Source organism: Coregonus clupeaformis, chromosome 24 (genome assembly GCF_020615455.1).
Source record: "Coregonus clupeaformis isolate EN_2021a chromosome 24, ASM2061545v1, whole genome shotgun sequence".
Lineage (NCBI taxonomy): Eukaryota > Metazoa > Chordata > Actinopteri > Salmoniformes > Salmonidae > Coregonus > Coregonus clupeaformis.
Window position 1 is genome coordinate 33,052,634 of NC_059215.1, and position 125,317 is coordinate 33,177,950.

The 125,317-nt window shown below is 42.8% G+C and overlaps 3 protein-coding genes and 1 long non-coding RNA gene across 4 annotated transcripts; 1 reads left to right on the top strand and 3 right to left on the bottom strand.

Annotated features, from left to right (window-relative positions):
* Positions 1-2,147: 2,147 nt before the first annotated feature.
* Positions 2,148-56,832, bottom strand: LOC121538278 (N-terminal EF-hand calcium-binding protein 1). The gene is made up of 13 exons (XM_041846147.1): positions 56,548-56,832; positions 50,886-50,910; positions 30,018-30,126; positions 27,183-27,208; positions 26,922-27,019; positions 12,715-12,851; positions 11,713-11,834; positions 11,249-11,331; positions 5,936-5,989; positions 5,376-5,488; positions 4,903-4,980; positions 4,270-4,361; positions 2,148-4,038 (listed from the first exon to the last, which is right to left on the bottom strand). The coding sequence occupies exons 1-13, from the start codon at positions 56,665-56,667 to the stop codon at positions 4,010-4,012; spliced, it is 1,086 nt and encodes a 361-aa protein (XP_041702081.1). The 5' UTR covers positions 56,668-56,832; the 3' UTR covers positions 2,148-4,009.
* A 653-nt stretch (positions 56,833-57,485) lies between these two features.
* alas2 (aminolevulinate, delta-, synthase 2) lies at positions 57,486-72,352 on the top strand. Its single transcript, XM_041846146.2, has 10 exons — positions 57,486-57,592; positions 58,789-59,153; positions 60,300-60,392; positions 60,983-61,205; positions 65,875-66,059; positions 66,430-66,609; positions 66,937-67,101; positions 68,293-68,561; positions 71,096-71,258; positions 71,650-72,352. The coding sequence occupies exons 2-10, from the start codon at positions 58,811-58,813 to the stop codon at positions 71,811-71,813; spliced, it is 1,785 nt and encodes a 594-aa protein (XP_041702080.1). The 5' UTR covers positions 57,486-57,592; positions 58,789-58,810; the 3' UTR covers positions 71,814-72,352.
* A 29,567-nt stretch (positions 72,353-101,919) lies between these two features.
* On the bottom strand, positions 101,920-116,929 carry si:ch211-112c15.8 (tumor necrosis factor receptor superfamily member 25). Its single transcript, XM_041844933.1, has 2 exons — positions 116,848-116,929; positions 101,920-103,251 (listed from the first exon to the last, which is right to left on the bottom strand). Exons 1-2 carry the CDS (start codon positions 116,927-116,929, stop codon positions 102,887-102,889), a joined length of 447 nt encoding a protein of 148 aa, XP_041700867.1. The 3' UTR covers positions 101,920-102,886.
* A 445-nt stretch (positions 116,930-117,374) lies between these two features.
* Positions 117,375-118,427, bottom strand: LOC121538282. The gene is made up of 3 exons (XR_005995187.1): positions 118,321-118,427; positions 117,714-117,875; positions 117,375-117,447 (listed from the first exon to the last, which is right to left on the bottom strand). It is a non-coding gene; the product is annotated as an uncharacterized LOC121538282 (long non-coding RNA).
* Positions 118,428-125,317: the final 6,890 nt, after the last annotated feature.

Here is a 125,317-nt window from a genome sequence, read left to right on the forward strand (position 1 = left end):
CTGTCTGAACCGTGACACCTCCAGGTGTCGCCCATTTTCCCCATTATCCCCTGTGCATATATACCTGTGTTTTCTGTTTGTCTGTTGCCAGTTCGTCTGGTCAAGCCTACCAGCGGTTTTCCCGTACTCCTGTTTTCTCTCTAGTCCCTGTTTTCCCGGTTTTGACCATTCTGCCTGCCCTGACCCTAAGCCTGCCTGCCGTTCTGTACCTTGTGACACTGCCCTGGATTACTGACCTCTGCCTGATCCTTACACCAAATTACTTGGCGTTACCTTAGATTGTGAACTATCATGGTCAAAACATATAGATTCAATGGTTGTAAAGATGGGGAGAGGTCTGTCCGTAATAAAGAGATGTTCTGCTGTTTTGACACCACACTCCAAAAAGCAAGTTCAGCAGGCTCTAGTTTTGTCTAATCTTGATTATTGTCCAGTCGTGTGGTCCAGTGCTGCAAGGAAAGACCTAGTTAAGCTGCAGCTGGCCCATAACAGAGTGGCATGTCTTGCTCTTCATTGTAATCAGAGGGCTGATATAAATACTATGCATGCCAGTCTCTCTCGGCTAAGAGTTGAGGAGAGACTGACTGCATCAATTCTTATTTTTATAAGAAACATTCATGTGTTGAAAATCCCAAATTGTTTGCATAGTCAACTTACACACAGCTCTGACACACACACTTACCCCACCAGACATGCCACCAGGGGTCTTTTCACAGTCCTCAAATCCAGAACAAATTCAAGAAAGTGTACAGTATTACATAGAGCCATTATTGCATGGAACTCTGTTCCATCTCATATTGCTCAAATAAACAGCAAACCTGGTTTCAAAAAACAGATAAAGCAACACCTCACGGCACAACGCCTCTCCCCTATTTGACCTAGATAGTTTGTGTGTATGTATTGATATGTAGGCTACGTGTGCCTTTAAAACATTTTTATGTAGTTCTGTCCTTGAGCTGTTCTTGTCTATTAATGTTCTGTATTATGTCATGTTTCATGTTTTGTGTGGACCCCAGGAAGAGTAGCTGCTTCTTTTGCAACAGCTAATAGGGATCCTAATAAAATCCCAAATACCAATACCCTGACCCTGCCTGCCGTTCTGTACCTTTCGGACTCTGCTCTGGATTACTGACCTCTGCCTGCCCTTGACCTGTTGCTTGCCTGCTGCCCTTGTTGTTGTAATAAACTTTTGTTACTTCGAACTGTCTGCATCTGGGTCTTATCCTGAGGACTGATAAATTCCGATATTTTGCCACTAATTGGTCTTTTGACCAATCAGATCTGATCTTTTGCCAACAATTGGTCAAATGATCAGAATTGGGCTCCCTAACAGGCTAAAACATCAGTAGAAATCCAGAAGCATGGAACCAAGTCCACTAATTGCTCCATATTCACCTCAGAGCTCTTGAAATCACATTGCTGTTTTTCTTTTACAGTCTTTTCAAAGTCTGCAGCTGCTTATACTATAAACCTATTATTAATATATATTGCGGCACATTTCAAAGGCCCAACCAATTTAACTGGCGAGAAAGTCATATTTCACAGGTCCCTTTCAATGTTTTCTTTTTCTTTTCAAAAAGCTATTATGAATAGGATTCCGAGACAGCTGGAGGTAAAGCACCATTTTTTAAACGTCTTGGATTAGTTACTGAGGAATTGATCTGTTGTTGTGGAATAATGGTATGATTAAGGTGTAATGCATCTCTTGTTGACATACTCCAGTCCTCCAGACAGGGATATGGGGCTCAATTCAATCCGTATTGCGGAAGTTCAGTGTTACAGCACAATTTAAATGTAAAGATAATTTCGTAATGAGCCGACATATGCAGCGTTTACTGCATATGAATGCAGTCTCCGCGAACACGGGAACATTACCTTTAAATTTCAATCGCACTATAGCGCTAACCATCCACAATATGGATTGAATCGAGCCCATAATGTAAACCATCACTGTATGCTAAACAACTCAATGAGGTCAAATACTGTTTTTCACCTCATATGACATATTTGATATTATGTCATATAATAAGACACATTATTATAAATTCTAGTTACAGTTGTCTGTGAATTGCACCATATACCTATAGCCTACATTACTGTACATACACTTTGCTGTATTAGTGTGAATCAATAATGATGTGAAATTGTCAAGTCATTAGCTTTATTTCATGCCAAAAATAAACATAGCATCCACATAATTATTGTAACATTGATTTCAAATGTTGGATGACTGAAGAACAACTACAGTACAGAAGAGATAGGATATATTCATTCATCCCCAATTGGACATTACTAATTCATCCCCATTTGACATGATCAACACTCTGCTATCATATCACAACATATCTACTAATAATCATTAACAATATGTGAATTACCTTCAGTTTCATTAAGATTCTCAGACTTGTATTCTATCCATAAGAGATAACTCTCATACTAACAGGGATAAACTATTCAAAAATGCAAAGCGGGTTTTGTTTTGTTCTGCATACATAGTGTTGGTTGCATATTTTTTTCACCACAGAAAGAATACTCCCATAAACAAACACTGACTGTAAATGCTGGATAATAATGTTGATGGCATTAGATTAGTTTGTTTAAGCTGAGGGATAGCAGTGCAGGTTCAACCCTTCATTGGAATTGATATTTCAATAATATTACAGATTTAATATAGCATATTAAAGACGCACTCCAGCTATTTTTTTTTAACCTTTCCTGTTGAAAAACAATATCCCACCTATAAACACAGTAATGTACACACACGTAAGGGTAAAAAAAATATGTTTTGAGCAAAATAGTATTTTTTAGATACATGTGCAAACTTCATGAAGTAGGCCATTCAAGGAGTTGGTCTTATGGAGCCCTTTGATGTCATAGGCCTCCCCCCTGCTTGTGGGAATAATAGAGGAAGCAATAGAGAACAAAAGAGGAAAGGCCCATTCCCTCACTTGTACCATGTCATGAGGACACCTGGACCACCTATTGAGATGTGCCTTTTGTAAAGTAAATCAGGTGATAAATGAGGTGAAAAGGAGACTGGAGTGCGACATTAAATATTATTACATTCTAATATTACAGATTTGGTGAAGTGACTGAAAATTTACCATGTTATCCCTCCACATACTTATCCATCCACATCCATAGCATTGGAAAAATATAGATCCATTCTTTCATTTAAACTAAAGTGCACTGTTCACAACTAAAGTGCATGAGTGACATACAGTAAGTATAAATACGATTTGGTTTATCCAATTCAGGGTTGGGTGTAAACCAACCGATCTGTGACAACATTATATCTAAGAACCACATTGGAAATCATTTCAGTGGTAATTTGTTATTTTACCTTTTCTATGAGCTAGGGTTCAACATTGCACAATACAACAGGTAGAACAATTGGACACTGGTAAACTCTACCTCTGTTAGTTATCTGCTGTTATTTTAGTTGGAGTACTGAATGACCAAAGACCTCGATCAATATGTATACCCATTAGAGGTAACTAACATAGTACATCATGGAATGTTAAAGCAATGTGGTATCTATTAGCTTACTAGTAAACAAGGTTTATTTCGAAGGTAGTAACAAAGTAGCATTGGGAAATCATTCATATTCATGCAAATATTTTTGTTCTTGTACATCTATTTCTACATCTAAACTCATACAAGACATGTCAATGTATTCAAAGATGCACAGCAAAAAATACTTATTATAATGATATGGATTTCAATAACACTATAGTTATTGCAATATTTCAAAACGCTTTCTCACTCTAACGCATTATGTTTTTGGACTGATTTAACTAAACAGGCATAGTTAAGTCGTGCATAAATTCATCTCAAATTATGACAATACAGTAAACACAGGATATTGTCTAGGAAATAGTCATAAGTATGCTGGGGTAAACAAAGGAAGCAAAGCATACCAGTAGAAACAGTCAAATGTAAGAATAAAACACTTTCTCCTCTTCTTATTGTTTTGAATATCATTGTTTCAATGGGAACTTTACTTCTGTCAGTTGTTATTCATAATCCACCAAGATGCTGAAAAAATTAATTAACAAATTAAATAGACTGATCATTTACGTAAGAGCATCACATTGATCATCTATTGACAACAATATACTGCATGAACATCAAAAACGGCATGCATTACCACATCCTCTCCAGTGGGTTTGAGGCTCTGTCCCTCTGAGGTCCCAGAGCCATTCCTTATAGCTTCTCTCGCCCATCCCTCATCCACTCCACAAAATCCATCCCCTGTATGACACTAACCTGGGAGGAGCATGGTGGAAACCATTTCAGGGTCCTCCAGTACGTCAATGATGCAGCGCTGGAATGTCTTGCTGATGGGGGACTGCAGGTAACTGTAGGAGGAAGGGATGGAGAGAGGGGACAGAGGAGTCAATGGGTGGCCCTGGACTGTCAGTGCTTTGTCATACCGTCAATAAAGCTTTGTAGAAGGTCTTTAAATCTTGGCCAAGTCCAACAGCATTGCAACATCCCATCTTAATGAAGGCTTTTTGTAGAAAAACTGTATTTGGAAGAATTCTGAATGGCTATACTAAATCATAATCTCTTACAAGGTTTGGGTGCAATTCCATTTTCATTCAGTCAATTAATTTGAAACTCTGTTGGGACTACACTCTTAGAAAAAAGGGTTTCTTCGGCTGTCCCCATAGGAGACCCTTTTTGGTTCGAGGTAGAACCCTTTTTGGTTCCAGGTAGAACCCATTTGGGTTCCATGTAAAACCCTCTGTGGAAAGGATTCTACATTGAACCCAAAGGGTTTCTACCTGGAATCAAAAAGGGTTCTTCGAAGGGTTCTTCTATGGGGACATCCGAAGAACCCTTTTAGGTTTTAGATAGCACCTTTTTTTCTAAGAGTGTGCAGAATACTTGATGTACCTCATCCAGGAGAGACGGTCTTGCCAGAACTCGTACATGATGAAGCAGGATCTCTCTGGAAGAGTCTGGACGGACACACTGTGGGATAAGGAAGTCACAAGTATATTGCTAATGAAATTGGCATTTTGATGACAAACATTTGTAGTACCCTGTAGTAGTGTCTGTAGTACCCTGTAGTAGTGTCTGTAGTACCCTGTAGTAGTGTCTGTAGATCCTTGTAGTAGGGTCTGTACTCTTTATCATAAAAGTCTGAACTATTGTCACCTATTTGACAGTATTCCAAAACAATTGTTATGAAGGAAAGAAAGCCCCATTCTAGTTTTGAAATACAGCCAAAGTGTGTCGACAAAACAGAGTAGCTACTGTATATGCAGGATTAGGGTGATTAGCCAGGAAAAGCGGCTACATTCACAATAGGTAAAATCTTCAATGAAAACAATGGCCAATGTTTTGAATGTAGAAGAGAGACCCACTGCAGATTGTTGGTCTGGCAGGCTGTGGCGTCTGTGTAGATCTTCAGAGCCTGCTGGAACTCCTCTGCGTCTTTGTCCTTTACAGACATCTGTCTCTGCACCAGCAGGATGTTCTGTTGAGAAGGAAAGAGAGGAAAATGGTTCAGGCCAGTGGCATCTGGGTCATGTTCATTGGGCACCAGACAGAAGAAAACCTGGTCTGGTCCAATAAGACACAATCGTTTTAGTTTTCCGTTGCCAAATGTTTTAAAACGTTTTCTGTTGCATGCTCTAATAAACACGACCCTCTACTACTGTAAGCATTAGAGGGACAAGGAAAAGGGAAAAGCAGCCGACACTGGGGCTCTGGAGGACCACAGTAGTGCATTGGTTTTGTCATTTTAGTATTTTTTAAGACAAATTAACAATGCTGTAGCAGAGAAATATTGAGTTTGAGAGATACATGTATCACACTATGTTAAGTCATTGAAGTCTAGGATACACCTTTTGATAGACATTGAAACCTTACTTTTCCAAATCTAAAAGGAAGTGGCCATAGTGGCCATCCGAGTTGGACTCACCGAGTTATATGTTCCGGCTAACGTGTCCTCTTTGAGTGGTTCCAGATGTGGACTCTGCAAATGGAGGCATAAATATTTCAGTCAGTCATGAAAAGAAAAAGCTGCAACAACAGAACGAGCCTGACCAAATCTACCTTTGATATGAAATGGATTGATATATGTATATTATATTTCCCTAAAGCGATAAACAGATCCTATGCAAACGGACAATTTGGAGCGTAGCACAGTGTTGCAATGTCGTTTTTCGTCACAAAATGGGCGGCTAATTGTAGTACATAGGGCCTGCATACGGCGCTTGCAGATTTCCTCTGCTCAAATTATTTAAACGTAACGTATCATTCCTTACGCTACCGTGGGTGCAGTGTTGTGTCGGCAATGAAGCTGAGCCAAACTTCCTTGGTTCCTTGATCTGATCTATAGGCTATGCATCAAATAAGCAGTCTATTTTGCATTGATAACCAAATATAATCTTAGACTGTTCAAACAATAAACCAAACAACATTGTAGCCTTATTAGAATCATCCCAAAATATATTTTGTTTCAAAGTAATAACTATGTGATTCTACGCTATTTTGAAACTGTAAAAACAGCTGCTAGCCATGTGCTTTTTTGTCTGTGAGCAAAAATTAAGACATTCTATTTTTAGCTGATATGGGAGCGAATACATTGAAGCAGCATGTCAAACTGGGATAATATTGTAGGTTACACCGGCAAGTATAAGAATATTTGCCAGGGTATATTATTTAATTATGAATCTGATTATTTCACATGGGGAAGATGTGGGAAGCTAAAAGGCTAGCTTGCTTGATGATTTTAGCCAGCTAGCTAGCAAGCTGCTAGTCGAGTAGCCTACAGCCAACTGGCAGGCATGAAACAAGGTAATGTCAAACAAACCTAAAATGTCATTACATGTAGCTATTACTAAAATATGCAATTGGTTATTTGAAATTAGCTAACAGTGGTGATGATGTTTTCAACATGATTCTTCTTTGCTTTTACCACAAATGAGAAGACAACAAGAAAACGCTGCTATATCGCCCCCTTGTGATTGTTGCTATTCAGCGGTCTAGAAATGCATGGACCGGCGAGGGTATCATGTTACCAAAAAGGCATGTTGCTCAAGAAAATCGTACTCCACCCAAGCACACACGCACGTACATGTACGGAGTGAAGCTTGTATCGGCCTTAAGCAGGTTGAATTGAGCCTTGAGAGCTTGGGTAACATAAGACGAGAATTTGGCAGTTAGCACTTTAGCTGGTTGTCATTGTCTATCAAATATTAGTACTTCCCAGCAGGAGGGGCAATGTTGTGACAAGCTAATTGTCGATTAAGCATAAATGAGTCAGTGGGCACTGATCAGAGACAGTAGTGTTTGAATAGAGACTCACAACACATCAGTAAGACCAAATGGAATGATCTATGTATAACAACTTAACCTCATACTCATACTCCAGCTAACAATCACTGAACCTTGCTAAAAATGTTTTCAGAATACTCTAAAATCTCAGGATATAAAATTAACATGTAATAATGGCAAGAGGAAAAATAAAAATAATAACTCATGATCTTCAGCAATCCTTTAAGTGGACCACAAAAATATCAAGTACCAAAGATGCTTAATAAGTTACAACAAACATCAAATATATAAAGATAACTTTATCCCATTACTGAACAATATGAAGATCTAATTAAATGGAACAATCTTCCCATAAATCTTACAGGTAGAATAAACCTCTTCAGAATGGCATGGCTTTCAAAGTTTTTATAGTTATTCTCGGTAAAACCAATTACCTCACCAAAGACATTCTTTAAAAAAGTATACTCGGTCATAACAGACTTTATATGGGCAAATAAAACTCATAGAATAAAAAGGTTTTACATCTTCCTAAATCTGAGGGTGGTTTTAACCTTCCAGACTTGGAATTGTATCAACTCGCCACCCAGGGCTTTTACTTGCATCAAATAGTTAAAAAATCCTTAAGAGTCTATTGACGCATCCGTGTGTCAATCTAAGTAACATAATAAAAAAATCCCCCATCAAAATCCAGCAGTTTAAGCTAGAGATATATTTTTTCAATCCACCTCAGCCGCTTGTCGGCCTTTCGCATCTGTGGTGGAAGGTGGCCGAGCTACAGTGGTGTTTGTCAGGCCATGAGACTAATATGACCACTCTATGGAAATATAAGACTCTCACAAACATGAAGGTGTTCTCCTTTTTTCTCTACGTCCCCCACAAGTGTCAAGGGACTCGTCTGAAAGTAACCCATACAAATGAATGGAAGTATGGAGGTAGTTTTGTGCCAACTAAAATAAGGGGTTAAAAAACAAAAATATTTCATGAGTTTTCTTATATGTCCTAGACATAGGACAGACACTTCAAAAACGTATTCCTTGTAATTAATTTTTTTATTGTAGTTTTTGCCATTTATGAATGAATGTGTTATTCAGTGTGTTAATATGGGCTATAGTAGTAAAGGCCAAGTTCAATATTTTAACAAATAATAGTAATATATATATATATATATATATATATATATATATATATATATATATATATATATATATATATATACAGTGGGGAGAACAAGTATTTGATACACTGCCGATTTTGCAGGTTTTCCTACTTACAAAAATCCAGAAAATCACCTTGTATGATTTTTAAGTAATTAATTTGCATTTTATTGTGTTTGCACACACTGCAGCAGGGATTTTGGCCCACTCCTCCATACAGACCTTCTCCAGATCCTTCAGGTTTCGGGGCTGTCGCTGGGCAATATGGACTTTCAGCTCCCTCCAAAGATTTTCTATTGGGTTCAGGTCTGGAGACTGGCTAGGCCACTCCAGGACCTTCAGATGCTTCTTACGGAGCCACTCCTTAGTTGCCCTGGCTGTATGTTTCGGGTCGTTGTCATGCTGGAAGACCCAGCCACGACCCATCTTCAATGCTCTTACTGAGGGAAGGAGGTTGTTGGCCAAGATCTCGCGATACATGGCCCCATCCATCCTCCCCTCAATACGGTGCAGTCGTCCTGTCCCCTTTGCAGAAAAGCATCCCCAAAGAATGATGTTTCCACCTCCATGCTTCACGGTTGGGATGGTGTTCTTGGGGTTGTACTCATCCTTCTTCTTCCTCCAAACACGGCGAGTGTAGTTTAGACCAAAAAGCTCTATTTTTGTCTCATCAGACCACATGACCTTCTCCCATTCCTCCTCTGGATCATCCAGATGGTCATTGGCAAACTTCAGACGGGCATGGACATGCGCTGGCTTGAGCAGGGGGACCTTGCGTGCGCTGCAGGATTTTAATCCATGACGGCGTAGTGAGTTACTAATGGTTTTCTTTGAGACTGTGGTCCCAGCTCTCTTCAGGTCATTGACCAGGTCCTGCCGTCTAGTTCTGGGCTGATCCCTCACCTTCCTCATGATCATTGATGCCCCACGAGGTGAGATCTTGCATGGAGCCCCAGACCGAGGGTGATTGACCGTCATCTTGAACTTCTTCCATTTTCTAATAATTGCGCCAACAGTTGTTGCCTTCTCACCAAGCTGCTTGCCTATTGTCCTGTAGCCCATCCCAGCCTTGTGCAGGTCTACAATGTTATCCCTGATGTCCTTACACAGCTCTCTGGTCTTGGCCATTGTGGAGAGGTTGGAGTCTGTTTGATTGAGTGTGTGGACAGGTGTCTTTTATACAGGTAACGAGTTCAAACAGGTGCAGTTACTTAAAAATCATACAATGTGATTTTCTGGATTTTTGTTTAAGATTCCGTCTCTCACAGTTGAAGTGTACCTATGATAAAAATTACAGACCTCTACATGCTTTGTAAGTAGGAAAACCTGCAAAATCGGCAGTGTATCAAATACAGCCGTCCTAAAATGCTAAATTAAATACCTAAATAATGAATGGTATGACCTTCTTAAAACAATTCCATATGTTAGCTTAGTAGCTTGATTTCAAATCTTTTGGACATCAGAGCAATCTTGAGGGAATCCTATTTGAGTCCGAAAAGGATATTCATATGATAGATAAGATATACAAAACCTTATAGAGAGCCTATCCAACTGACAATCTCATAGAAAAAAATATAAACTTAAAAATAACTGATTTTGGCACAAGATGGAGGGAATGTTGGAACATAACTAACAAAGTTACAGTTAATGAAAATGCACAGTTAATCCTGTATAAACTAATGTATAGAATTTATTACACAAGAGACAAAATTCAGAGATTCTACAGCACAATGGCAGAGTCAAGTCTTAAGTGTAAAACTAACAATAACTCAATAATCCATGCCTTCTGGGAATGCTATAAAGTCCAAACCATATGTGTGGAGTTAGAAAGTTGGATGTCAGAAGTATTACAATGTAAATGTACTTTTAATCCGTCTGTCTGCATATTTCAAGTCATGCCATATGAGGGTGCAGTGAGATACCCGATGTGTTGTACGATACTTTTCTCGTCAATCATCTTGAAAAAATGTATACTTAAAACTGGAAAATCAACCAATCCTCCATCGGTCAAATGCTTTATTATCTAAATGTTGAAAGTGTGGGCGACGGAGAGAAAGAAAATGGTGCAGTTTGAGGCCATGTGGTGGAGAGTGATGCAGGAGCTGGAGATGGGGGTGTGAGCAGGTGGGTCTGGGCAGGAGTGATGTTGTGGATGTTTGTGTGCATCTGTATGTTGTCGTTTGTATGTGTATGTTTTGTATTGTAAAAAACATACATAATAATAATAATAATAATCATAAATAATAATTTAAAAAATACCATACCTCAACAACCACTGAACCTCATACTTCAGCTAACAACTACTGAATATCGTTCCTCATACTCCAGCTAACAAATAGCGGATCTCGTTCCCCATACTCCAGCAAACAAATAGTGGATCTCGTTCCCCATACTCCAGCAAAAAAATAGTGGATATCGTTCCCCATACTCCAGCTAACAAATAGTGAACTTCGTACCCCATACTCCAGCTAACAAATAGTGAACTTCCTTCCCCATACTCCAGCTAACAAATAGTGAACTTCGTTCCCCATACTCCAGCTAACAAATAGTGAACTTCGTACCCCATACTCCAGCTAACAAATAGTGAACTTCGTTCCCCATACTCCAGCTAACAAATAGTGAACTTCCTTCCCCATACTCCAGCTAACAAATAGTGAACTTCGTACCCCATACTCCAGCTAACAAATAGTGAACTTCCTTCCCCATACTCCAGCTAACAAATAGTGAACTTCGTTCCCCATACTCCAGCTAACAAATAGTGAACTTCGTTCCCCATACTCCAGCTAACCATTGAACCTCACCTCATACTCCAGCTTGTCTATAAGCTGCTGCAGGCGGTTGACCTGGGAGCTCCAGTGGTGGTTGTCTGGCTCCACACTGACACCTTAACCAAGTAAACAGAATATCAGATCATCACTACACACAGGACTTAAAAATAACTGATCCGGGGTGAATTTCCCCAAAACATGAAGATCATCTTAACCAATAAGATCATTTTTGTCCATTGCCTACCAATGCATTTAAGATTACCTAAGTGCTAAAGGTGATCGTTATGTTTTCAGGGAACTCACCCCTGGTCAATGTGGCAAATAATTCAATTGTACAATTTCATATTTCAAAACTGCACTAAATTGATTTTCCTAAATTGCCATAGGCCTATAGGCCATATGCGTAATTGCAATCAAATACATGTTGCTACCTTTAAATTGAAACAGACCCTTCAATGAGGAATAGAATGAGGCAAAACACAGGTGTCAATGTGTACCTGTAGTGAGCATGCCAGAGTAGGGGTCTGTGGGGGAGAGACACAGGTTCTTTTGAATGCGACGGCCTGGGCGTTTGGCGATTCTCTGGAGGGAAAGATCCTCTGGCTTCTTTATCATCTTCCTGCAGTGGACACAATCATCATCATCATCATCATCATAATCAACAACAACATTGTTATCATCATCAACAGCAGCAGCATCCTTATCATTGTTACTAGCTAGGTTTCCATCCAATTGGCAACAGATTTTCATGCGAATATTAACAAATCTGCATAAAAACAATATGCAAATGTTCCCACCAGATATGTTTTTCCATCAAATTGACTTGTTGCGGATAAAAGGCTGTGTGTGATGATGTAGTGCACATAATAATAACTTTTGCAGTTAAATTCCCATGTACCAAATAAAAAATACAAGTTAAATGGGTTTTCAATGCATATTCAATTCTAATGATGGTTTTGTCACAACAAACGTTGCATTATATTGCGAATGTGCCCACTCTGGTCTTGGCACGTGCGCTCTAGCCAACAGCTCACCGATACAGTGCGGGTAAAGCCTACATGATGAGAATATTATGGACAAAAGAGCAAGATTATTTGTATTTGTCAAATGGCAGCCAAACATTGATCATCATGTCACCAGAATAAGACCCTCAATATCTTATTGGAAAGCAGCATCAAGGTCATCACTGTGCAGTTTCAGCACCCTTTGAAGTTCATAACTTATTTATTCTGTAGTCTAAACTGAATGCTTTGTTTGGGAGGACCACACAACATATCAAGATTACTTCGAAATGATGGTTCTTATATCAATATTTGCACATAAATGCGTTTCCATTGCCATTTCTCGTATAATACATTTTACAATATAAAGCCTGCCGTTGCAACCTCCAAAGCTTGCGCCATGCTTTACCAACTGAGCTACAGTTAACCAACTACTTGGTGTAGCAGTGCACAGTGAGAGAGTGATTAAGATAGATAGTCATTGCGGTGCTACTCTACCTGCCAGTGCAGCTCTGCTCATCCACGGCCTCCATAGCGCAGTCTAATGACGACTGCAGGGACTGCAGCTGGGTGTTGGTCTCTCGCAGAAGGAAACGTGTCACAAACTGGCCCAACACCGACGAGCCCTGGTACTCCTGTACAGGGAGGGGGTGAGGGGTGGAGGAAGAGTGGGAAGAAAGCTTCAATAAAACAAATACTATTCAATGGTCATTTCAATTATTAATAATAATAATAATAATAATAATCATAATAATAATAATAATATATACACTACTGTTCAAAAGTTTGGGGTCACTTAGAAATGTCCTTGTTTTCGAAAGAAAAGCAATTTTTTTGTCCATTAAAATAACATCAATTTGATCAGATATACAGTGTAGACATTGTTAATGTTGTAAATGGCTATTGTAGCTGGAAACGGCTGATTTTTTATGGAATATCTACATAGGCGTACAGAGGCCCATTATCAGCAACCATCAGTCCTGTGTTCCAATGGCACGTTGTGTTTGCTAATCCAAGTTTATCATTTTAAAAGGCTAATTGATCATTAGAAAACCCTTTTGCAATTATGTTAGCACAGCTGAAAACTGTTGTGCTGATTAAAGAAGCAATAAAACTGGCCTTCTTGAGACTAGTTGAGTATCTGGAGCATCAGCAATTGTGGGTTCGATTACAGGATCAAAATGGCCAGAAACAAATAACTTTCTTCTGAAACTCGTCAGTCTATTCTTGTTCTGAGAAATGAAGGCTATTCCATGCGAGAAATTGCCAAGAAACTGAAGATCTTGTTATGCGGAGTGGAACAGGGGAACCCAAGAGCAGACTCAGACGAGGAGACTGGGATGAAGTAACCAAGGTATTTATTGAGACACAGGGGGGAGATGGAGTGCAGGTCAGGGGAAACTGCTGGAAACCAGGTGCAGAGGCTGTGGCTGGAGCGAGGGGGGTTGAGACAGGGTGAGCAGGTCTGGAGGGGAATCCAAGGGAGTAGTAGAGTGGGGAATCCAGGACAGAGTAGCAGGATGACGAGACGTGGGACTGGAGACAGGGACGAGAGTCAGAGCGGGCAGAATGAGCAGAGATTACGATCTGGCAGTGTGGAGGTGGCGGCAGGTCAAGGAGACACAGGATGAGCAGTAGAGGGCGTTGCAGGAGCAGATGTGACAGTACACCCCCCTCTACGGGTGCCACCTGGCGCCCGACCAGGCTTATCTGGGTGTGAGGTATAGAAATCCCGTAAGAGGGAGGGGTCCAGAATGTGACGGCGGGGCACCCAGCAGCGCTCCTCAGGCCCGTATCCCTCCCAGTCCACCAGGTACTGCCAGCCACGACCCCGACGGCGCACGTCCAGAAACCGCCGGACGGTATAGGCAGGATGGTCATCTATGAGCCGAGGGAGCTGCTGCAGGAGGAGACAGGGGACTGGAGCAGACAGGTTTAATCAGGGATACGTGGAAGGTAGGATGGATCCTGAGAGAGGCTGGGAGTTTCAGGTGCACCGTAGAGGGGTTAATGACACGGTCAATTTCAAAGGGACCAATGAAACGGGGGGAAGTTTTCTTCGATGCCACCTTCAATGGCAGGTCCTTCGATGAGAGCCATACCTTTTGACCCGGGGTGTAGACTGGAGCTGAGGCCCGGTGACGGTTGGCTTGGGACTGGGTCCTGTCGGAGGCACGAAAAAGGGCAGCCCGGGCCTTCCTCCAGGTACGGTGACAACGGCGCAGATGGTCCTGGACAGAAGGAACCTTCAACCTCAACCTCTTGGGCGGGGAACAAGGGGGGTTGGTAACCCAGAGCACACTCGAAGGGTGACATACCTGACGAGGCGTTGGTGAGGGTGTTGTGGGCATATTCAATCCAGGGTAGCTAAGCGCTCCAGGAGGAAAGGTTAGCAGAAGTCACGCAGCGTAGGGGAGTCTCCATCTCTTGGTTGGCCCGTTCGGTCTGGCCGTTGGTCTGGGGGTGATATCCAGAAGAAAGACTGACATTGATACCAAGAGCTGAACAGAAGGCTCTCCATACCTGGGAGGTAAACTGGGGTCCTCTGTCGGAAACGATGTCAGTGGGGATGCCATGCAGATGAAACACATGGGATACTAACAGGTCCGCAGTCTCCCTGGAGGACGGGAGCTTTGAGAGGGGAATGAAGTGAGCCATTTTGGAAAATGGTGAGGATGACGGAGTTACCGTTAGATTGGGGAAGGCCAGTGATGAAGTCCAGAGCTGTGTGTGACCAGGGGCGACTGGGTATGGGAAGGGGGCAGAGCAGACCGGAAGTGGGTTTAGTGGAGGTTTTGTTCCGGGCACAAACCGAACAGGCTGAGACAAACTCCCGGACATCGCTCTCCATGGTGCTCCATGGTGGGCCACCAAAAGCGCTGACGCAGGAAGGCGAGGGTCCGGATCATACCAGGGTAACAGGTGAGGTGGGTAGAATGGCCCCACTGAAGAACATCAGAGCGAACACAATCTGGGACAAACCGAGCATTACTAGGACCGTTACCCGGGTCAGGCTGGTTCTGCTGAGCCTGGCAGATATGGGACTCGAACTCCCAGGTGACGGCGGCAACGATGCAGGTGGATGGCACAATGGCTTCTGGCTCGGTACCCGTGTTGTCGGTGGTGAACTGGCGAGAGAGGGCATCAGGCTTGGTATTCTTCGAACCGGGGCGATAAGTGAGTGTGAAATTGAATCTACCGTAGAAAAAGCCATATCTCAGACTGGGCAATAAAAAGAAAAGATGGGCTGTCTGAGATATGGCTTTTTCTTTGCAACTCTGCCTAGAAGGTCAGCATTCCGAAGTCGCCTCTTCACTGTTGACGTTGAGACTGGTGTTTTGCGGGTACTATTTAATGAAGCTGCCAGTTGAGGACCTGTGAGGCGCCTGTTTCTCAAACTAGACACTCTAGTGTATTTGTCCTCTTGCTCAGTTGTGCACCGGGGCCTCCCACTCCTCTTTCTATTCTGGTTAGAGACAGTTTGCGCTGTTCTGTGAAGGGAGTAGTACACAGCATTGTACAAGATCTTCGGTTTCTTGGGAATTTCTCGCATGGAATAGCCTTCATTTCTCAGAACAAGAATAGACTGACGAGTTTCAGAATAAAGTTATTTGTTTCTGGCCATTTTGAGCCTGTAATCGAACCCACAATTGCTGATGCTCCAGATACTCAACAAGTCTCAAGAAGGCCAGTTGTATTGCTTCTTTAATCAGCACAACAGTTTTCAGCTGTGCTAACATTATTGCAAAAGGGTTTTCTAATGATCAATTAGCCTTTTAAAATGATAAACTTGGATTAGCAAACACAAAGTGCCATTGGAACACAGGACTGATGGTTGCTGATAATGGGCCTCTGTACGCCTATGTAGATTTAAAAAATCAGCCGTTTCCAGCTGCAGTAGCCATTTACAACATTAACAATGTCTACCCTGTATTTCTGATCAATTTTATGTTATTTTAATGGACAAATTCTAAGTGACCCCAAACTTTTGAACAGTAGTGTACATTCTTCCTTGCAGATTTTCTCAAGCTCTGTCAGGTTGGATGGGGAGCGTCACTGCACAGCTTTTTTCAGGTCTCTCCAGAGATCGTGTTCAAGTCTGGGCTCTGTCTGGACCACTCAAGGATATTCAGAGACTTGTCCCGAAGCCACTCCTGCGTTGTCTTGGCTTAGTGCTTAGGGTCGTTGTCCTGTTGGAAGGTGAACCTTCGCCCCAGTCTGAGGTCCTGAGCACTCTGGAGCAGGTTTTCATCAAGGTTCTCTTTGTACTTTGCTCCGTTCATCTTTCCCTCGATCCTGACTAGTCTCCCAGTCCCTGCCGTTGAAAAACATCCCCAGAGTATGATGCTGCCACCACCATGCTTTTCCGTGGGGATGGTGCAAGGTTTCCTCCAGACGTGATGCTTGGCCTTCAGGCCAAAGAGTTCAATCTTAGTTTCATCAGACCAGAGAATCTTGTTTCTCATGGTCTGAGAGTCCTTTAGGTGCTGTCGTGACGTGACTTATTTTAATGTAGGACTGTTATTTATCGAATCACCTAACTATGTTTAATTGTCACTCGATTACATTAATCATGTAACAATTAACTCATTATGAATTTGGGGCACCACGGAAGAAGTTGTTTAACGAGTTACCATTTCCCGAATTAAACTGTTAGACGAAATATATGTTATATATCGATAAAAGTCACTTATTAAATAATTACCTCTTATCAGTCTCATTCTGAACATCGCATAATCCTTGAACCTGCAAGAACCCTAACCTTATTGATGAATCAGCAATACACAAATACTATCTAACTAAATAATATACAATACACACACACACATAGGTTGTTGATTATTATCATAATACAATGAAAACAGGTCCCTAGTGGACTGGACTAACAATGGCATGAATGCTTGGGTAGAAGAAGGGTCAGAGTGGAAGGGAGAGATAGATTCAAACTATTGTGGTTACTTTGGATACTATGCTCACCGATATACAAATGCTTAAAACCCCACTAAACGCTCAGTCGGATTAGAAATGCAACATGTATTTACGTGTTGCTGTCGTTGATAGTTGAGCTGATGATGTAGGACTCTGGTATGCCCACCAGAGATCCCAATGTCCTTGGTAGAGTTTCTGGTCGTAGTGGGGGTTAGAATGGATACTTCAGATGTACCAGTGGTTCTCTTTACATTTTTGTCATTTAGCAGACGCTCTTATCCAGAGCAACTTACAGTTAGTGAGTGCATACATTATCTTTTCCCCCCGTGGGAATCGAACCCACAACCCTGGCGTTGCAAACGCCATGCTCTACCAACTGAGCTACATCCCTGCCGGCCATTGTCTTAGAGGGATTGTCCTCTCCTCTCGTGTCTTTAGTGAAAGTTCTCTAGACGACTATACATGCCAGCTGCAAACTGAAATGATAAGGTCTAGTGCATTGTCTTCTTCTTCACCTCGTGTAGAGGTTGAGAGTTTCAGAGTTTCTCCATTTCAAACGTGTGGACTAACGTCTCACGTTTTCTGGTCTTTCTGGTCTAACCATTTTGTAACGTGTAGCTTCAGCTTCACGCTTCTTGGTCTTGTAGAAATTCAACCATTTGCAACATCCGGCTTATACCGTAGTATGCTTGGTCTTCCTTTGGTAATGGAGTTGTAGTTTTAAACCATTTTGTAACGTTTAGCTCAAGCCTCACGTCTGCTGGTCTTGTAGAGTGTCAACCATTTTAAGCCATGGGCTTCCTGGTCTGAGGTGAATTTCGTCATGAGGCTTTTTATGCACTCGGGGTAAAAGGGGCGTTCCATCATGTTTGTGCTCATCTGGGCGTGGACACTGACTGAGAACAAATCAATATGGAAAACAATAATCTCATCTAGAATGATAAAATCACATTGTTATCTTCACAAAAGTGTTATTATACTTAATCATTTGTTTTATACAACAATTAGATGCAAACCTCATAACTGGGAAGTGTACACCCCCAGAGACACAGTTATGTTGTTCCACCGTCTTTAATGACATCACAACATAGTAACGAATTCGACATGATTGTTCTTTAAGTCCCCACCAACCATTTCCCACATTATTTTACAGTGGGGAAAAAAAGTATTTAGTCAGCCACCAATTGTGCAAGTTCTCCCACTTAAAAAGATGAGAGGCCTGTAATTTTCATCATAGGTACACGTCAACTATGACAGACAAATTGAGATTTTTTTTCTCCAGAAAATCACATTGTAGGATTTTTAATTAATTAATTTGCAAATTATGGTGGAAAATAAGTGTTTGGTCACCTACAAACAAGCAAGATTTCTGGCTCTCACAGACCTGTAACTTCTTCTTTAAGAGGCTCCTCTGTCCTCCACTCGTTACCTGTATTAATGGCACCTGTTTGAACTTGTTATCAGTATAAAAGACACCTGTCCACAACCTCAAACAGTCACACTCCAAACTCCACTATGGCCAAGACCAAAGAGCTGTCAAAGGACACCAGAAACAAAATCGTAGACCTGCACCAGGCTGGGAAGACTGAATCTGCAATAGGTAAGCAGCTTGGTTTGAAGAAATCAACTGTGGGAGCAATTATTAGGAAATGGAAGACATACAAGACCACTGATAATCTCCCTCGATATGGGGCTCCACGCAAGATCTCACCTCGTGGGGTCAAAATGATCACAAGAACGGTGAGCAAAAATCCCAGAACCACACGGGGGGACCTAGTGAATGACCTGCAGAGAGCTGGGACCAAAGTAACAAAGTCTACCATCAGTAACACACTACGCCGCCAGGGACTCAAATCCTGCAGTGCCAGACGTGTCCCCCTGCTTAAGCCAGTACATGTCCAGGCCCGTCTGAAGTTTGCTAGAGTGTATTTGGATGATCCAGAAGAGGATTGGGAGAATGTCAGATGAAACCAAAATAGAACTTTTTAGTAAAAACTCAACTCGTCGTGTTTGGAGGACAAAGAATGCTGAGTTGCATCCAAAGAACACCATACCTACTGTGAAGCATGGGGGTGGAAACATCATGCTTTGGGGCTGTTTTTCTGCAAAGGGACCAGGACGACTGATCCGTGTAAAGGAAAGAATGAATGAGGCCATGTATCGTGAGATTTTGAGTGAAAACCTCCTTCCATCAGCAAGGGCATTGAAGATGAAACGTGGCTGGGTCTTTCAGCATGACAATGTCCCAAACACACCGCCCGGGCAACGAAGGAGTGGCTTCGTAAGAAGCATTTCAAGGTCCTGGAGTGGCCTAGCCAGTCTCCAGATCTCAACCCCATAGAAAATCTTTGGAGGGAGTTGAAAGTCCGTGTTGCCCAGCGACAGCCCCAAAACATCACTGCTCTAGAGGAGATCTGCGAAGAGGAATGGGCCAAAATACCAGCAACAGTGTGTGAAAACCTTGTGAAGACTTACAGAAAATGTTTGACCTGTGTCATTGCCAACAAAGGGTATATAACAAAGTATTGAGAAACTTTTGTTATTGACCAAATACTTATTTTCCACCATAATTTGCAAATAAATTCATAAAAGATCCTACAATGTGATTTTCTGGATTTTTTTTCCTCATTTTGTCTGTCATAGTTGACGTGTACCTATGATGAAAATTACAGGAAAAAAAGTATTTAGTCAGCCACCAATTGTGCAAGTTCTCCCACTTAAAAAGATGAGAGAGGCCTGTAATTTTCATCATAGGTACACGTCAACTACTAAGTAAATAAGGCATATAAAACAATTTCTAGAGTGTTGAAAGTTTCCAAGAGCACAGCGATCTCCACCATTGGGAAATGGATAAAATATGGAATGACCCAGACTCTGCCTAGAGCTGGCCGTTCGACCACTCTGAAAGATCTACAGAGTTCTTTGGCTGAGATGGGAGAACCTGCCGGAAGGACAACAGTCTCTAGAGCTCTTCACCAATCTGGGCTTTATGGGAGAGTGGCCATACAGAAGCCACTCCTGAGGAAAAGGCACATTATAGCACACCTGGGGTTTGCAAAAATGCATGTGAAAGACTCTGAGCATAAGGCAAAAGATTCTGTGGTCAAATGTAACTGTTTGGCCTGTATGCAAAGCCCTGTGTCTGGAGAAAACCAGGCACAGCTCATCACCCATCTAACACCATCCCTACCGTGAAGCAGGGTGGTGGCAGCTTCATGCTATGGGGATGCTTTTCAGCAGCAGGGACTGGGAGACTGGTAAGGATAGAGGGAACAATGAATGGAGCCAAATACAGGCAAAACCTTAATGAGAACCTGCTTCAGAGTGCAAATTACCTTAGACTGGGGCGAAGATTTACATTCCAACAGGACAATGACCCCAAGCATACAGCCAACGCAATGCTGAAATGGCTTCAGAACAATAATATGAAAGTCCTTGAGTGGCCCAGTCAAAGCCCAGACTTGAATCCCATTGAAAATCTGTGGAAAGATTTGAAGATTGCTGTTCACCGCTGCTCCCCATCTAACCAGATGTGCAAAGCTGATACAGACATACCCAAGACGACTCAAAGATGTAATCGCCGCGAAAGGTGCTTCTACAAAGTATTGACCCAGGGTGTGAATACTTATGTAAATGAGATATTTCTGTTTTTCATTTTCAATACATTTGCAAACATTTCTCAAAACATGTTTTCACTTTGTCATTATGGGGTATTGTGTGTAGATGGGTGAGGAAAACAATCTATTTAATCAATTTTGAATTCAGGCTGTAACACAACAAAATGTGGAATAAGTCAAGGGGTATGCATACTTTCGAAAGGCACTGTGTATACATATATATACTGTATACAGTGAGGGAAAAAAGTATTTGATCGCCTGCTGATTTTGTACGTTTGCCCACTGACTAAGAAATTATCAGTCTATAATTTTAATGGTAGGTTTATTTGAACAGTGAGAGACAGAATAACAACAAAATAATCCAGGAAAACGCATGTCAAAAATGTTATACATTGATTTGCATTTTTATAAGGGAAATTAGTATTTGACCCCCTCTCAATCAGAAAGATTTTTCTGGCTCCCAGGTGTCTTTTATACAGGTAACGAGCTGAGATTAGGAGCACAATCTTAAAGGGAGTGCTCCTAATCTCAGTTTGTTACCTGTATAAAAGACACCTGTCCACAGAAGCAATCAATCAATCAGATTCCAAACTCTCCACCATGGCCAAGACCAAAGAGCTCTCCAAGGATGTCAGGGACAAGATTGTAGACCTACACAAGGCTGGAATGGGCTACAAGACCATCGCCAAGCAGCTTGGTGAGAAGGCCTGGGGCTCCATGCAAGATCTCACCTCGTAGAGTTGCAATGATCATGAGAATGGTGAGGAATCAGCCCAGAACTACACAGGAGGATCTTGTCAATGATCTCAAGGCAGCTGGGACCATAGTCACCAAGAAAACAATTGGTAACACACTACGCCGTGAAGGACTGAAATCCTGCAGCGCCCGAAAGGTCCCCCTGCTCAAGAAAGCACATATACAGGGCCGTCTGAAGTTTGCCAATGAACATCTGAATGATTCAGAGGAGAACTGGGTGAAAGTGTTGTGGTCAGATGAGACCAAAATGGAGCTCTTTGGCATCAACTCAACTCGCCGTGTTTGGAGGAGGAGGAATGCTGCATATGTCCCCAAGAACACCATCCCCACGTCAAACATGGAGGTGGAAACATTATGCGTTGGGGGTGTTTTTCTGCTAAGGGGACAGGACAAATTCACCGCATCAAAGGGACGATGGACGGGGCCATGTACCGTCAAATCTTGGGTGAGAACCTCCTTCCCTCAGCCAGGGCATTGAAAATGGGTCGTGGATGGGTATTCCAGCATGACAATGACCCAAAACACACGGCCAAGGCAACAAAGGAGTGGCTCAAGAAGAAGCACATTAAGGTCCTGGAGTAGCCAAGCCAGTCTCCAGACCTTAATCCCATAGAAAATCTGTGGAGGGAGCTGAAGGTTCGAGTTGCCAAACGTCAGCCTCAAAACCTTAATGACTTGGAGAAGATCTGCAAAGAGGAGTGGGACAAAAATCCCTCCTGAGATGTGTGCAAACCTGGTGGCCAACTACAAGAAACGTCTGACCTCTGTGATTGCCAACAAGGGTTTTGCCACCAAGTACTAAGTCATGTTTTGCAGAGGGGTCAAATACTTATTTCCCTCATTAAAATGCAAATCAATTTATAACATTTTTGACATGCATTTTTCTGGATTTTTTGTTTTGTTATTCTGTCTCTCACTGTTCAAATAAACCTACCATTAAAATTATAGACTGATAATTTCTTTGTCAGTGGGCAAACGTACAAAATCAGCAGGGGATCAAATACTTTTTTCCCTCACTGTATATATATACAGATGTAGGATCTTATTTGAGACAGTTTGCTACATGTGTCATTTGTAATGGTGTGTGACAAGTAACATTGTAAAAATATTGTTCATTATACATTTATGTTTTGTATCACTTCACTAGCTGAGAAAGCCTGCTGTGTTCTCACTGATCTCTGTATGATTCTATCTGTTTTATTTTTGTAGGTACTGAAAATGCCCCATGGCGCTATGAAATGGAGTTATCGAAATTGAGTGTGCAGTGCCTTGAAGGTGTGCTGTGTTTAAAAAAAATGCAACCTATGGAAGCAGTTTATTGTATCTCTTCCTTCCATATTCTCCTATTTTTTTATTTCTCCCTCCCAGCATACTGTACAATTCAGGAGTAAGGAAGAATATTCATTTTAATACTTCCTCTCCCTTTCTCTTCTTGACAGAAAATCTGCAACACCGGAGTTGCAGATTTTCTGTTGGAAATAGGTGATTTATTATTTTTATATTTTTATCTCAGCACTCCACTGAAATAAATAAAATAATTCTACAGTAATCAATTGTAACTCCTCATGGATAAAATACATGCTGCTCTTTCTATAAGATCTGTAAAATACATTTTGAGTCTTCGAATAGGATTGCTGATATAGGACCAGTTTTGCCTTTTAGATCATACTGAATACGATTGTATGGACAGGCGGGACCTGATTCTAAATCAGCATTCCTACTCTGAGATGCTTTTTGAATATGGGACCAGCGCTGTGGAAAGCTAATTTGAATTTGATTGAATGTTATCAACAACATGGCTGTGGAAACACATAGATTTTCACCCCCACTTTAGTGTTCCAAGAAGAGACAGATTAACACAACTAGTACTGAGATATAAAGAGGAGTGTTGATAGGGGTTGTCCTCAAGCCAGTCAAGCTAGGACTGGGGGAAGGCAAAGTTGATCCCAGTACAGCCCTTAAGGCAATAACTTCTCCTTGCGGTGAATCAAAACCGACGTTGGGCAGATTAATGACGGAATGGAAAAGGAGAAGGGGGACTGTGTGAGAGAGAGAGGGGGAAGATAGGGAGGGTGGGAGAAAGAAATGGCTACATAGAGAGATAGATGGGGAAAGGTAGAGGTAGGGAGGGTGAAAGAGATAGGGAGAGAGATTGCCAAACTGAGCAATCGGTGGAGAAGGGCCTTGGTCAGGGAGTTGACCAAGAACCCAATGGTCACTCTGACAGAGCTCCAGAGTTCCTCTGTGGAGATGGGAGAACCTTCCACTCCGGTGGAGGGAGAAAGAGGTAGATAGATAGAGAGGGAGAGAAAGACAGAGATGATAAACAGCTTTGTAGCTCTGGTGCAGTTCTACTATCTAGAGTCTGTTTGACGTCAGACAGTAGGAGTGCTGGGGGGTTCATGTCAGCACTGGTTATTGTCACATCATCCCTCCGTTCACAGATGAGATCACAATCTTTATCTGGTGTGTGTGTGTGTGTGTGTATATGTGTGTGTGTGTGTGTGTGTGTGTGTGTGTGTGTGTGCGTGTGTTGTTATCATGTTACGTTACAGCCTTATTCTAAAATGGATTAAATAAAACATAAATCTATACACAATACCCCATAATGACAAAGCAAAAACAGGTTTTCTGAAATGTTTGCAAATGTATTAAAAATTAAAACAGAAATAGCTTATTTACATAAGTATTCAGACCCTTTGCTAAGAGACTCGAAATTGAGCTCAGTTTCTACAACTTGATTGAAGTCCACCTGTGGTAAATTCAATTGAATGGAAATTATTTGGAAAGGCACACACCTGTCTAAAGTGTATTCGGAAAGTATTCAGACTCCTTGACAATGCATATCAAAGCAAAAACCAAGCCATGAGGTCGAAGGAATTGTCCGTAGAGCTCCGAGACAGGATTGTGTCGAGGCAAGATCTGGGAGAAGGGTAACAAAAAATGTCTGCAGCATTGAAGGTCCCCAAGAACACAGTGGCCTCCATCCTACTTAAATGGAAGAAGTTTGGAACCACCAAACTCTTCTTAGAGCTGGACGCCTGGCCAAACTGAGCAATCGGTGGAGAAGGGCCTTGGTCAGGGAGATGACCAAGAACCCGATGGTCACTCTGACAGAGCTCCAGAGTTCCTCTGTGGAGATGGGAGAACCTTCCAGAAGCACAACCATCTCTGCAGCACTCCACCAATCAGGCCTTTATGGTAGAGTGGCCTGACGGAAGCCACTCCTCAGTAAAATACACATGACAGCCAACTTGGAGTTTGCCAAAAGCCACCTAAAGGACTCTCAGACCTTGAGAAACAAGATTCTCTGGTCTGATGAAACCAAGATTGAACTCTTTGGCTTGAATGCCAAGCGTCACGTCTGGAGGAAACCTGGCACCATCCCTATTGTGAATCATGGTGGTGGCAGGAACTGGGAGACTCGTCAGGATCGAGGGAAAGATGAACGGAGCAAAGTACAGAGAGATCCTTGATTAAAACCTGCTCCAGAGCACTTAGGACCTCAGACTGGGGCGGAAGTTGACCTTCCAACAGGACAACGACCCTAAGCACACAGCCAAGACAACGCAGGAGTGGCTTCGAAACAAATCTCTGAATGTCATTGAGTGGCCAGCCAGAGCCCAGACTTGAATCCGATCGAACATCTCTGGGTGCGCGTTTTGGTTTTTGCCATAGAACTACACAGCTGATTCAAATAAGCAACTCATCATCAAGCTTTGATTATTTGAATCAGCTGTGTAGTGCTAGGGCAAAAACCAAAACCAAAACCCAGGGGGGGCCCCAGGACTGAGTTTGGGAAACCCTGCCCTAACTCACCCATACACACTGCTGTGTCACTATAGCAGCAATACCGACACAAATAGCACAGTGGGGATGGGGAGACACAGCATAGCATGGACCAATCAATAATGTTACATCTGCATCTGTCCACACGAGTTGCCTAAATCTTTTCACAGCACAGTCCGCTTATAATTTAATGTGTTTTTGAAATTGAAGAAAAATAAAGATTAGGTTGATCCCAACATCAAGGATCAAGTGTACGCAGTGGTACTGATTAAGTCTTATGATCTGAACACTGTGCTTATTAAAGCAATAATTTCACTAAGCTCATCCAGGGCTCCAGTCTGCCTCCGTATGAGCTATGAGCAGAAATCCTGTATAGATTGCACCAAATTAACACTGTTCTGCTTCATGTCTTAAAAATAGTATTACCAATTCTCTTTTTAGTTTGTTTCTTCACAAACAAGCATGATTATTTGAAGTGATGTCTAGTTTTGGGAAGCAATGCCCAGGAAGCACAGGAGGCTGGTGAGGGGAAGACGGCTCATAATAATGGCTGGAATGGAGTAAATGGAGTGGTATCAAACACATGGAAACCATGGAAACAATGTGTTTGATGTGTTTGATACCATTCCATTTATTCCGTTCCAGTCATTACTATGAGCTCAACCTCCCCTATTAAGTTGCCACCAGCCACCTTTGCCGGGCAGAGAAGGCAGCCATGGTTTTATATGTATTTACTTTATGCTTGGATCCTGATAGTAGTTTAAACTATTGAAATGATAACTAAAGAGTGTGACCCAAGATAGGCCAGAAATTACCAACCAGAAGTTCTTTGCTGGGTTTGGAGCGGATTCTGTTTAAGAACTTCCGTATTTACAGCACCTGTCCAACTAGAGATATGTCGGTCCTCAGACAGACACCACAGTTCACAATGAAAATACCTGTCCTTGAGTCATGGTTGAAGTTCAAGTGTTATGGAAGGGTTCCTGCAGGTTTCAGCCCATCGTTTTAAAATGCAGCGTGTTCAAACAGAAAGAGGAAGAGGACTCAGTTGTGCAGATCCATTTTCCATACTGTCATATCACTGTCACAGCTGAGAGATCTCAGACGCTTCAAAGGCCATTTCAAACTGACAGCAGTGGCCCTAACAAAAGCCTATCCAAAATCCTACTGGGGAAAAGGGGTGGTTTGATTTTTTCTAAATGTCATAAGCGGATAAAGGCGGACCAACTGGCTATTGTGTTGCTGCGCACTTTAAATTCTCAGTAGACATCAACAAATCTGTCGCGTGAAATGTGTGCAACAGCGAACGGTAACAACAGAGAAATGTAATGGAAAGAGATGGCCAAGTGAGTTCCTCTTACCAAATGAGTTCTGCAGTTCTGCAAATGAGAGCTGCAGTTAAGAATCCCAGACAGTTGATTGTAATGTTATAGGTTAAAGAGATAGTTCAGCAATATTAGCATTTGTTGTCTGTGGCTAATTTAACAAAAGCAAAGTGTGGATCTCAGTCACACTTTGTCCATAGACTATTTTCGAGGTAAGGAAACACATATCTAAATATCTAATTTCACTGAACTATCCCTTTAAACATGCTGTACTGTATTGGCCACAAACCTCTTTAGTTTTGTCCATGGCCTTCAAGATGGCGACGTTCAGCTTCTCCAGAGCAGAAAGCACATTCAGATATTCCCCCAGGTGTGGAGAGAAGTATTCTGTGGGTGGATATACAAAGAGCTGTCAGATACAATATTAAATACACGTAGGCCTTTGTAATTTAAAATCCTGTAAAAGACAGGATTAGAATATGGTAAAGGCCTTGAGAGGGCATTTTGACAGCACACAGTCAATAAAAACAGAGAATTCTGAGAGAAATACCTGAGAGTTTGTCTGTGTCTAGGTTGCTGAAAGGGAGGGAAATTGTCAGAGGAAGAAGAGGACAAAAACATTAATGGAATCAGGGAGGATTAAAGTGTCCAAAAATCTCATCAAACCGCTTTAACCTTTTACTGCAGTGGGCTAAATCAGGATCACACAGAGTGTTTCTTGGTAGTCTTAAAGAAATCTACTTTGAAACAAAAGTATACACCTCACACACATGGTTATGGTCTTAAAAGAAAAAAGACACCTGTACCAAATATATTAATAACCTTCCACCCATGAGGCCACTAGGTCATTTGACTGCAGGAAAGGGCTACTGAAAGCCGCTATTGTTATCTTGTGAAACGTTCCCTGGAGATACAAGGAGGTGTTGATTGGGAATCAGGACACTGTGGAGTAACACAAAGGGCCTTGGGCCATATGGGGACATTATGTGTGTGCAGAGGAGCAAAAGAAAGGAAACAAAGGATTACATAGTATGTGTTTTTTCCTTTATAATGCACATGTTGTGTTCAAAGAAAGCCTTATACCTCTACTTTTCCTGACCAACGGTATCAAATACCGACGCGGCCCGCTACCAAGGACTGTGGGCTCTCCTTCTCTGTGGCTGACGTGAGTAAGACATTTAAGTGTGTTAACCATCGCAAGTCTGCCGGCCCAGATGGCATACATAGCCGCGTCCTCAGAGCATGCGCAGACCAGCTGGCTGGTGTGTTTACAGACATATTCAATCTCTCCCTATCCCAGTCTGCTGTCCCCACATGCTTCAAGATGGCCACCATTGTCCCTGTACCCAAGAAAGCAAAGGTAACTGAACTAAATGACTATCGCCCCGTAGCACTCATTTCTGTCATCATGATGTGCTTTGAGAGACTAGTCAAGGTTCATATCACCTCTACCTTACCTGCCACCCTAGACCCAATTCAATTTGCTTACCGCCCCAATAGATCCACAGACGATGCAATCGCCATCACACTGCACACTGCCCTATCCCATATGGACAAGAGGAATACCTATGTAAGAATGTTGTTCATTGACTATAGCTCAGCATTCAACACCATAGTACCCACCAACTCATCATTAAGCTCGAGGCCCTGGGTCTGAACCTTGCCCTGTGCAACTGGGTCCTGGACTTCCTGACGGGCCGCCCCCAGGTGGTGAAGGTAGGAAACAACACCTCCACTTCGCTGATCCTCAACACTGGGGCCCCACAAGGGTGTGTGCTCAGCCCCCTCCTGTACTCCCTGTTCACCCATGTCTGCGTGGCCAAGCACGCCTCCAATTCAATCATCAAGTTTGCAAACGACACAACAGTAGTAGGCTTGATTACCAACAATGATGAGACCGCCTACAGGGAGGAGGTGAGGGCTCTGGGAGTGTGATGCCAGGAAAATAACCTCTCACTCAACGTCAACAAAACAAAACAAAGGAGATGATCGTGGACTTCAGGAAACAGCAGAGGGAGCACCCCCCTATCCACATCAACGAGACCGCAGTGGAGAAGGTTGAAAGCCTCAAGTTCCTCGGCATACACATCACTGACAAACTAAAATGGTCCACCCACACAGACAGTGTGGTGAAGAAGGCACAACAGTGCTTCTTCAACCTCAGGAGGCTGAAGAAATTTGGCTTGGCACCTAAAACCCTCGCAAACTTTTACAGATGCACAATTGAGAGCATCCTGTCGGGCTGTATCACTGCCTGGTACGGCAACTGCACCGTCCGCAACTGCAGGGCTCTCCAGAGGGTGGTGCGGTCTGCCCAATGCATCACCGGGGGCAAACTACCAGCCCTCCAGGACACCTACAGCACCCGATGTCACAGGAAGGCCCAAAAGATCATCAAGGACAACAACCACCCCAGCCACTGCCTGTTCACCCCTCTATCATCCAGAAGGCGAGGTCAGTACAGGTGCATCAAAGCTGGGACCGAGAGACTGAAAAACAGCTTCTATCTCAAGGCCATCAGACTGTTAAATAGCCTGCACTAGCACATTAGAGGCTGCTGCCTATGTACATAGATTAGAAATCACTGGCCACTTTAATAATGTTTACATATCTGCATTACTCATCTCATATGTATATACTGTATTCTATAATATTCTACTGTATCTTAGTCTATGCTGCTCTGACATTGCTCGTCCATATATTTATATATTCTTAATTCCATTGCTTTGCTTAGATTTGTGTTTATTGGGTATATGTTGTGAAATTGTTACATATTACTTGTTAGATATTACTGCACTGTCGGAGCTAGAAACACAAGCATTTCGCTACACCCGCAATAACATCTGCTAAACACGTGTATGTGCAATTTGATTTGATTTGATTTGATGAGGACATTGTTTGACCACATTGTCTTTCTTTCTTTCCTCTGTCTTTATATTCTATTGTGTATAAATATGCTAGGGTACGGTGTACATTTTAGGACACCCTCAGCCTTAAGCTTCACAACTCACCTGGAGCCCTCATTAGACTACTAAAACTACCCACTGGGCAAAAACTGGTTGAATCAACATTGTTTCCACGTCATTTCAACAAAATAATAAAATGTGGTGACATTGAATCAACATGGAAAACTTTTAACCTAAATCCAATGACAGGTTGACATTTTTTGTTGATTTCACGTTGAATTCACATTAGTTGACAACTCAACCAAAACGTAAATCAAAACTAGACGTTGAACTGACGTCTGTGCCCAGTGGGTACAGATTCTATGCCCCCTTGCTGAAATATTGACACATCCTCTTTGAAGTGTAGACGTCCTGCCTGTGTGGCAGAGTTACAGATGGCGACTGAAGAGGATTCCCAGAGGAAAATAAGATGCACTCACTTAGTCTGCTGCCTGTCAATGGAGTAAAACAGCTCCTGCATCTGCTCCGGGGTGAGGATACCGTCGGCAAAGTACGACTGGAACTCCTCCAGGGATAGCTTGCCGTCGTCTGAGAGAGGGAAAACAGGGACACATTAACTACCTACTGAAACAGAGAAGACGATAAAGGAGTATTCACGACTCAGTTTGTTCAAGACTCAAAAAATATATTACTCCAGTGCTAGACTCTCTACACTGGCTTCCTGTTAAGGCTAGGGCTGATTTCAAGGTTTTACTGCTAACCTACAAAGCATTACATGGGCTTGCTCCTACCTATCTCTCCGATTTGGTCCTGCCGTACATACCTACACGTACGCTACGGTCACAAGACGCAGGCCTCCTTATTGTCCCTCGAATTTCTAAGCAAACAGCTGGAGACAGGGCTTTCTCCTATAGAGCTCAATTTTTATGGAATGGTCTGCCTATCCATGTGAGAGATGCAGACTCGGTCTCGACCTTTAAATCTTTACTGAAGACTCATCTCTTCAGTAGGTCCTATGATTGAGTGTAGTCTGGCCCAGGGTTGCGAAGGTGAACGAAAAGGCACTGAAGCGACAAACTGCCCTTGCTGTCTCTGCCTGGCCGGTTCCTGTCTCTCCATTGGGATTCTCTGCCTCTGACCCTATTACGGGGGCTGAGTCACTGGCTTACTGGTGCTTTCCAAAGTAGCTGCATTTGCATTTGTTTAAGCTGTTTTCTTGTGATTTCTTTAGGATACATCCATAACAATGAGCAAATTTCGCCTGGCATAGAACATTTGCTCTCTCGCCAGGCAACTGTTCAGAACAGATAGCCAACTACACAGCAAACACAATCACTTCAAACTGTCACGGTTTCGGCCGAGGCTGCCTCTCTTCCTTGCTCGGGCAGGCTTCGGCGTTCGTCGTCTCCGGAATACTAGCTGCCACCGTTGCATGTTTCTATGTTCGTTTGCTTTTGTCTGATTGTTGTTACACCTGTTATCGTTTAGTGTAATTAGTGTCCTATAAGTTCTCGTTGTGTTTGTCTAGTGTTGTGTGTGATTGTTTTCACTGTCGTGCGCTTAGCTTTTGTATGTACAGTTTGCTCGGTTGAGCTGCTCTCCATTCTGTGTTTTTGGAGTATTTTGTCGCACGTATTTTGTGCGCCCGCTTTATTTAGCCTGTGTGCGGAGTTTCCGCCTCAGGGCATTTGTTTCGTGCTGTGTTTTGTTGCCAAACAACTAAAGTCTTTTGGACTTACTTTGTGCGTCCTGCGCCTGATTCCACCACCACACCCACCTACAGCTACACTGACAGAATCACACACCATACTCGATGGAGTCAGCAGGAGCCGCAGCAGCACAGGCGACGTTGGAGGACAGGATCCGCGAACAAAATGACCAGATCCTGCGGATGGGGTCCGCACTGCAGGAGGTGATCACCACCATCCGAGGCTGGGAGACCCGAGGGACTCCTCCACCGCCATCCTCCCTGCCCGCACCATCGGCAGGTCAGCCCATTCCCGCTCCGGAACCCAGAGGAGTTCGGCTCTCGCTCCCGAGGGCCTACGATGGGACCGCGGCCGGGTGTCAGGGATTCCTTCTCCAGGTGGAGCTTTACCTGGCCACCGTGCACCCGGCGCCCTCGGGACACGAGAGCGTGTCCGCCCTGATCTCCTGCCTTTCCGGGAAGGCGTTGGAATGGGCCAACGCAGAGTGGAGGAGAATCGACGCGAACACCATCACCTACGACGAGTTCTCCCGCCACTTCAGGCGGTGTTTGACCATCCCCCGGAGGGGAAAGCGGCGGGGGGAGCGTCTGGTCTGCCTCCGGCAGGGAAAGAGGAGTGCCCAGGAGTTCGCCTTGGAATTCCGTACTCTAGCGGCGGATGCAGGGTGGAATGAGCGGGCTCTCATCGATCACTACCGATGTAGTCTACGCGAGGACGTCCGTAGGGAGCTGGCCTGTAGGGACACCAGCCTCTCGTTCGACCAGTTGGTCGACATGTCCATCAGGCTGGATACCCTGCTAGCTACCCGCGGACGTCCCGAGGGGGGTCCGTCCATTTCACCCTCCAGCGCCTCCGAGCCGTGCCCCATGGAGCTCGGGGCGCTGGGCGCTAGAGAGAGGAGGGGTCGGCTTACGAGGGGTCCATCTCCTGCACCAACTGTGGTCGGGGAGGACACACCGCGGCTAGGTGCTGGGGATGGCCTCCTAGGGGAGAGGACGACAGGTCCCGCACTGGGGAGTCCTTCCAGGTGAGTAGGCGCCCCACTCACCCAGAGCTCTCTGTTGCACATTTCTGTATACCTGTGCGTTTTCCACAGGTAGCACCTCATTCCCAGCATAAGGCGCTGGTAGATTCAGGCGCGGCTGGGAATTTTGTTGATAAGAAGTTTTGCTTAGCCTTAGGGATTCCCCTTCTCCCAGTTGACGTTCCCTTCCCCGTTCATGCCCTAGATAGCCGTCCGTTGGGTGCGGGCTTGATCAGGGAGGTCACTGCGCCACTTAGGATGTGTGCGCAGGGGGGTCATCAGGAGATGATCCAGCTATTTCTGATCGACTCGCCTGCGTATCCGGTGGTGCTGGGCATGCCCTGGTTGAGTACCCATAACCCATCTATTTCGTGGCAGGAGAGGGCTCTGATGGAGTGGTCTGCCCAGTGTGTGGGTCGATGTTTAGGCGTTTCCGTAGGGGCTACCTCGGTGGAGAGTCCAAACCAGGTGCCCGCATTGCACGTTCCCCCTGAGTATGGGGATTTGGCTATTGTGTTCAGTAAGTCGAGGGCGACGCAGTTGCCTCCCCATAGGCAGGGAGATTGTGCGATAGACCTCCAGGCAGGAGCTGCGCTCCCACGGAGCCATGTGTATCCTCTGTCTCAGGAGGAGAAGAGAGCTATGGAGACGTACATAGACGAATCTCTGAGACAAGGATACATACGGCCCTCCACTTCCCCTGCGTCCTCGAGTTTCTTTTTTGTGAAGAAAAAGGATGGAGGATTACGCCCGTGCATTGATTACCGTGGTCTCAATCAGATCACGGTGAAGTACAGTTATCCACTCCCGCTGATTGCGACCATGACGGAGTTATTGCACAGGGCGCGTTTCTTCACTAAATTAGATCTCAGGAGCGCGTACAACTTGGTGCGCATTAGGGGGGGCGATGAATGGAAGACAGCCTTTAGTACCACCTCGGGCCATTACGAGTATCTTGTCATGCCATACGGGTTGATGAACGCTCCTTCAGTTTTCCAATCCTTTGTGGATGAGATCTTCAGGGACATGCAGGGGCAGGGGGTGGTCGTGTACATCGATGACATTCTCGTGTACTCGCCTACCCGAGTCGAGCATGTGGCCCTGGTGCGCCGAGTGTTGCGGAGACTGTTGGAGCACGACCTGTATGTCAAGGCAGAGAAGTGTCTGTTCTTCCAGGAGTCGGTCTCCTTTTTGGGTTATCAGTTGTCTGCGTCAGGGGTGAAGATGGAGGTAGACCGGGTGTCAGCCGTGCGTAATTAGCAAACGCCAACCACTGTGAAGGAGGTGCAGCAGTTTTTGGGGTTTGCGAATTATTACCGGAGGTTTATCCGGGGTTTTGGACAGGTGGCAGCTCCCATAACGTCTCTTTTGAAGGGGGGTCCGGTGCGTCTGCAGTGGTCAGCCGAGGCGGACAGGGCGTTTGGGAGGCTGAAGGACCTGTTTACCTCGGCCCCGGTGCTGGCGCATCCGGATCCCTCTTTGCCATTTCAGGTAGAGGTGGACGCGTCAGAGGCCGGTATAGGAGCCGTGCTGTCGCAACGGTCCGGGCGCGCCACCTAAACTCCGCCCCTGTGCTTTTTATTCCAAGAAGCTCAGTCCGGCGGAGCGAAACTATGACGTGGGGGACAGGGAGCTGTTAGCCGTGGTACAGGCCCTAAAGGTGTGGAGGCGCTGGCTTGAGGGGGCTCAACACCCTTTCCTCATTTTGACGGACCACCGTAACCTGGAGTACATCCGGGCAGCGAGGAGGCTGAACCCTCGCCAGGCGAGGTGGAATATGTTTTTGACCCGGTTCACATTTAAGATCACGTACATCCCTGGGTCACAGAACGGTAAGGCAGACGCACTGTCTCGGCGGTATGACACGGAGGAGAGGTCCGTGGAGCCCACTCCCATACTGCCGGAGTCGTGTCTGGTGGCACCGGTAGTGTGGGAGGTCGATGCTGAACTCGAGCGGGCGTTACGCACCGACCCTAGTCCACCTCAATGCCCGGAGGGTCGGAAGTACGTTCCGCTCGAGGTTCGGGATCGATTGATCTATTGGGCTCACACGTCACCCTCCTCTGGACACCCTGGTATCGGCCGGACAGTGCACTGTCTTAGTGCCAAGTACTGGTGGCCCACGTTGGCGAGGGATGTGAGGGTTTATGTTTCCTCCTGCTCGGTGTGCGCCCAGTGTAAGGCGCCTAGACATCTGCCTAGGGGTAAGTTACTACCCCTGCCCGTTCCACAACGACCATGGTCTCACCTCTCGGTGGATTTCCTCACTGACCTTCCTCCTTCACAGGGGAATACCACTATACTGGTCGTTGTGGACCGGTTTTCTAAGGCCTGTCGTTTGCTCCCTATGCCGGGCCTTCCTACTGCCCTGCAAACCGCCGAAGCACTATTCACCCATGTGTTCCGGCACTACGGGGTACCCGAGGATATTGTGTCTGATCGAGGTCCCCAATTTACCTCCAGAGTCTGGAGAGCTTTTATGGAGCGGTTGGGGGTCTCGGTGAGCCTCACCTCGGGTTACCACCCGGAGAGTAATGGGCAGGTGGAACGCGTGAACCAGGATGTGGGTAGGTTTCTTAGAACATACTGCCAGGACCGGCCGGAGGAGTGGGCAAGGTACGTTTCCTGGGCCGAAATGGCCCAGAATTCCCTACGCCATTCCTCCACTAACCTAACCCCTTTCCAATGTGTGTTAGGTTACCAGCCGGTTCTGGCACCTTGGCAGCAGAGCCAGATCGAGGCTCCTGCGGTGGATGAGTGGGCGCGGCGCTCTGAGCAGACATGGAACGCTGCACACGTCCACCTGCAGCGGGCCCTCCGTCGTCATAAGGCGAGCGCCGATCTCCACCGCAGTGAGGGACTGGTGTACGCACCTGGTGATCGAGTCTGGCTCTCTACCAGAAACCTGCCCCTCCGCCTGCCCTGTCGGAAACTGGGTCGGCGGTTTGTAGGGCCATTTAAAGTCCTGAGAAGGTTGAACGAGGTGTGTTACAAATTACAACTACCTGTTGAGTATAAAAGTATTAACCCCTCGTTCCATGTGTCTCTTCTCAGGCCGGTGGTAGCTGGCCCACTCCAAGAAAGTGAGATCAGGGAGACTCCTCCGCCCCATTGGACATCGAGGGGGCACCGCGTACTCCGTGCGGTCCATCTTGGATTCGAGACGTCGGATGGGGGGTCTCCAATATCTAGTGGAGTGGGAGGGGTACGGCCCGGAGGAACGGTGCTGGGTGCCGAGGAGAGACATTTTGGACCCGTCTCTCCTGACGGAATTCCATCGTGGGCACCCGACGCACCCTGCTCCCGCGTCCTCCTGGTCGCCCTCGAGGCCGGAGTCGGCGCACGTCTGGAGCCGCGCGTCAAGGGGGGTACTGTCACGGTTTCAGCCGAGGCTGCCTCTCTTCCTTGCTCGGGCAGGCTTCGGCGTTCGTCGTCTCCGGAATACTAGCTGCCACCGTTGAATGTTTCTATGTTCGTTTGCTTTTGTCTGATTGTTGTTACACCTGTTATCGTTTAGTGTAATTAGTGTCCTATAAGTTCTCGTTGTGTTTGTCTAGTGTTGTGTGTGATTGTTTTCACTGTCGTGCGCTTAGCTTTTGTATGTACAGTTTGCTCGGTTGAGCTGCTCTCCATTCTGTGTTTTTGGAGTATTTTGTCGCACGTATTTTGTGCGCCCGCTTTATTTAGCCTGTGTGCGGAGTTTCTCGCCTCAGGGCATTTGTTTTCGTGCTGTGTTTTGTTGCCAAACAACTAAAGTCTTTTGGACTTACTTTGTGCGTCCTGCGCCTGATTCCACCACCACACCCACCTACAGCTACACTGACACAAACTGAAGCTGGAATGACAGCAAACTAGCTGCATTTCGTGTTTTTCTATTGACATTTCTTTGTATACAGTTGAAGTCGGAAGTTTACATACACCTTAGCCAAATACATTTAAACTCAGTTTTTCACAATTCCTGACATTTAATCCTAGTAAAAATTCCCTGTTTTAGGTCAGTTAGGGTCACCACTTTATTTCAAGAATGTGAAATGTCAGAATAATAGTAGAGAGAATTATTTATTTCAGCTTTTATTTCTTTAATCACATTCCCAGTGGGTCAGAAGTTTACATACACTCAATTAGTATTTGGTAGCATTGCCTTTAAATTGTTTAACCTGGGTCAAACATGTCAGGTAGCCTTCCACAAGCTTCCCACAATAAGTTGGGTGAATTTTGGCCCATTCCTCCTGACAGAGCTGGTGTAACTGAGTCAGGTTTGTAGACCTCCTTGCTCGCACACGCTTTTTCAGTTCTGCCCACAAATGTTTTATAGGATTGAGGTCAGGGCTTTGTGATGGCCACTCCAATTTTTATTTTTTATTTTATTTTATTTCACCTTTATTTAACCAGGTAAACCAGTTGAGAACAAGTTCTCATTTACAACTGCGACCTGGCCAAGATAAAGCATAGCAGTGCGATAAAAACAACAACACAGAGTTACATATGGGGTAAAACAAAACAAAAATCAAAAAATACAACAGAAATACAATTAATATACAGTGTGCAAATTTAGCAAGTTATGGAGGTAAGGCAATAAAATAGGCTATAGTGCAAAATAATTACAATTTAGTATTAACACTGGAATGATGTGCAAGAGATGATGTGCAAATAGAGATACTGGGGTACAGATGAGCAAAATAAATAACAATATAGGGATGAGGTAGTTGGGCGGGCTAATTTCAGATGGGCTGTGTACAGGTGCAGTGATCGGTAAGGTGCTCTGACAACTGATGCCTAAAGTTAGTGAGGGAGATAAGCGTCTCCAGCTTCAGAGATTTTTGCAGTTTGTTCCAGTCATTGGCAGCAGAGAACTGGAAGGAATTGCGGCCAAAGGAGGTGTTGGCTTTGGGGATGACCAGTGAGATATGCCCGCTGGAGCGCAGACTACGGGTGGGTGTTGCTATGGTGACCAATGAGCTAAGATAAGGCGGGGATTTGCCTAGCAGTGATTTATAGATGGCCTGGAGCCAGTGGGTTTGGCGACGAATATGTAGTGAGGACCAGCCAACAAGAGCGTACAGGTCACAGTGGTGGGTATTATATGGGGCTTTGGAGACAAAACGGATGGCACTGTGATAGACAACATCCAATTTGCTGAGTAGAGTGTTGGAGGCTATTTTGTAAATGACATCGCGCGAAGTCAAGGATCGGTAGGATAGTCAGTTTTACAAGGGCATGTTTGGCAGCATGAGTGAAGGAGGCTTTGTTGCGAAATAGGAAACCGATTCTAGATTTAACTTTGGATTGGAGATTCTTAATGTGAGTCTGGAAGGAGAGTTTACAGTCTAACCAGACACCTAGATATTTGTAGTTGTCCACGTACTCTAGGTCAGACCCGTCTAGAGTAGTGATTCTAGTCGGGTGGGCGGGTGCAAGCAGCGTTCGGTTGAAGAGCATGCATTTTGTTTTACTAGTGTTTAAGAGCAGTTGGAGGCTACTGAAGGAGTGTTGTATGGAATTGAAGCTCGTTTGGAGGTTTGTTAACACAGTGTCCAATGAAGGGCCAGATGTATACAAAATGGTGTCGTCTGCGTAGAGGTGGATCTGAGAGTCACCAGCAGCAAGAGCGACGTCATTGATATACACAGAGAAAAGAGTTGGCCCAAGAATTGAACCCTGTGGCACCCTTGACTATGTTGTCCTTAAGCCATTTTGCCACAAATTTGGAAGTATGCTTGGGGTCATTGTCCATTTGTGTGATGAGTGTAATAGAAGGAGTCAGGCGCAGGAGGGTAATCACCGAATGCAGTGTTTATTCCGTCGTACACAAATAGAGCTGGATAGTGACAAGCGAAACAGGCACAGGGGAAAATCTACCCTGGCAATACAAGGTAACGGTAGCTCCAACAATAACAGGCACAGGGGAAATATCTACCCCGGCAATAACAAGGTACGAGTAGCTCCACCGAGCTACGCTACTCTCACAAATAAACAAGGACAAGGGGGCCAGAGGGAACACTTATACACGGACTAATGAGGAGATAAGTGGAATGATGAATAATGGAGCGGTAATGGCTAGTAAGCCGGTGACGACGAACGCCGAAGCCTGCCTGAACAAGGAGGGGAGGCAGCCTCGGCGGATGTCGTGACAATTTGAAAGATCCATTTGCGACCAAGCTTTAACTGCCTGACTGATGTCTTGAGATGTTGCTTCAGTATATCCACATAATTTTCCTTCCTCATGATGCCATCTATTTTGTGAAGTGCACAAGTCCCTCCTGCAGCAAAGCACCCCCCACAGCATGATGCTACCACCCCCGTGCTTCACGGTTGGGATGAGGTTCTTCGGCTTGCAAGCGTTCCCCTTTTTCCTCCAAACATAACGATGGTCATTATGGCCAAACAGTTCTATTTTTGTTTCATCAGACCAGAGGACATTTCTCCAAAAAGTATGATCTTTGTCCCAATGTGCAGTTGCAAACTGTAGTCTGGCTTTTTTATGGCGGTTTTGGAGCAGTGGCTTCTTCCTTGCTGAGCGGCCTTTCAGGTTATGTCGATATAAGACTCATTTTACTGTGGATATAGATACTTTTGTACCTTTTTCCTCCAGCATCTTCACAAGGTCCTTTGCTGTTGTTCTGGGATTGATTTGCACTTTTCGCACCAAAGTATGTTAATCTCTAGGAGACAGAACGCGTCTCCTTCCTGAGCGGTATGACGGCTGCGTGGTCCCATGGTGTTTATACTTGCATACTATTGTTTGTATAGATGAACGTGGTACCTTCAGGCGTTTGGAAATTGCTCCCAAGGATGAACCAGACTTGTGGAGGTCTACAATTATTTTTCTGAGGTCTTGGCTGATTTCTTTTGATTTTCCCATGATGTCAAGCAAAGAGGCACTGAGTTTGAATGTAGGCCTTGAAATACATCCACAGGTACACCTCCAATTGACTAAAATGATGTCAATTATCCTATCAGAAGCTTCTAAAGCCATGACATAATTTTCTGGAATTTTCCAAGCTGTTTAAAGGCACAGTCAACTTAGTGTATGTAAACTTCGGACCCACTGGAATTGTGATACAGTGAATTATAAGTGAAATAATCTGTCTGTAAACAATTGTTGGAAAAATTACTTGTGTCATGCACAAAGTAGATGTTCTAACCGACTTGCCAAAACTATAGTTTGTTAACAATAAATTTGTGGAGTGGTTGAAAAATGAGTTTTAATGTCTCCAACCTAAGTGTATGTAAACTTCCGACTTCAACTGTATATCAATACAAATCATGCTGATTCATGAGTTTTTTACCATAGGACAGCTGGAGTTCGAATTTCAATATTGAAACAATGTTGCAAATGTCGGAGAGACAGACAGCAAGGTTATTACAAATCTCCGCTGTTGAAAACCAAATGCTAGTCTAAAAGATCCATGGGGTGGCGCACAATTGGCCCAGCGTCGTCCAGGGTAGGGGAGGGAATGGCTGGCAGGGATGTAGCTCAGTTGGTAGAGCATGGTGTTTACAACGCCAGGGTTGTGGGTTCAATTCCCACGGGGGGGGGGCAGTATGAAAAATAAAAAAATAATGTATGCACTCACTAACTGTAAGTTGCTCTGGATAAGAGCGTCTGCTAACATGTAAAAGAAATGGGAGATAATGTCTAGATGCTTTTTACAGTGTAGATCTATATAGTATATAAATTGCCTGGCTGAGCTGATGAGACAGTGGATTGCGCAGTCAGATGGAACAGAGTAAATAGGCATTTCAACGTCATAGATTTAGCCGGGGGTAACTTGTGGAATAGACACCATCTGGAATGCGGTTTTAACCAATCAGCATCCTGGATTAGACCCACCCGTTGTTTAACTTCCAATTATTTCACATAACCCCATGTTCTGAGACAAAATATTCAGAAGACAAAACCACTGTTGTCAATGGCAACCCTTTCTCAAGGCAATATTTACTTCTAAGAGTTTTTCCTCTTGAAACTGAAGTATGCAGAAATCAGATTCTTTCTTTTTCTTCCTCTTTCTTCCTTTACAGTACATCACAGTGTCTTTCATCTTCTCCAATGATATGGAAGTAATAACTTTGATCAACAATTGAATTATGATTTACATTTGACAATCATTTGATTCTCTTCATCTTCTAATATTTCAACATTCTCTTATAGTCTTAAAGAGGTTGTTCACTTTTATTGCCTGTCAAAATAAAATAAATGTAAAAAAGTGAGCTATCCCTTTAAGGTAATGAATATGCAGCCATGTGACCATGTCACAAACATTTGTCTGTAAAACAAAGTTAAGTACAGTGTATTCCTATGGTAAGTCGTGCTGGTGGCTCTGCAGAGAGCCTGTGGAGGACCTGGGGGATAGGCAGGCAGAGTGTGGGGTGGTTAGAGCAGTCTAGGCTCACTGACAGGCTGACTGTGGATTAATGAGATCTATCCCAGCTCTGCTCCACAAACCCTGACTACCATTAGAGACTGAGCTCTGAGAGAGATAGAGATCCACCAGTCAACAGACATCAGACAGGTAGGCCTACAGTAAATAATAACATCTGTTAGGAAATGTGCCATCATTCTGGCCTAATGCCATGTCATGAATTTAATTAATGAGGGCAAGGCACTGTAAGTAACCATAATGTCACTCAAGTGGGCTTCATTTATGAAATCATATTGTTAATCTTAATTTCTTATACACAACTACATCTGGAAATGCTGCTTTTAGAGCATCTGAGGAAGAGAGATCTTTTAGCCCTGGAAGAGGAAAAAGGTTTGACCTAACTCGTACTAGAATTTTAAGTCTGGTCAGATTGACCTCAAATTGAAAGAATAACGTAACTGACATATAAAGGACCAAACCAATTTCTTCAAACTTCCTTAGTATTCCAAATGCAAAGCCTGCTCTATTTCATTCATAGTACAGTAACTGCGTAGAGAGAATGCTAAATGTTCTGTTTTCAGGTCATTCTTAGGTTTACTGTCCCATCACCAAGGGTAGTGAAGAAGAAAGACAACTATTCAGTGCTTGGAAGTGGAAGTAAAAGGTGTCTGTACTCATTTTAAATATATTGTACATTACCAGTGTTCATATTTTAAAATGAATATTCTAAAAGAGGCACCAGTACTGTTATAGAAGCAGAAGAACATTAGAGGTACCCGTACTCTGTACCGGCATGGACCGGCCCAATTCAGGCACTGCCCTTATTTCAATCTGCCAGGTTTCTGCTAACTGATGAAACAAGCTGTCTGAGGAAAACTGCCATCACTCATCTGTCAAAAAGTGAATTGTGATTATTAATCATCATAATAATAATAATAATAATAATAATAATAGATTTCATTTTTATAGCGCTTTTCATTATACTGATAATCTCAAAGAATAAAAAAAAAAAAACTAAACAAAAACAAAAGTACATGTAGTTCTTGGGCTGGAAAATTATCTTCAACAGAGGTTGGCGTGTCCAGGTCACATCCAACTCTGGTAGGCTGCACAAAGGTCTAGCCTGGCAACAGTCTCCTGAAAGTCAATCAAGAAGAACCTTCACTTTCCATCCTCAGCACTCTCCTCCGCCACGCCATTCTCAGCTCCTCTGATGCCCTGAAGCAGGCTTGAGTAGGGGGGAATCAGTGGTCACATCCAGCAGTAAGATCATCAGGCCACCCCTTGTCGTCCCCAGCTTCTCTGCCGACTTCATGGGTAGATACTCCTCAAACAACATATAGCACCCAACAGGGTGCAGCCGGTGTCCATTAGATTTTGCTAGGGCGCCAGAGGCTTAATACACATCAATTATTGGGATAGTCCACCTTGGAGGGAGAGATCCACTCAAAATTACAACAATCCTCTGTGTTGTCCAAGCCTGTGCCATCTCCAGTTTAAAAAATAAATAAAGAAGCTAGCTAGAATTGTCAATATTGTATTGTATTCAATATACAGTTGAATCAATATATAAATAATCAATCATTACTAAGCTAACCAAATAAGAAGTTGATGAAATATTTTTTTATAAAAAAACACAGAAAAACAGTAAAATATTTACACATTTACAGGAGCTCTCTGCCTAAGTGACCTCACGGCGCCATGGCAACCTATAATATTAAGGAATTAATCAAATGTCCTTCCATCAAAACATGTTGTGGCTGACAAGTCTATATTAAACCACTGCTGGTAAGAGTTCCTGGAGAGCTACCCTCCTGAAGGTTTTCGCTCCAAACCCAGTTGTAACTAACCTGATTCAGCTTATCAACCAGCTAACTACTAGAATCAGGTGCACTAGATTAGAGTTGTAGTGAAAACCTACAGGAGGGTAGCTCTCCAGGAACAAGGTTGGAGAGCCCTGGCATAAATCAAAGCAATCCCCACTACAACACTGTGTCTCTATCCAATCCTACCAGGAACACAGTTCTTTGAGGGTCTCCTAAAGTAAGGCAGACAAAAATGGATTCTAAGAGTCTGGACCAAAGTAGCACATTCAATAATTCATAAGCCCCATCACCAGCCTAGTTTCAAGGGGACACTGGATATGTGAGTATCATAGCCAGAAAGCCTAAAGCGTCTCATGTTCCAGTATACTCAGACTGTCAACTGGAATTGGTGGCATTGGCAGCTAAATTGTCCATCCTTCACCAATTGATCAGCGACCTTCACGAAAAAACTGCACCAATCATATTTACATGAGGAGGTCCTATAGGCTAGTCCTTTTCCATAGTTTCATTGTACAGTATAAATGTTGGTTCCATAAAATACTCACAACCATTTAAAATTATGCATGTATTGTTATCTAAGAAGACAGCCAAGCATGTGTAGTTCAGCTTCAACCTTTATTGGAAAATAGAAATCTGAGGGGAAATCTACAGAGTAATAACTATTTACATGCCATTATAGTTTTTTTTTTAACACAGTGAATACATTTCTGATAAACAATACCCCCACGCATCACTGATGATTTGCCTAAAGTTTTAACTTCCTCAACTTTGGTCACAAGCTATCTAGTCGCCAATGGTTAAATTGCTGAATGTCTCATTGAGTCTCCTCCTATAGAAAATTATTAATTTGAGGTAGCTTGGCCGCTGTGAGTTGTGTGAGCAACCCATACTAGATTGTCACCTCTTCCTCAGAGACCACTGATACAGGGCAGTTTCCCAACCCTGTGGAGGTAGAGGAGGGGCTGCACAATCCCAAAGATCATAGTGATGGAGTCAGAAATATAGAATGACAGAAGTCGCACAGCCTCATCGAGGACATCGTACAAAGTCATAATTACCATCTCAGGGAGGTAATTCACCATCATAGCCACCATGATAATCAAAATGATCTTAAACGCCCTCATCTTCATGCTGTTTGTCCTCTCCCTCTCTCTGTCCCCATCCCCCAGCCCAGGCTGTATCAGAGCCCTGAGAACTGAAAGGCAGCAGAATGACATCACAAACATCAGGATGAGGTCCTGAACCAAGATAGCATAGTTGAATAGGCTATAGAGTAAAGACCTTTCAAACGGAAGCATACAGAACAAAGAGGACCCAAACACAATCAGCCAGATAACAACACAACACCCCACCCTGTATCTGAGGGGTTTGTACTTCAGGAAGAAAACAGGGTGGACCACAGCCAGGTAGCGCTCCACACAGATGCAGCTTTGAAACAGTGGTCGGCCAGTGTGCAATAAACCAACTGAAAATGCCTCAATATATGGAACTGCAGTTGTTTGGATGAGCTTGCAGAGAAAGCTGAAGAGAGAAAACAGGCAGTAGAGGATCTCAGACACGGTCAGGTTGAGAGTAATGAACTGTGAGGCCATCGTTCCTCCCGCTCCGGTCAATATTAGCCACAGGACGCAGACATTGGTGGGGAGACCCAGGATGATGTTGATTGCACAGGAGGCAGTGTACATGGGTTTGACGCGTTCTAAAAGATCAGCTGCTGAAGAGCTGTTTGTCTCTGAGATGTTCATGTCTTCCCCTTCTGTACTGGTGTGTGAGCTTCGATATTCTTCAACGATAAAGAGTTGTCACTAGGATTATTTCCTGTTGCAACAGCACAGTAAATCAGACAATCAAATTAACCAGGGTTCAATTCCATTTTAACTCAGTCAATTCAGGACATGCATCAATATCAGCACAAAATGATATGTGTTATTGTCACTCAATGACTACATTTACATGCACACAATACTACGATTATTGTGAATACTCAAATTAATGTAACGTTTGATTAAAATGTTTACATGCTTTGCAAGAAGAACGATCTCCTTAATAATCCTGTTTACATGGACACATCTGATAATCAGGCTACCTGATGGGACTTTAAAAAATACAGAAAATCATCAAAATAAACATTCTATCACAGTGACCAATTCCAATTTGTTGTTGCTAATGTTAGCTAGTGGCTAGGTGACTAACGCTAATGTTAGCTAGGTGGCTAACGCTAACATTAGCTAGGTTGCTAATGTTAGCTAGGCTAGGGGTTAGGGGTTAAGGTTAGGCGTTAGGTTAAAGGGTTAAGGTTAGGGTTAGCTAACATGCTAAGTAGTTGTAAAGTAGCTAAAAAGTTGTAATTAGTTGCAAAGTTTCTAATTAGCTCAAATTGTCCATGATGAGATTCAAACACACAACCTTTGGGTTGCTAGACATTCCTACACCCACCCATCCATCCTGACCAGCCACCCGCCTTTTGTTTTTGCCTTAAATAACCTTCTGTCTAAGTATCTAAGTAATTTGAGTGTCCCGGATTTACATTTACTATGTTACGTCTAGTCTATGAGACCAGGTTGAATGCACAGCAGGAACTCTGATTAAGGTGTTTACATGTCCTATTATTCGAACGATTGCTAAACAAATCTAGGTGTTGTAATCGCTGTATGCTTACTTCGATTATGACCTTACGCCAATTAAGATAATCAGAATAAGGCGTTTACATGACTAATGCCATACTCAGCCTATTCTTGCCATAATCAGTTTAATATCAAATTATTAGTGTGCATGTAAACCCACTTAATGTATTCAACACATCTATTGAAATTAATCAATTCAACAAATATTATTTATCATTGTTTCTTACATAAAAAACAAAGTCAGAGCCAAAATGAACAAACCTGAATGGATGAAGTTCTCTTCTTGTCTGGAAAGTGTAGAGGCTGACAAGCTGAAGACTTAAGTACAAACAACACACCCTCACACACACACTCACTTATACCCACAACCACGCTCTCACCCACACATCTGTCACATCTGTAAATTGATGCTGCCCATCAACTCACTTGATGGACAACATACACCTGGTATGCAAATACATCCACTGGCTATGACAACACTTACTGACATTAAGTATCATTGAAGAGAATATGCCGTGCCGTGTGGAATGTGTTATGAATACTGGGCCCTGACCAGAGTTTCTGCCTGTCCAGGTCATATGAAATTAATCCCTTAATACTTTTTATATAGCACCTTATAATGTTAAATATATCTTCCACTCAAAATACAACCTTACATGATTTGTCCACTTACCATGGCTGTAGTCGAATACCCAATACTTTTTTGGAATACATTTTTATTTAAAAAATGAATAGTATTTGATAGTCATATTGTGTGTTGTCAGTCTCACCATAGAGTCCCATTCATCCTGAAAACACCTTTTAAAAAACACTGCAATACAACTCATTTCAAATATATATACATTTCTGAAAAATGTATACGTTAAAAAAACAAAGGAAAAGTGACTATCATGTTATCACTTTCAGATTTTGAGTTATTTTTCTATGTACTGAGATAGAAAGTCATGAGTGAGAGGGGTAGACATAGATATGAAGCCGCAGGCGGGGTTTGAACCCATGCCATAAGGGGCAATGTGTGGTCTGGAGGCAGCAGCACTACACTAGACCACTAGACCAGACTCCGGCAGAGAATGTGATGTTTCGATGCATCATAAAACAATTCAAAAGTGGATTAAACAGCAATAAAGTAAAATACCTAAGTAAGCAAAAACACATATCCATAAACTGTCTTAGGGATTTGCTCACAGCAAAGTACAATAAGTGAACAAATGTATGTAAGGTTGTATTTAATCTACTTTTATGTACATGTGGATTTTTCATGCAAATATGCACAAGTATTTCAAGTTAGGATTTGTCCATAGCTAAGTCTCTCTCTATGTCTTCGGACTCAATAATATGCATCTCAAATGGCAAGTCCTTACATAGTGCACTACTTTTGACCAGGACCCATATGGCTCTGGTCAAAAGAACCGCACTATATAGGGAATAGGGTGCCATTTGGGACAGAACCTAGGAAACATGCCAGAGTTATGGCCTCCATTGGCCCTCAGTTGGCCCTCAGAAAGTCATGTCTAAGGCACTTAAGGCATTTCGTTAAAACTCTTAATTTGATGAGCAGATCACCTTAACTGTTCACTTTATCATGGCCCAATTTATCTATCCTGAAAAAGTGGACCTCATCGTGTTAAACACATTATGATATTTTATTGGACCAAACCGAGAAAATGGCAGATCGTTGAGCTCCTTAAGAAAGTACATTATTCATTACAGTAGCATAGGGAGAAGGACTTGCTATGGCAAGTAGCCAGCTCTCATAATGTGGTAAATCTGCAGTGCTCACGGCGTATCATGGCGGCCCACTTAGTGTTGCTCAGAAGGAGACATTTTCCTCCAGGGTGCAGGACTCAGCGAGTTAGATGAAAACCATGGAGGGCGTTTTTGCTGCAAATTGAAGATAACTAGTGCAGCACACATACTCGAGTTCAGTTTTTACAGCAAAGTGGAAAAAGCAACTAATTAATGTTTTTAAGGTGAATAAAAGTTCAGGTTGTTAAGGAGCTAGGAGAAAAAATTGACAGCATCCAATATGTTAATGTTAAATTCTAGGCTCATTATTGCAATGTATTCCATACCAATGTAAGGCCCCTTATGTAAGTCACAGGTTTAGTTCACTACCCACTGTAGTGACTCGCTCCAAGATGCTGCTCTTCTGTTTTCCTACAGAGCCAAAGAGTCACTCTCTGGCAGAGATGGGTCAAATGTATAATAAGCAAAGAGTCCATATTTTCTCCTGGAAGTCAGTGTTGTATATTCTCTGCCTCTCCTATATACAACAGCCCATCACCCCGACCGGCAAAAGGGCATCTTTTAGGGCTGCATGTCTTGGATGACATGATCGACCAATGGGTTTGTTTCTGTGATTCCTCACATCCTATTTGCCTCCTTCTGTCCATATTTGAGGAGAAGATCCAAGGTCCCTCCGCTCAGGCCTTCTGCTGTAATGCATTTTGAGAAGGAGACGAGGCGAGAGGTTGCGAGGAATTGAGGAATGAGAAAGAGCCCATGTGAGATTTGCAAGTGTCCTTGGATAACCTCTGCTCAAGGGAGCATGTATTGCATCATTAACACTCTGTTATATAACAACGCTCTCCAAATAAAGCTGTCCAGTGTTCATACATGCATTAATCACCATCCTTATTACATTTCACATCCCATTACGCTCTAATGCAAGGCATGAATAAAACATGAGGAGGAAACACAAACGCCTATTTGTCACTGTAATTTCCCACAGCCAAACGTTTCAATGTGTTTTTCCCCGTGGAGTTTAGTGACGGCACTCACTTTGTGTTTGAGTCACAAATAAATCAAGTTAATGAAAAACCAATCTAAAACCAGAGAAACCATTTTGTTTAAAGGGGACGGAACATGGATGCTATAGTTTAGTCTACTATTGTTTTGTGCTGTATTTAATTTCACTCAATAGCTGTTTCAGGTCTATTTCTAGTGTTTTTCCGACCATGTTGCTTTCTTCCATGTTTGCACAAGATATGACAAAGCAAGAGCAAATTATCTGTCTGGGGTCTGGAGCAGTAGCTAATTTTCAGATAACGGGTAAAATCTCAAACAATATAGTCCAAAAAACACATAAGTAGTGTTCTGGTTGTTTTCCACTGACAATTTATACAACAGACTGGATGGCTGACTTGAGCATTGCATGGTGGATAGGCTCAGTCAAGAGGATCCACTCAATCCCTGAATCTCTAAAAGGCCTGCCCTGTCAATCCTCATGTTCCAGATATAAGACGGACCGCCCCTTTGCCATCGCTGCAAGATTTTGCTCCCAAGTTTGAGAAAGATCTCAGCAAAATAGATAGATAATGCTCTGCTGCTTTTGTATCCGATGAACAAGAATTAACATTACCCGATGAACATTACCCTAGGCTTTAGATTTTAATTTGAAGTCATCACAGTCCCTCATTTTCTGTGCCAACTATAAACTAGAATTACTCCTTTAAGATTGAGAGCCGCAAACAATTAAGGATGTTTTTAATGATTGGTTATATCAAGAAGAGAGTTAGGCTACAGCTTTTTGTTCTAATTCAAGATTTTTCAGAAATCACTTATTAACCATTGCATTTTAAACCCTTGCTAATTGTATTTTATATTTTGCTGATAATAAGACAATATTACCACCAACCAACACATGAAGTACTGTAAGAGTAAACATATTGAGTCACCAGACGGGTCTCATTGACTAGATGTAACATAGTAAACGTAAATCTGGAACACTCAAATTAGTTTGATATGTTACGTTTGGTAGGGATACATAAGCAGGAGGTTACTTAAGGCAAAAACAAAAGGAGGGCGCTACTTTGCAACTACTTAGCATGTTAGCTAACCCTTCCCCTAACCTTAACCCTTTAACCTAACTCCTAACCCTAACCTTAACCCTGGCCTTAACCCTAACCCTAACCCCTAAACCTTAGCCTAGCTAATGTTAGCCACAATAAATAGTCATTTGTGACATATCATAAGAATTTAATTTTGTAACATATCATACGAATTGTCATTCGTAACATATCATACGAAATGGATGACGGACATCCACAAATTAATACATACACTATCGGTCAAAAGTTTTAGAACACCTACTCATTCAAGGGTTTTCTCTTTATTTGTACTATTTTCTACATTGTAGAATAATAGTGAAGACATCAAAACTATGAAATAACACATATGGAATCATGTAGTAACCAAAAAAGTGTTAAACAAATCAAAATATATGTTATATTTGAGATTCTTCAAATAGCCACTCTTTGCCTTGATGACAGCTTTGCACACTCTTGGCATTCTCTCAACCAGCTTCATGAGGTAGTCACCTGGAATTAATTTCAATTAACAGGTGTCCCTTCTTATTAGTTAATTTGTGGAATTGCTTTCCTTCTTAATGCGTTTGAGCCAATCAGTTGTGTTGTGACAAGGTAGGGGGGGGGTATACAGAAGATAGCCATATTTGGTAAAAGACCAAGTCCATATTATGGCAAGAACAGCTCAAATAAGCAAAGAGAAACGACAGCATCAATACTTTAACACATGAAGGTCAGTCAATCCGGAAAATTTCAAGAACTTTTAAAGTTTCTTCAAGTGCAGTCACAAAAACCATCAAGCGCTATGATGAAACTGGCTCTCATGAGGACCGCCACAGGAATGGAAGACCCAGAGTTAACTCTGTTGCAGAGGATAAGTTAATTAGAGCTACCAGCCTCAGAAATTGCAGCCCAAATAAATGCTTCAGAATTCAAGTAACAGACACATCTCAACATCAACTGTTCAGAGGAGACTGTGTGAATCAGGCCTTCACGGTCGAATTGCTGCAAAGAAACCACTACTAAAGGACACCAATAAGAAGAAGAGACTTGCTTGGGCCAAGAAACACGAGCAATGGACATTAGACCAGTGCAAATGTGTCCTTTGGTCTGGAGTCCAAATTGGATATTTTTGGTTCCAACCGCCGTGTCTTTGTGAGACGCAGTGTGGGTGAACGGATGATCTCCCCATGTGTATTTCCCACCGTAAAGCATGGAGGAGGAGGTGTTATCGTGTGGGGGTGCTTTGCTGGTGACACTGTCTGTGATTTAACCAGCATGACTACCACAGCATTCTGCAACGATACGCCATCCCATCTGGTTTGGGCTTAGTGGGACTATCATTTGTTTTTCAACAGGACAATGACCCAACACACCTCCAGGCTGTGTAATGGCTATTTTACCAAGAAGGAGTGTGTTGGAGTGCTGCAACAGATGACCTGACCTCCACAATCCCCCGACCTCAACCAAATTGAGATGGTTTGGGATGAGTTGGACCGCAGAGTGAAGGAAAAGCAGCCAACAAGTGCTCAGTATATGTGGGAACTCCTTCAAGACAGTTGGAAAAGCATTCCAGGTGAAGCTGGTTGAGAAAATGCCAAGAGTGTGCAAAGCTGTCATCAAGGCAAAGGGTGGGTATTTGAAGAATCTCAAATATAAAAAATATTTTGATTTTTTAACACTTTTTTGGTTACTACATTATTCCATATGTGTTATTTCATAGTTTTGATGTCTTCACTATTATTCTATAATGTAGAAAATAGTAAAAATAAAGAAAAACCATTGAATGAGTAGGTGTTCAAAAACTTTTGACCGGTAGTGTACATATGAAACGTAACATATCATACTAAATGGAGAGTCTTGGATTTACAGAATAATACGAAATGCTCTGAGACCACGTTGCAGACACACAGTTCATGCAAGGAGGCCATTTAAAAAACCTTGAAAGCAAATCATTAGTGTGACCATCTTTTTAATATCATAAATTGTACTCACCATTTTTGTCTGCACGGCGAAATATCTGGAAATGAAAAAACAACAAACATTAAATCAAACAATCTACATAATTCATGTTTAAAGCTTCAAATAACAACATTGTGAAACATGCTGTAAAAAGTGTCACAAAAAATCTGGAAAACTTCCTTATGTGGAAAATGTTACACAAAATAAAAGGGTGAGATTCTACCTTGACAAATTAACCAGGATGTAAAAGAACTTTGAGGCACGTTAGGAAAATTAATGTATTTATGAATCAGAGTCCATGTATAATATCATAATAAATGTTTTAGCATACTGCGTTGGTGCACAAGAAAACATTAAAGATGAACTATAATATCCACAAGTATTATTTGTATCTGAGAGAGCTGTCATCTCAGGAAATTATAAACAGTGACATAAATGTTTACCAGGATGTAGCTCTGGAGGAAAGTTTGTCATTTGCTAGGCAAATGATTATTGGTCATTTGAGGAACATTGGTCTTTTGCCAGGCAAAACTATAATAGAGCTGTTCCGGAAAGGTTGCATAAGCACTCAACCTGGTCTCAGAGCAAAACGTATTATATTTTACTCAAATCTGGACCTTTCCATTTAGTATGATATGCTACTTTAAGTTAGGCTACATTACATTGCCCTACCAATGTAATAGTGGTCGTAATTTACAATATAATATGAATTGTAGGACGTATAGTATCCTACATCTTGATCGCACCAGTTTGCTTTGACCCATTTAGTATGATATTTTACGTTCGACAACTCTAGTATCACATATTACGTTCGACTGCTTTAGTATGATATGATTCGTTAGGTTAGGGGTTAAGCTTAGGGTTAGGAGTTAGGTTAATGGGTTAGCTAACATGCTAAGTATTTGTAAAGTAGTAAGTATTTGCAAAGTTGCTAAAGTTGTCCGTGATGAGATTCGAACCTGCAACCTTTAGGTTTTGCTAGACATTTGCGTTATATGCTTACCCATCCACCCAGACCTGTTACAGGAGGGGGTCGCAGTTTCGGAGCGACCCACTAGGTGTCATCCTCCGACAACCTTAGGCACCTCCTCACTCACTGTCGGGACTAATCATCATCCTATTGGTGTCACCTGTGTCTATCGGTTCACCTGTGTATTTATGCCCTCACTTCCCTGTGTTCACTTGCTCAGTTTTCTCTGCTAGTTTCTCTATGTCCAGCAGTACTACTCAGTGTCTGATCGGAGATCTATGTACAGGTACTTGAGAAGTGTTCTCTCTGTTTCGTTATTTGTTTCAGTCTTAGGTAGTATTTCGTATTTTGGCTGTAAGACGGTTTTTGCTCCGCCTTTCTTTTATCGTGATAAGTCCGTTATTTTGTATTTTGGCTTCGGGACCACCAGTAAAGATACTTGTTTCACCATCTCTGCCTACTGCCTACTGTATATCCTGCACTGCACCTGGGTCACACCTCACCCCAACCCTTACACAGACCAACCACCCTTCTTTCATTTTCGCCTTAAGTAACCTACTGTCATACCAAATGTAACATATCACACTAATTTGAGTGTCCAGGATTTACGTAGGCCAATGTAATGTAACCTAATGTAAAGTAAGATATCATACTAAATGGAGTGGCACAGATTTTTGTCAACTATAATACTTTTCGCTCTAAGACCAGGCTGAAGCACCGCAGGGAAAATATTTGCCCAAATGAGGGCTGAATGTTGTGTTAGCACACATGTCCAATCAGGTCCTTCATCAAGTGTTACATTAGTGACACTTTGTCCAATTAATTTAGCTCTATATCCATTGAAACTCCTTTGTGCATTTAAGTCAGTACAAAATCCACTCAAAGACCTAGAGTCCAATGGTTGGCTGAGTGCAGTATTGAGAGCTTTGCACACCGGTTCATAATGGCTACCTATCAAACACACTCGGCTGTGAAGCCAAGACATGCACTGCTGGGTGTCCATTTAAAACATCATCATACCTTCATTCAAGTGAGATCTACTGAGCACCCCATAGTGAATAACTGTCTCAGAAAACACCTAAGACCAGCTCCTTAACTCCCAACATTGTTCAACTGTAGCTCAATGGTTGGTACCAACTAGGCACACACTGGTTGAATCAACGGTGTTTCCACATCATTTCAATGAAATGACGTTGAACCAATGTGGAATAGACATTGAATTTACGTCTGTGCCCAGTGGGTAAGTTCTAATGGTTGGTATGTCCTGCTAGCTATTTTGGGGTGCCTATAAGGCACGTGTCAAACTCATTCCACGGGGGGCCGAGTGTTTTCGCTCCACCCTTGTACTTGATTGATGAATTAAGGTCACTAATTAGAAAGGAACTCACCTGGTTGTCTAGGTCTTCATTGAAACTAAAAACCAAAAACTCACAGACACTCGGCCCTCCGTGGAATGAGTTTGACACCCCTGCTATAAGGGTTGAGTTTAATTTCAGTTCAGTCCGTTCAGGAAGTAAACTGAAATTACAAATCCAATTTCCACTGCTTTTCAATGAGGAATATTGGAATTGGAATTAGAATTTCGGTTTGCTTCATGAATTGAAGTGGAATTGACCCCAACCCTGGCGCATATCTATGTAAATGACATCTGAACTGTCCTATAAAAGGTTCTCCTGCTGACATTTTAGTCCATGTCATGAGGGGCTGATATGGTATCTACCAACTCACCTTCAGACATTCCACATGGTGCCAAACTGTGAGCCTGTCATGCTGATTCTTATCCAGGTCAACAGAACTCAAAGAGGTACACAGATTATACCCCAATTTAGGGTTTTAACCGCTCACACAACGTGTCCTTGTCCCCAACAGCTTCAGAGGGAAATATTAAGCTCGAAAATAACATTGTGTTGTGCAACATGTCTTGAAGCTTGTTTATCATAAACTCTTACTAGCCTACTCAGCAAAATGTAGTGAACCAACCCTCAAACCTTCAGTGCAATGCGCATCACCGCCAATAATACCACAGAGAGGCAGAGGAAATTATTCAATCCGTATCGCGAAAGTTCAGCGTTACAGCGTGATTGAAATTGAAATGCAATGTTCCCGCGTTAGCGGAGGCTGCTTTACGGTAAATGCTGCATATGTCGGCTCATTCAGAATTACCTTTACATTTCTATCACGCAATCTGTAACGCTTCAGCTATACAGATTGAATAGAGCCCTTACTCAACTCTAATGAGGCCTTTGAGAAGAAGGCAGAATAAATAAGTAGGAACATTTCCCTGCAACACTGTACTGAGAGTGCAGCGCCGTTCCCTCGTTAAATCGGAAGGAAAATTAAACGAGGGGGAAAACAACTGCTGTAAGCATCAGGCATAAAAATACAATCCCATCCCCATGTGTAGTGAAAATAATTTAAAACATGGAAAAATGAAGTCAACTCTTTGCTACATCTTTTATATGCAGACCTAGCCTACAGTACTATTTATCTTTAACATATTTATACTTACTGGTTGTACACACCTACTAAACCTTGGTTCGCTTTTTATTAGTCAATATCCTCATTCGCGGAACCCTATTGGAAGTCCAAATGTATTGGATAGTTAGGCTATTGGATAGTCCCCTATAGATTGTCTCTCGTCTACATGCTCAAACTGTCAACAAACTATCAAATGCAACTCTGTTGATCTGCAATAAATAGCTGGCTAGTGTTAAAGTTGAAGCAGCAAAATGTGATAACTGTGAAAGGGATGTGAAGACACTTTAAACTTACTGTCCACAAACCCTAACCTTACCTTACCCCTTAATCCCAACCTCAACACTATACCTACGTAAACCTAACCCCAGCTCCAGCATAGATATAATTAACGCCCCGCCATTGTAGGCTATATGTTGGCCTTGGTTTTATTATTTTACCCCTACTGTTGCTGTCATGAAAACATATTGTTAGGCTATTGTTCCATTGTTTTCTGTTCTGGATATAAAATGAGACAAGACTCTGGGTCCCTCAGAACTTGCTTCTCCTTTGTGCACATCGTATTAAATCTCTGGTTGTCGATCTCTTCTTTGGTCCAACACACACTGTAGACTACACAAATTTCCTAGATCAATCCATTTCTAACAGACTTTGGTTTACCGGCAGCCAGATTGTAAACATCTCCTGAGGTGGTGACAGAATTGTCCAGACCACATAAACTGAGGTGAGACAGTTTTGCCTTTTGCACTACTGTGAGGGTTTTTTGGCTTCAACTGCTTAATCTAGCTGGAGAACAATACATGTGTTGATAAAGCAATGACAGCATGTGTCATTCAAGTGAATTGTTTGTTCTGCCAACTGTGCTTTAAAGGGTTTGGGCTTCGTCTAACTGGAGAACATTAAATTGGCAACCCTGTGGGTTAGACGTCAAGCACAGATGGTTCTATGCATGTAAACTGCTCAATGTGCATTCATTAGGATACAGTAGGATAGATGAACATCCACTACCCAACCATAGAAAAAGCCTTTTTTGGAGATGCCATCTCATATATTACAGTGGACTCAGTGAATGGGAGTTGATTGCATTTCATCCTTTAATGTGCACTTATACTGCACTTACTGCTCCTGTTATATGCCAATTACCTGAATCAGTTAAATGTGGAAAACGCTCTTCTTTAAATCCGATTGGAGGGATATCTGGCTGGCTGAGGCAACAAGACAGTGACGCTATTGAGGATCATTGGTTACTTGCAGTGTCATCTTCTCTTCATCATTTTATTATTATTATGTAATAGCCTACCTGTAGGCAAACAAAACGGGACTTGAAGGCAATGGTGTACTGTAGGCTGGCTTTTATGTAAATTATTAATGACCAATACTTCTTGCTACAGGCCTATCAGAACAGGCTACTCCTTTTTCGGACATGGAGTTTAGATAATTAGTAACATTAATAATGAGCATTGTTATGCTGCTGGAGCAAGCATGACCAATCCAACCCAAAATCTGGCCAAGATGCCTCAACAGACCATTGTCAATCTAGGTCAAGTTAATAGCAGTAAAATCCAAACACTTTAAGCATGCAAGGTTTCCTTATTCCTCCTCTTTCCTGTGGTGTACAATAGAAACATATCACATAAAAGAATAGAACAAAAACAAAGAAAAAAGCATTACGTCAACGATGATCTTGAATTAGTGAATTGGTTAATATTTTATTCATTTATTCATTCATTTATTCCTTTGTTCATCCATTCATTCATTTATTCTACCGCCAATGTCATGACCCTTATGACCATGTGAGATCCAATGGTAGGCGAAATGGTATGCTATATATATAACAGAGCCTAAAGCCGTTTTTTTGTTATGGGTCTTAAAATAAAACATCGAGCAGATGTGTTAATTTTATGTGAGATTTCGTGGTATTGTTAACATCAGATGATTTTCACACTAACAATAACATGCAAGAGTGCAATTAAACAAATAAAAAATCATTATAGCATTATTTGATAGAATTTCTAATGGCTTTTTTTTGTTGGTTCAACAGATTAAAGGTAGGACTACATTAAATTAGACTACTTTTAATGTCGACCTGCAGCATCTTTGAACGCTTTGACAGCTGCCTGGCATATAATTTCAAAGTGCATAATGCCATTGACAACATGATAAAAAATTATGTCAAATGATGCGACATACTCAGTAAAATGCTTCCATTTATTTAAAATATTGACGATGGATGCAGACTGGGCTACTTACATCTTGGAAGATAGAGATTCCTTGGTTTTGGTTCTTCTGCTGGAGCTGCTGCTGTTTCCTGTGGTGGTCATGCTTAGCAGACTGAAGACACATTGTGATCATTTCTGTGCATGCCAGCATCTTGAAAATCTATTTGGATGCAATTAATTAACTCTGAATGAATGACAGTCCTTGGTCCTGTTTATGATGACCGTGGTCTATCCTCTGATTCTGCTCATATGAAGATAGGCTACCGTCTCGCTTTCCGTTCGAGGAGGCTGCTGGCCAGTTTGCACAGCAATTTGATTTGACAACATAAGAAACTCCGGCTCCGCCTTTCCACTGTAACGAGCGAATTGCTATTGATGAAAAGATATGTGGAACGCACCATCTGCTGGCGAGCACTTGTGTAGCCCACATTTTTTAAGGCCATGACACCCAACCTGTCTAATTAACGAGAGCCTTTGAATAAACTGCAATTGAAAAGGAGGAAAATTATGATCATAGAGATACATTATATTTCTACATCTTTATAATTATATAAAAGTGTTATATTTAATTATATGATAAAGATGTGTGTGAGTGATAGAGAGAGAGCCGATAATAATAATAATAATGAGCACTTTGTGTCTTTGGTATGACACAATGTTAAACACAAATTTAACATTCAGATACCACTATAGGCTGGACTGAAGATGTATTTTATTCATACAGTATATTAAGGTTAAGATTAAATATAAATTGCACAGACGTGTTTGTTTTTGTAGGCCTATATTTGACAGTAATTACACTTTTATTAATTGCCTATAGGCCCTACATCACAAACCGCAGCAATTAGACAAAAAGCATTAGGGTTAGGCTATCCTTAAAATCCATCATGTCCTTTTACAACTTGGTTACTCCTAGTCCCCAGCCTGGCCCCCTACGTGAAAACGTATGGGTGTGAACAATAATCATTTTCGCAGAATATTGCATAATGCTGACAACGTCACTGCCCTAACTTTTGACGACAGATGCATCTCTGTCTATTGCTGTTTTGAAGTTCGTCCTCAGTGCAGGTCAACAGGTAAGATGTTCTGAATTATTCTATTTGATTGGCCCTAAGCAATTTCGTTAGCATAATATTATTGCGTATGATACTTCAAATTAGGCAATTCTACACTTACAGGCTAAAGGAACCTATTAAGTAGGCTTGCTGTGTGTCTATATGGTCGTTGACATCTAGCCTACATGTCCAGTTCATATAAATAATAGATAACAGCCAAATACATTTCATGTAGTGCTTCTCATTTTATCATCTCTAAGTGCTAAACAACAACAACAACAAAGACATAAAGAAAGCTATAGAAAATACATAAAGAAGCTAACCCTAAAACCATAGATGAACTACAGGAATGCACATAGTGTGTCACTTGAATGTGAATACATATAAGCTGTGTTTGGTCGTTACTCCTCAAGCATTAGGATCAATGGTTTACTTCCCTGGGACGTTTGACCGAATAATGGCCTCATAGAGCTCAGCTGCTGTGGATCTAGATAGACTAACTTGGAGATCAAACCTTAAACCACCAGAATAAACCACAGATGCTGAGAATTGGCTTCTTATCTCCTAACCGCATTCCAGCTGAGTAGCCTATATTCTTTACATGAAATGCTCGTTAAAGCTAAGGATTAGTTAGTTCCAAACAAAACAACCACTAAACCAATGCGTGCGGAAACCTTTATTATTCTTATAATAATCCGAAATGGCTGGTTTGGATTTTTTATTAATTAGGCTAAGACTTTATAAACTAGTTTGGTCACGGTGACAGAAATAGTATAGGCCAAATATTTCTGTGTTTTGTCATCAAAAACTAAAAGACATCCACGTCGTCTCCTAAGATTCGATTTTTAAATACACTGATGCTCACTAATAATCGTCCACAGTCCCTGAGCAATGACGTCTTTTTGTCGGAATCTTGCTTCTGCACCTCGCAGAGCATGAAAAGCGCGCGCCTGAACAGACAAGATAAGCCGCGCCCGCAGGCGCACCTATTCCATCCACTCTGTATTTTCTTCAAACGTAAATAATGGGCCACACTGTTCCCACATTTCAGAAACAATTTCAAATCCCTAAAACCTTATATTGCTGACAGTTCGATTCAAAGTAGCCCTAAACTGGTGTAAATTAGATGTTGCATAGATACTACATCTATACCATACAAAGTGTCCGAATTTGATGTTTGAAAGGTCTTATGTCCTATGTCTTATGTGTTGATCCAGAGTCAAAACTGCTTCAAGAGTCATGGCCGCTTTCCTTCACCACTGCCCCTTCCTGAAGTCGGCCCCCAAGCCTGTTTTGCTGAGAACTGGGGCCACCCTCCTCTCCATGGCCGACCGATGCCCCATGATTGCCCGCCAGATCACTGTTTGTGCCTCAATCCCCAAGGAGAGGAAGACAACCATCCATTCTACCCAGTCAGCAGGCCTCCTGCCCCTGAGGGTGGACTCAAAGCGTCATTTTGCCCAATCAGCAACCCAGGTGGCTGTCTCCATGTCCAAGGGATGTCCCTTTGTCTCCAACCAGATTGGCATGGTAAGAGCGAGCCCTGAGGTTCAGGAGGACGTCCCGACAGAGTCTAACCCAGGTAAAGACAACACAATAGTAGTTTATTTGTTTATTTGGATCCCCATTGGCTTTTGCAGAAGCAGCAGCTACTCTTCGTGGGGTCCACAAAAAACACAAAACATGACAAGTAACAAAACACTGATACACTGATAGACAAGGGCAGACACACAAATTTAAATACAATGATATACAAACAATACAACTAAAAAAGAATACAAAGAATACAACAACAAAATAATGTGTGTGTTAGAGTGTGTCTGTGTGTGCGTGTGTTTGTGTGTGTGTCCCCTCACAGTCCCCGCCGTTCCAAGAGATGTTGTTTAATACGTTTTTTAAAGGTAATTTTGCTGTTTGCTTGAGTAATTGGAGATGGAGTTCCATGCGATCATGGCTCTGTATAATACTGTACATTGCCGTGAATTCGTTTTGGACTTGGGAACTGTGAAGAGACCTCTGGTGGTCTTGGGTTGGGTTAAATGCGGAAGACACATTTCAGTTGAATGCATTCAGTTTTATAACTGACTAGGTATCCCCCTTTCCCGTTTCCTTTTTGTGGGGTATGTATGGGTGTCTGACCTGAATGTTATTTGATTATGCAGACAATCCGAAATTTTAATCACAGCAATATTTCTCATAAAAACTAGAAGAGAAGCAGTTAATCCCTCAACCAGGAAAGACTGGCATGCATGTTGTTGATGTTAGTTCTGTATGTGCAGTTAAGGGCAAGGTGTGCTGCTCTGTAGCTTTACTAGATCTTTCTTTGCTGCACTTGACCCTATTACCGGACAGTAATCAAGATGGGACAAGACCAGAGCCTGAACAACTAGTACAGTTGATTATTGTGTAAAAAAATGCACATCTTTTTATAACATCTTTTTATACCCTTCCCCATCTTCACAATAATTTTGTCAATATGACTTGACCATGATAATTGACCATGTAATGTTATACCTAGGTGTTTAGCTTCCAAAACTTGCTCAATGGACACAAACACCAGTGCAAACACAGCAGACACACTTTGGTAGACACAAACAACAGGTCCAAGTTCTAAACACAGTGAAACAATGTACACTTGCCCCACTTAAGACAAAGAAACAAACTGGGGTAAAAATAAATGAGAAATACAGTATAGTACAGACTGTTATACCCCTGCTCTCTGTCACAGGTATGCAGAGTTCTCTTTTGAAGGAACTCGAGGACTCCATCATGCCGATGGTCCAAACCCCCAGTGTGTCCCACCTCCTGAAGGACAACATAGGTGAATCAGTTCATAATACCAGTGTGACTCTTTTGCATTGACTCAATCAGAGCAGAAGTTACACTGTAGTTCTACAATAAATTATACTGATATAATACAGTACATCACCCAGAACTGTTTTCAGTCACACTTTATATTAAGTGGTAATTTGATACCAATTTAATGATTATTTCATTGGCAGGTACTGTGTAAATACATTTACATACGTTGTATTACATACAACTTATCTGTTTGCACAGCTTTAAAAGGGAACAGATTACCAAGTATAGGCCTGTTTACAATCAAGTAATCTTATGCAATAATTATGCACAGCGAAATGAGGTTTAAACGCAAGCAATTTGAGTTGATTTGTAAATGGTATGTCAATGCATAGTTGCATAAACCACAATCAGGTATCACAGATGTATCAAGTTACTACCGGTATGTAGAGTGGGACCCAATTTTATTTTCATTCAATGGATACATGATGATTCATTCTTCATCAAATTAACCAAGTTATTGGATTTAAAATCACATAATTTGAGAAACTATATGTATGTCTGTTTCACAACAGAATATCGCTGACACTATTATACTTTTAACCCCTCCAGTTGGCCCCAGTTTCGACTACGATGGCTTCTTCTACAGGAAGATCTTTGAGAAGAAGAATGACCACACCTACCGCATCTTTAAGACAGTGAATCGGCGCGCTGACGTCTTTCCCTTTGCCGAAGACTACTCCATTGCCGGGCGGGAAGGCTCCCAGGTGTCTGTCTGGTGCAGTAACGACTACCTAGGCATGGGTAGCCACCCCCGGGTCCTCAACGGGATTCAGTAAGCCAGACATCAGAATTCTTTCTCAATTCATCTTTTCTTGATCCCTCACATCCTCTCTCCTTGCCTCCTCAAAACACATTGGAGAAGGGGAGGGAGTTTGGACCTTCTCTTCCAATATGGTTGAGAAGGCGGCGAGGAGATAGGATGTGAGGAATCATAGAAACACAAATTGAGATTGAGCCCATGACCCAGTGCAAAAAGACCAAAGTCGAAATTCAACCGACTCAATTCCTTAGATATTCTATTAGATATTCTACATGTATGGCTCATCATACTACATTATATTCTTACGCTACCCCCAGAACTGTATTAGAAAGCTCAAGAAAGTTCAAGTACTGTATTAGAAAGTTCAAAGCAGTTGACCATAGCCAGGGCTAAACTAAATCATGAACAAACTTGCTGTATTAATGATAAAATGTTCCGCATTAGACAAAAACATTACCAGTATGATAATAAACCAAGTAAGCTCCTTGCCTATCAATTGAAAAAAAAAGAAACAATCCGAACGCACGATTAACGCCATTAGCTTACAGAATAACTCAGTCACCTATGACCCAATTTTGATAAATAAAGCCTTTTATGGCTTTTATGATACTTTGTATACATCACAATCCAACTATTCACCTCATGACCTACAATCATATTTAGACAGCATTTCTCTCCCGAAACTATCCAAACCAGAGCAGCCGTTTCTCAATTCTCCTTTTACTCCTGAGGAAGTATTTGCAGCAATTAAATCTATGCCTAATAATAAATCCCCAGGCCCAGACGGCTTCCCAGGTGAATTTTACAAGCAGTTCTGGCCAGAACTATGTCCTATATTTATGGCTATGATAGATTACTTTTATATTAAGGGAATTTTGCCTGATTCTATGAATACAGCTTGTATCAGTGTCTTGCTTAAAAGTGGGAAGGACCAATTAGAATGCTCTTCTTTCAGACGGATACGTTTGTTGAATTTTGATTACAAAGTGGTAACTAAATTGATAGCCAGAGGACTAGAGGTTCTATTACCCTCGCTTATTAAACCCGATCAAACGGGATTTATAAAAAACAGGTACTCATCGGATGTTAGACGTCTGTTTGATGTTATCAACCATTTAAATGAGCATAAGACTCCTTCTATATTGTTGTCATTAGATGCTGAGAAGGCGTTCGACAGAGTTGAATGGAATTTCCTTTTCTCTGTTTTGCAAAAATGTCATATGGATGCTAATTTCATCAAATGGGTCAAAGCGATTTATACCAGTCCCAGAGTTATGGTCTCCACCAATGGTTTAAGGTCACAAGAATTTCCCCTGAGTAGAGGGACCCGGCAAGGCTGTCCTCTGTCTCCCCTTCTCTTCTCGATGGCCGTAGAACCGCTGGCAGAGTCCATACTTTCTAATGAGAGTATCAGAGGTCCCATTATTGCAGATCAGGAACATAGGCTATCTTTATATGTAGATAATATTATATTGTATGTTGTCAATCCAGTGAACTCCATTCCACATATCGTTGATACTAATGCCTAATTTGGTACATTCTCTAGATACAAAGCTAATTTTATCAAATCTAATGCCTGTTTGCTAAAAGCCAGCTAACAGATTAGTTGAGTTTGGTCTGTCCCTTCTCTTGGAAACCAAATGGATTCAAATATTTGAGAATAAATGTTACCCCAGTTCTAAAGAATTATCTAAATTAAAGAAGACCTGATTCGTTGGTCCACTCTCCCAGTAACTATGATTGGAAGGATAAACATAATCAAGATGTTGACCTGTTATTTACCTTATTCTTTATTTTCTTTAAAAAAATAATTGTATTAAGGTTTATATGGTGTAACAAAAATAATCAAGTTCTCTACTCTGCTCAAACCTGAATCTATGGGGGGTCTGGGTCTGCCCAATTTCCAATTGTATTATTGGTCAGCCCAAACTCGCAATTTGTTGTCTTGAACTTTGGACAGACACTATATTCAGATTGAAGCTCAATTTAGCCACCTTTTACCTCTAAAGAATCTTATGTTTGTTAATCGGTTCTAACATATTTGTGATAACAATAAGACCTTTACTATGTACAACACATTAATGGCATGGGCAGACTGTAGAAAGTACTTAGGTATTTCAAACACGTATTCTTTACTTGTGTCTATCTCTTGTAATCCTGACCTGCCCAATGCGTTCTCAAAGGTCGACCTCTATAGGTGGTGCTTGCTGGGTCTTGTGAGGTTTGCTGACCTGGTCCGTAGTGGATAGAATACAATTAAGTAATTTATCGAAATCCGTACTGAATACAACATTCCTGGTACAGATTTTTTTTAGATATCTTCAAATCTGAAATGTTTTCCTTATGATTATCAAAGAAGGAAAGCTGAGATCTCAGTTGTAAGAAGTTGAAGAATTAATAATTATTCTATATCTATCAAAGGAATAAATGCTAAGATGTACCTCACATTATCAAGACAATAGGAATCCACCTTTATTCCTCTTCAAAGGATGTGGGAAAACGATTTAGGTATGGAATTTGATGAGGAGGTCTGGCTTGAGATCTGTAATAAGATACACTACCCACTTACTAGTTTGAATATTAAGGAAAGTAACTACAAATTCATTTTCAAGTTGGAATGTTAAATGAAATCGTATGTTCCCAGACACCTCACCAAATTGCCCGAAATGTTGGACCAGAAAAGGAACCTTTTTGCACCTACAGTATTTTGCCAATGCAATAAGATAATGGATTTCTGGTGATCTATTCATACAACCACTCCTTAATCACATGCCAAATATAAATAATAATTGTACTAGTTGATCCGAAAAGCTCTGAAAATATAACTGTATTATGAAATTGTATCTGCTGCTATTTGTCACCAAGTTATAATGCTAACTACTGTACATTAATTGCATTTGCTGCTGATAATTGTACCTGCTGCTATTTGGTATTTGTTATCTTTATATACAGCTGCAGAAAACATTAAGAGACCACTGCAAAATTATCAGTTTCTCTGGTTTTACTATTTATAGGTATGTTTCTCCCAAATTCCAAATAAAGATATTGTCATTTAGAGCATTTATTTGCAGAAAATGACAACTGGTCAAAATAACAAAAAATATGCAGTGTTGTCAGACCTCGAATAATGCAAAGAAAATAAGTTCATGTTCATTTTTAAACAACACAATATTAATGTTTTAACTTAGGAAGAGTTCAGAAATCAATATTTGGTGGAATAACCCTGATTTTCAATTACAGCTTTCATGCATCTTGGCATGCTCTCCACCAGTCTTTCACATTGATGTTGGGTGACTTTATGCCACTCCTGGCGCAGAAATTCAAGCAGCTCGGCTTTGTTTGATGGCTTGTGACCATCCATCTTCCTCTTGATCACATTCCAGAAGTTTTCAATGGGGTTCAGGTCTGGAGATTGGGCTGGCCATGACAGGGTCTTGATCTAGTGGTCCTCCATCCACACCTTGATTGACCTGGCTGTGTGGCATGGCGCATTGTCCTGCTGGAAAAACCAATCCTCAGAATTGGGGAACAATGTCAGAGCAAAAGGAAGCAAGTTTTCTTCCAGGACAACCTTGTACGTGGCTTGATTCATGCATCCTTCACAAAGACAAATCTGCCCGATTCCAGCCTTGCTGAAGCACCCCCAGATCATCACCGATCCTCCACCAAATTTCACAGTGGGTGCGAGACACTGTGGCTTGTAGGCCTCTCCAGGTCTCCGTCTAAACATTAGACGACCAGGTGTTGGGCAAAGCTGAAAATTGGACTCATCAGAGAAGATGACCTTACTCCAGTCCTCTATGGTCCAATCCTTATGGTCTTTTGAAACCTCAGTCTGGCTCTTCTTTGCTTCTCATTGATGAAGGGCTTTTTTCTAGCTTTGCACGACTTCAGCTCTGCCCCTAGGAGCCTGTTTCAAACCGTCCTCGCCGTGCACTTCACCCCAGCTGCAGTTTGCCATTCTTTTTGTAGGTCACTTGATGTCATCCTATGGTTGTTGAGTGACATTCGAATGAGTTGGTGGTCATCCCGGTCAGTAGAGAGTCGTTTTCGCCCTCTGCCAGTCTGTAACTTTGTTGTCCCCAATGTCTGCTGCTTGACCTTGTTCTTATGAACCGCCGTCTTTGAAATTTTAAGGATGGAAGCAACCTGACGCTCACTGTATCCCTCTGCTAGTAAAGCCAGAATTGAACCCTTCTTTTCCTCACTCAAAACTTTCCTTTTCAGCTCTTTTGGCATGGTCAATAGTTATTTTTTTATTAATATTACTTTTGAGGTACTATTAGCACTGTTTTTGCCATCCAGCTGGTCCTATTGCAAGAGGATAGTGATGACCACAGCAGTCGTTTTTATACTTTTCCTCGTTAAATAAGATTTGGGATGTGATCACCTAATCAGTACCTAATTCAGTAGAATGAGGTGTGCCTGTGTTGGAATTCAACAGACATTGGTATGGAATGGCTGTCATACATGTAGAGATGCTGATTTAAGAAACATTTGCAATGGTCTCTTAATTTTTTCCAGAGCTGTATATATATACATATATTATTTTATTTTAATGTCTTTATAATTGTTATGAAAAAATAAAAATAATAACCATAACATATCTTCTTTGACGTGTTGGAGATGAGGTTAGTGTAAGATGTGATGTTTGACTGTGATTCTTCTTGGATTCTCTCAGGGATGCCCTGAGTAGGCATGGCGCGGGTGCCGGAGGCACCAGGAACATCTCTGGCACCAGTAACTTCCATGTGCTGCTGGAAAAAGAACTGGCCCAGCTCCACCAGAAAGATGGAGCGTTGGTCTTCTCATCCTGCTTCGTGGCCAACGACTCCACCCTCTTCACCCTAGCCAAAATGCTGCCAGGTTAACCTAAACACAGGGCCCTCCCTGGTCTCCATGCTAAAAGTCAAACATTGACAGAGGATAAGAGGTAGCATGGTCCAGGGTCTGTTTGTGCTATCTTGCTAACTTGTGACAATGACCATAGGAGTTGACAAGATAGCACTAACAGATCTGGGACCAGGCTAGATGAGAGGTAGCAATGAGAGGAATAGTCAATACTTATAACGTTTCATTCTAATCAGAACTTCAGCATTGCTTTCAAGGGCAATGTGGTCACATTAGTGCCACCAATCTATTTTCCAAAATATGTTCTTTGTACTATAATGCACACACTCTATAATTGCTGGTAGATGTTAATTCTGCCTTGTGGGCTCTCTGCTTTGAAATACAGGCTGTGAGATCTACTCTGACATGGGGAACCACGCTTCAATGATCCAGGGCATAAGGAACAGTGGCGCCAAGCGCTTCATCTTCCGCCATAACGACAGCCAACACCTGGAGGAACTGCTGAGTGGCTCCGACCCCAAGACGCCCAAAATCGTGGCCTTTGAGACCGTGCACTCAATGGACGGTAAGTGTCACGAAATGGGCTACACGCTCATGTTGCGTGTTGGTTTATCTTTGGTTTTCTTTCATAATATATATTTTGCTAGGGGTTTGTGGTGGTTTAACATGAGATAAGCAAGCAGTATTATTTATTTGTTGCTAATATTGTATGTTACATCCTCTCATATTAATATATTACGTTCAAAAAATATAATATCCCAGTCAGTGTTAATTTTGAGTGCTACACATTTCGTAATTCTGTATTGCTTAGTGCCTCAGTAATGATATCCACGGTCTCTCAGTTATTTACAGTAAAAGGTGGTATATCCTATTTCATCTCACTCGCTCTCAGGTGCTATATGTCCCCTGGAGGAGCTATGTGATGTGGCCCATCGCTATGGGGCCTTGACGTTTGTTGATGAGGTCCATGCTGTGGGCCTGTATGGAGCCCAAGGGGCCGGTGTGGGAGAGAGAGACAACATCATGCACAAGATTGACATTGTCTCTGGAACCTTGGGTAAGCAATAAACAGGTTTGATAAGAGTATCTATGTTTTATGGATTTGTTGTTGTTTTTATAAGTATATTTTGTACCATGCTGTACTGCATTTTATTCTGTACTATTGGTGCTTCCTCTTGCCCATGGCTCACCTAAAAAAGAGATGAATATGTCAACGGGACTCACCTTGTTAAATAAAAGATCAAATAAACAGATGTGTCTGCTTAAACAAGGACAGTTCTTCCCTAGCCCAACGAGGGACATCAGTTGATTCCCACTTATTTCATTTGTTTTATTTCAAGAATCTAAAAAAGTCTAGATTTTTTGTGACTACTACCACAAAGTGAACTAGTAATATGTTTTTATTAATTCATTTAATTATTGTTATTATACACACTTACAGGGAAGCAGGTTCCATAATAGCTATAACCATTTAGTCTCTGTCTGTCTTAGCTTGTTTCAGAGCTAGGGAAATGCCCCTCACAGCAGAGATAGATTTGAGTCTCTCCTTGGAATAGGTCCCATTTAACCAATTAATGCTGGTCATCATGCACTAACTGACACATTTATATTGCTGACATCGCAGTAACAACTTTCATCATGCGCTGGTGTTGGTTAACCGAGGGCACGACAGAGAAAGCAGGCCAGGGGATATACGTATCAGCTGTGGAAGTGCTCCCACACACCCAGTCTGGTCATGCTGATAAGTCTCTCTAGGAGCAGTTTCTGTGGATAGCTCAAGGAATAAGTTGCCTTTTATGCACAGATCTAAGGTCAGCTTACCTTCTCTCAATCCTAACCTTCACCATTTGAAGGTAGAACTCAATATTACTTTAGATCAGCGCTTATAAAGGCTACCTTAGATGACAAGGGGGTATTTAGCAAATCTAGTCTTTGGCCTACTTATTTCAGAGTATGTGGTTGTCAACCTAGCAAGGTCACATTGGGTCACATTCAAACTTGATAAACACTATTTGAACTAGGAATACTCCATCGCTTCCAAAATCCAGTAATAGTGTACACTAACTCCCATAACCATAATGGTTCATTGTGATTTGAGGTGTGTTTGTTATACTATATCTGTAAGTTATAGATACTGTATATGGCTTTATTGTATATATACAAAGCATTCCATTGAATCATTATTTATTCTTCTTCTTCTGTTTCCTCTTCTATTTCTTCTTCTTCTTCTTCTTCACCATTGCTGCAGGTAAAGCCTTTGGCTGCGTGGGGGGCTACATTGCCAGTAGCGCTGCGCTGGTGGACACGGTGCGCTCCTTCGCTGCAGGCTTCATCTTCACTACCTCGCTGCCCCCCATGGTGCTGGCTGGGGCCCTGGAGTCTGTGAGGGTCCTGAGGAGCTCCGAGGGCCAGGCGCTGCGCAGGGCCCACCAGAGGAACGTCAAACACATGAGACAGCTGCTCCTGGAGAAAGGACTGCCTGTGGTCAATTGCCCCAGCCACATCATCCCAATAAAGGTACTGTAAGAGATACTACATTTACACTGCTACTTCATCATTTGTGTTGATAAGGAGACAGGAGGGAGACCATTGTATATGTTGTGCAGAGCATTATGGGTACTGTAGTACATGTTCTATTACTACTACAGCGTTAAGAGCAGTGGATACCCTAGCTATTTCACTCCAGTTATGAGAGTTACTGTGTCATGGCCCTGCCATTTTCTCAACTTCTTGTTTCTCTGGTAGTTCTGTCCTCCTGCACCAAGACATTGATAGTTCCTTCTCAAGCCACCTGTTAAACATTTTAAAAAATCATCACATCCTGATAGTTGAATCATCTCAAATAATAATCTAGTTGACACAAATTAAGCTTCTAAGCATGTGGATTGTCTGTGCACCTCTCATTTAACTGGGTCATTTCTATGACTAAAGGGGTATAGCATTTCTAGAGATTAATTGGTTTGCTTAATATAAGGAATTTGAAATGATTTATACTTTTACTTTTGATACTTAAGTATATTTTAGCAATTACATTTACTTTTGATACACTGCTCAAAAAAATAAAGGGAACACTTAAACAACACATCCTAGATCTGAATGAATGAAATAATCTTATTAAATACTTTTTTCTTTACATAGTTGAATGTGCTGACAACAAAATCACACAAAAATTATCAATGGAAATCAAATGTATCAACCCATGGAGGTCTGGATTTGGAGTCACCCTCACAATTAAAGTGGAAAACCACACTACAGGCTGATCCAACTTTGATGTAATGTCCTTAAAACAAGTCAAAATGAGGCTCAGTAGTGTGTGTGGCCTCCACGTGCCTGTATGACCTCCCTACAACGCCTGGGCATGCTCCTGATGAGGTGGCGGATGGTCTCCTGAGGGATCTCCTCCCAGACCTGGACTAAAGCATCCGCCAACTCCTGGACAGTCTGTGGTGCAACGTGGCGTTGGTGGATGGAGCGAGACATGATGTCCCAGATGTGCTCAATTGGATTCAGGTCTGGGGAACGGGCGGGCCAGTCCATAGCATCAATGCCTTCCTCTTGCAGGAACTGCTGACACACTCCAGCCACATGAGGTCTAGCATTGTCTTGCATTAGGAGGAACCCAGGGCCAACCGCACCAGCATATGGTCTCACAAGGGGTCTGAGGATCTCATCTCGGTACCTAATGGCAGTCAGGCTACCTCTGGCGAGCACATGGAGGGCTGTGCGGCCCCACAAAGAAATGCCACCCCACACCATGACTGACCCACCGCCAAACCGGTCATGCTGGAGGATGTTGCAGGCAGCAGAACGTTCTCCACGGCGTCTCCAGACTCTGTCACGTCTGTCACATGTGCTCAGTGTGAACCTGCTTTTATCTGTGAAGAGCACAGGGCACCAGTGGCGAATTTGCCAATCTTGGTGTTCTCTGGCAAATGCCAAACGTCCTGCACGGTGTTGGGCTGTAAGCACAACCCCCACCTGTGGACGTCAGGCCCTCATACCACCCTCATGGAGTCTGTTTCTGACCATTTGAGCAGACAATTGCACATTTGTGGCCTGCTGGAGGTCATTTTGCAGGGCTCTGGCAGTGCTCCTCCTGCTCCTCCTTGCACAAAGGCGGAGGTAGCGGTCCTGCTGCTGGGCTGTTGCCCTCCTATGGCCTCCTCCACGTCTCCTGATGTACTGGCCTGTCTCCTGGTAGCGCCTCCATGCTCTGGACACTACGCTGACAGACACAGCAAACCTTCTTGCCACAGCTCGCATTGATGTGCCATCCTGGATGAGCTGCACTACCTGAGCCACTTGTGTAGGTTGTAGACTCCGTCTCATGCTACCACAAGAGTGAAAGCACCGCCAGCATTCAAAAGTGACCAAAACATCAGCCAGGAAGCATAGGAACTGAGAAGTGGTCTGTGGTCACCACCTGCAGAACCACTTCTTTATTGGGGGTGTCTTGCTAATTGCCTATAATTTCCACCTGTTGTCTATTCCATTTGCACAACAGCATTTTAAATTTATTGTCAATCAGTGTTGCTTCCTAAGTGGACAGTTTGATTTCACAGAAGTGTGATTGACTTGGAGTTACATTGTGTTGTTTAAGTGTTCCCTTTATTTTTTTGAGCAGTGTAGTTAAGTATATTTTAAACCAAATACTTTTAGACTTTTACTCAAGTAGTATTTTACTGGGTGACTTTTACTTGAGTCATTTTCTATTAAGGTATCTTTACTTTTACTCAAGTATGACAGCTGGGTACTTTTTCTACCACTGCCTACCCCAGAAACAACATGTAATCTATTATCAAAATATTTTACCACTCAAGCTATCTCTGAAGCCTCAGTGCCAGTTTACTGTATGCTCTCTGGCAAACCCTTATTGAATTCCATAAGGAGTTGGCAAGAGAGCAGAAACAGACTGGCTCCCAGGCTGATCATTCTGTACATGACAGTGATGCAAGGATGTACTTTGAACATGTTTGAGCACGGCACACTAAGTTCATTATCGAGATGATAGACTGTATTTGTGTGTGTGTGCATGCATTGTCATTTCTCAGGTTGGTAATGCGGAGCTCAACTCCAAGGTGTGTGACATCTTGCTGGAGCGACACAACATCTACGTCCAGGCCATCAATTACCCGACCGTAGCCCGAGGCGAGGAGCTACTGCGTCTGGCTCCCTCCCCTCACCACAACCCCGCAATGATGGAGTACTTTGTGGGTGAGTGACAAAGCCACCTGCTGCTACTGCTCTGACAGGGTTTCCCGTAGAATTGGCCTGTGTTCAAGCGTCTCAGAGTAGGAGTGTTGATCTAGGATCAGGTCCCCCCTGTCTATATAATCATATTCATTATGATCTAAAAGGCAAAACAGATCCTAAATCAGCTCTGAGACTCTTTGTGAATACGTCCGGTGGTGTTCAACCCATTAATGGTCAATGGTCATATTTGACACATCGGGGGTCTGGAGAAAGAAAACTTCAACTACCAATAGTATCCTTTCTCAGTGTATTCACTGTAGACTTAAAATAAGATACTGCAGCAAATACTATTAGCTGTGTTAGCCGTGACTCACGTTTCTTTGTGTTTGACACGTTTCACTTTTATTGACAGAGAGGCTCGTGGAGGTGTGGCAAGAAACGGGGCTCCTTCTGAACGGGCCGGCGACTGTCTCCTGCACCTTCTGTGACCGCCCACTGCACTTTGACCTGATGAGTGAGTGGGAGAAATCCTACTTTGGCAACATGGAGCCTCAATACATCACTGTGTCCGCTTAGTACAAAACCAGAGGAAGATTTTCATGAACGTATACAGGTAACTTCCGAAATAAAGGAAACACCAACATATCCCTCAATTACTCAAGTGTTCCCATTATTTTGGCAGTTACCTGTACATTCCTATATGTATTTATGTAAACATAATTCATTATACATCATTATCATCATATCATCACTCTTATTTCATACCAGGTTTCATTCAAACAACGTACGTATTATGCAGACTACACATTTTAATCTTATCTCATTCAGTATTTATTTTCTGTGTTTATTGTTTCTAAAGTAACTTGCTATCCCCAAAATAGATAAGATTACATTTATAATTCTGTGAACTAAAATGTGTGCCCCTTTCACATAGTGACTTAAAACGTAAAACCTGCACATGGGCACTTTCTAAAATAACTATTTAATCTCAAGGTGATATTTTGGATTGTATAGATTTCTGTATCAATTGTCATGTGCTTTGGTCACCCTTGATAGTGAAAGACCACAATCATGAGTTGTCTCACTGATACGTTATTGAGGCTGGAAAAACGAAACAGAATCACTATTCAACTTGAATGTAACAAATTGAATGTAAAAAAAAATATTGCTGTAGAAGCAATTTGGTTTATTACACAGGAATTCAAAAATAAATGAAAATGAATTGAAATAAAAAAACTTTGTGTGTAGTTGCATCTTTTGAAAATAGTTTACCGTCTTACTAGTTATGTAGTAAAATAGCAAAATGTAATTACACAGCAATAATTTGTGATACTTGTTTGTTCCTTTGGGATTCTTTCAAACAAGCACCAGGTATCAATATTGTGTTGTACCAGGTATCAATATTGTGTTGAAGTATTGTTCTTTGTAAGCACGAAGGAATACCCATTGTTTCCACGTAATTTTCTATTAAATACCAGGAACAAAATAAGTATCATGACTGCATAATAGTCACATATTACACATTTATTCCATGACTTTTCCATGTCTACAAATAGTAATGTCTACAAAACACTACCCAAGGAAACACTCATTATTCTATTAGGCCTATCTTTGAATAATAATAATAATATAATAATATGCCATTTAGCAGACGCTTTTATCCAAAGCGACTTACAGTCATGCGTGCATACAATTATTATTATTATTATATTTTTTTTGTGTATGGGTGGTCCCGGGGATCGAACCCACTACCTTGGCTACCTTGAATAAGATAGACTACATGACCAAAAGTATGTGGACACCTGCTCGTCGAACAGCTCATTCCAAAATCATGGGCATTAATATGGAGTTGGTACCCCCTTTGCTGCTATAACAGCCTCCACTCTTCTGGGAAGGCTTTCCACTACATGTTGGAACATTGCTGCGGGGACTTGCTTCCATTCAGCCACATTAGTGAGGTCGAGCTCTGATGTTGGGCGATTAGGCCCGCAGTCGGCATTCCAATTCATCCCAAAGGTGTTCGATGGGGTTGAGGTTAGGGCTCTATGCAGGCCAGTCAAGTTCTTCCACACCGATCTCGACATACCATTTCTGTATGGACCTCGCTTTGTGCACGTGGGCATTGTCATGCTGAAACAGGAAAGGGCCTCCCCCAAACTGTTGCCACAAAGTTGGAAGCACAGAATCATCTAGAATGTCATTATATGCTATAGCGTTAAGATTTCCCTTCACTGGAACTAAGGGGCCTAGCCCCAGACCATTATTCCTCCTCCACCAAACTTTACAGTTGGCACTATGCATTGGGGCAGTGTAATGATGTCATGTCATAGTATTGTGAGGACAGAGGAAGAGTTAAGAGATGAGTGGTTTGGGGCCATGAAGTCTACATTCCATTATGTCAAAGGAGATTCGTGATATTTAGGATAGCATGAGTGATGTTTAGGATACTGACTTGGGGTAAAGAGTGATGAACATCAAAGACAGGGAGTGCCCATGGAGACTTGCCAGATGTATGTTAGGAAGATGGTAACAGAAGGGTATATAAGGTAGAGTGTCTTTGTTCAAGTTTGTTCAACTGACGAAGGGCAAAGCCATGTCCGTTTGTTAGATGAACCCACGAGCTCGTGATTCAATAAATACTTGCTATGAAATCTCCATAGAATGTCTAAGTATATCCTTGCATCCTTGATTCTTTGATACCTGAGAAACTCATCATAACAGGCAGGTAGCGTTCTCTTGGCATCCGCCAAATCCAGATTCGTCCGTCGGACTGCCAGATGGTGAAGCGTGATTCATCACTCCAGAGAACGCGTATCCACTGCTCCAGAGTCCAATGGCGGCGAGCTTTGGAGCGCTCGAGCCGACGCTTGGCATTGCACATGGTCATCTTAGGCTTGTGTGCGGCTGCTCGGCCATGGAAATCAATTTCATGAAGCTCCCGACAAACAGTTATTGTGCTGACTTTGCTTCCAGAGGCAGTTTGGAACTCGGTAGTGAATGTTGCAACTGAAGACAGACGATTTTTACGCGCTACGCTCTTCAACACCCGGCGGTCCCATTCTGTGAGCTTGTGTGGCTTGCCACTTTGCGGCTGAGCCGTTGTTGCTCCTAGACGTTTCCACTTCACAATAACAGCACTTACAGCAGCTCTAGCAGGGCAGACATTTCACGAACTGACTTGTTGGAAAGGTGGCATCCTATGACGGTGCCACGTTGAAAGTCACTGAGCTCTTCAGTAAAGCCATTCTACTGCCAATATTTGTCTATGGAGATTGCATGGTTGTGTGCTTGATTTTATACACCTGTCAGCAACAGGTGTGGCTGAAATAGCCAAATCCACTAATTTGAAAGGGTGTCCACATACTTTTGTATGTATAGTGTCATTTGAGTTTCCAAAATCACTCCCCCAAACATACATTATCACTCAAGCATCTCCTCAGGAAAATCATAGGCTTACTCTGAGTGAGCTATACCTTGGAAGGGTTTCTTGTCGACAATGATATCTCAAGGGACAGAGGCACTACAATGGTACCCTAGTCTAGCGGACTATGCAGGGGCCACAGTGCTCCCACTTGACCCTGGCCCTGAGGCTGCGCAGCTCCGTGTGCTCGCTGTCCACCACTAGGCCACTCTCGGTCAGCCTCCAGGCCTTACTGAGCTGCTGCTCTCTGTAGTGCTGCAGGGCCATCCACAGGAAGCACTCAGCCAGACGGGACCTCCCAAGCCCGGCCTCCACACACTGCAGGGCCTTGCCTCGGTGGAGCTCTAGGGCCCGGGTGAAGTCGTTGGGGGCGGGCCCCTCATGGGAGCACAGCACCAGGCTGCGGCCTTGCTGGCACAGGTCCTCGTCCCAGATGTGCTGCTCCTCTGGGGCTCGGGAGGCAGCTTCGGAGGGACCCCCATGGCTCTGGATGACCCGATCCAGGTCAGCCACGGCCCGCTCGCACAGCCACTGTCAGGAGAGCCAGGGCACTGCCTGCTCCCTGGGCTGCTGCCCACAGTAACACAGACAACTGTGTGAGTACATATTATGATGAGAGTTGACTGTTTTGTTTCGTAATATGAGTTAATTGCGTTTTCTTGTAATAAGAGTTTATTGTTTTGTCTTGTAATAAGAGTTGATTACTTTGTCTTGCGTGAGATAAAAAAAGGTGATTATAAAAAGGTTAGTTCAGACCAAGCAATCTGATTGGTCGATATGTTTTAGTTGTCTTTATTGTTTGTACATGCATGTACAGTCGGATAAGAACCTCCCATGTTGGGGTCCTAGTACCTTCTGCTGGCTTAGCATGAGGTAGGTGAAGCCTCATCCACAGAGTGCCTGTACATGGTCAGGGTGCCCCTTCAAGATGGCGCTGAAATCAAAGATGGATGTCATGCGTTGGCTCAACAAGGCATGACATCTGGCCCTTTCCAGCAAAGAGTCTGCTGCCTCACCACCTACAAGGAGAAGACCTTACATTATCTACAGTATATTGCTTATAATACCATGAATCTTTGTATACATAAAATATACATTGTACTTTTGTTACTGTTCGTAACATAACGGCAAAGCTACACTGCAAAGCTACACTTTATCAACTGTTCACGCTTCAGAGCTGCATCTACCGTCAAAACATACTGTATAAACCTCATAATCTGGCAGCATGATTTAATTAGAAACCCTTTTTCAACGATGTGGAACATTTTGAAAATCTGAATTTTGTCAATGGGACGGGTCAGTTTCTATTACATAAGAATGTAGGATAAATGTCCCAAAAGCAGGAATTTCTGATTAATAAGGAAAAATCACATTCCTAACTATCACAGAGGAGCTACCTAGCTACACACACACAAATAATGATGGATCCAAAACTATGCCCTATGCTTGATCAGATGACAAGAGCCAATCACCAGAGGCCATGATGGCGATGGACAGATAGGCCACGGCCTCCCTCAATGCGCTCTCGTCTCACGGGCCCTCCAGGATGCGTTTTGAGACCGAGTGGCCGTGGCCCTGCAGCAGCAGCCAGTCCTTGGAAGACACCAAGGCCAGCAGAGGGTGCAAGCAGCTTGTATAGCCACACTGGATCAGCTTCTTCCGCAGCTGGAGAGAGAACAGAATAAATAGGGCCTGAGCACAGAGTTGATAACAGTTATTAGCTTATTAGTTTATCATGGCAAATTTGGGAGAAGTAGTCAAGGATTTCAACATTTTCCATTCTGAATAGCTGAAACAACACTTGTGAGTTGTGAATTGATAAACGTTTAAATCATTTGAACACATGTTACATAGGGCCAGGTCAACTGTGTGTTGCTGGTGTATAATAAGTGCCTATCAGTATAAAAAATATTTTTGTTGTCATAATGCTGCCGTATCTTCTCTTAACAAGTGTTCCAATGGCATCTTATATTTATATGTATTTCATTTTCAATAAATTTGCTAACATTTCTAAAAACATGTTTTCACTTTGCCATTATGGGGTATTGTGTGTAGATTGGTGAGAGAAAAATATATATTTTATCCATTTTGAATTCAGACTGTAACAACAAAATGTGGAATAAGTCAAGGGGTATGAATACTTTGGGAAGGCACTGTAGGCGCATATTTCAAGTATATGTTCTTGTGTTTATTTACCAGAGAGAATAAAGAAGTTAACAATTAATTCAGTATCTTTGTCTTCATCAGAATAATAACAACAATAAATCTTTCTTTGTAAATACAGGTCTTATTAAAGTAAAAAAAAATACTTTGCTCGTTCCAGATCGAGTTCATTATTACACACTCATACCCTATGTGGGTAAGGGTATAATTTCCCCCTTCTTTATCACAAAAATACATGTATCCTCTAAGTGCATGAATTTAGACACGGAGGATATATTTTGTGCAAGATTTTAAACAACAACTTTGTTTGATATACAAAATGTGTGGGGGAGCAACCAAGCTTTCTTCCATTCAATGTCTGAAATATGTATTCCAAAATACTTTCCTTAATCTTGGAGTGCAAAAGTTGCCTTATGAATTTATTGAATGTGGCTTGCGAAAGCAGCCACACTTTAAGTATTAAAGCACTTATTTCTGACTTCTCGTTATTATTCTTTACAACACTACTCCTCTTACACCGTTTTAAGCTAGAAACGCCATTTAAACTTAAAATGTGCAGACTGGTCTGGAATAGTGTGCTTGTATACAACATTTTTATACTATTTATCAGTGGTGGAAAAAGTACAAAAATGGTCATACTTGAGTAAAAGTAAAGATACCTTAATAGAAAATGACTCAAGTGAAAGTAACCCAGTAAAATGCTACTTGAGTAAAAGTCTAAAAGTATTTGGTTTGAAATGTACATAAGTATCAAAAGTAAATGTAATTGCTAAAAGTAAAAGTATAAATCATTTCAAATATCTTATATTAAGCAAACCAGACGGCACAATTTTCTTTTTTTCTTTTTTATTTACGGACAGCCAGGGGCACACTCCAACACTCAGACATAATTTACAAACAAAGCATTTGTGTTTAGTGAGTCCTCCAGGTCAGAGGGAGTAGGGATGACCAGGGATGTTCTCTTGATAAGTGCGTGAATTGGACCATTTTCTTGTCCTGCTTAGCGTTCAAAATGTAACTAGTACTTTTGGGTGTCAGAGAAAATGTATGGAGTACAAAGTACATTACTTTCTTTAGGAATGTAGTGAAGTAAAAGTTGTCAAAAATATAAATAGTAAAGTAGAGTACAGAGAGCAAAAAAAACTACTTAAGTAGTACTTTAAAGTATTTTTACTTAAGTACTTTACACCACTGCTATTTATACTTTTAAAACTTTTAAACGTATTAAATCTCATCCACTTTCATGGGATTTCTTCAACGTTCTAAAGCTTCCATTGTAACATCATGACTTCCAACATTCCATTCACTATAGATGCAACTTTTGACAATTTCCCAACAAGTTATATAAAAAGTTAGAGCGTATGAAATCTTCCTTTACTTCTCTGCTATTCAAATCTGAAATCAGTTTTAAAAGTATGTGCTTCCAATCTAACGATACAGTTGTTTAGTAACCACATCAACAACAAAAAATCCAACTTTTTACAAACAACTGACATTTTGAAAACTTTCGCAGCACGTTAGACAAAAACTTAGAGGGTACGGCATCTTAGACGAAAAGTGCTCTCTCAGGTCATGTCTACACTTGACACTTACATGCAACTTCTGCTCTCAGAATACGAAGATCGCATTGACAAGACGGGTCTAGACACATAAAAGTCACTTTGTGGTCTGATTGTGTTTCAGATTTAGCTGACCACTTCAGGAGGTGGTCAGGGATGCATTGTGTGCGGATTTCTCCTCAGTCTGGACGCAATCATTCTACGTTGGAGGAAATACGTTTCTAGTGTGTGAGGAACGTGCTAGGGAATATTTAGAAAAATATGTTTTGTTTGGCTACAGTTATGCTAACCTGATTGCAATCCCTTTAGCGTTGCTTGCTAGCTTGCTGGCTAGCTACAGAGGTTAGCTGGCTAGTTAGCTACAGTTAACTTCTGCCATCAATTGTTGTTGTGTTATCATATTTTGGGGACTGTGCTGTAGACAGAGTATGCAAAGCTCTCATCAAGGCAAAGGGTGGCTATTTGAAGAATCTCAAATCTCAAATATATTTTGATTTGTTTAACACTTTTTTGTTTACTACATGATTCCATATGTGTTATTTCATAGTTTTGATGTCTTCACTATTATTCTACAATAGTAAAAAAATTGACTGGTAGTGTACATGTAGGTAGAGAACAATGCAAATAGTCCAGGTAGCCATTTGATTAGCTGTTCAGGAGTCTTATGGCTTGGGGGTAGACGCTGTTAAGAAGCCTTTTGGACCTAGACTTGGCGCTCCGGTACCGCTTACCGTGGGGTAGCAGAGAGAACAGTCTATGACTAGGGTGCCTGGAGTCTTTGATAATTTTTAGGGCCTTCCTCTGACCGCCTGGTATAGAGGTCCTGGATGGCAGGAAGCTTGGCCGCAGTGATGTACTGGGCCGTACACACTACCCTCTGTAGTGCCTTGCGGTTGGAGGCCGAGCAGTTGCCATACCAGGCAGTGATGCAACCAGTCAGGGGGGGTCCTCTTCTTTTTCCTGTAGTCCACAATCATCTTCTTTTCTTGATCACGTTGAGGGAGAGGTTGTTATCCTGGCATCACACAGTCAGGTCTCTGACCTCCTCCCTATAGGCTGTCTCATCGTTGTCGGTGATCAGGCCTACCACTGTTGTGTCGTCGGTAAACTTAATGATGGTGTTGGTCATGCCTGGCCATGCAGTCATGGGTGAACAGCGAGTACAGGAGGGGACTGAGCACGCACCCCTGAGGGGCCCCTGTGTTGAGGATCAGCATGGCAGATGTGTTGTTACCTACCCTTACCACCTGGGGGTGGCCCATCAGGAAGTCCAGGATCCAGTTGCAGAGGGAGGTGTTTAGTCCCAGGGTCCTTAGCTTAGTGATGAGCTTTGAGGGCACTACGGTGTTGAACGCTGAGCTGTAGTTATTGAACAGCATTCTCATGTAGGTGGGAAAGGTCAGTGTGGAGTGCAATAGAGATTGCATCATCTGTGGATCTGTTGGGGCAGTATACAAATTGGAGTGGGTCTAGGGTTTTTGGTATGATGGTGTTGATGTGAACCATGAGAAGCCTTTCAAAGCACTTCAAGGCTACAGACGTGAGTGCTACGGGTCGGTAGTCATTTAGGCAGATTACCTTGGTGTTCTTGGGCACAGGGACTATGGTGGTCTGTTGAAACATGTAGGTATTACAGACTTGGTCAGGGACAGGTTGAAAATGTCAGTGAAGACACTTGCCAGTTGGTCAGTGCATGCTCTGGGGAACACGTCCTGGTAATCTGTCTGGCCCTGCAGCCTTGTGAATGTTGACCTGTTTAAAGGTCTTACTCACATCGGCTATGGAGAGCGTGATCACACAGTCGTCCGGAACAGCTGGTGCTCTCATGCATGCTTCAGTGTTGCTTGCCTCAAAGCGCATAGAAGTCATTTAGCTAATTGGGTAGGCTCGTGTCACTTGGCAGCTTGCAACTGGGCTTCCCTTTGTAGTTCATAATAGTTTGCAAGCCTTGCCTATTTATATAATGAATATGAATTCGGAGGACATAAATTATTAAATATTAAAGCATTAGACCTATCACTAAAAGCTTCAGTCATACAAAAGTTGTACTTAAATCCGAACTGGTTCTCTAGCAAATTAGTAAGATTGTCTCACCCAATGTTCAAGAATGGCCTTTTTCCCTTTATTCAGATTACAACCACTCACTTTCAGTTATTTGAAAAGGAAATCATCTCCCAGATATCACTATTTCTAAAACAAGCCATAGAAAGTTGGTTGCAATTTCAATTTAATCCTCCAGAAACGACAGAACAAATAATGCAACAAATATTGTGGTTAAACTCAAATATACTAATTGACAAAATGTTTAAAAAAGGTATAATCTTTGTAAATGATATCATCGGTAGGACTGGTGGAGTTATGTCGCACATGGAGCTAACAAAAACATATGGAAATGTCTGCTCTACCCAAAATTACAACCAAATAATTGCAGCCTTACCGCAAAAATGGAAGAGGAAAGTGGAAGGAGGAGAAAGTAAGGAACTTGTCTGTCGGCCTTGCAACAAATAACATAATTGGTTAAGGAAAACTGTGATACATAAAAAGGTATATCAGTTTCATTTAAGGACCAAAGGATTGACAGCCGTCCCATATAGATTGCAAAATAGTTGGGAAGAGATTTTTGACGTACCGATCCCAAGGCATAGTGTTTATGAACTGATACACAAAACGACACCGGATTCAAAACTTAGAATCTTTCAATTTAAATTATTATATAAAATTCTTGCTACCAATAGAATGTTGTAGCTCAGCTGGTAGAGCACGGCGCTTGTAACGCCAAGGTAGTGGGTTTGATCCCCGGGACCACCCATACACATAAAATGTATGCACGCATGACTGTAAGTCGCTTTGGATAAAAGCGTCTGCTAAATGGCATATTATATTATTATTATTTATATGGGGGATACAATCTTCCCAGCTCTGCAGATTTTGCTGCGAAGAGACAGAATCATTAGATCATTTGTTTTGGTACTGTCCATTTGTAGCTTGTTTTTGGACACAGGTCCAGGAATGGCTAAAGGATTGCAATATTTACCTGGAGCTAACCCTGCAGATAGCACTACTGGGTGATCTGAAAAGTCATAGTCAATCGATCAATAACATAACAATACTATTAGCAAAAATGTTTATTTTCAATTCACAATCTGTAGAAACAATGAGAATAGAAAGGTTCAGAACTTTTGTAAGACATCACAGTACAGTTGAAATATATATGGCAAATAGAAATCCTATATGGATGGTGTTAAAAGATAGATGGAAGGTGTTGAATGGAATTGAAGGATGGGACTAACAACAACTAACAACAAACAATAACAAGATAACTAATGATGTAGGCACGCTGTGTCCATAATAAGTGTAAGGGTTGTAGGTTGGGAGCTTTTGTGAAGGAGCACAGTTAGAAAGATATGGCATATAGAAGCAAACCGGATGGACATCATGAAAATGATCGGAGAGGTTGAGAGTAGAAGAAGTTCAGGAGAAAGAACAAACAAAATGTAATTACTGTAAAATTGACTGTGTCCATAAAATGTAGATAGTGGGTATGGGCTGGAAGTAGAGGCCTAGGCGTTGTTGTTCACTAGTTTACTCCGAGTGGGGAAAGGGTGGCGGGGTTGGAAAGTAATAAAGGGGAATATATATATTTTTTTAAAGGATATGTATGTGTATGTGTGTGTGTATGTGTGTATATGTGTGTGAATGTGTATGTATATACAGTGGGGAAAAAAAGTATTTAGTCAGCCACCAATTGTGCAAGTTCTCCCACTTAAAAATATGAGAGATGCCTGTAATTTTCATCATAGGTACACGTCAACTATGACAGACAAATTGATTTAAAAAAATCTCCAGAAAATCACATTGTAGGATTTTTTATGAATTTATTTGCAAATTATGGTGGAAAATAAGTATTTGGTCACCTACAAACAAGCAAGATTTCTGGCTCTCACAGACCTGTAACTTCTTCTTTAAGAGGCTCCTCTGTCCTCCACTCGTTACCTGTATTAATGGCACCTGTTTGAACTTGTTATCAGTATAAAAGACACCTGTCCACAACCTCAAACAGTCACACTCCAAACTCCACTATGGCCAAGACCAAAGAGCTGTCAAAGGACACCAGAAACAAAATTGTAGACCTGCACCAGGCTGGGAAGACTGAATCTGCAATAGGTAAGCAGCTTGGTTTGAAGAAATCAACTGTGGGAGCAATTATTAGGAAATGGAAGACATACAAGACCACTGATAATCTCCCTCGATCTGGGGCTCCACGCAAGATCTCACCCTGTGGGGTCAAAATGATCACAAGAACGGTGAGCAAAAATCCCAGAACCACACGGGGGGACCTAGTGAATGACCTGCAGAGACCTGGGACCAAAGTAACAAAGCCTACCATCAGTAACACACTACGCCGCCAGGGGACTCAAATCCTGCAGTGCCAGACGTGTCCCCCTGCTTAAGCCAGTACATGTCCAGGCCCGTCTGAAGTTTGCTAGAGTGTATTTGGATGATCCAGAAGAGGATTGGGAGAATGTCATATGGTCAGATGAAACCAAAATAGAACTTTTTGGTAAAAACTCAACTCGTCGTGTTTGGAGGACAAAGAATGCTGAGTTGCATCCAAAGAACACCATACCTACTGTGAAGCATGGGGGTGGAAACATCATGCTTTGGGGCTGTTTTTCTGCAAAGGGACCAGGACGACTGATCCGTGTAAAGGAAAGAATGAATGGGGCCATGTATCGTGAGATTTTGAGTGAAAACCTCCTTCCATCAGCAAGGGCATTGAAGATGAAACGTGGCTGGGTCTTTCAGCATGACAATGATCCCAAACACACCGCCCGGGCAACGAAGGAGTGGCTTCGTAAGAAGCATTTCAAGGTCCTGGAGTGGCCTAGCCAGTCTCCAGATCTCAACCCCATAGAAAATCTTTGGAGGGAGTTGAAAGTCCGTGTTGCCCAGCGACAGCCCCAAAACATCACTGCTTTAGAGGAGATCTGCATGGAGGAATGGGCCAAAATACCAGCAACAGTGTGTGAAAACCTTGTGAAGACTTACAGAAAACGTTTGACCTGTGTCATTGCCAACAAAGGGTATATAACTGTCAGCTTCCTGCCTCCTGTTTGTCTCCGGGCCTCTAGAGGTCATCTGTGTTCCCCTCTGCCTTAGTTCTTCCTCGTGTGTCCTAATTAGTTTGATCCAGGTCACCTGTGCCTTGTTTCCCCTTGTGTATTTTAGCTGTGTGTTTTCCCCTTGTTTCTCACTTGGTTATTGAGTCCTGGCTATGTGTCTCCTGCTTTGTTCCACCGTGTCTTTCCAAGTAAGGTTTTCTAAGTTATCTTTGGTTTGTTTTTCTCCCCTCGTGGAGTTATTTTGTTTTGCCTCCTGTTTTGTTAGTATACCTCTTTCTGAGAAGAACTTTTGTTGGACTATTTTTGAAGTGCTAAGAACTTTTGTTTTTACATTAAATCTACTTGCCTGGAGTATTGCCTTGGGTGTTTCATTTGGGTCCTACTACACCTCCTCTGTGGCTAAGGGGTATTACCCCCAGCTCTCCACATCTGAGACCGGAGTTCAAGCCCAGCTTGTGACAGAATAACCAAGTCATCATGGACCCAGAAACACTCAGTTCCCAGGACCTGTTGGCGGTGATCACTCGACATGAGGCTTCTTTCCAGCGCCATGAAGCCGTTCTCAGCCGACAAGAGGAGCTGATGGCTAGACATTCTCAACTCCTGGCCGAAATGATGAGTTCCCTTCACCAGCTCTTTGAACGCCTCCTTGGTCCTCTCCCTTCCCCCAGGTCACCTCCCAGTGACGACAGGCCTTCTCGGTTGGCGGAGCCCCGACTACCACCTCCCAAGCCCTTTTCTGGGGATCCAAGCTCTTGCCAGGGTTTCCTCACCCAATGCTCCCTCACCTTCGAGCTCCAACCCTCAAGTTTTCCCACAGACCGTTCCAAGATTGCCTACATCATTACCCTTCTTTCAGACAAGGCGCTCGCCTGGGCCTCTGCGGTGTGGCAGTCCCAGGAGGCCTGTTGTGACTCCCACGCTGCATTTGTAGAAGAGTTCAAGCGGGTGTTCGATCATCCTGTCAGTGGGCGGGAGGCTTCCAAGCGCCTACTGTCTCTCCGTCAGGGCCCCCGAAGCACGGCAGATTTCGCCATTGATTTTCGGACCATAGCAGCAAGGGGAGCGGATGGAATGATGAAGCGCTGAGGGTCTGCTTTCAGGGAGGGTTATCTGAGCCCCTTCAAGATGAGTTAGCCACCCGAGAACCAGCTGGAGATCTCGAGTCCCTCATAGCCTTGGCCATCCGCCTGGACAATCGTCTAAGAGAGCGGAGAACGGCTCGCCGCCAGGTGTCTCAGTCCCAAGTTCCTCGGAGCAGCTCTGTTTCTCCTGTTTGGACTCCGTCATTCAGAGCTTCCCCGGCTCCTGAACTGCTCCAGGATTCCCCGGAGAGCATGCAGTTAGGCCGTTCCAGGCTTTCTCCCAACGAAAGGGAACGTCGCATGAGGGAGCGTCGGTGCCTCTACTGCGGGGTTGCCGGCCACTTCCGCTCCACTTGCCCCGAGCTTTGGGAAACGCCAGTCCCCGCCCAGCTACAGGAGGGCTGTGATGGGGAGAATTAGAGCTCCTCCTACTAACGCTGTCCTGGCTATTCCAGCCACTCTGTCCTGGGAGGGCCACCAGCATCGGGTCCAGGCTATGATCGATTCCGGTGCCGCAGGTGATTTCCTGGATGTAACCTTGGCTAAGGAACTTAAGATCCCTACCCAACTACTTCCTCATCCCCAGGCAGTTACAGCCTTAGATGGCAGACCTCTGGAACCAGGAAAGGTTACAGAGGCGACTCAGTCCCTGCGACTTACCATCTCTCAACACCAGCAGGAGGAAACCTTCTATCTCATTGACTCTCCCGAGTATCCTATAATCCTGGGTCACCCTTGGCTATGCAGACATAATCCCCAGATCGACTGGTCTACTGGCACCATTCTAAGCTGGGGTCCCACTTGCCAACTCACCTGTATGCTTCAGAGTTCCTCAGCCCCTAGTACCCAGTTTCAAGAGTCTGTTGACGTCTCCCTAGTCCCCAGTGTTTACCATCGGTTCAAGGCTGTGTTCAGCAAGGCCCGGGCTACTTCCTTACCGCCTCATCGCACGTATGACTGTGCCATTGATCTACTCCCTGGGTGCTGCCCTCCTAGAGGTCGGATCTTTTCCTTGTCCTCCCCCGAGCACGCCGCTATGGACACCTACATTAAGGAGTCCTTGGCAGCTGGCCTCATCCATGCCTCTACTTCCCCGGCTGGGGCGGGCTTCTTTTTTGTTGAAAAGAAGGACGGGGGCCTTAGGCCTTGTATTGATTACCGGGGACTCAACAAGATCACGGTTCGGAATCGATACCCTCTTCCTCTCATGGCCACTGCTTTTGAGCTGCTTCAAGGGGCTTCCATTTTTACTAAACTGGATCTCCGCAATGCTTACCATCTCGTGCGGATCCGGCAAGGTGACGAATGGAAGACGGCGTTCAACACGCCCACGGGGCACTATGAATATCGGGTGATGCCGTTCGGGCTCACCAATGCCCCGCAGTATTCCAAGCCCTGATTAATGATGTTCTCCGGGATATGCTTAATCTGTTCGTCTTCGTGTACCTGGACGATATTCTCATCTTCTCGAGGTCACTGAAGGAGCATGAGGGGCATGTTAGCCGGGTTCTCCAGAGGCTCCTGGACAATCACCTCTACGTTAAACCTGAGAAGTGTGAATTTCATGTTTCTCAGACTCAGTTTCTCGGGTTTATTGTCACTCCCGGGCACCTAGAGATGGATCCCAAGAAGGTCGAAGCGGTCCGCAGCTGGCCCACACCTGCCACGGTCAAGGAGGTTCAACGGTTCATTGGCTTTTCTAACTTCTATCGGAAGTTCATCAAGAATTTCAGCTCGGTGGTAGCCCCCTTGACGACGCTTACCAAGGGAGGAGGGACCAAGATTCACTGGGGTCCGGAAGCAGCAGGGGCCTTCGAGGATCTCAAGCGCCGCTTCACGTCTGCTCCGATTCTGGTGACTCCTGACCCAGAAAGACCTTTCGTGGTGGAGGTGGACGCCTCAGAGGTGGGGGTGGGAGCCGTCCTGTCACAGAGGGGTGAGGATGGGAGATTACACCCTTGTGCCTTCATGTCTCGCCGCCTGTCTGAGGCCGAGCGCAACTACCACGTGGGGGATCTAGAGTTACTTGCAGTAAAACTGGCCTTGGAAGAGTGGCGCCATTGGCTTGAGGGGGCTCAGCACCCGTTCCAGGTTCTCACAGACCACAAGAACCTGGAATATCTCCAACAGGCTAAGCGGATGAACCCTCGGCAAGCACGATGGTCCCTTTTCTTTAATCGATTCCAGTTCCTCCTGTCTTACCGACCTGGCACCAAGAACGTCAAGCCGGATGCCCTGTCTCGAGCCTATTCTCCCGAGGTACAAGAGAAGCCCTTGGCATCGATTATTCCGAGGTCTAGGATCGTCGCACCTCTTCAGTGGGAACTAGAAAGAGGGGTACGAGAAGCCCTTGTCCATGAGCCCGATCCGGGCGGTGGTCCTGCCGGTCGCCTGTACGTTCCTCTCTCTGTTCGGGCCCGCGTCTTGCAGTGGGGTCATGAGTCGCCCTTGACATGCCATCCAGGCAGTGCTCGCACACTGGAATTCCTCCGACGGCGGTTTTGGTGGCCGTCCATCAGGAAGGACGTGCAGGTCTATGTTGAGGCCTGCCCGGTGTGCAACCAGGGAAAGTCGGCACGCCAGCGACCCCAGGGACTGCTCCATCCCTTACCTATTCCTCGAAGGCCATGGTCACACCTTTCTCTGGACTTTTACGGGACTTCCTCCATCCCAGGGCAACACCGTCATCCTAGTGATCGTTGACCGGTTCTCTAAGGCTGCCCGGTTTATTCCCCTGCCCAAGCTGCCCTCGGCTAAGGAGACTGCTGAGCTCCTCATGAACCATGTCTTCCGGATATTTGGCATTCCCCTGGACGTGGTCTCTGACCGAGGTCCCCAATTCGTCCCGGTTTTGGGGGCCTTCTGCAGGCTTATTGGGGCCACAGCCAGCCTATCGTCGGGGTTCCATCCAGAGTCTAATGGCCAAACGGAACGGATTAATCAGGATCTGGAGACCACCCTGCGGTGTATGGCGGCCAGTAATCCCACGTCTTGGGCCACCTATATCATTTTGGCTGAATATGCCCACAACACCCTCCAGTCTTCAGCCACCGGATTGTCCCCCTTCGAATGCCAGTTCGGTTACAACCCTCCATTATTTCCAGAGGAAGAGGCGCAAGTTGGTGTTCCCTCGGCCCAGCGCTTTGTCCAACGCTGTAGGCGGACCTGGAAGAAGGCCAGGTGTATCCTCCTTCGGACCTCCCAGAGATACCAAAGTCAGGCTAATCGACACCGCCGGACGGCCCTAGTTTCCGAGCTGGTCAAAGAGTTTGGTTGGCCACTAAGAACCTGCCCCTCCGGGTCGAATCCAGGAAGCTTTCCCAGAGATACATCGGCCCTTTCCGCATTGCTAGAAAGGTTAACCCTGTTTCGTATCGTTTGGTTCTGCCTCGCTCCCTTAGAGTTAACCCCACTTTCCATGTTTCACTCCTTAAACCTGTCTTCTCCTTTTGCCCCCCCACGCAGACCCCCGCCACCTCCCAGGATCATTGACGGCCAGCCAGCCTACACAGTCCGCCGGATACTGGACTCCCGGAGGGTCCAGAACTCTCTGCAGTATCTGGTGGACTGGGAGGGCTACGGGCCAGAGGAGCGCTCCTGGGTTCCAGCCAGGGACATCCTGGACCCAGGTTTGATCCGAGATTTTCGCACCCTGGGGCCGGGGTGTTCTGGAAGGAACGTCAGGAGTCGTTCCTAGAGGAGGGGGTCCTGTCAGCTTCCTGCCTCCTGTTTGTCTCCGGGCCTCTAGAGGTCATCTGTGTTCCCCTCTGCCTTAGTTCTTCCTCGTGTGTCCTAATTAGTTTGATCCAGGTCACCTGTGCCTTGTTTCCCCCTTGTGTATTTTAGCTGTGTGTTTTCCCCTTGTTTCTCACTTGGTTATTGAGTCCTGGCTATGTGTCTCCTGCTTTGTTCCACCGTGTCTTTCCAAGTAAGGTTTTCTAAGTTATCTTTGGTTTGTTTTTCTCCCCTCGTGGAGTTATTTTGTTTTGCCTCCTGTTTTGTTAGTATACCTCTTTCTGAGAAGAACTTTTGTTGGACTATTTTTGAAGTGCTAAGAACTTTTGTTTTTACATTAAATCTACTTGCCTGGAGTATTGCCTTGGGTGTTTCATTTGGGTCCTACTACACCTCCTCTGTGGCTAAGGGGTATTACCCCCAGCTCTCCACATCTGAGACCGGAGTTCAAGCCCAGCTTGTGACAATAACAAAGTATTGAGAAACTTTAGTTATTGACCAAATACTTATTTTCCATCATAATTTGCAAATATATTCATTAAAAATCCTACAATGTGATTTTCTGGATTTTTTTTCTCTCATTTTGTCTGTCATAGTTGACGTGTACCTATGATGAAAATTACAGGCCTCTCTCATCTTTTTAAGTGGGAGAACTTGCACAATTGGTGGCTGACTAAATACTTTTTCCCCCACTGTATATATATATATATATATATATGTGTGTATGTATGTATGTATGTGTGTATATATATATATATATATATATATATATATATATATATATATAAAACATGGGGGATTGGAAGTGATGCAGACAATTACATTGATGGAAGTTACAATCTATCTGCAATATTAAGCTGATCTACCACTCCCCCCCCCAAAAAAAAAAAAAGCCTTGCCACATCCGATGAGCGTCGGAGCCGCTGTAGTAGGATTCAATCTTAATCCTGTATTGACACTTTGCCTGTTTGATGGTTCATCGGAGGGCATAGCAGGATTTCTTTTAAGCATCTGGGTTAGAGTACCACACCTTGAAAGCGGCAGCTCTACCCTTTAGCTCAGTGCGGATGTTGCCTGTAATCCATGGCTTCTGGTTGTGATATGTACGTAAGGTCACTGTGGGGACAACATCATCGATGCACTTATTGATGAAGCCGGTGACTGATGTGGTATACTCCTCAATGTCATCAGAAGAATCCCAGAACATATTCCAGTCTGTGCTACCAAAACAGTCCTGTAGCTTAGCACCTGCGTCATCTGACCACTTCCGTATTGAGCGAGTCACTGGTACTTCCTGCTTTAGTTTTTGCTTGTAAGCAGGAATCAGGAGGATAGAATTATGGTCAGATTTGTCAAATGGAGGGCGAGGGAGAGCTTTGTACGTGTCTCTGTGTGTGGCGTAAAGGTGGTCTAGAGTTTTTTTCCTCTGGTTGCACATGTGACATGCTGGTAGAAATTAGGTAAAACGGATTTAAGTTTCCCTGCATTGAAGTCCCCGGCCAGTAGGAGCGCCGCCTCTGGATGAGCATTTTCTTGTTTGCTTCTGGCTTTATACAGTTCGTTGAGTGCAGTCTTAGTGCCAGCATCGGTTTGTGGTGGTAAATAGACAGCTATGAAAAATATAGATCAAAACTCTCTTGGTAAATAGTGTAGTCTACAGCTTATCATGAGATACTCTACCTCAGAAGAGCAAAACCTTGAGACTTCCTTAATATTAGATTTCGCACATCAGCTGTTATTGACAAATAGGCACAGATCACCACCCTTTGTCTTACCAGAGGTAGCATTTCTGTCTTGCCGATGCACATAAATCCCAGCCAACTGTATATTATCCATGTCGTCGTTCAGCCACGACTCAGTGAAACATAAGATATTACCGTTTTTAATGTCCCATTGGTAGGTTAGTCTCGAACGGAGCTCATCCAGTTTATTCTCCAATGATTGCACGTTGGCCAATAGGACGGATGGTAGAGGCGGGTTACCCACTCGCCGACAAATTCTCACAAGGCACCCGGACCTGCGTCCCCTATCGGCATCAATTCTTCATGCGAATGACGGAGATTTGGGCCTGGTCCGGTATCAGCAGTAAATCTTTTGTGTCCGACTCGTTAAAGAAAAAACTCTTTGTCCAGTTCAAGGTGAGTAATCGCTGTTCTGATATCCAGAAGCGCTTTTGGTCATAAGAGACGGTGGCAGAAACAATATTGTTAAAAACAATGCGAAAAAACACACAAAATAGCACAATTGGTTAGGAGCCCATAAAACGGCAGCCATCTCCTCCGGCGCCATACTCATTGAGGTACCATATTCTGGAATTCTTAGCTTCACATTGCCAAAACATCATCATCCCCCAATAACTTCAAGAGAAGAGTTTGGGTCAGCCTGATGAACCAAACCACTCAGTAATCTCCTCCTTATAGCCTAACTCTCACACACTCACATACACATGTACACACACATTTAAACAAAACCTGATCAACTAATTTATACATTTATAATTAGTAGGTTTTGTTATCTGTTTTAACAAACCTTTTTTATTTTTGTACTTATGTATTGTATGTTGTATTTTTGTGGTGTGGCCCTTGGGCTTCCAACCACACCTGCACACCGTCTTTTTTTAAATGTGTTTTTATCCTTATCAATCCTTATTTGCACCTCTTTGGTGCAAATAAAAAATTGAATGGGACCCATCTCGTCCAAAAAGTTGACTCAGGTTTGCCAAAAAGCACCTGGATGATCATCAAGACTCTTGGAAGAACGTTCTATGGACAGATGATTCAAAAGTATAACTTTTTGGACGATATGGTTCCAGTGATGCCTGGCGAAAACCAAACTCTGCATTCCACAGTAAGAACATCATACCAAAGGTCAAGCATGGTGGTGGTGGTGTGATGGTTTGGGGATGCTTTGCTGCCTCAGGACCTGGACGACTTGCCTTAATAGAAGGAACCATGAATTCTGCTCTGTATCAGAGAATTCTACAGGAGAATGTCAGACCATCCGTCTGTGAGCTGAAGCTGAAGCGCAGCTGGGTCATGCAGCAAGACAATGATCCAAAACACACAATCAAGTCTACATGAAAATTGCTAAAAAGCAACAAATTGGAAGATTTGGAATGGCCTAGTCAAAGTCCAGACCTAATCCCAATTGAGATGTTGTGGCAGGACTTGAAACGAGCAGTTCATGCTTGAAAACCCACACGTCACTGAGTTAAAGCAGTTCTGCATGGAAGAGTGGGCCAAAATTCATCCACAGCAACGTGAGAGACTGATCAACAACTACAGGAAGCATTTGGTTGGAGTCATTGCAGCTAAAGGTGGCACAACCAGTTATTGAGTGTAAGGGGGCAATTACTTTTTCACACAGGGGAATTGGGTGTTGCATAACTTTGTTTATGAAATAAATGAAATAAATATGTAATTGTTGTGTTATTTGTTCACTTATGTTCCCTTTATCTAATATTAGGTTTTGGTTGAAGATCTGATAATATTCAGTATCACAAATATGAAAAAGTTGAGAAAATTAGAAAGGGGGCAAATACTTTTTGATAGCACTGTATTTTTTAAAGAGAAATGTCAGGCGGCCGCAGTGGAACTTAGTAATAGCCCAAAAACACGCAACCCGCGACCAATACATTTTCACCCGCGACATTGTTTTCAAAGTACCCCAAATTTGCTGGAAAACCGCGAACATGGCAACACTGCACACAACACAGGATGTTTAAAGAAATATATATACATGTGTGAATAACTAGCTTGCTAACATTTTCAAATGAGGGAGTAATGATTTATAAATGTTGAGCAAACTGTTTGTAAATTATATAAATGGTTTATTATGGACAATAAAGTGTTACCTAGGGGTAGCCGGCCCAGCACAGGCAGTGTGGTCCCCTGGTATTCTGGTCCCAGTGATGCTAGGCTTAGCAGCACAGACAGCTCAGCTGCTGCTGCAGTAGTCAAGTGTAGTGGACGTAGGGAGAAAAAAGAGAGACAGAGAGAGAGAGACACGTACTGCCAGTTCACCACGGACCTAATAACCTAGTGTACATAGAAAGAATAGAGGAAAATCTGAACAGGAAGGGAATGGCTCGCGGTCAGTTCCTCATGAAACTGGCCTTTGCCTGCACGTCTAACCAGGTATGGCTAACTTGGCGCTCAGTCTAACTACCTCGCTCCATGGATTACGCATCACCGACTTTGACGAGAATAAAATATATTCTGATCCTGAAATATGTAACTTGCTGGATAACATGAGAAAAGCTAAGTTTGACGACACAATGCCACTTCTGAGAAGTGCACTGACACCACACCCAACTCCAACGCTCACAGTTATTCACCACAATGTGGAGGGATTGTCTGCACACGTCAATGATGTCTTGGGCACCATGAGTTGTTTTTTGTTTTTTTTGTGTTTCACAGAAACTCGTTTGTTTTATCTCTTTGGTTTCTAACAACTTACAGTTGAGTGGCTACCGCATGTTTAAACAGAACAGACAAGTGTCTTAGAAACTATCCACATCTGTCCAACAGACATGGAGGTGTAGTTGCAATATACAGTTGAAGTCGGATGTTTACATACACTTAGGTTGGAATCATTAAAAAGCCTTTTTCAACCACTCCACAAATTTCTTGTTAACAAACTATAGTTTTGGTAAGTCGGTTAGGACATCTACTTTGTGCATGACACAAGTAATTTTTCCAACAATTGTTTACAGACAGATTACTTCACTTATAATTCAATGTATCACGATTCCAGTGGGTCAGAAGTTTACATACACTAAGTTGATTGTGCCTTTAAACAGATTGGAAAATTCCAGAAAATGATGTCATGGATTTAGAAGCTTCTGATAGGCTAATTGACATCATTTTAGTCAATTGGAGGTGTACCTGTGGATGTATTTCAAGGCCTACCTTCAAATTCAGTGCCTCTTTGCTTGACATCATGGGAAAATCAAAAGAAATCAGCCAAGACCTCAGAAAAATAATTGTAGACCTCCACAAGTCTGGTTCATCCTTGGGAGCAATTTCCAAACGCCTGAAGGTACCATGTTCATCTGCACAAACAATAGTATGCAAGTATAAACACCATGGGACCACGCAGCCGTCATACCGCTCAGGAAGGGGACGCGTTCTGTCTCCTAGAGATGAACATACTTTGGTGTGAAAAGTGCAAATCAATCCCAGTAAAACAGCAAAGGACCATGTGAAGATGCTGGAGGAAACAGGTACAAAAGTGTCTATATCCACAGTAAAACGAGTCCTATATCGATATAACCTGAATGGCCGCTCAGCAAGGAAGAAGCCACTGCTCCAAAACCCCCATAAAAGCCAGACTATGGTTTGCAACTGCATATGGGGACAAAGATCATACTTTTTGGAGAAATGTCCTCTGGTCTGATGAAACAAAAATAGAACTGTTTGGCCATAATGACCATCGTTATGATTGGAGGAAAAAGTGGGTGCATGCAAGCCAAAGAACACCATCCCAACTGTGAAGCACGGGGGTGGAAGCATCATGCTGTGGGGGTGCTTTGCTGCAGGAGGGACTGGTGCACTTCACAAAATAGATGGCATCATGAGGAAGGAAAATTATGTGGATATATTGAACATCTCAAGACATCAGTCAGGAAGTTAAAGCTGTGTCGCAAATGGGTCTTCCAAATGGACAATGACCCCTAGCATATTTCCAAAGTTGTGGAAAAATGGCTTAAGGACAACAAAGTCAAGGTATTGGAGTGGCCATCACAAAGCCCTGACCTCAATCCTATAGAAAATGTGTGGGCAGAACTGAAAAAGCGTGTGTGAGCAAGGAGGCCTACAAACCTGACTCAGTTACACCAGCTCTGTCAGGAGGAATGGGCCATAATTCACCCAACTTATTGTGGGAAGCTTGTGGAAGGCTACCCAAAACGTTTGACCCAAGTTAAACAATTTAAAGTCAATGCTACCAAATACTAATTGAGTGTATGTAAACTTCTGACCCACTGGGAATGTGATGAAAGAAATAAAAGCTGAAATAAATCATTCTCTCTACTACTATTCTGACATTTCACATTCCTAAAATAAAGTGGTGATCCTAACTGACCTAAGACAGGGAATTTTTACTAGGATTAAATGTCAGGAATTGTGAAAAACTGAGTTTAAATGTATTTGTCAAGCAAAGAGGCACTGAGTTTGAAGGTAGGCCTTGAAATACATCCACAGGTACACCTCCAATTGACTCAAATGATGTCAATTAGAAGGGGGTCCTTCTTCCCCATTGATCCCCCCGAGAGGACTTCATGAACATCCTGCTGTCATCCAAATACGTTGTGATAAAATAACGTTTTTACATTTATTTAAACTTCACCTTGTTGTTCTGTACTATATTATTACAGTTTGCATATAATTGGGTATTCTAGTAAGAGAGTGTGTCACGCCCTGACTCTGAGGACTTGTATTTGTTGAGTCAGGGTGTGTATTTTCTGTGTTGTGTTTGCTATGTCGATGTTCTATGTTTAAGATCTAGAATGTGTAGATCTATGTTGGCCTGTGTGGTTCCCAATCAGAGGCAGCTGTTGCTAGTTGTCTCTGATTGGGGACCATACTTAGGCAGCCTTTTGGCACCAGTTAGTTGTGGGATCTTGTTCCGTGTTTTGGTATGTTAGTGTGCTACCTTGGACTTCACTTTTCGTTTGTTGTTTTTGTCGTGTGTTTATTCGTTTAATAAACATGTATGCTTATCACGCTGCGCCTTGGTCCGTCCCGTCTGTAAACGACCGTGACAGAGTGTATAAAAGTGTAGTCTGATGAAATATGTGATCTAACTGCCCCACACACCAAAGAAATAGGGTTGATATAGTAATCTATCAAAGTGATCAGACTTTGCTTAAGTACATTTTTTAAAACTTCTTCCACTACCACAAAAATACTATTAAACTGCTGAAGCAAGGCACACAATTTTTCTTCATGGAAAATTACAATCTAGTTATTATTACATTTCTTATTCTAATATATTTTTTGATTCTATTTTGACATGTTCTCCAAATAAACACAAGTGAGATTTCATTAGGAGAGACTCAATCGAGTTTGATATAGCCTCTTTTTTATTTTCAATGGTGGAATGTTTCTCATGGCGTTGAGAATGCCAGGGTTGGCAGAGTCATTTTCGATTTCCCTGTATTTGGTAGGAGGGCTCCTACTCGGCGTAGATGGCAGTGGTGTAAGGAGTCCTTTGCCATGAGATCTGGAAAGTTTTCGTACGGCCTGCCCACTATGGGGCTGCCTGCTTCTCTCTCACTGCTAATAGCATCTGAGGTGATTAGCATCTGCACAGCCATGTTTGTCCTTTTCTGTTATTTCTGCCCATAAAGTTGTGCGATCGCTGTATCTATCTATCGCCTGTTATTACAAATAAAAACAGGTAAATTTACAAAACAAAAGTCATAAAATGTTCGAATATTGATCACAAATGCCCTGGTTTGTTGGGACGTGAGTTCAAATAAAATACACCCGCTCCGAATTATGCCATCTTGTTACTCAATCAAATAATGCTATATTAGGTGAACATTTAAAAAACCTTTTAAAAATATGTCTTAGTGTTAGTTACTGATTACTTCACTTTTCATGTAACATCAAAAGGAGAAAATTTTTCTAGAAATCTGCTATCCGCCCAACCCTTGATTTGATATTTGATTACTAATCAATACTGTTATACTGTATCTTCTGTTACAACCAACATATTGAATGTGTGATTGAACACAGGAGCCTTTGAAACATTAAGAAACATTTTTGACAAATGTCCTATTTATTAGAGATGGTAAGCTTGCCTCATGGTTTGTAGTGGTGTACTAATACTCATTTCCAATATTCTTGTCAGACCATTCGTGTCATACATGAACCTGATTGCCAGGGACTTTATCAATATTTGAGCCCAAAGGGAAGAATAGACTAGAATAGGATTTAAAGGCTTGGCAGCAAGGCCTACATAGTCTTTTTTTTTTTTTACTGGACCACAGGAGTGAGACTAATAGAATGTCATGAAGGGTTTCTTTGAACTTTGAATGTCCATGAATTTTCTTGTTTGTCGATTTCTTCACTCTACTTTTTAAAAGATAGGGGATACCGGGATGGTTGTAACACAGGATAGTTGTAACACTTGCAATTCCTCCAATCAGGAGCGAGGTAGAATCATGTGATTCACTGTGCACATGCTCAGTTTAGTCCTGAACCCTAATGTGAATAAGCAAGTCCCTGTGAAAAACTCTGAAGATTCTATTAACAGAAATCAGATTTTTAGGTAAGAAAGTAATTATTTTCACCAAATTTGTTTTTGTGACGGCATCAACTGTTTTGTAATTCCATTCACCAAACTTATATCAGGTTTATAGCCAGTCTGTGTAGAGATATTTGATGCAATGTTAAAGTTTTAACATTTAGCTCAAATGGAAGCTAGCTGAGAAACTGATGAAAAGGTGAAAAGTGTTACAACCATCTCCGGTCTCCCCTACATTTCACTAAAGGACAGGTTCTCGTCTTACCTAAAGCGGCACCCTACTCTCTCCGTTAGGAGTGCTGAAGCAACTAGTCTGTCACGGGCCACAAGTTTCAACAGAACAAATGTGGCAGAGTTTTTCAGCAAACTAGCAGAGGTGATAAATAACTACAGCTTTGATGGCAATGACATATGGAATGTTGACGAGACAGGAATAACCACAGTACAAACACCTGATAGAGCGCTCTGGCATAGTCTTGCTTTCTTTCCCCCCACACTTTTCACACAAGCTCTAGCCCCTGGACAGGAGGGTGTAAGGGCCATTGAAGAAAATGGTGAACTCTGCCAGTGATGCCTGGATGAGGATGAACCCCGGAAAGACCATGACCATATATGACATTCCAGGCCTTGTCAAAACAGCACTTCCAGGTGCCACAACACCCACAAATGTACAGGCTGGGATCAGGTGCACTGGCATTTGGCCATACAACCCTGATATATTTCAGGAATGTGACTTTGCACCCTCACTTGCCACTGATCATCCTGCTCCAGCTGACACACTGGCCTTGCCAGCTGCCTCCCAGGTCACCTCTTCAGCCACCTCTCAGGCCACTGTGCCCAATGCTGTCCAGCCCACCTCTCCAGCTGCCTCCCAGGCCACCTCTGAACAAGACATACCACACTGAACAACAACAAAAAACTATCCTGCCTATGAAAAATGCCCAAACAAAGCACATTGAACCAGAAGATTCAGATTCCTCCAACGAGGAAAACTTCTGCATTGTGTGCATTGAGCACATTAACAATTCCAAGTTCAAGGAGGTCTGGGTGCAATGCTTGGAATGCAAATGATGGGCCTACCAAGCCTGTACCCCAGGACAGCCATACCACTGTCACAACTGTGGCTCTGATTAAGTGAACATGTCCAACACTCAGTCACACACTCAGTCACACACACAGACACACTAGTTTAGCCTAGTTGTTGTTTGGTTGAGAAATACCATTTAGTGGAGGGTAAAATAATAAACATCTGATTATTTATATTTATTATTATTTCTGCCAAACAAAATGTTAAACATGGCAATGTTGCTGTCTTGGTCTCAATAAAGGCATTCAATAATTAGTTGCATGTCATGATTTATGCACTATTTCATTCTGTTATAATTAATCCCAAGCACTGCTACGACTAACCCAGACCATGGAGTAAATTGTAACACTTCACTCCTTGTATTTAACACCATGCATTTGCGGTTTGATTTACATACAGTATATAATAACCACACCAATTTGTAAAGGACAGGTGTAGGTTTGTATCAAGTTTTGAATACACTACCATAAACAATCTCTTGAGAAACTGACGAAAAGGTGAAAAGTGTTACAACCATCCCCGGTCTCCCCTACATTTCACTAAAGGACTCATGATTTAAAGAAATGACAGTTTATTGAAGGAAGTGAAAGGATGCTTCATGGTCCCTTCCTTCCTCATTGGGGAGCAGGAGACAAGATCTTCCTCTCGTGGTGGTGTTAGACACGGGTCCCTGTGGGCTACAGCACGACTCAGTTAGCCATTGAGATTTGGTTGTTGAGTGTCAGTGGTCATACGTCTATCTAGGCTAGATCTATTCTAGATCTATATATGCCTACATCCCAAATGACACCCTATTCACTTTGTAGTGCTCTATCTTTGACATAGGGCACCCGTCAAAAGTAGAGCACTAGATAGGGAATAGGGTACCATTTGGGATGCAACCATATCTCTATTTGGCTCTCTGTTTAAAAATGGTACCTAGACTTCTCAAGAGACTCCTCTGGACCATTTTCCTCAATCTTCAAAATGTATTCAGACATTTTCAGAATAGAGTAGTCTGAAGATAAACATATTTATCTTAGTTCCACAATTCAATTAAATATTAATGCATTTTCAGGTTTACAGAAATGGTATACATAGGCCTAGCTAATAATATTGCCAAATTTTTCTTTGACATCCTTGTGGGTGTTCATCTTCAAAGTGCGCTGTTAGCAACACTTGAAGAGGGAGCTGCAAACGCAGGCAAAACCGTAGTTTATATAAAGCCTTGAAAACTCAGGCGGTAACAGGGGTGGTACGTGTGGCAAGCGAAGCAGCAGAGAAAAATTGCCCGCACGTGCCCATCCCTCCCCGAATCTGCCCTCAGCTTTACATAGAAACCAATGGAGGCCCCTGCGTTTTCCTCGTTGATTACTTTAGGCTCTGAGACTGACTTGGCCTCACGATGTCTGAGCGGGTGTCCTGGCTGAAGTGACAGACCGACTGACTGACTCTGTGATGAACCACTTACTTCAGAACTCCTGCTATTCATGTTCATATGACATTATGTGGACCAGATTACGTCATAAGTGTAAAAACATGCCTGATGCAACAGTTGCAATGGTTTTCTACCCTTTCTGATTCAACACATGAATATTTTAACTCAAACAAGTGGCAGTAGGCCTACAAAGTCAAAATATAAGACTGCTGATATAATACAGTACCTTTTTAATTTTGTTCCTCATGAATGCATGACAGTTCTTCTGTGTGATTCAGTTTTTCTGCATGTAGTCAGCAGTAGTATGCATACATTTTTGCAGTTTGGGCAAATACTTCCATCTTGTGGCTACAATGAAACAGCACTGTATGGTCAATTACATTTGTAATTCAACTTCAGCTTATTAGTGATGATTTTTACACCACAGCATATAATTATTTTACCTTGAGTACCATAGTGCTGTGCATATATTTAAAGCTAGAATCCTTAGTTGCTACATCCATATTGGACTTAATGATATATATATATTAACGATATATACCAATTGATTCTTGAATAATATAACTTATGCCTCATGAGTTAAGTTCAACTTTCGTACCCCATCAGAAACCAAAATATAAGCTTGTTTTCCTCCAATGTTTGTAAACAGTGTAAATGTAAACAAACACTATAGCCTCTAAACATGGTTAAAACTATCACTCATTGATCAGTCCTTGCATCCGTAGCCTAGCGGTTAAGCGCGTTGGGCTGGTAACCGAAAGGTCGCTGGTTAAAATCCCCGAGCCGGCAAGGTGGAGAAATCTGCTGTTCTGCCCTTGAGCAAGGCAGTTAACACCAAACAACAACTGCTCCCCGGGCGCCGATGACATCGATTAAGGCAGTCCCCACACCTCTCTGATTCAGAGGGGTTGGGTTAAATGCAGAAGATACATTGGCATTCAGTTGTGCAAATAACTAGCTATCTGTCCCCTTTCCCTATGAATTTGAGAGTGGTTACATTTCTCCAGGCCCATCCCTCAGCATTTTACCAAAACAGAGGCAGGGTGTACACTTTGTTATTGTTTCAATTAAGGACTCCAGCTTTAATCAAATGTCTACTGTAATTGAGAATAATACAAAACAAAGTAAAAAATCATGCCCTACAGGGTTTGGAATTATTTAAAAAATATTAACTTGTATTACTCTATGCAGCAATATACAGTAAAATAAAGCAACAGGTCAAAAAGCTAGAACGTTTAGTTTTTTTCCATCTTTCTCTGACAATTAACAACAACATACTTATCACCAGAAATGGATAAATACATGTAAAAAAAATACCAGAACATTACTGATAATAACATTTACAAAATATATACAGTACCAGTCAAAAGTTGACACACCTACTCATTCAAAGGTTTTTCCTTATTTTTACTATTTTCTACATTGTAGAATAATACATCTAAATATATTTGAGATTTGAGATTTTTCAAATAGCCACCCTTTGCCTTGATGACAGCTTTGCACACTCTTGGCATTCTCTCAACCAGCTTAATGAGGTAGTCAACTGGAATGCATTTCAATTAACAGGTGTGCCTTCTTAAAAGTTAATTTGTGGAATTTCTTTCCTTCTTAATGTGTTTGAGCCAATCAGTTGTGTTGTGACAAGGTAGGGGGGGTATACAGAAGATAGCCCTATTTGGTAAAATACCAAGTCCATATTATGGCAAGAACAGCTCAAATAAGCAAAGAGAAACAACAATTCATCATTATTTTAAGACATGAAGGTCAGTCAATACGGATCATTTCAAGAACTTTGAAAGTTTCTTTAAGTGCAGTCGCAAAAACCATCAAGCGCTACGATGAAACTGGATCTCATGAGGACCGCCACAGGAATGGAAGAGCCAGAGTTACCTCTGCTGCAGAGGATAAGTTAATTAGAGTTACCAGCCTCAGAAATTGCAGCCCAAATAAATGCTTCACAGAGTTCAAGTAACAGACACATCTCAACATCAACTGTTCAGAGGAGACTGTGTGAATCAGGCCTTCGTGGTTGAATTGCTGCAAAGAAACCACTACTAAAGGACACCAATAAGAAGAAGAGACTTGCTTGGGCCAAGAAACACGAGCAATGGACATTAGACCGGTGGAAATTTGTCCTTTGGTCTGGAGTCCAAATTTGAGATTTTTGGTTCCAACCACCGTGTCTTTGTGAGATGCGGTGTGGGTGAACGGATGATCTCCACATGTGTATTTCCCACCGTAAAGCATGGAGGAGGAGGTGTGGTGGTGCTTTGCTGGTGACACTGTCTGTGATTTATTTAGAATTCAAGGCACACTTAACCAACATGGCTACCACAGCATTCTGCAGCGATACGCCATCCCATCTGGTTTGGGCTTAGTGGGACTATCATTTGTTTTTCAACAGGACAATGACCCAACACTATTTAAGGGCCAGATGACCTAGCCTCCACAATCCCCCGACTTCAACCAAATTGAGATGGTTTGGGATAAGTCGGACCGCAGAGTGAAGGAAAAGCAGCCAACAAGTGCTCAGCATATGTGGGAACTCCTTCAAGACTGTTGGAAAAGCATTCCAGGTGAAGCTGGTTGAGAGAATGCCAAGAGTGTGCAAAGCTGTCATCAAGGCAAAGGGTGGCTATTTTAAGAATCTCAAATATAATATATTTTTTTGATTTTTTTGATTCCATATGTGTTATTTCACTACGGGTCAAAAGTTTTAGAACACTTACTCATTCAAGGGTTTTTCTTTATTTTTACTATTTTACAATGTAGAAAATAGTAAAAATAAAGAAAAACACTTGAAGGAGTATGTGTTCTAAAACTTTTGACCGGTAGTGTATTACTTACATGTAACCGATTGCAACTTTGGTTTTAGAAGTCTCCTAAATGCAGGGGCGCAACTGCATTTAGGAGATTCAACAAGTTTTGTTGATTAAGTTGCTGAGGTAGGGGTGAATCTGCCCATCACTTGTCCTCGACAGGCAGGTAACGAGGGTTGGGGAGTAACCGATTACATGTATGTAATCAGTTACATGTAATCAGATTACAAAAAAGAATAGCTGTAATCATTTCCGTTACTAACAGAATTTTGTAATCAGATGAATCTATCAGTAATCAAATACATTTTGACACCTTTCTGTTTTCTCAATGACATTCAATTCAGCATTGAAAATATGCACAAATTTCAGTTTATTCAACCTGAGCAAGTCTGACCACAAGTCAGAGACCACTATGATGACACACCAAATGCGTTTGATGGATCCTTTTTGTCTTCTTCTAAGGCCTCTTAAGGGGGAAGTAATCCAAATGTAACAGAAAGCAATCAGATAAAGTTACTGAGTTTGGGTAATCAAAAAGTTACGTTAACGTTAACTAGTAACTGTAACGGATTACATTTAGAAAGTAACCTGCCCAACCCTGCAGGTAACCAGTCTCTGAAGTGGGACTTGAACAGGAAGACTACAGTCCAGGTGTGTGAGGGAAGCCTCTAGTGCCGGTGACTAGAGTAGTGGTAGAGCTGCCAACTCCTGATGTCACATGGTCCTTGGTGGTGGGGATTTGATCTATGTCTAATTCACTCTATCCATCAGTCTCTCCCTCTCATTCGTGAATTACTGTAAATAAAGTATAAAAATACCAAAATCTATTTAAAAAGAAGAAGAAAAGAACAGCCTTCGTGGTCTTATGATGCTGTCGTGATGTCATATTCACATCTGGCTATGATCTTATTCTGTGGTAAAGTCATAAGTTATGTCCCAGCAGCCTCCACAATCCTATGTGGTGGTGCTGTGGTGATGTCACATGGGCTAAGTAAGCTTCCAGACTCCATGGTTCTCTGCGGTGAAGTCAACGGTTGTGGCTCTCGACTGCAGTGCTTGCAGCTGCTCCAGGCTGTCCTGCAGTTGGTGGGCACAGCCGGCCAGGTCCATGTAGAGCAGAGCAGAGTAGACATCCCCCAGGCCTGCAGCCGGGCCCTGGCTCCACAGCCTCAGCATTTGGTACTGCCTTTCCATGGAGCCTATGCCTGGCTCCAGCTCCACACGCTCCAGCTGCCGGTCGGGCACGGAGAGCAGACGCAGGAACTCCTTCCAGCGCCGCAGAGGCACCTCCTTGATGATGGCGTACAACACCGTGGCGGGCCAGCGCTCCTCCTGGGTATTCTGTCGAGGGACTGAGGAAGAGAGGGGAAAGGCCGGGAAGAAAGACATTATTGTAGTGTTCAGGTGAGCAAAGATGCAATAGATTGTGTGGTGAAAATTAAATCAAAACTGGTATCAGGCCATTATGGTATGAGGAAACATTATTGTTCGACTGAGGAACAGAGGAAAAGGGGAGGGAGGCAATCCGAAAGGTAATAGGTGAGAGAGATTCTTGAAAAATGTGTAAAAGTGAGCATATACACTGCCTATAGAAAGTCTACACCCCCTTGAACTTTTTTTCACATAAATATTTGTTGCCTTACAAAGTGGGATTGAAATAGATTTAATTGTGATTTTTTTGTCATTGATCTACACAAAATACTCCATGTCAAAGTGAAATTAAAATTCTACATATTTTTTACTAATGAATGAAAATTAAATAATTTAAATATAGTAGTTGCATGAGTATTCACCCCCTTTGTTTAGCCACTTAAATGTAGGGTCCTCAATCAATGTTATATTCATTTTTCGTCTAAAATGAGAATGGTAGCCCCTATCCATGAATACATGGTGTCACCTGAAAGCTGGTACCATACAATATTTGGTGCGATTTAGTACCCTATATGATACTTATGTCATGCAATAAAATGCAAATTAATTACTTAAAAATCATAAAATGTGATTTTCTGGATTTTGTTTTAGATTCCGTCTCTCACAGTTGAAGTGTACGTATGATAAAAATGACAGACCTCTACATGCTTTGTAAGTAGGAAAACCTGCAAAATCGGCAGTGTATCAAATACTTGTTCTCCCCACTGTATGTGTTATTTCATTGTTATGATGTCTTCACTATTATTCTACAATGTAAAAAACTGTACAAAAAAATAAAGATAAACCCTTGAATGAGTAGGTGTTCTAAAACTTTTGACCAGTAGTGTAAGTATTCAGACCCTTTGCTATGATACTCTAAATTGAGCTCAGGCGCATCCTGTTTCCATTGATCATCCTTGATCTGTTTCTACAACTTGATTAGAGTCCACCTGTGGTAAATCCAATTGATTGGACATGATTTGGAAAGGCACACACCTGTCTATATAATGTCCCACAGTTGTCAGAGCAAAAACAAGCCATGAGGTCAAAGGTGTCGTCCATAGAACTCCGAGCCAGGATTGTGTCGAGGCACAGATCTGGGGCAGGGTAAAAAAAAAAAATCTGCAGCATTGAAGGTCCCCATGAACCCAGTGACCTCCATCATTCTTAAATGGAAGAAGTTTGGAACCACCAAGAATCTTGCTAAAGCTGGCCACCCAGCCCAACTGAGCCATCAGGGAAGAAGGGCCTTGGTCAAGGAGGTGACCAAATACCTGATGGTCACTCTGACAGAGCTCCAGAGTTCCTCTGTGGAGATGGGAGAACCTTCCAGAAGGACAAGCATCTCTGCAGCACTCCACCAATCAGGCCTTCATGGTATAGTGGCCAGACGGAAGCCACTCCTCAGTAAAAGGCATATGACAGCCCGCTTAGAGTTTGCCAAAAGGCACCTAAAGGACTCTTGACAATGAGAAACAAGATTCTCTGGTCTGATGAAACCAAGATTGAACTCTTTGGCCTGAATGCCAAGCGTCACGTCTGGAGGAAACCTGACACCATCCCTACGGTGAAGCATGGTGGTGGCAGCATCATGCTGTGGGGATGTTTTTCAGCGGCAGGGACTGGGAGACTAGTCAGGATCGAGGGAAAGATGAATGGAGCAAAGTACAGAAAGATCCTTGATAAAAAGCTGCTCCAGAGCCCTCAGGACCTCAGACTGGGGCAAAGGTTCACATTACAATAGGACAACGATCCCAAGTACACAGCCAAGACAACGCAGGAGTGGCTTCGGGACAAGTCTCTGAATGTCCTTGACTGGCCCAGCCAGAGCCCGGACTTGAACCCGATCGAGCATCTCTGGAGAGACCTGAAAATAGCTGTGCAGCGACGCGCCCCATCCAACCTGACAGAGCTTGAGAGGATCTGCAGAGAAGAATGGGAGAAACTCCCCAAAAACAGGTGTGTCAAGCTTGTAGCGTCATACCCAAGAAGACTCGAGGCTGTAATCGCTGCCAAAGGTGCTTCAACAAAGTACTGAGTAAAGGGTCTGAATACTTATGTAAATGTGATATTACAGTTTATTTTTTTAAATAAATTTGCAAACATTTCTAAAACCTTTTTTGATTTGTCATTATGGGGTATTGTGTGTAGATTGAGGAGGGGAAAAAACATTTAATCCATTTTAGAATAAGGCTGTAACGTAACAAAGTGTGGAAAAAGTCAAGAGGTCTGAATACTGCTTCTTTTTGTTTTGTATTTACAGTATAGAGGTGTCCTGTCCTGTGTAGCCTGTGTATCATTCCAAAGTAGTTACATATTGTATATATTTCACATTAGTTTGCTGGTAAAAGTTGGATATGGAGGCCACCAAATTCTTTGTCTCTAAAGGTAGGCTACCTGTGTCCCACTGTTTGCATTGTATAGGCTAGTATATTTATTTTACATTACAGAAATGTAGTTTTGTTATAGTTGTGGTCAGTTTTTTTGTGTTTTGGACTGTATGTATAGCTTACACCCAGTATAGGCCTGTGTAACTGTGTCCTGTTTGTGCAATATTTCAAGTTAGTTTTCCACCTGGAGGCAGGGGCATAGGCATGGGTGGAAACAGGCCCACCCTACCAGATTAAGCAAAAAAATAAAAAAGGAACACATTATTGCTACAAAAATATTCCTCAGCAACCACCAGCATCGGTGTAGTAATAATGTGTTATTTTTTTGTTTTTGCTTAATCTGGTAGGGTGGAACTGGCAGGGATAGGATCCCACCAGTGGCCCAACCAAATTTGTGCAGGCCCACCCACCAACGAATTTCTGCCTACACCCCTGCTAGGAGGCCATCAAATTCTTGTGGCCATTGCTCCTTTGTCTCTAATGTGTCCCACAGTTTGCATCGTGTGTGTGTGTTTTACACCTCTATGTGAGGCACTCTCCAGTCAGTGTCCAAATAATCTTATTCATTATGATCTAAAAAGAAAAAACGCTCCTAGATCAGATGCTTTGTGGACAGAGGTGAGCTTGCTGCTCTCTCTCACCTGGCCAGTTGTGAAGGGCCAGTTTACAATATCCCTGGCCCGCTATGTCCAGTGGGGGAAGGGAACCTACTGAAGTTTACAGAGTTTACTCTGAGAGAAGGCTGTGAGATGATGTGCTACAAGTCACCAGCAGGCAATTTTAATAAAGTTTAGGATGGGTGTTATCTTTTAGTATATTGTTTTTACATTACAGTAATGTAGTTTTGTAAAATTAGTCAACTGTAATGATGTGTATCTTACAACAATATTGATCCCTTTATTTTATTCCCCACAGAGAGGATGATGACGTTTGGGAGCAAACCGCCCCCCAGCAAGTGCCCCCGCCGTTCAAGGTCTTCACCCTCCACTGCCAGATCCACAACCCCCACTGCTGTCTCTACTGATGGTTCAAGCACCACCACTCCACAAAGGCCCCACTCCTTTTCCACTACCCCCACTGCAGGCCCTGGCTCCACTCCCCTTTCAGCCAGTTCAACTAGAGGTGTAGGGGCAGGGAGGACACCTAGGCCTCAACAGAGAAGAGGGAGGAGCAGAGGGAGGGGCACTGGAACCAGCACAACAGAGGGAGATGAACCTGAGGACAGATAGCATACAGTCTTTGAAGATTATGTGGACCCAGCACTACCCAGGCTGAGACCCAAACGACTTGTTGGCCCACCGTTGGACAGTACTCAAACATACACCCCCTTCCAGCTGTTTCAGCTCTACTTCATCACCTCTGTGCTGGGGACACTAGTTTCCAATACCAATAAGTATGGGGACAAGAAGCAGCAGGGGGAGAAGAAGATGAACTGGAAACATGTCAGCATGGGCAACATGCTCTCATACATTTCCCTGGTGATGTACTGACTGGCGAAGGTATCAAGACTAGTTGACTAGTGGAGCAAGTCCCCGCTCTACCGAATCAAGTTCCCCGCCACCATCATGAGTGAAAACCGTTTCTTGGCCATCAACCGTACTCTTCACATGAGTGACACACAGAATGATGAGGAGAATGACAAGAAGAAGGGGACTGCAGGGTATGATTATCTCGCAAGAGTCAAGCCTGGTTACATTTATAATGTATAACAGTTTTCATTATTTTTCGTGCAAATAGTTCTTATTAATGTGGGACCAATACCGTTTAGGCTTATTCAAATGTGTAATAGCAGTGGAATTACCCACTTTGGAGTGGTTGAAAGGACACTTGCATGTCCCCCGACACCACCACAATGTTTGAGAGAGGTTGACATTTTAGAAATAGTATTTTTATTAGGGCTGACCCCAATTAGTCGACTGGTAGATTGTTTGGTCGATAGGCTGTTGGTCGACAATATTTTTTTTTTTGTCGACCAGTAACAAATATATATATATTTTATGGCACACGAGACACCTGTCTTATTCACGCCCATCTCAGTGAACTAATCCATTGCGGAGGCCGCGGGGATGGCACAGTCCAAGGAGAAGGGGAGTGTGTCTAAGATGCACAATGCACGTCTCTCTCCAGAATGAATTCTCTTCCGCCAATTGTGCACATTCATTGTTTCATTGTGTGATTGGTTTGCGTTTGATTGTTAGTGTCAATCAATTCCCCATTACATATATCACCAATAGTACATTTACCGTTAATTCATTTAATTTCTAATCTACAATGTTTGTTTGGTTACGGTAATTTCTGTTCATGCATTCAATATAATATTATTTCAGTCTTTTACCGTTCTCATTGTCAGAGTGGACACGTTGTTTGCAGAGCGCACAACCTATGCTACACTTGTGAAAAACAAGTTTTGGTTCATTTCATTCCATTTACGAGTTTTGTCAATTTAGTCATTGTTTTTTGTTTGGAGCGCTCCTGTCAATGTTGAGTAAGGACGCACACATGATTACGCATAGAAGTAGGCCAATAGGCTACCTGGCCTGCACACAAATGTAGGCATATAAATGTGTTCATTTAGGGATCTGATAGTATTTCTGATTGGCTTAACGCACCACCACCACTAATGAGCTGTGGCGCTTCTCAAATTAATGTTTTCTTCACCTCAAACAGCAAGTAAACAAAGTCTGTTTTTACATCCATTGAGAATGACAATAGTTCCTAAATCTATTTGAAAAATCTTTCCAGCGCTCTCCCTTTTGATAACCTCTCAGCGTGAAAGGGAAAAATGTAATTCTCTGATCCAGTGGAAACGTCATAAAATAGGCCTACCTGATTCCTTGCGCAAATAGCCTACAGATGTGTCTGTCCCGAGCTCATTGGCAGGATTAACTGAGGGCCGATAATATTTTACACAATGTTGCAAGTTTGCTAGAGCAAGCTTTGGGCCTGACCCAAGTTAATAGTTGATACAATGTTTCAAGTGTGTTGCAGACAGGCCATGCTTAGCCAATGTGATTTTATAGGATATTTCTTTTTATCAGGATATTTTCCACCTGCAGGCTGCAATGTTTTTATTTGTTGGCTTTATAGGCTATTTCTACATACAGTTGAAGTCGGAAGTTTACATACACTTAGGTTGGAGTCATTAAAACTTGTTTTTCAACCACTCCACAAATTTCTTGTTAACAAACTATAGTTTTGGCAAGTCGGTTAGGACATCTACTTTGTGCATGACACAAGTAATTTGTCCAATACATTTTTACAGACAGATTATTTAATTTATAATTCATTGTATCACAATTCCAGTGGGTCAGAAGTTTACATACACTAAGTTGACTGTTCCTTTAAACAGCTTGGAAAATTCCAGAAAATAATGTCATGGCTTTAGAAGCTTCTGATAGGCTAATTGATATCATTTGAGTCAATTGGAGGTGTACCTGTGGATGTATTTCAAGGCCTACCTTCAAACTCAGTGCCTCTTTGCTTGACATCATGGGAAAATCAAAAGAAATCAGCCAAGAACTCAGAAAAAACATTGTAGACCTCCACAAGTCTGGTTCATCCTTGGGAGCAATTTCCAAACGCCTGAAGGTACCACGTTCATCTGTACAAACAATAGTACGCAAGTATAAACACCATGGGACCACGCAGCCATCATACCGCTCAAGAAGGAGACTCGTTCTGTCTCCTAGAGATGAACGTACTTTGGTGCGAAAAGTGCAAATCAATCCCAGAACAACAGCAAAGGACCTTGTGAAGATGCTGGAGGAAACAGGTACAAAAGTATCTATATCCACAGTAAAACGAATCCTATATCGACATAACTTGAAAGGCCGCTCAGCAAGGAAGAAGCCACTGCTCCAAAACCGCCATAAAAAAGCCAGACTATGGTTTGCAACTGCACATGGGGACAAAGATCATACTTTTTGGAGAAATATCCTCTGGTCTTGAAACAAAAATAGAACTGTTTGGCCATAATGACCATCGTTATGTTTGGTGGAAAAAGGGGGAAGCTTGCAAGCCAAAGAACACCCTCCCAACCGTGAAGCACGGGGGTGGCAGCGTCATGCTGTGGGGGTGCTTTGCTGCAGGAGGGACTTGTGCACTTCACAAAATAAATGTCATCATGAGGAAGGAAACTTATGTGGATATATTGAAGCAACATCTCAAGGCATCAGTCAGGCAGTTAAAGCTTGGTCGCAAATGGATCTTTCAAATTGTCACGACTTCCACCGAGGCTGCTTCCCCTCCTTGTTCGGGCAGGCTTCGGCGTTCGTCGTCACCGGCTAACTAGCCACTACCGCTCCATTATTCATCATTGCATTTGTCTTGTCTTGTTTATTTCACACACCTAAAACCAAACACTGCATTCCACAGTAAGAACGTCATACCAAAGGTCAAGCATGGTGGTGGTGGTGTGATGGTTTGGGGATGCTTTGCTGCCTCAGGACCTGGACGACTTGCCTTAATAGAAGGAACCATGAATTCTGCTCTGTATCAGAGAATTCTACAGGAGAATGTCAGACCATCCGTCTGTGAGCTGAAGCTGAAGCGGAGCTGGGTCATGCAGCAAGACAATGATCCAAAACACACAATCAAGTCTATATGAACATTACTAAAAAGCAACAAATTGGAAGTTATGGAATGGCCTAGTCAAAGTCCAGACCTAATCCCAATTGGCTAAAACCAAACACTGCATTCCACAGTAAGAACGTCATACCAAAGGTCAAGCATGGTGGTGGTGGTGTGATGGTTTGGGGATGCTTTGCTGCCTCAAGACCTGGACGACTTGCCTTAATAGAAGGAACCATGAATTCTGCTCTGTATCAGAGAATTCTACAGGAGAATGTCAGACCATCCGTCTGTGAGCTGAAGCTGAAGCGCAGCTGGGTCATGCAGCAAGACAATGATCCAAAACACACAATCAAGTCTATATGAAAATTACTAAAAAGCAACAAATTGGAAGTTTTGGAATGGCCTAGTCAAAGTCCAGACCTAATCCCAATTGAGATGTTGTGGCAGGACTTAAAACGAGCAGTTCATGCTTGAAAACCCACACGTCACTGAGTTAAAGCAGTTCTGCATGGAAGAGTGGGCCAAAATTCCTCCACAGCGACGTGAGAGGCTGATCAACAACTACAGGAAGCATTTGGTTGGAGTCATTGCAGCTAAAGGTGGCACAACCAGTTATTGAGTGTAAGGGGGCAATTACTTTTTCACACAGGGGAATTGGGTGTTGCATAACTTTGTTTATGAAATAAATGAAATAAATACGTAATTGTTGTGTTATTTGTTCACTTATGTTCCCTTTATCTAATATTAGGTTTTGGTTGACGGTGTGATAACATTCAGTATTACAGATATGCAAAAGTAGAGAAAATTAGAAAGGGGGCAAATACTTTTTCATAGCACTGTATACAGTACCAGTCAAAGGGTTGGACACACCTACTCATTCAAGGGTTTTTCTTTATTTTTACTATTTTCTACATTGTAGAATAATAGTGAATACATCAAAACTATGAAATAACACATATGGAATCATGTAGTAACCAAAAAAGTGTTAAACAAATCAAAATATATTTTATATTTGAGATTCTTCAAAGTAGCCACCCTTTGCCTTGATGACAGCTTTGCACAGTCTTGGCATTCTCTCAACCAGCTTCATGAGGAATGCTTTTCCAACAGTCTTGAAGGAGTTCCCACATATGCTGAGCACTTGTTGGCTGCTTTTCCTTCACTCTGCGGTCCAACTCATCCCAAACCATCTCAATTTGGTTGAGGTCAGGTGATTGTGGATACCAGGTCATCTAATGCAGCACTCTAGCACTCTCCTTAGTCAAATAGCCCTTATACAGGCTGGAGGTGTGTTTTGGGTCATTCTCCTGTTGAAAAACAAATTCAGAGCCCTTGACTTTTTCCAAATTGTGTTACATTACAGCCTTATTCTAAAATGGATGAAATTGTTTTTTTCCCACTCATCAATCTACACACAATACCCCATGATGACAAAGCAAAAACAGGTTTTTAAACTTTTGCTAATTTATTTCAAATAAAAAACTGAAATCCCATTTACATAAGTATTCAGACCCTTTACTCAGTACTTTGTTGAAGCACCTTTGGCAGTGATTACAGCCTCGAGCCTTCTTGGGTATGACGCTAAAAGCTTGGCACACCTGTATTTGGGGAGTTTCTCCCATTCTTCTCTGCAGATCCTCTCAGGCTCTGACAGGTTGGATGGGGAGCGTTGCTGCACAGCTATTTTCAGGTCTCTCCAGAGATGCTCGATCGGGTTCAAGTCCAGGCTCTGGCTGGGCCAGTCAGAGACTTGTCCCGAAGCCACTCCTGCGTTGTCTTGGCTGTGTGCTTAGGGTCGTTGTCCTGTTGGAAGGTAAACCTTCGCCCCGGTCTGAGGTCCTGAGTGCTCTGGAGCAGGTTTTCATAAAGGATCTCTCTGTACTTTGCTCCGATTGTCTTTCCCTCTATCCGGACTAGTCTCACAGTCCCTGCCGCTGAAAAACATCCCCACAGCATGATGCTGCCACCGTAGGGATGGTGCCAGGTTCCTCCAGGCATGACTCTTGGCATTCAGGCCAAAGAGTTCAATCTTGGTTTCATCAGACCAGAGAATCTTGTTTCTCATGGTCAGAGTCCTTTAGGTGCCTTTTGGCAAACTCCAAGCGGGCTGTCATGTGCCTTTTACTGAGGAGCGGCTTCTGTCTGGCCACTACCATAAAGGCCTGATTGGTGGACTGCTGCAGAGATGGTTGTCCTTCTGGAAGGTTCTCCCATCTCCACAGAGGAACTCTAGAGCTCTGTCAGTGACCATCAGGTTCTTGGTCACCTCTCTGACCAAGACCCTTCTCCCCCGATTGCTCAGTTTGGCCGGGCGGCCAGCTCTAGGAAGTGTCTTGGTGGTTCCAAACTTCTTCCATTTAAGAATGATGGAGGCCACTGTGTTCTTGGGGACTTTCAACGCTGCAGGCATTTTTTGGTACCCTTCCCCAGATTTGTGCCCCGACACAATCCTGTCTCAGAGCTCTACGGACAATTCCTTCGACCCCCATGGCTTGGTTTTTGCTCTGACATGCACTGTCAACTGTGGGAACTTTATATAGACAGGTGGGTGCCTTTCCAAATCATGTCCAATCAATTGAATTTACCACAGGTGGACTCCAATCAAGTTGTGAAACATCCCAAGGATGATCAATGGAAACAGGATGCACCTGAGCTCAATTTCAAGTCCCATAGCAAAGGGTCTGAATACTTATGTAAATAAGGTATTTGTTTTTTATTTTTAATACATTTGCAAACATTTCTAAACCTGTTTTCGCTTTGTCATTATGGGGTATTGCGTGTAGATTGAGGAAAAAAACATTGAATCTATTTTAGAATAAGGCTAAATTCACTGTACGTGTTTGAGAGTCTCACCTTTCCACAGAGGGGTCATATTAGTGTGTAGCAAATTATCCTTGGTATGACCTTCTTAAAACAACTCCATATAGTTTAGTATTCTGATCATGGAATTCCAAACACGTCATGCGTCTACACCTACATTTAAATGTGTCTACTGTGTCCACAGTCTACCGTGTCTGGATTCCCTTTCCCTTTTCCTGCCCTTTTCCTGCTCTATATTCAAATGCCAGTATGCATTCTACAAACGGTGGAATAGGCAAAGTATGATAACACAACAACTGATGGCAGTAGCTAACTAGCTAGCTAGCAAGCAACGCTAAAGGAATTGCAAACACGTTCCTCACACACTAGAAACGTATTCCTCCAATGTCCTCTGCTCTTGTCCTTCTAGACCTGTCTGCTGCCTTTGATACTGTGAACCATCAGATCCTCCTCTCCACCCTCTCCGAGCTGGGCATCTCCGGCGCGGCTCACTCTTGGATTGCGTCCTACCTGACCGGTCGCTCCTACCAAGTGGCGTGGTGAGAAGCTGTCTCCGCACCACCACGTGCTCTCACCACTGGTGTCCCCCAGGGCTCAGTTCTAGGCCCTCTCCTATTCTCGCTATACACCAAGTCACTTGGCTCTGTCATATCCTCACATGGCCTCTCCTATCATTGCTACGCTGACGATACACAACTAATCTTCTCCTTTCCCCCTTCTGATAACCAGGTGGCGAATCGCATCTCTGCATGTCTGGCAGACATATCAGTATGGATGACGGATCACCACCTCAAGCTGAACCTTGGCAAGACGGAGCTGCTCTTCCTCCCGGGGAAGGCTTGCCCGTTCCATGATCTCGCCATCACGGTTGACAACTCCGTTGTGTCCTCCTCCCAGAGTGCGAAGAGCCTTGGCGTGACCCTGGACAACACCCTGTCGTTCTCCGCTAACATCAAGGCGGTGACCCGATCCTGCAGGTTCATGCTCTACAACATTCGGAGAGTACGACCCTGCCTTACACAGGAAGCGGCACAGGTCCTAATCCAGGCACTTGTCATCTCCCGTCTGGATTACTGCAACTCGCTGTTGGCTGGGCTCCCTGCCTGTGCCATTAAACCCCTACAACTCATCCAGAATGCCGCAGCCCGTCTGGTGTTCAACCTTCCCAAGTTCTCTCACGTCACCCCACTCCTCCGCACACTCCACTGGCTTCCAGTTGAAGCTTGCATCTGTTACAAGACCATGGTGCTTGCCTATGGAGCTGTGAGGGGAACGGCACCTCCGTACCTTCAGGCTCTGATCAGTCCCTACACCCCAAACGAGGGCATTGCGTTCATCCACCTCTGGCCTGCTGGCTCCCCTTCCTCTGCGGAAGCATAGTTCCCGCTCAGCCCAGTCAAAACTGTTCGCTGCTCTGGCACCCCAATGGTGGAACAAGCTCCCTCACGACGCCAGGACAGCGGAGTCACTCACCACCTTCCGGAGACATTTGAAACCCCACCTCTTTAAGGAATACCTGGGATAGGATAAAGTAATCCTTCTACCCCACCCCCCCTAAAAAAAAAAAAAAAAAAAAAAATTGTCAAGTGGTTATCCCACTGGCTATAGGGTGAATGCACCAATTTGTAAGTCGCTCTGGATAAGAGCGTCTGCTAAATGACGTAAATGTAAATGTTATAATGAAAAGGTGCCTCTCGGAGACATGTGGGAAGAGTGCTGATAACTTCGCCCACTGTATGCGCTTTTGGTAGCCTGATTGCGTCCTGACTGAGGAGAAATCTGTACACAATGCATCCCTTACCACCTCCTGAAGTGGTCAGGCAGATCTGAACACAATAACACCACAAAGTGTATTTTCTAATAGCAGAAGTCGCATGTAAGTGTCAAGTGTAGACACGACCTTGGAGATGTCCCTTGACCGCACCTGACACGCATTACTAAAATGTCTGTAAAGGTCTAGCTGTTGTGTCCAGTAATCCTATTTTTTCCCTCTAGAGGTTTTTGACTTGTTGTGGAAGCAAGCTGATGTGTTTCCAGCTCTTTTCATCAATAATTGACTTATAGCTTGTCCAAAAAACGGTTACTTTGTGTGTGCTTAATCTTGTGTGATCTGAACTGTGCCATTCCTGTCTATGTTCTGACCATTTCCTTATCTCCCAGGTGTTTTCTTTCCAATGATACCAAGTTTATGCATGTCCTTTTCATATAACTGCTTATTAAAAGCAGTTACTTTTGGGCATGTCTATGTAGACAGAAATCGACATTTTTGCCATTACATTTAAGATGCTTTAGGCAAGCCTAAATTAGTTCAGAAGTAACATTTGGCTTAACAAATCACACGCTATATCATACGCTATATGGACTCTGGGTGAAATAACGGGTTGAAATTATTCAATGACTACTCCTTCCTCTGTCCCCCATACATACAACATATGTAAGGTCCTCAGTCAAGTATTGCATTTCAAGCACAGATTCAACTACTATTGTGTAGATCGTTGACAAAAAATGACACATCCATTTGAATCCCACTTTGTAACACAATAGAATGTGAAGAAATCCAAGGGGGGTGTACACTTTCTATAGGCACTCTATGTAATGGAGTGTGGGCGAGATTTCATCAAAACTGGTATCAGATCATTTTTGGGATGAGAGGAAACACTGTGAGGATGTGTTTTTAGGAGTGAGAAATGTTGTATCAACAGAAACATATCTCTGTCTAGTCTGTGTAAATTATGAGACCTGGTAAGTGTGATGCTAATAGGTTAAATAACAAAATGCTTCCTAGAAATAAAGGTATTTGTACACTATGCAAAATCCCAGTCCAGTAATTTGTTTTTGTGGGGGAAGCCTCAGTCTGGATCCCAATCTACATAAAGGAAATGACACACAACCTTGCTCTATAACCTTACAATGACACCACAGGGGAATTCTGATGTTGACAACCATAAGCAATCTTCACGTAAGCTAAACGTGGTCATACTATGTCATCTTAAAGAGACAGAAACGTGATTTTGACTGAAATATCAACAAGAAGGCCTAACCAAACATTTGAGGTTAGAACCGGGTGGAAAGACTTGGGACAAACCCTTACTCTTATCATATTTTGTCACTAAAACTACGCTAACTAACATCACGCTTATCAGGTGCATATTTTCAGTGGATTGGATGTTGGAATCAGAGTGTAATTTGCAAGATGGATAAGGCAACACGCTCAAATGTTAAAGGTCGAGCAGCTGAAGGCTGCTTCTCGCTATCGGATTTGCCATTTTCTCTGAAGCTCAGCTTATTTCTGATTCATATCATGAAAGTGTCCCAGTTTCCACCTACACATGCACGCACACCACCTACACATGCACGCACACCACCACGTGGCTGACCAGAGATAGGTTTTACGCTGACACGCTGAGGTGTTAAAGGAAAGGCGGTTGTTTTGATTCTGAGAACACAACAAACCACAGCAGAGATTCTACCCACATCAGGAACAGGACAGGACAGGTAAGTACTATGCTGTACACACTACTCAGAAATGTGCTTGATGGGATGTCAGTCCTATTTCATCTCAAGAGTACCGGGACTTTTGCTTCAGATTTTTGAAACATTAAAGTTATTACAATATGTCATATACATTTATTATAAATCCAAGCTTATGAACCCAACCTTAAGTAGTACTACTGTAGCTTGATAGAGCAGCTGAAATGCAATGTTGCCCAACTAAGGCTTATGGCAAAGCAACAGACAACTACATTGAAGACTTACTTCTGGGCTCTCTGCCTGGCAGCAGGGGTGTGACAAGGGTGTAATACTTATTCTTCGCAGCACTGTGAGAGAACGTCGTCATGGGAATCCCTTCAGTAATGTTCAGTGTCTTGGAAGGGACAGCAGACAGACACAAGTCCTTAGCATCTGTCTGGCTAAGCAGTGCAGCAAAGCATCCATACACACATACAGTATATGTATGGTAACATATCAAAATAGATACTGGTCATTTGCTAAACTAGACATGTTTCAAATCAATTATGACTTTGTAATTAAAGAGGATAAAGACAAATGATTGGAAGAAAATAAACATATTGATGTAAACAGTAATTAACAATGATTTTGTTTTGACATTATTAGTAATTTAGCAGATACTCTTATCCAGAGCGACTTACAGTAGTGAGTCCATACATTTTTTTCCCCGTAATGTAGGTTTTGCACCTGCTAGTCAGGATTGGTCTACAGGTGAATAAAATATACTTTTCTCATCTTCTTTATCAATTGTATAATTTGCTTCCTTTCCCACACTATAACTGATAATGATCCAAATATAACACAAGAAACGGATACTTACCAGTGAAGTTTGGCCATTTGGCTGACCTGTTTGAGTTAAAGACAAATTATCAGAGTTTCCTGCACCAATTGTTGCAGTGAATAACTTGTATTCACACCAGAGATGAATAATTATATTACTGCTAATAACAATTGAAGTTGCATAGCTAAAAATTACCCATATTTTCATGTAAACCAAGTATTACATTCAACACTTTAAAGGGGTCCAATCTCAGTAGGCCATTGGCTAAAGAGTTGAATTGACAAGCAAGAGCCCACATTGTCAAATGGGTTACTGGATAGTTTATCATTACCGTTGGCTGATGTGTCCCTTGTAGGCAACTGGAGGTCCTTTTCAGGGGTCGCACAACAGCCATGTACCCTCCATCCACCCTTAGTCAGGACAATGAGACAGGCCATTAACAGAGTGGTCACCAGGACAACCACAAGGACATACCCGATGGTCAGGAGGGGATCTGTTGAGGATATGAATAAGTATAACCATCAATGGTGTTTTTCATACCACAAAAACAACTGAACTATGTGACTACATTTAATGTTCAGAAGAATGAAGGGTAGAGAGCAAAAATATTAAACTAGAGCACATTTTTTGCATGGAGGAGACATTCAAGTTACTGGAGAATATTTTACATCATAGAATTTGCCAGTATGATGCACTAACGCTGTAATATGATTAATGCTATCAATTATCAGTGGCAATAGTTACCATTTGAGTTGACTTACACTTTATAATTGTTCATCCAATCAGCATCCAGGAACCAAAAAACCAATTTTATAATTGTAAAAAGGTAAGGCTGTCTGACTGTTAATGACAGGCGCTATGACAGGATTATGAAGGCTTCATGAGGTCACTGAAATAACTGAAAGATCTGTGGAAGCAAAGGTATTGGTGGAACTCACAATGGTCTGGACCTATTTGAGTGATGCTGGGGTTGGATGTCGAGTTTAGGGGTCTCTGAGTTGTAGTAATGGTGCAGAAGGTGTGACATTCTGTATACTTTGAACAGTCTTTACTGAAACATGAAGACAGAAAAACACAAGATCACACATTAAAACCAGAGGGGATTTCCCGGAAAACCCTATCACATTGACATTCATAACAATTGTTTTATATGACACCAACAACACTTATGTATACATGTCAAGACTGGACAAGGGAATGTCAGATGGATCCAATGTTTAGAAAACTTTCAATGAAAGGAAGGTTTGGATATAGACGTTTTTTGTATGTTGTGCTTTTGCGTTGTACCCAATGCAGTCTAGAAATATAAACTCTCTCAATCTTAGTGTCACAACTATGATTACCAGTAGTTATTATTTTTTACTTAAATCAGAGGGCTGAAAATGAATCTTGTATCTGTGATATGTGGGCGTGCCTTTAGAACATTGATTACCAGAAACACAAGAGTACCTCAGAAACATAGACAGGATGTTCAGGAACTTCAGATCTTATAAATCTAATAAAGCTCCACTTTGAGAGGAAGTCCTCAACCCACTGACCTCAATGCATGCCATTATAGGATCTGATTGATCTTTCAGCAGCATCCAACAAATAACTGTGCTTCCTTAGTTTACGTCAACAACAGAGCACGTTAATTCTCTAGTACACTGGATTAAAACCCATGGCTGAGTCATTTCAGGGAAATCAAGCCTACATCAAAAGAACTGTGGGTTTTGAGGGGTTATGCTGAAGAAGTTCCCTATATAGTGCACTACTTTTGACCAGGGCCCATATCAAAAGTAATGCACTATATAGGGACTACAGTGCCATCTGGGATGCAATCAAGGTCTCAATGTGAAACACTGTGGATGTGTCTGAGGTACTTTGGCAGGAATACAAATTTGATTTTTAAAAATGTTTTAGGATGTTCTATGGTTATTGCCTCTGTCAAAATGTGATGGGTTGGTGAGACTGTGAAGAAGTGTGTGAGCACTACACCTTGTCACTACAGAATATTGTATTGTCAGAGCTAAACAGAAAGGGTGGTGCATATGCTCAGCTTACTAAATGTATAAATATTGTAGAAGCTGGAATCTGGTGGTCATACGTTTGGCATTTGATGCAGCGTGATCCATGGTTGGAAATCTTTGGGTAGTGTCCCTTCATGCAGCCACATTTAATGTCATTCTTGGGCTCACAACTCTTCACCACCATTTGAGACACTAAGACACAAAGACACAGCAAAGACACTGTCTCCGTCTCACTCCTATCACATAAACACAAACTCCCAAGGGGAAAGATATACACTATTTCTTACACACACACACACACACATCCTCTGTCAATAGAAACAGCTCTAGCAGTGTAAAATATTTCTTACAATAACTTTTTTTAAAGTTTCTAGATAGGCCTAAATCCTGTGGTAAATAGTGATAACTACAGTCTCTTTGCACACTGCGAGTGTGGTTCTGCTGACAGAATACGCTCAAGTCACACACCATAAATAAACACACAGATGCTCTTCACATAAACATGAACACACATGTATGAAAAATAATTGCAGCACTCAGTGCATTATTACACTGCAGTCCAGAAATGGTCACGTAAATAGGAGTGAAGAATGCTTACCTCCTTCATCACATGTTGTACAGCGTAAACAAGTTGAACTATTATTTGGTATTGCAGTGTATCCTTTGCCCGCAATACATTTTCTGCATTTGAAGGTTCCTTTTACTTTGTGAAAACCTGAAAGACATGTTGAAATTCAGTACAATGCATATGTATCTTCGCCAAGTGTTGCACAAACATTGTATTATATGCACTGTAATATGTCTCAATTTAATTACTGTCTAACATCAAGATTGTAAACAAAGCTACAACAATACTCTATACACCAGGGGTACTCAAATACTATCGGAGAAGGTCTGGTCACACAAATTTCCTAGGTGGCAAACGTCCGGATGGATATTGTCATTTATCGGCGTAGTAACAAACCCCCACCTCATAACCCATGCATCCCCAAATTGTTCAAACTGTTTACACCCCTCTTGTTGGCAGAGATACCATTTTGCTGTTTTAAAGCTCATTTCCTGCAATTCTACACATTTTACCATGGGGTGGAGAGAACATTTTGCAGTTTTAAAGCAGGAGTCCTTAATAGTGAAACAGCCACGTCCGTTTGCAATATTACAACAACAAAGAAGTTACTGCAAACAACGAACACCTCGGACATCATTGCACGAGCGATAAACGAGCACAATATGTACTGCAAATTTTTTTGACCATGCTGCTCCTCAGCTATCCAACAAAAATAATAACAATGGTGGTAGGGCAGCCAGTGGCGCTGCTTCCCACTACTGCGGATTCCATCTTTAAAGCGAATTTCTGGCAATTCTACACATTTTGCCATGTCTTATGTGTGTTCATATGATGCAAATAGCTCTGTCAGTGAATGACATAACAAGAGGAAAACTGCCCATGCACTACCAAATTTCGAAATTGCACCTTGTGCATTCTACTATTACAACTCTCAATAGCAGTAAGTTGAAAGCCCGACTGAGTTTCAAAAATAAATAAAAAAGTTGGGACCTGCGGTCCGTTTTGACCCCATTCTGGGTCCGGATCCGGACCGCGGTCAGTCTATTGAGTATGGCTGGTATATACTATACTGTAGTGTAGTTTGGGACTAACTAGCCCAACTTCTGTTCAAGCTCAGATTCTAATTGTGTTACTCAGTGATGCTTACCTGCTGGACATTCGTTGCAGGTACTTTCCGGGGAATTCTTTAGATCCTCCTCTGTGCAACTCTGCACAGAGTCAAGACAGGCTAGTGTCAACACCTGGCAGACAAAGGAAAGACAGAGGTTTGTCATTAGTGATATGCCATTTGTCCTTGAGGAGTGCATAAGCTGCTACAGTTTACAACGCCAACATACTGATATACTATTCCAAAATACATTTATTTGTATTTGGAAATTACCTCACTAATGCCCCACAATTAAAGGGGCATTATACAGGTTTTTAACCTCATATTCATTTTCTCCAGCACAATACCAGTGTCTACATATGTGCAAAGATATGTGATCAATAAGAACACTTAATAACAACTGGCCAGTCAACACATTTTGAAATATTGCCTTCCACTTTACAACCTTGTTAAACACTTATGACAACTATTATCTCCAAACATTAAATAGTAAACATTTCCAGCATCATCATAAATAACCCTAAACCTAACCATTGACATTACATTTACGTCATTTAGCAGACGCTCTTATCCAGAGTGACTTACATTTAGTGAATACATACATTTTTTATTTTTTTTATTTTTTCATACTGGCCCCCCGTGGGAAACGAACCACATCCCTGCCGGCCAAACCCTCCCCTACCTTGGACGACGCTGGACCAATTGTGCGCCGCCCATGGGTCTCCCGGTCGTGGCCGGCAAAGACAGAGCCTGGACTCGAACCAGGATCTCTAGTGGCACAGCTAGCACTGCGATTCAGTGCCTTAGACCACTGCGCCACTCGGGAGTCATTAACATGAAATAATTGTCTGTCATTATATAAATAATCTGCCATGATATCACTTTACATATCCGTTATGATGGTGTTATATAAGCTTTATGATAGGCCAATAACAAATAAAAAATGTATCCAAATTAATGTAAAGCAAAATGTGATTTTCCAATCAAAGTAGAGGAATTTGAATGAACAACTAGAATATACAGAAAACACGATTTTGATAATAATTGCATGAATACTTACCAACACATAGAACCACATTTTGAAAATAATTTAAAATGATAAAGTGTAGCCAGTGGTTTGCTTCTCTCATCTGAAATAAATGGATGTACTTAACTCATAAAACATAACTTACGATACATTTTAAAAAGACTATGATGGGCAAAAAAAATTTGCGGCATTGTAGCTAGCCATTTGCCAATTTCCTAGTAGAAATTCTAACCAAAAAGCTAAACTGGCTCTTAATACAGTGTGATGAGTTAGAAGTAGGTCAAAGGAAGTCTATAGTGTCAGTTCTTTCAAGACCTCAGAGAACTGATGAAGCAACAGGAAACTCTGTCAGATAAAATACCAGTTTCCATTGCTGGTACAACCATACGTAAGCAAGCAGTTCTAGTTAAGTCTGTAAAGCTGCAATTTACTGTACATTGCCTTCAGAAAATATTCACACCCTTTGACTTTTTCCACATTTTGTTGTGTTACAGAGTGGGATTAAAATGGATTTAATTGTCATTTTTTGTCAACGACCTACACGAAATACTCTGTCAAAGTGTAAGAAAAATTTTAACATTTGTAAAAAGAAATTTGACAAATAAAACTAATATCTTGATTAGATAAGTATTCAACCCCCTGAGTCAATACATGTTAGAATCACCTTTGGCAGCGATTACAACTGTGAGTCTTTCTAGGTAAGTCTCTAAGAGCATTCCACACATGGACTGTGCAACATTTGCCCATTATTCTTTTCAAAATTCTTCAAGCTCTGTCAAATTGGTTGTTGATCATGTGATGAGGTGTGAATGAAGAAGTCAGGCGCAGGAGGTAAAACACCGAAGTCCAGAGTTTAATCCGTTTACATAAATAAAACGCACCAAGCGTCAAAACGAAACCATCACAAGGGAAATATTCCACCTTGGAAATAACAAATGGAAGAGTAGCTCAACCGAGCTACTCGCTCTCACAATGAAACAATCACTCACAAAGACAAGAAGAACACTTATACACATACTAATTAGGGGAATGAGCACCAGGTGTGTGTGATTGACAAGACAAGACATGACAAGTGAAGTGATGAGAATGGGATCAGCAGTAGCTAGTAAGCCGGTGACGACGAATGCCGAAACCTGCCCGAACAAGGAGGGGAGGCAGCCTCGGCGGAAGTCGTGACAGTACCCCCTTGACGCGCGGCTCCAGCAGTGCGCCGACCCCGGCCTCGGGGACGGCCAGGAGGACGCGGAGCAGGGCGAGTCGGACGACGACGGTGGAAATCCCTCAACAGGGAGGGATCGAGGATGTCCCTCCTTGGGACCCAGCACCGTTCCTCCGGACCGTACCCCTCCCACTCCACAAGATACTGAAGGCCCCCCACCCGAGGCCTCGAATCCAGTATGGAACGGACCGAGTACGCCGGGGCCCCCTCGATGTCCAGAGGAGGTGGAGGAACCTCCCGCACCTCAGACTCCTGGAGCGGACCAGCTACCACCGGCCTGAGGAGAGACACATGAAACGAGGGGTTAATACGGTAATCAGGGGGGAGTAACAACCTGTATGTAACGTCGTTTATCCTCCTCAGGACTTTAAACGGCCCCACAAACTGCGGGCTCAGCTTCCGGCAGGGAAGGCGGAGGGGTAGATTCCGGGTCGAGAGCCAGACCCGATCCCCCGGTACGAAAACCGGGGCCTCCCTGCGGTGGCGGTAAGCGTTCGCCTTCTGACGACGCACGGCGCGCTGGAGGCGAACGTGGGCAGCGTCCCAAGTCTCCTCCGCGCGCCGAAACCAGTCATCCACCGCAGGAGCCTCGGTCTGGCTCTGGTGCCACGGTGCCAGGACCGGTTGGTAACCCAAAACACATTGGAAGGGTGTTAGGTTAGTGGAGGAGTGGCGGAGAGAGTTCTGAGCATATTCTGCCCATGGCAGCAACACCGACCACTCCCCCGGCCAGTCCTGACAGTAGGTCCGCAGGAACCTACCCAGATCTTGATTCACCCTTTCCACCTGCCCATTACTCTCGGGGTGAAATCCAGAGGTCATGCTGTCCGAGACCCCCAGACGTTCCATGAACGCCTTTCAGACGTGAACTGGGGACAAATTCTTATTTACAATGACGGCCTACACCAGCCAAACCCGGATGACGCTTGGCCAATTGTGCGCCGCCCTATGGGACTCCCAATCACGGCCGGTTGTGATACAGTCTGGAATCCAACCAGGGGGTCTGTAGTGACGCCTCAAGCACTGAGATGCAGTGCCTTAGACCGCTGCGCCACTCGGTCTTATGTTTGCAATAGCTTACTGTTACAACAGACAAAGAAGTTTGTTGTACAACATGTCGATTATGTCTATTGTACAAAATGTAGAAGTTTGTAGACTACACCAGACAAAGACATCCGATCATTGCCGCAAAGAGGAAGGATGGGGAAGCCACAGCAGAGTGAGCCGCAGCTACGTAAATAAATCTACGTAGAGAATCCCGCACATGCGCAGGCCCCCTGACCTTTAGCTGTCAGGAAGAGAGGTCCAGTAAAAGTCAGATCCGCAGCCACTGTGTAAATTATAAAGTCAATTTCAATGTGACTTGGATTTAAAAAGAATACATTTATATTTTACATTTTAGTCATTTAGCAGACGCTCTTATCCAGAGCGACTTACAGTTAGTGAGTGCATATATGAATAGCCAGAGACTGGTGCAAAAAATATGGTGGAAGGAAACTGTCACACCCTGGCTCGGGGACTCTATATGTTGAGCCAGGGTGTGTGCATTCTATGTGTTCGTTTTCTATGTTGGGTGTTCTAGGTTGTCATTGTCTATGTTTGCCTGTGTGACTCCCAATCAGAGGCAACGAGTGTCAGCTGTCGGCTGGTTGTCTCTGATTGGGAGCCATATTTAATCTGTATGTTTTCCCTTGGGTGTTGTGGGTTTTTGTTCCTAGTCAGTCATTGTCACTGTGGACTTCACGAATCGTTATTTGTTTTGTTGTTTCGTGTTTCGCTTTAATTAAATAAAGCATCATGTTCGTGCAACACGCTGCGCTTTGGTCTACTCCTTTCCAAGACGATCGTGACAGAAAAAACCCACCATACAACGACCAAGCAGCGTGTCCAGGAGCAGGCAGACTGGACATGGGAGGAAGCGCCGGGAAAGGAGATGGAGAGGCTGGCGATGGCCCAGGTGGGCAAAGTGTGGTCCTGGGAGGACATGCTCGGGGGCAAGGGACC

Coding starts and splice junctions, on each gene's coding strand:
- LOC121538278 (XM_041846147.1), bottom strand. CDS start 56,667: ATGCTGGCATGCACAGAAATGATCACAATGTGTCTTCAGTCTGCTAAG. Junction 30,127..50,885: donor TCGCCGTGCAGACAAAAATG/GTGAGTACAATT, acceptor TCCCTCTCTCAG/ACGACGGCAAGCTATCCCTG. Junction 4,039..4,269: donor TTCCACCATGCTCCTCCCAG/GTTAGTGTCATA, acceptor TAATTTTTTCAG/CATCTTGGTGGATTATGAAT.
- alas2 (XM_041846146.2), top strand. CDS start 58,811: ATGGCCGCTTTCCTTCACCACTGCCCCTTCCTGAAGTCGGCCCCCAAG. Junction 66,610..66,936: donor GACCGTGCACTCAATGGACG/GTAAGTGTCACG, acceptor ACTCGCTCTCAG/GTGCTATATGTCCCCTGGAG. Junction 68,562..71,095: donor GCCACATCATCCCAATAAAG/GTACTGTAAGAG, acceptor GTCATTTCTCAG/GTTGGTAATGCGGAGCTCAA.
- si:ch211-112c15.8 (XM_041844933.1), bottom strand. CDS start 116,929: ATGACGACGTTCTCTCACAGTGCTGCGAAGAATAAGTATTACACCCTT. Junction 103,252..116,847: donor GCCAGGCAGAGAGCCCAGAA/GTAAGTCTTCAA, acceptor TCTCTTCCTCAG/TCCCTCGACAGAATACCCAG.